General features: G+C 38.7%; 2 protein-coding genes and 1 long non-coding RNA gene across 3 annotated transcripts; 1 reads left to right on the forward strand and 2 right to left on the reverse strand.

Annotated features, from left to right (window-relative positions):
* Positions 1-12,463: 12,463 nt before the first annotated feature.
* On the reverse strand, positions 12,464-105,770 carry LOC125773307 (uncharacterized). Its single transcript, XR_007420024.1, has 3 exons — positions 103,604-105,770; positions 24,560-26,059; positions 12,464-13,840 (listed from the first exon to the last, which is right to left on the reverse strand). It is a non-coding gene; the product is annotated as an uncharacterized LOC125773307 (long non-coding RNA).
* Positions 105,771-107,911: 2,141 nt separating this feature from the next.
* LOC125773309 (uncharacterized) lies at positions 107,912-111,696 on the reverse strand. Its single transcript, XM_049444343.1, has 3 exons — positions 110,988-111,696; positions 108,019-110,297; positions 107,912-107,962 (listed from the first exon to the last, which is right to left on the reverse strand). The coding sequence occupies exons 1-3, from the start codon at positions 111,694-111,696 to the stop codon at positions 107,912-107,914; spliced, it is 3,039 nt and encodes a 1,012-aa protein (XP_049300300.1).
* A 9,679-nt stretch (positions 111,697-121,375) lies between these two features.
* Positions 121,376-127,149, forward strand: LOC125773310 (uncharacterized). The gene is made up of 3 exons (XM_049444344.1): positions 121,376-122,348; positions 123,153-126,508; positions 127,042-127,149. The coding sequence occupies exons 1-3, from the start codon at positions 121,376-121,378 to the stop codon at positions 127,147-127,149; spliced, it is 4,437 nt and encodes a 1,478-aa protein (XP_049300301.1).
* The last annotated feature ends 17,030 nt before the right edge of the window (positions 127,150-144,179 follow it).

Raw genomic sequence — 144,179 nt, forward strand, 5'->3', positions numbered from 1 at the left:
ACTTAGCACATCGATGTGGAAAAACTTATGGTAGCCAATGAGCAGATCTATTTAAATCTGTGTTACAACTGAAGATCCGTCGAAAACTGACCGAGTTACGAGCATGCAAAGTAGCAAAATAAGGATTTTTTTGGAAAAACCGAGAAAATGTTAAGTCTTTGTATCTCGAATAACTTTTTCCACCGACATCTGAGCACATCGACATGTGAGAACTTATGGTAGCCAATGAGCTGATCTATTTAAATCTGTGCTACAACTGAAGATCCGTCGAAAACTGACCGAGTTACGAGCATGCAAAGTAGCAAAATAAGGATTTTGTTGGAAAAATAGAGAAATTGTTAAGTCTTTGTATCTCGAATAACTTTTGTCACAGACATCTGAGCATATCAACGTAAAACAAATTATGGTAGCTAATGAGCAGATCTATCCAAATCTGTTTTACAATTGGAGATCCGTCGAAAACTGACCGAGTTATGAGCATGCAAAGTGGCAAAATGAGGATTTTTTTGGAAAAACCGAGAAAATGTTAAGTCTTTGTATCTCGAATAACTTTTTCCACAGACATCTGAGCATATCGGCATGGAGCAACTTGTGGTAGCTAATGAGCAAATCTATCAAAATCTGTTTTACAATTGAGGATCCGTCGAAAACTGACCGAGTTATGAGCATGCGAAATGGCAAAACGAGGAATTTTTTGGAAAAACCGAGAAAGTGTTAAGTCTTTGTATCTCGAATAACTTTTCCCACAGAAAACTTAGCACATCGATGTGGAACAATTTATGGTAGCCAATGAGCAGATCTATTTAAATATGTGTTACAACTGAAGATTCGTCGAAAACTGACCGAGTTACGAGCATCCAAAGTAGCAAAATAAGGATATTTTTGGAAAAACCGAGAAAATGTTAAGTCTTTGAATTTCAAGTAACTTTTTCCACCGAGTTCTAAGCACATCAACGTGGAACAACTTATGGTAGCCAATGAGCAGATCTACCCAAATCTGTGTTACAATTGAAGATCCGTCGAAAACTGACCGAGTTATGATCATGCAAAGTAGCAAAATAATGATTTTTTTGGAAAAACCGAGAAAATGTTAAGTCTTTGTATCTCCAATAACTTTTTCCATCGACATCTGAGCACATCAACATGGAACAACTTATGGTAGCCAATGAGCTGATCTATCCAAATCTGTGTTACAATAGAAGATCCGTCGAAAACTGATCGAGTTATGAGCATGCAAAGTAGCAAAATAAGGATTTTTTTGGAAAAATAGAGAAAATGTTAAGTCTTTGTATCTCGAATAACTTTTGTCACAGACATCTGAGCATATCAACGTAAAACAAATTATGGTAGCTAATGAGCAGATCTATCCAAATCTGTTTTACAATTGGAGATCCGTCGAAAACTGACCGAGTTATGAGCATGCAAAGTGGCAAAATGAGGATTTTTTTGGAAAAACCGAGAAAATGTTAAGTCTTTGTATCTCGAATAACTTTTTCCACAGACATCTGAGCATATCTGCATGGAACAACTTGTGGTAGCCAATGAGCTGATCTATCCAAATCTGTTTTACAATTGAAGATCCGTCGAAAACTGACCGAGTTATGAGCAGGCAAAGTAGCAAAATAAGGATTTTTTTGGAAAAACCGAGAAAATGTTAAGTCTTTGTATCTCGAATAACTTTTTCCACAGACATCTGAGCACATCGACGTGGAACAATTTATGGTAGCCAATGAGCAGATCTATCCAAATCTGTGTTACAATTGAAGATCCGTCGAAAACTGACCGAGTTATGATCATGCAAAGTAGCAAAATAATGATTTTTTTGGAAAAACCGAGAAAATGTTAAGTCTCTGTATCTCGAATAACTTTTTGCACAGACATCTGAGCACATCGACGTGGAACAACTTATGGTAGCTTATGAGCAGATTTATTCAAATATGTGTTACAATTGAAGATCCGTCGAAAACTGACCGAGTTACGAGCATGCAAAGTAGCAAAATAAGGATTTTTTTGGAAAAACCGAGAAAATGTTGTCTTTGTATCTCGAATAACTTTTGTCACAGACATCTGAGCATATCAACGTAAACCAATTTATGGTAGCCAATGAGCAGATCTATCCAAATCTGTGTTACAATTGAAGATCCGTCGAAAACTGACCGAGTTATGAGCATGCAAAGTGGCAAAATGAGGATTTTTTTGGAAAAACCGAGAAAATGTTAAGTCCTTGTATCTCGAATAACTTTTTCCACAGACATCTGAGCATATCGACATGGAACAACTTGTGGTAGCCAATGAGCTGATCTATCCAAATCTGTTTTACAATTGAAGATCCGTCGAAAACTGACCGAGTTATGAGCATGCAAAGTAGCAAAATAAGGATTTTTTTGGAAAAACCGAGAAAATGTTAAGTCTTTGTATCTCGAATAACTTTTTCCACCGACATCTGAGCACATCGACATGTAAGAACTTATGGTAGCCAATGAGCTGATCTATTTAAATCTGTGTTACAACTGAAGATCCGTCGAAAACTGACCGAGTTACGAGCATGCAAAGTAGCAAAATAAGGATTTTTTTGGAAAAACCGAGAAAATGTTAAGTCTTTGTATCTCGAATAACTTTTTCCACCGACATCTGAGCACATCGACATGGAAGAACTTATGGTAGCCAATAAGCAGATCTATTTATATCTGTGTTACAACTGAAGATCCGTCGAAAACTGACCGAGTTACGAGCATGCAAAGTAGCAAAATAAGGATTTTTTTGGAAAAATAGAGAAAATGTTAAGTCTTTGTATCTCGAATAACTTTTGTCACAGACATCTGAGCATATCAACGTAAACCAATTTATGGTAGCCAATGAGCTGATCTATCCAAATCTGTGTTACAATTGAAGATCCGTCGAAAACTGACCGAGTTATGAGCATGCAAAGTAGCAAAATGAGGATTTTTTTGGAAAAACCGAGAAAATGTTAAGTCTTTGTATCTCGAATAACTTTTTCCACAGACATCTGAGCATATCGGCATGGAACATTTTATTTTAGCTAATGAGCAGATCTATCCAAATCTGTGTTACAACTGAAGATCCGTCGAAAACTGACCGAGTTATGAGCATGCAAAGTGGCAAAATGAGGATTTTTTTGGAAAAACCGAGAAAATGTTAAGTCTTTGTATTTCGTATAACTTTTTCCACAGACATCTGAGCATATCGGCTTGGAACAACTTATGGTAGCCAATGAGCTGATCTATATTTAAATCTGTGTTACAATTGAAGATCCGTCGAAAACTGACCGAGTTATGAGCATGCAAAGTGGCAAAATAAGGATTTTTTTGGAAAAACCGAGAAAATGTTAAGTCTTTGTATCTCGAATAACTTTTTCCACAGACATCTGAGCATATCGACATGGAACAACTTATGGTAGCCAATGAGCTGATCTATCCAAATCTGTGTTACAACTGAAGATCCGTCGAAAACTGACCGAGTTATGAGCATGCAAAGTGGAAAAATGAGGATTTTTTTAGAAAAACCGAGAAAATGTTAAGTCTTTGTATCTCAAATAACTTTTTCCACAGACATCTGAGCACATCGACATGGAACAACTTATGGTAGCCAATGAGCTGATCTATCCAAATCTGTGTTACAATTGAAGATCCGTCGAAAACTGACCGAGTTATGAGCATGCAAAGTGGCAAAATAAGGATTTTTTTAGAAAATCCGAGAAAATGTTAAGTCTTTGTATCTCGAAAAACTTTTTCCACAGACATCTGAGCATATCGGCATGGAACAACTTATGGTAGCCAATGAGCTGATCTATCCAAATCTGTGTTACAACTGAAGATCCGTCGAAAACTGACCGAGTTATGAGCATGCAAAGTGGCAAAATAAGGATTTTTTTGGAAAAACCGAGAAAATGTTAAGTCTTTGTATCTCGAATAACTTTTTCCACAGACATCTGAGCATATCGACATGGAACAACTTATGGTAGCCAATGAGCTGATCTATCCAAATCTGTGTTACAACTGAAGATCCGTCGAAAACTGACCGAGTTATGAGCATGCAAAGTGGCAAAAATAAGGATTTTTTTGGAAAATCCGAGAAAATGTTAAGTCTTTGTATCTCGAATAACTTTTTCCACAGACATCTGAGCATATCGACATGGAACAACTTATGGTAGCCAATGAGCTGATCTATCCAAATCTGTGTTACAACTGAAGATCCGTCGAAAACTGACCGAGTTATGAGCATGCAAAGTGGCAAAAATAAGGATTTTTTTGGAAAATCCGAGAAAATGTTAAGTCTTTGTATCTCGAATAACTTTTTCCACAGACATCTGAGCATATCGACATGGAACAACTTATGGAAGCCAATGAGCTGTTCTATCCAAATCTGTGTTACAACTGAAGATCCGTCGAAAACTGACCGAGTTATGAGCATGCAAAGTGGCAAAATAAGGATTTTTTTGGAAAATCCGAGAAAATGTTAAGTCTTTGTATCTCGAAAAACTTTTTCCACAGACATCTGAGCATATCGGCATGGAACAACTTATGGTAGCCAATGAGCTGATCTATCCAAATCTGTGTTACAACTGAAGATCCGTCGAAAACTGACCGAGTTATGAGCATGCAAAGTGGCAAAATAAGGATTTTTTTGGAAAAACCGAGAAAATGTTAAGTCTTTGTATCTCGAATAACTTTTTCCACAGACATCTGAGCATATCGACATGGAACAACTTATGGTAGCCAATGAGCTGATCTATCCAAATCTGTGTTACAACTGAAGATCCGTCGAAAACTGACCGAGTTATGAGCATGCAAAGTGGCAAAAATAAGGATTTTTTTGGAAAATCCGAGAAAATGTTAAGTCTTTGTATCTCGAATAACTTTTTCCACAGACATCTGAGCATATCGACATGGAACAACTTATGGAAGCCAATGAGCTGTTCTATCCAAATCTGTGTTACAACTGAAGATCCGTCGAAAACTGACCGAGTTATGAGCATGCAAAGTGGCAAAATAAGGATTTTTTTGGAAAAACCGAGAAAATGTTAAGTCTTTGTATCTCGAATAACTTTTTCCACAGACATCTGAGCATATCGACATGGAACAACTTATGGTAGCCAATGAGCTGATCTATCCAAATCTGTGTTACAACTGAAGATCCGTCGAAAACTGACCGAGTTATGAGCATGCAAAGTGGCAAAATAAGGATTTTTTTGGAAAATCCGAGAAAATGTTAAGTCTTTGTATCTCGAATAACTTTTTCCACAGACATCTGAGCATATCGACATGGAACAACTTATGGTAGCCAATGAGCTGATCTATCCAAATCTGTGTTACAACTGAAGATCCGTCGAAAACTGACCGAGTTATGAGCATGCAAAGTGGCAAAATGAGGAATATTTTAGAAAAACCGAGAAAATGTTAAGTCTTTGTATCTCGAATAACTTTTTCCACCGACATCTGAGCACATCGACGTGGAACAACTTATGGTAGCCAATGAGCTGATCTATCCAAATCTGTGCTACAACTGAAGATCCGTCGAAAACTGACCGAGTTATGAGCATGCAAAGTGGAAAAATGAGGAATTTTTTAGAAAAACCGAGAAAATGTTAAGTCTTTGTATCTCGAATAACTTTTTCCACAGACATCTGAGCATATCAACATGGAACAACTTATGGTAGCCAATGAGCTGATCTATCCAAATCTGTGTTACAACTGAAGATTCGTCGAAAACTGACCGAGTTATGTGCATGCAAAGTAGCAAAATAAGGATTTTTTTGGAAAAACCGAGAAAATGTTAAGTCTTTGTATCTCGAATAACTTTTTCCACAGACATCTGAGCACATCGACGTGGAACAACTTATGGTAGCCAATGAGCTGATCTATCCAAATCTGTGCTACAACTGAAGATCCGTCGAAAACTGACCGAGTTATGAGCATGCAAAGTGGAAAAATGAGGAATTTTTTAGAAAAACCGAGAAAATGTTAAGTCTTTGTATCTCGAATAACTTTTTCCACAGACATCTGAGCATATCGGCATGGAACAACTTATGGTAGCCAATGAGCTGATCTATCCAAATCTGTGTTACAACTGAAAATCCGTCGAAAACTGACCGAGTTATGAGCATGCAAAGTGGAAAAATGAGGAATTTTTTAGAAAAACCGAGAAAATGTTAAGTCTTTGTATCTCGAATAACTTTTTCCACAGACTTCTGAGCATATCAACATGGAACAACTTATGGTAGCCAATGAGCTGATCTATCCAAATCTGTGTTACAATTGAAGATCCGTCGAAAACTGACCGAGTTATGTGCATGCAAAGTAGCAAAATAAGGATTTTTTTGGAAAAACCGAGAAAATGTTAAGTCTTTGTATCTCGAATAACTTTTTCCACAGACATCTGAGCACATCGACATGTAAGAACTTATGGTAGCCAATGAGCTGATCTATTTAAATCTGTGTTACAACTGAAGATCCGTCGAAAACTGACCGAGTTACGAGCATGCAAAGTAGCAAAATAAGGATTTTTTTGGAAAAACCGAGAAAATGTTAAGTCTTTGTATCTCGAATAACTTTTTCCACCGACATCTGAGCACATCGACATGGAAGAACTTATGGTAGCCAATAAGCAGATCTATTTATATCTGTGTTACAACTGAAGATCCGTCGAAAACTGACCGAGTTACGAGCATGCAAAGTAGCAAAATAAGGATTTTTTTGGAAAAATAGAGAAAATGTTAAGTCTTTGTATCTCGAATAACTTTTGTCACAGACATCTGAGCATATCAACGTAAACCAATTTATGGTAGCCAATGAGCTGATCTATCCAAATCTGTGTTACAATTGAAGATCCGTCGAAAACTGACCGAGTTATGAGCATGCAAAGTAGCAAAATGAGGATTTTTTTGGAAAAACCGAGAAAATGTTAAGTCTTTGTATCTCGAATAACTTTTTCCACAGACATCTGAGCATATCGGCATGGAACATTTTATTTTAGCTAATGAGCAGATCTATCCAAATCTGTGTTACAACTGAAGATCCGTCGAAAACTGACCGAGTTATGAGCATGCAAAGTGGCAAAATGAGGATTTTTTTGGAAAAACCGAGAAAATGTTAAGTCTTTGTATTTCGTATAACTTTTTCCACAGACATCTGAGCATATCGGCTTGGAACAACTTATGGTAGCCAATGAGCTGATCTATATTTAAATCTGTGTTACAATTGAAGATCCGTCGAAAACTGACCGAGTTATGAGCATGCAAAGTGGCAAAATAAGGATTTTTTGGAAAAACCGAGAAAATGTTAAGTCTTTGTATCTCGAATAACTTTTTCCACAGACATCTGAGCATATCGACATGGAACAACTTATGGTAGCCAATGAGCTGATCTATCCAAATCTGTGTTACAACTGAAGATCCGTCGAAAACTGACCGAGTTATGAGCATGCAAAGTGGAAAAATGAGGATTTTTTTAGAAAAACCGAGAAAATGTTAAGTCTTTGTATCTCAAATAACTTTTTCCACAGACATCTGAGCACATCGACATGGAACAACTTATGGTAGCCAATGAGCTGATCTATCCAAATCTGTGTTACAACTGAAGATCCGTCGAAAACTGACCGAGTTATGAGCATGCAAAGTGGCAAAATAAGGATTTTTTTAGAAAATCCGAGAAAATGTTAAGTCTTTGTATCTCGAAAAACTTTTTCCACAGACATCTGAGCATATCGGCATGGAACAACTTATGGTAGCCAATGAGCTGATCTATCCAAATCTGTGTTACAACTGAAGATCCGTCGAAAACTGACCGAGTTATGAGCATGCAAAGTGGCAAAATAAGGATTTTTTTGGAAAAACCGAGAAAATGTTAAGTCTTTGTATCTCGAATAACTTTTTCCACAGACATCTGAGCATATCGACATGGAACAACTTATGGTAGCCAATGAGCTGATCTATCCAAATCTGTGTTACAACTGAAGATCCGTCGAAAACTGACCGAGTTATGAGCATGCAAAGTGGCAAAAATAAGGATTTTTTTGGAAAATCCGAGAAAATGTTAAGTCTTTGTATCTCGAATAACTTTTTCCACAGACATCTGAGCATATCGACATGGAACAACTTATGGTAGCCAATGAGCTGATCTATCCAAATCTGTGTTACAACTGAAGATCCGTCGAAAACTGACCGAGTTATGAGCATGCAAAGTGGCAAAAATAAGGATTTTTTTGGAAAATCCGAGAAAATGTTAAGTCTTTGTATCTCGAATAACTTTTTCCACAGACATCTGAGCATATCGACATGGAACAACTTATGGAAGCCAATGAGCTGTTCTATCCAAATCTGTGTTACAACTGAAGATCCGTCGAAAACTGACCGAGTTATGAGCATGCAAAGTGGCAAAATAAGGATTTTTTTGGAAAATCCGAGAAAATGTTAAGTCTTTGTATCTCGAAAAACTTTTTCCACAGACATCTGAGCATATCGGCATGGAACAACTTATGGTAGCCAATGAGCTGATCTATCCAAATCTGTGTTACAACTGAAGATCCGTCGAAAACTGACCGAGTTATGAGCATGCAAAGTGGCAAAATAAGGATTTTTTTGGAAAAACCGAGAAAATGTTAAGTCTTTGTATCTCGAATAACTTTTTCCACAGACATCTGAGCATATCGACATGGAACAACTTATGGTAGCCAATGAGCTGATCTATCCAAATCTGTGTTACAACTGAAGATCCGTCGAAAACTGACCGAGTTATGAGCATGCAAAGTGGCAAAAATAAGGATTTTTTTGGAAAATCCGAGAAAATGTTAAGTCTTTGTATCTCGAATAACTTTTTCCACAGACATCTGAGCATATCGACATGGAACAACTTATGGAAGCCAATGAGCTGTTCTATCCAAATCTGTGTTACAACTGAAGATCCGTCGAAAACTGACCGAGTTATGAGCATGCAAAGTGGCAAAATAAGGATTTTTTTGGAAAAACCGAGAAAATGTTAAGTCTTTGTATCTCGAATAACTTTTTCCACAGACATCTGAGCATATCGACATGGAACAACTTATGGTAGCCAATGAGCTGATCTATCCAAATCTGTGTTACAACTGAAGATCCGTCGAAAACTGACCGAGTTATGAGCATGCAAAGTGGCAAAATAAGGATTTTTTTGGAAAATCCGAGAAAATGTTAAGTCTTTGTATCTCGAATAACTTTTTCCACAGACATCTGAGCATATCGACATGGAACAACTTATGGTAGCCAATGAGCTGATCTATCCAAATCTGTGTTACAACTGAAGATCCGTCGAAAACTGACCGAGTTATGAGCATGCAAAGTGGCAAAATGAGGAATATTTTAGAAAAACCGAGAAAATGTTAAGTCTTTGTATCTCGAATAACTTTTTCCACCGACATCTGAGCACATCGACGTGGAACAACTTATGGTAGCCAATGAGCTGATCTATCCAAATCTGTGCTACAACTGAAGATCCGTCGAAAACTGACCGAGTTATGAGCATGCAAAGTGGAAAAATGAGGAATTTTTTAGAAAAACCGAGAAAATGTTAAGTCTTTGTATCTCGAATAACTTTTTCCACAGACATCTGAGCATATCAACATGGAACAACTTATGGTAGCCAATGAGCTGATCTATCCAAATCTGTGTTACAACTGAAGATTCGTCGAAAACTGACCGAGTTATGTGCATGCAAAGTAGCAAAATAAGGATTTTTTTGGAAAAACCGAGAAAATGTTAAGTCTTTGTATCTCGAATAACTTTTTCCACAGACATCTGAGCACATCGACGTGGAACAACTTATGGTAGCCAATGAGCTGATCTATCCAAATCTGTGCTACAACTGAAGATCCGTCGAAAACTGACCGAGTTATGAGCATGCAAAGTGGAAAAATGAGGAATTTTTTAGAAAAACCGAGAAAATGTTAAGTCTTTGTATCTCGAATAACTTTTTCCACAGACATCTGAGCATATCGGCATGGAACAACTTATGGTAGCCAATGAGCTGATCTATCCAAATCTGTGTTACAACTGAAAATCCGTCGAAAACTGACCGAGTTATGAGCATGCAAAGTGGAAAAATGAGGAATTTTTTAGAAAAACCGAGAAAATGTTAAGTCTTTGTATCTCGAATAACTTTTTCCACAGACTTCTGAGCATATCAACATGGAACAACTTATGGTAGCCAATGAGCTGATCTATCCAAATCTGTGTTACAATTGAAGATCCGTCGAAAACTGACCGAGTTATGTGCATGCAAAGTAGCAAAATAAGGATTTTTTTGGAAAAACCGAGAAAATGTTAAGTCTTTGTATCTCGAATAACTTTTTCCACAGACATCTGAGCACATCGACGTGGAACAACTTATGGTAGCCAATGAGCTGATCTATCCAAATCTGTGCTACAACTGAAGATCCGTCGAAAACTGACCGAGTTATGAGCATGCAAAGTGGAAAAATGAGGAATTTTTTGGAAAATCCGAGAAAATGTTAAGTCTTTGTATCTCGAATAACTTTTTCCACAGACATCTGAGCATATCGGCATGGAGCAACTTGTGGTAGCCAATGAGCAAATCTATCCAAATCTGTTTTACAACTGAAGATCCGTCGAAAACTGACCGAGTTATGAGCATGCAAAGTGGCAAAATAAGGATTTTTTTGGAAAATCCGAGAAAATGTTAAGTCTTTGTATCTCGAATAACTTTTTCCACAGACATCTGAGCATATCGACATGGAACAACTTATGGTAGCCAATGAGCTGATCTATCCAAATCTGTTTTAAAATTGAAGATCTGTCGAAAACTGACCGAGTTATGAGCATGCAAAGTGGCAAAATAAGGATTTTTTTGGAAAATCCGAGAAAATGTTAAGTCTTTGTATCTCGAATAACTTTTTCCACAGACATCTGAGCATATCGACATGGAACAACTTATGGTAGCCAATGAGCTGATCTATCCAAATCTGTGCTACAACTGAAGATCCGTCGAAAACTGACCGAGTTATGAGCATGCAAAGTGGCAAAATAAGGATTTTTTTGGAAAAACCGAGAAAATGTTAAGTCTTTGTATCTCGAATAACTTTTTCCACAGACATCTGAGCATATCGACATGGAACAACTTATGGTAGCCAATGAGCTGATCTATCCAAATCTGTGTTACAACTGAAGATCTGTCGAAAACTGACCGAGTTATGAGCATGCAAAGTGGCAAAATAAGGATTTTTTTGGAAAATCCGAGAAAATGTTAAGTCTTTGTATCTTGAATAACTTTTTCCACAGACATCTGAGCATATCGACATGGAACAACTTATGGTAGCCAATGAGCTGATCTATCCAAATCTGTGCTACAACTGAAGATCCGTCGAAAACTGACCGAGTTATGAGCATGCAAAGTGGCAAAATAAGGATTTTTTTGGAAAAACCGAGAAAATGTTAAGTCTTTGTATCTCGAATAACTTTTTCCACAGACATCTGAGCATATCAACATGGAACAACTTATGGTAGCCAATGAGCTGATCTATCCAAATCTGTGTTACAACTGAAGATCCGTCGAAAACTGACCGAGTTATGAGCATGCAAAGTGGCAAAATAAGGATTTTTTTGGAAAAACCGAGAAAATGATAAGTCTTTGTATCTCGAATAACTTTTTCCACAGACATCTGAGCAGATCGACATGGAACAACTTATGGTAGCCAATGAGCTGATCTATCCAAATCTGTTTTAAAATTGAAGATCCGTCGAAAACTGACCGAGTTATGGGCATGCAAAGTGGCAAAATAAGGATTTTTTTGGAAAATCCGAGAAAATGTTAAGTCTTTGTATCTCGAATAACTTTTTCCACAGACATCTGAAGCTGCGGGGCCACGACAGTTGAGGATTCCCTCAGAATTAAAAACCTCAGGAACTCATGAGTGATTTTGAGGGATTTGCGTTTTGAGGAAAACCTGGCCGATCAACAAAAACCTCAAAAACTTTTTGAGACTTTTTTTGAGGAATCGTTTTGACAGTTCCGATGCCTCAGCCGTTCAGAATGTAAACAAAACATATTTTTGTTTGCAGTTTTTTTCAATGAAATTACACTTTTCTTGTGCCATTGTTAATGCAAATACCTACTGAAGAACTAAAATTAGCATTAATTATAATTTAACACCGTATTTGTGTGTTTATTTTTTTTGTTTTTTGCGACTCTAAATTGTTCATTTGTTGCACAGTGTGTGACACAATTTATGTATACGTTTTAATTTAAAAACTAAACTTTTTATGCGAAAGACTATCCTTGAATCTCGTTCTTTTGATTGATTAAATGTTTCAATACTTTCTTTTCCTTAAAACAACTTTTTATTGGCCATATTTTCCATTGAATTGATCAAAAAACACCTTTGAACAAAGATTACAATTACATGAAATACGTAACATATGTCAAACACTGTTTGTTGTCGCTGACGAAAAGAGAGGCAGCATGAGTGATTATTTGTGTGACAGAATTTGAGGAAAACCTCAAACGGCCACGGCAACACTGGTTTTGAGACGCTTTTTGAGGGATTTGAGTGACTGAGGAAGTTTGAGGGAAAGTCTCAACTGTCGTGGCCCCGCAGCTTGAGCATATCGACATGGAACAACTTATGGTAGCTAATGAGCTGATCTATCCAAATCTGTGTTACAACTGAAGATCCGTCGAAAACTGACCGAGTTATGAGCATGCAAAGTGGAAAAATGAGGATTTTTTTAGAAAAACCGAGAAAATGTTAAGTCTTTGTATCTCAAATAACTTTTTCCACAGACATCTGAGCATATCGACATGGAACAACTTATGGTAGCCAATGAGCTGATCTATCCAAATCTGTGTTACAACTGAAGATCCGTCGAAAACTGACCGAGTTATGAGCATGCAATGTGGAAAAATGAGGAATTTTTTAGAAAAACCGAGAAAATGTTAAGTCTTTGTATCTCGAATAACTTTTTCCACAGACATCTGAGCATATCGACATGGAACAACTTATGGTAGCCAATGAGCTGATCTATCCAAATCTGTGTTACAACTGAAGATCCGTCGAAAGCTGACCGAGTTATGAGCATGCAAAGTGGAAAAATGAGGAATTTTTTAGAAAAACCGAGAAAATGTTAAGTCTTTGTATCTCGAATAACTTTTTCCACAGACATCTGAGCATATCGGCGTAGAATAACTTTTGGTAGCTAATGACCAGATCTATCCAAATATGTGTTACAACTGAAGATCCGTCGAAAACTGACCAAGTTATGAGCATGCAAAGTGGCAAAATAAGGATTTTTTTGGAAAATCCGAGAAAATGTTAAGTCTTTGTATCTCGAATAACTTTTTCCACAGACATCTGAAGCTGCGGGGCCACGACAGTTGAGGATTCCCTCAGAATTAAAAACCTCAGGAACTCATGAGTGATTTTGAGGGATTTGCGTTTTGAGGAAAACCTGGCCGATCAACAAAAACCTCAAAAACTTTTTGAGACTTTTTTTGAGGAATCGTTTTGACAGTTCCGATGCCTCAGCCGTTCAGAATGTAAACAAAACATATTTTTGTTTGCAGTTTTTTTCAATGAAATTACACTTTTCTTGTGCCATTGTTAATGCAAATACCTACTGAAGAACTAAAATTAGCATTAATTATAATTTAACACCGTATTTGTGTGTTTATTTTTTTTGTTTTTTGCGACTCTAAATTGTTCATTTGTTGCACAGTGTGTGACACAATTTATGTATACGTTTTAATTTAAAAACTAAACTTTTTATGCGAAAGACTATCCTTGAATCTCGTTCTTTTGATTGATTAAATGTTTAAATACTTTCTTTTCCTTAAAACAACTTTTTATTGGCCATATTTTCCATTGAATTGATCAAAAAACACCTTTGAACAAAGATTACAATTACATGAAATACGTAGCATTTGTCAAACACTGTTTGTTGTCGCTGACGAAAAGAGAGGCAGCATGAGTGATTGTTTGTGTGACAGAATTTGAGGAAAACCTCAAACGGCCACGGCAACACTGGTTTTGAGACGCTTTTTGAGGGATTTGAGTGACTGAGGAAGTTTGAGGGAAAGTCTCAACTGTCGTGGCCCCGCAGCTTGAGCATATCGACATGGAACAACTTATGGTAGCTAATGAGCTGATCTATCCAAATCTGTGTTACAACTGAAGATCCGTCGAAAACTGACCGAGTTATGAGCATGCAAAGTGGAAAAATGAGGATTTTTTTAGAAAAACCGAGAAAATGTTAAGTCTTTGTATCTCAAATAACTTTTTCCACAGACATCTGAGCATATCGACATGGAACAACTTATGGTAGCCAATGAGCTGATCTATCCAAATCTGTGTTACAACTGAAGATCCGTCGAAAACTGACCGAGTTATGAGCATGCAAAGTGGAAAAATAAGGATTTTTTTTAGAAAAACCGAGAAAATGTTAAGTCTTTGTATCTCGAATAACTTTTTCCACAGACATCTGAGCATATCGACATGGAACAACTTATGGTAGCCAATGAGCTGATCTATCCAAATCTGTGTTACAACTGAAGATCCGTCGAAAACTGACCGAGTTATGAGCATGCGAAATGGCAAAACGAGGAATTTTTTGGAAAAACCGAGAAAGTGTTAAGTCTTTGTATCTCGAATAACTTTTCCCACAGAAAACTTAGCACATCGATGTGGAAAAAACTTATGGTAGCCAATGAGCAGATCTATTTAAATCTGTGTTACAACTGAAGATCCGTCGAAAACTGACCGAGTTACGAGCATGCAAAGTAGCAAAATAAGGATTTTTTTGGAAAAACCGAGAAAATGTTAAGTCTTTGTATCTCGAATAACTTTTGTCACAGACATCTGAGCATATCAACGTAAAACAAATTGTGGTAGCTAATGAGCAGATCTATCCAAATCTGTTTTACAATTGGAGATCCGTCGAAAACTGACCGAGTTATGAGCATGCAAAGTGGCAAAATGAGGATTTTTTTGGAAAAACCGAGAAAATGTTAAGTCTTTGTATCTCGAATAACTTTTTCCACAGACATCTGAGCATATCGGCATGGAACAACTTGTGGTAGCCAATGAGCAAATCTATCCAAATCTGTTTTACAATTGAAGATCCGTCGAAAACTGACCGAGTTATGAGCATGCGAAATGGCAAAATGAGGAATTTTTTGGAAAAACCGAGAAAGTGTTAAGTCTTTGTATCTCGAATAACTTTTCCCACAGAAAACTTAGCACATCGACGTGGAACAACTTATGGTAGCTTATGAGCAGATCTATCCAAATATGTGTTACAACTGAAGATTCGTCGAAAACTGACCGAGTTATGTGCATGCAAAGTAGCAAAATAAGGATTTTTTTGGAAAAACCGAGAAAATGTTAAGTCTTTGTATCTCGAATAACTTTTGTCACAGAAAACTTAGCACATCGACATGTGAGAACTTATGGTAGCCAATAAGCAGATCTATTTAAATCTGTGCTACAACTGAAGATCCGTCGAAAACTGACCGAGTTACGAGCATGCAAAGTAGCAAAATAAGGATTTTTTTGGAAAAATAGAGAAATTGTTAAGTCTTTGTATCTCGAATAACTTTTGTCACAGACATCTGAGCATATCGGCATGGAACAACTTATGGTAGCCAATGAGCAGATCTATCCAAATCTGTTTTACAATTGGAGATCCGTCGAAAACTGACCGAGTTATGAGCATGCAAAGTGGCAAAATGAGGATTTTTTTGGAAAAACCGAGAAAATGTTAAGTCTTTGTATCTCGAATAACTTTTTCCACAGACATCTGAGCATATCGGCATGGAGCAACTTGTGGTAGCCAATGAGCAAATCTATCCAAATCTGTTTTACAATTGAGGATCCGTCGAAAACTGACCGAGTTATGAGCATGCGAAATGGCAAAACGAGGAATTTTTTGGAAAAACCGAGAAAGTGTTAAGTCTTTGTATCTCGAATAACTTTTCCCACAGAAAACTTAGCACATCGATGTGGAAAAACTTATGGTAGCCAATGAGCAGATCTATTTAAATCTGTGTTACAACTGAAGATCCGTCGAAAACTGACCGAGTTACGAGCATGCAAAGTAGCAAAATAAGGATTTTTTTGGAAAAACCGAGAAAATGTTAAGTCTTTGTATCTCGAATAACTTTTTCCACCGACATCTGAGCACATCGACATGTGAGAACTTATGGTAGCCAATGAGCTGATCTATTTAAATCTGTGCTACAACTGAAGATCCGTCGAAAACTGACCGAGTTACGAGCATGCAAAGTAGCAAAATAAGGATTTTGTTGGAAAAATAGAGAAATTGTTAAGTCTTTGTATCTCGAATAACTTTTGTCACAGACATCTGAGCATATCAACGTAAAACAAATTATGGTAGCTAATGAGCAGATCTATCCAAATCTGTTTTACAATTGGAGATCCGTCGAAAACTGACCGAGTTATGAGCATGCAAAGTGGCAAAATGAGGATTTTTTTGGAAAAACCGAGAAAATGTTAAGTCTTTGTATCTCGAATAACTTTTTCCACAGACATCTGAGCATATCGGCATGGAGCAACTTGTGGTAGCTAATGAGCAAATCTATCAAAATCTGTTTTACAATTGAGGATCCGTCGAAAACTGACCGAGTTATGAGCATGCGAAATGGCAAAACGAGGAATTTTTTGGAAAAACCGAGAAAGTGTTAAGTCTTTGTATCTCGAATAACTTTTCCCACAGAAAACTTAGCACATCGATGTGGAACAATTTATGGTAGCCAATGAGCAGATCTATTTAAATATGTGTTACAACTGAAGATTCGTCGAAAACTGACCGAGTTACGAGCATCCAAAGTAGCAAAATAAGGATATTTTTGGAAAAACCGAGAAAATGTTAAGTCTTTGAATTTCAAGTAACTTTTTCCACCGAGATCTAAGCACATCAACGTGGAACAACTTATGGTAGCCAATGAGCAGATCTACCCAAATCTGTGTTACAATTGAAGATCCGTCGAAAACTGACCGAGTTATGATCATGCAAAGTAGCAAAATAATGATTTTTTTGGAAAAACCGAGAAAATGTTAAGTCTTTGTATCTCCAATAACTTTTTCCATCGACATCTGAGCACATCAACATGGAACAACTTATGGTAGCCAATGAGCTGATCTATCCAAATCTGTGTTACAATAGAAGATCCGTCGAAAACTGATCGAGTTATGAGCATGCAAAGTAGCAAAATAAGGATTTTTTTGGAAAAATAGAGAAAATGTTAAGTCTTTGTATCTCGAATAACTTTTGTCACAGACATCTGAGCATATCAACGTAAAACAAATTATGGTAGCTAATGAGCAGATCTATCCAAATCTGTTTTACAATTGGAGATCCGTCGAAAACTGACCGAGTTATGAGCATGCAAAGTGGCAAAATGAGGATTTTTTTGGAAAAACCGAGAAAATGTTAAGTCTTTGTATCTCGAATAACTTTTTCCACAGACATCTGAGCATATCTGCATGGAACAACTTGTGGTAGCCAATGAGCTGATCTATCCAAATCTGTTTTACAATTGAAGATCCGTCGAAAACTGACCGAGTTATGAGCAGGCAAAGTAGCAAAATAAGGATTTTTTTGGAAAAACCGAGAAAATGTTAAGTCTTTGTATCTCGAATAACTTTTTCCACAGACATCTGAGCACATCGACGTGGAACAATTTATGGTAGCCAATGAGCAGATCTATCCAAATCTGTGTTACAATTGAAGATCCGTCGAAAACTGACCGAGTTATGATCATGCAAAGTAGCAAAATAATGATTTTTTTGGAAAAACCGAGAAAATGTTAAGTCTCTGTATCTCGAATAACTTTTTGCACAGACATCTGAGCACATCGACGTGGAACAACTTATGGTAGCTTATGAGCAGATTTATTCAAATATGTGTCACAATTGAAGATCCGTCGAAAACTGACCGAGTTACGAGCATGCACAGTAGCAAAATAAGGATTTTTTTGGAAAAACCGAGAAAATGTTGTCTTTGTATCTCGAATAACTTTTGTCACAGACATCTGAGCATATCAACGTAAAACAAATTATGGTAGCTAATGAGCAGATCTATCCAAATCTGTTTTACAATTGGAGATCCGTCGAAAACTGACCGAGTTATGAGCATGCAAAGTGGCAAAATGAGGATTTTTTTGGAAAAACCGAGAAAATGTTAAGTCTTTGTATCTCGAATAACTTTTTCCACAGACATCTGAGCATATCTGCATGGAACAACTTGTGGTAGCCAATGAGCTGATCTATCCAAATCTGTGTTACAATTGAAGATCCGTCGAAAACTGACCGAGTTATGATCATGCAAAGTAGCAAAATAATGATTTTTTTGGAAAAACCGAGAAAATGTTAAGTCTCTGTATCTCGAATAACTTTTTCCACAGACATCTGAGCATATCGACATGGAACAACTTGTGGTAGCCAATGAGCTGATCTATCCAAATCTGTTTTACAATTGAAGATCCGTCGAAAACTGACCGAGTTATGAGCATGCAAAGTAGCAAAATAAGGATTTTTTTGGAAAAACCGAGAAAATGTTAAGTCTTTGTATCTCGAATAACTTTTTCCACCGACATCTGAGCACATCGACATGTAAGAACTTATGGTAGCCAATGAGCTGATCTATTTAAATCTGTGTTACAACTGAAGATCCGTCGAAAACTGACCGAGTTACGAGCATGCAAAGTAGCAAAATAAGGATTTTTTTGGAAAAACCGAGAAAATGTTAAGTCTTTGTATCTCGAATAACTTTTTCCACCGACATCTGAGCACATCGACATGGAAGAACTTATGGTAGCCAATAAGCAGATCTATTTATATCTGTGTTACAACTGAAGATCCGTCGAAAACTGACCGAGTTACGAGCATGCAAAGTAGCAAAATAAGGATTTTTTTGGAAAAATAGAGAAAATGTTAAGTCTTTGTATCTCGAATAACTTTTGTCACAGACATCTGAGCATATCAACGTAAACCAATTTATGGTAGCCAATGAGCTGATCTATCCAAATCTGTGTTACAATTGAAGATCCGTCGAAAACTGACCGAGTTATGAGCATGCAAAGTAGCAAAATGAGGATTTTTTTGGAAAAACCGAGAAAATGTTAAGTCTTTGTATCTCGAATAACTTTTTCCACAGACATCTGAGCATATCGGCATGGAACATTTTATGGTAGCTAATGAGCAGATCTATCCAAATCTGTGTTACAACTGAAGATCCGTCGAAAACTGACCGAGTTATGAGCATGCAAAGTGGCAAAATGAGGATTTTTTTGGAAAAACCGAGAAAATGTTAAGTCTTTGTATTTCGTATAACTTTTTCCACAGACATCTGAGCATATCGGCTTGGAACAACTTATGGTAGCCAATGAGCTGATCTATATTTAAATCTGTGTTACAATTGAAGATCCGTCGAAAACTGACCGAGTTATGAGCATGCAAAGTGGCAAAATAAGGATTTTTTTGGAAAAACCGAGAAAATGTTAAGTCTTTGTATCTCGAATAACTTTTTCCACAGACATCTGAGCATATCGACATGGAACAACTTATGGTAGCCAATGAGCTGATCTATCCAAATCTGTGTTACAACTGAAGATCCGTCGAAAACTGACCGAGTTATGAGCATGCAAAGTGGAAAAATGAGGATTTTTTTAGAAAAACCGAGAAAATGTTAAGTCTTTGTATCTCAAATAACTTTTTCCACAGACATCTGAGCACATCGACATGGAACAACTTATGGTAGCCAATGAGCTGATCTATCCAAATCTGTGTTACAACTGAAGATCCGTCGAAAACTGACCGAGTTATGAGCATGCAAAGTGGCAAAATAAGGATTTTTTTAGAAAATCCGAGAAAATGTTAAGTCTTTGTATCTCGAAAAACTTTTTCCACAGACATCTGAGCATATCGGCATGGAACAACTTATGGTAGCCAATGAGCTGATCTATCCAAATCTGTGTTACAACTGAAGATCCGTCGAAAACTGACCGAGTTATGAGCATGCAAAGTGGCAAAATAAGGATTTTTTTGGAAAAACCGAGAAAATGTTAAGTCTTTGTATCTCGAATAACTTTTTCCACAGACATCTGAGCATATCGACATGGAACAACTTATGGTAGCCAATGAGCTGATCTATCCAAATCTGTGTTACAACTGAAGATCCGTCGAAAACTGACCGAGTTATGAGCATGCAAAGTGGCAAAAATAAGGATTTTTTTGGAAAATCCGAGAAAATGTTAAGTCTTTGTATCTCGAATAACTTTTTCCACAGACATCTGAGCATATCGACATGGAACAACTTATGGTAGCCAATGAGCTGATCTATCCAAATCTGTGTTACAACTGAAGATCCGTCGAAAACTGACCGAGTTATGAGCATGCAAAGTGGCAAAAATAAGGATTTTTTTGGAAAATCCGAGAAAATGTTAAGTCTTTGTATCTCGAATAACTTTTTCCACAGACATCTGAGCATATCGACATGGAACAACTTATGGAAGCCAATGAGCTGTTCTATCCAAATCTGTGTTACAACTGAAGATCCGTCGAAAACTGACCGAGTTATGAGCATGCAAAGTGGCAAAATAAGGATTTTTTTGGAAAATCCGAGAAAATGTTAAGTCTTTGTATCTCGAAAAACTTTTTCCACAGACATCTGAGCATATCGGCATGGAACAACTTATGGTAGCCAATGAGCTGATCTATCCAAATCTGTGTTACAACTGAAGATCCGTCGAAAACTGACCGAGTTATGAGCATGCAAAGTGGCAAAATAAGGATTTTTTTGGAAAAACCGAGAAAATGTTAAGTCTTTGTATCTCGAATAACTTTTTCCACAGACATCTGAGCATATCGACATGGAACAACTTATGGTAGCCAATGAGCAGATCTATTTAAATCTGTGTTACAACTGAAGATCCGTCGAAAACTGACCGAGTTATGAGCATGCAAAGTGGCAAAAATAAGGATTTTTTTGGAAAATCCGAGAAAATGTTAAGTCTTTGTATCTCGAATAACTTTTTCCACAGACATCTGAGCATATCGACATGGAACAACTTATGGAAGCCAATGAGCTGTTCTATCCAAATCTGTGTTACAACTGAAGATCCGTCGAAAACTGACCGAGTTATGAGCATGCAAAGTGGCAAAATAAGGATTTTTTTGGAAAAACCGAGAAAATGTTAAGTCTTTGTATCTCGAATAACTTTTTCCACAGACATCTGAGCATATCGACATGGAACAACTTATGGTAGCCAATGAGCTGATCTATCCAAATCTGTGTTACAACTGAAGATCCGTCGAAAACTGACCGAGTTATGAGCATGCAAAGTGGCAAAATAAGGATTTTTTTGGAAAATCCGAGAAAATGTTAAGTCTTTGTATCTCGAATAACTTTTTCCACAGACATCTGAGCATATCGACATGGAACAACTTATGGTAGCCAATGAGCTGATCTATCCAAATCTGTGTTACAACTGAAGATCCGTCGAAAACTGACCGAGTTATGAGCATGCAAAGTGGCAAAATGAGGAATATTTTAGAAAAACCGAGAAAATGTTAAGTCTTTGTATCTCGAATAACTTTTTCCACCGACATCTGAGCACATCGACGTGGAACAACTTATGGTAGCCAATGAGCTGATCTATCCAAATCTGTGCTACAACTGAAGATCCGTCGAAAACTGACCGAGTTATGAGCATGCAAAGTGGAAAAATGAGGAATTTTTTAGAAAAACCGAGAAAATGTTAAGTCTTTGTATCACGAATAACTTTTTCCACAGACATCTGAGCATATCAACATGGAACAACTTATGGTAGCCAATGAGCTGATCTATCCAAATCTGTGTTACAATTGAAGATCCGTCGAAAACTGACCGAGTTATGTGCATGCAAAGTAGCAAAATAAGGATTTTTTTGGAAAAACCGAGAAAATGTTAAGTCTTTGTATCTCGAATAACTTTTTCCACAGACATCTGAGCACATCGACGTGGAACAACTTATGGTAGCCAATGAGCTGATCTATCCAAATCTGTGCTACAACTGAAGATCCGTCGAAAACTGACCGAGTTATGAGCATGCAAAGTGGAAAAATGAGGAATTTTTTAGAAAAACCGAGAAAATGTTAAGTCTTTGTATCTCGAATAACTTTTTCCACAGACATCTGAGCATATCGGCGTGGAACAACTTATGGTAGCCAATGAGCTGATCTATCCAAATCTGTGTTACAACTGAAAATCCGTCGAAAACTGACCGAGTTATGAGCATGCAAAGTGGAAAAATGAGGAATTTTTTAGAAAAACCGAGAAAATGTTAAGTCTTTGTATCTCGAATAACTTTTTCCACAGACTTCTGAGCATATCAACATGGAACAACTTATGGTAGCCAATGAGCTGATCTATCCAAATCTGTGTTACAATTGAAGATCCGTCGAAAACTGACCGAGTTATGAGCATGCAAAGTAGCAAAATAAGGATTTTTTTGGAAAAACCGAGAAAATGTTAAGTCTTTGTATCTCGAATAACTTTTTCCACAGACATCTGAGCACATCGACGTGGAACAACTTATGGTAGCCAATGAGCTGATCTATCCAAATCTGTGCTACAACTGAAGATCCGTCGAAAACTGACCGAGTTATGAGCATGCAAAGTGGAAAAATGAGGAATTTTTTGGAAAATCCGAGAAAATGTTAAGTCTTTGTATCTCGAATAACTTTTTCCACAGACATCTGAGCATATCGGCATGGAGCAACTTGTGGTAGCCAATGAGCAAATCTATCCAAATCTGTTTTACAACTGAAGATCCGTCGAAAACTGACCGAGTTATGAGCATGCAAAGTGGCAAAATAAGGATTTTTTTGGAAAATCCGAGAAAATGTTAAGTCTTTGTATCTCGAATAACTTTTTCCACAGACATCTGAGCATATCGACATGGAACAACTTATGGTAGCCAATGAGCTGATCTATCCAAATCTGTTTTAAAATTGAAGATCTGTCGAAAACTGACCGAGTTATGAGCATGCAAAGTGGCAAAATAAGGATTTTTTTGGAAAATCCGAGAAAATGTTAAGTCTTTGTATCTCGAATAACTTTTTCCACAGACATCTGAGCATATCGACATGGAACAACTTATGGTAGCCAATGAGCTGATCTATCCAAATCTGTGCTACAACTGAAGATCCGTCGAAAACTGACCGAGTTATGAGCATGCAAAGTGGCAAAATAAGGATTTTTTTGGAAAAACCGAGAAAATGTTAAGTCTTTGTATCTCGAATAACTTTTTCCACAGACATCTGAGCATATCGACATGGAACAACTTATGGTAGCCAATGAGCTGATCTATCCAAATCTGTGTTACAACTGAAGATCTGTCGAAAACTGACCGAGTTATGAGCATGCAAAGTGGCAAAATAAGGATTTTTTTGGAAAATCCGAGAAAATGTTAAGTCTTTGTATCTCGAATAACTTTTTCCACAGACATCTGAGCATATCGACATGGAACAACTTATGGTAGCCAATGAGCTGATCTATCCAAATCTGTGCTACAACTGAAGATCCGTCGAAAACTGACCGAGTTATGAGCATGCAAAGTGGCAAAATGAGGATTTTTTTGGAAAAACCGAGAAAATGTTAAGTCTTTGTATCTCGAATAACTTTTTCCACAGACATCTGAGCATATCAACATGGAACAACTTATGGTAGCCAATGAGCTGATCTATCCAAATCTGTGTTACAACTGAAGATCCGTCGAAAACTGACCGAGTTATGAGCATGCAAAGTGGCAAAATAAGGATTTTTTTGGAAAAACCGAGAAAATGATAAGTCTTTGTATCTCGAATAACTTTTTCCACAGACATCTGAGCATATCGACATGGAACAACTTATGGTAGCCAATGAGCTGATCTATCCAAATCTGTTTTAAAATTGAAGATCCGTCGAAAACTGACCGAGTTATGGGCATGCAAAGTGGCAAAATAAGGATTTTTTTGGAAAATCCGAGAAAATGTTAAGTCTTTGTATCTCGAATAACTTTTTCCACAGACATCTGAAGCTGCGGGGCCACGACAGTTGAGGATTCCCTCAGAATTAAAAACCTCAGGAACTCATGAGTGATTTTGAGGGATTTGCGTTTTGAGGAAAACCTGGCCGATCAACAAAAACCTCAAAAACTTTTTGAGACTTTTTTTGAGGAATCGTTTTGACAGTTCCGATGCCTCAGCCGTTCAGAATGTAAACAAAACATATTTTTGTTTGCAGTTTTTTTCAATGAAATTACACTTTTCTTGTGCCATTGTTAATGCAAATACCTACTGAAGAACTAAAATTAGCATTAATTATAATTTAACACCGTATTTGTGTGTTTATTTTTTTTGTTTTTTGCGACTCTAAATTGTTCATTTGTTGCACAGTGTGTGACACAATTTATGTATACGTTTTAATTTAAAAACTAAACTTTTTATGCGAAAGACTATCCTTGAATCTCGTTCTTTTGATTGATTAAATGTTTCAATACTTTCTTTTCCTTAAAACAACTTTTTATTGGCCATATTTTCCATTGAATTGATCAAAAAACACCTTTGAACAAAGATTACAATTACATGAAATACGTAGCATTTGTCAAACACTGTTTGTTGTCGCTGACGAAAAGAGAGGCAGCATGAGTGATTGTTTGTGTGACAGAATTTGAGGAAAACCTCAAACGGCCACGGCAACACTGGTTTTGAGACGCTTTTTGAGGGATTTGAGTGACTGAGGAAGTTTGAGGGAAAGTCTCAACTGTCGTGGCCCCGCAGCTTGAGCATATCGACATGGAACAACTTATGGTAGCTAATGAGCTGATCTATCCAAATCTGTGTTACAACTGAAGATCCGTCGAAAACTGACCGAGTTATGAGCATGCAAAGTGGAAAAATGAGGATTTTTTTAGAAAAACCGAGAAAATGTTAAGTCTTTGTATCTCAAATAACTTTTTCCACAGACATCTGAGCATATCGACATGGAACAACTTATGGTAGCCAATGAGCTGATCTATCCAAATCTGTGTTACAACTGAAGATCCGTCGAAAACTGACCGAGTTATGAGCATGCAATGTGGAAAAATGAGGAATTTTTTAGAAAAACCGAGAAAATGTTAAGTCTTTGTATCTCGAATAACTTTTTCCACAGACATCTGAGCATATCGACATGGAACAACTTATGGTAGCCAATGAGCTGATCTATCCAAATCTGTGTTACAACTGAAGATCCGTCGAAAGCTGACCGAGTTATGAGCATGCAAAGTGGAAAAATGAGGATTTTTTTAGAAAAACCGAGAAAATGTTAAGTCTTTGTATCTCGAATAACTTTTTCCACAGACATCTGAGCATATCGGCGTAGAATAACTTTTGGTAGCTAATGACCAGATCTATCCAAATATGTGTTACAACTGAAGATCCGTCGAAAACTGACCAAGTTATGAGCATGCAAAGTGGCAAAATAAGGATTTTTTTGGAAAATCCGAGAAAATGTTAAGTCTTTGTATCTCGAATAACTTTTTCCACAGACATCTGAAGCTGCGGGGCCACGACAGTTGAGGATTCCCTCAGAATTAAAAACCTCAGGAACTCATGAGTGATTTTGAGGGATTTGCGTTTTGAGGAAAACCTGGCCGATCAACAAAAACCTCAAAAACTTTTTGAGACTTTTTTTGAGGAATCGTTTTGACAGTTCCGATGCCTCAGCCGTTCAGAATGTAAACAAAACATATTTTTGTTTGCAGTTTTTTTCAATGAAATTACACTTTTCTTGTGCCATTGTTAATGCAAATACCTACTGAAGAACTAAAATTAGCATTAATTATAATTTAACACCGTATTTGTGTGTTTATTTTTTTTGTTTTTTGCGACTCTAAATTGTTCATTTGTTGCACAGTGTGTGACACAATTTATGTATACGTTTTAATTTAAAAACTAAACTTTTTATGCGAAAGACTATCCTTGAATCTCGTTCTTTTGATTGATTAAATGTTTAAATACTTTCTTTTCCTTAAAACAACTTTTTATTGGCCATATTTTCCATTGAATTGATCAAAAAACACCTTTGAACAAAGATTACAATTACATGAAATACGTAGCATTTGTCAAACACTGTTTGTTGTCGCTGACGAAAAGAGAGGCAGCATGAGTGATTGTTTGTGTGACAGAATTTGAGGAAAACCTCAAACGGCCACGGCAACACTGGTTTTGAGACGCTTTTTGAGGGATTTGAGTGACTGAGGAAGTTTGAGGGAAAGTCTCAACTGTCGTGGCCCCGCAGCTTGAGCATATCGACATGGAACAACTTATGGTAGCTAATGAGCTGATCTATCCAAATCTGTGTTACAACTGAAGATCCGTCGAAAACTGACCGAGTTATGAGCATGCAAAGTGGAAAAATGAGGATTTTTTTAGAAAAACCGAGAAAATGTTAAGTCTTTGTATCTCAAATAACTTTTTCCACAGACATCTGAGCATATCGACATGGAACAACTTATGGTAGCCAATGAGCTGATCTATCCAAATCTGTGTTACAACTGAAGATCCGTCGAAAACTGACCGAGTTATGAGCATGCAAAGTGGAAAAATAAGGATTTTTTTTAGAAAAACCGAGAAAATGTTAAGTCTTTGTATCTCGAATAACTTTTTCCACAGACATCTGAGCATATCGACATGGAACAACTTATGGTAGCCAATGAGCTGATCTATCCAAATCTGTGTTACAACTGAAGATCCGTCGAAAACTGACCGAGTTATGAGCATGCAAAGTGGCAAAATAAGGATTTTTTTGGAAAATCCGAGAAAATGTTAAGTCTTTGTATCTCGAATAACTTTTTCCACAGACATCTGAGCATATCGACATGGAACAACTTATGGTAGCCAATGAGCTGATCTATCCAAATCTGTGTTACAACTGAAGATCCGTCGAAAACTGACCGAGTTATGAGCATGCATAGTGGAAAAATGAGGATTTTTTTAGAAAAACCGAGAAAATGTTAAGTCTTTGTATCTCGAATAACTTTTTCCACAGACATCTGAGCATATCGACATGGAACAACTTATGGTAGCCAATGAGCTGATCTATCCAAATCTGTGTTTAAACTGATGAACAAACTTGCGGAATTCGGATGCTGAATTTTCTTTCGAGAATAGTTACCGTACGATTGGCGGGATTTTTAAGCGAAGAAGAGGGATTTTGTTTATTTGTTTTTTCTTTTATAACCTTTTTTCTGAGTGCCCACTGAGTGCCACCGGCACTCACAATACGACAGTTGCTGAAACTTGACGAAACCAGCAAACTGTCGGTTTATACCACTATTGTGATTCTTGTGTAAACATACTCCCCCCCATGACAGAATGTCATAACAAAGGCGAAAATAACTAGCATGTGGTTTCACCGTCCGCTAACGGCAGTAAGCAGATTTTGTTGATCGGACGAGTGATGATCCCTTTTACCGTTTGTAGTTTTACCACACGTGTGAGCTGGTCCTCTCCAGGATGAATTGCAACGATGCGTGCTAGGGGCCATCGGGTTGTTGGTAAGGATTCATCCAGTAGTATAACCAATCGGCCGGGGAGTATATCGTTGGTTCGGTGATGTCTCATGTTGTCTTTCTGCATTTCCTGCAGATACTCCGTAGCCCAATGCTTCCAGAATCGCTGAACGATTAGCTGCCACCTTTGCAATTCATCGAGAGTGTACGCCTTCAATTTGGTATAATCAGGAACAGGAACTGCGTGCATGGACGTACCGATGAGGAAATGCGCTGGGGTAAGTGCTGCCAGATCATTCGGGTCGTCGGACATAGGTAGCAAGGGTCGGGAGTTCATTGCCGCTTCGATTTGTTGAAGGATAGTGCAATATCCTTCGTATGACAGCCTCGAGCTGCCTAGATGACGATAGAGGTGTCGTTTGGCTGTTTTCACCGCTGCTTCCCATAATCCACCGAAGTGTGGAGCTTTGGGTGGAGTGAAATGCCAAGTGATACCTTTGTTGGCACAATTGGTGGCAATGATGTGCTGCTGCTGTTCGTCGTTCAGCATGTTGACGAGTTCGCTGAGCTCGTGCGCAGCGCCTTCGAAATTCTTTCCGTTGTCTGAGTGTATGTGCGCTGGTAAACCGCGACGGGATGCAAATCGATGTAACGCCGCCAGAAAACCAGCTGTGGTGAGGTCTCCCACCAGCTCTAAGTGGACCGCTTTCGTTGCGAAGCATACAAATACGCACAAGTAGCTTTTAACAGCGGCAGCTCGACGATGTGCTGGTTTCAGATAGAATGGGCCAGCGTAATCCACTCCGGTTACGGAGAACGGCCGGCTGGGGATGACCCGAGGTGGTGGAAGTTGGCCGATTTGTTGTTGCTCGAGTGTAGGATCGTGACGTATGCAACGGAAACAGTTTCGCACGATTTTTTTCACCAAGCACCTTCCGTCTAGTGGCCAATATGCTTCCCTTATTTGCGACAGCAATAATCTTCCGCCGCCATGCATAAGTTGCTCGTGATAGTAGGTTGCAATTAGATGTGCGAATTTGTGCTTCTTAGGAAGTACTATGGGATGCTGGGATTGGTAGGGAAGCTGCGAAAGCTTCAATCGTCCTCCTACTCGTATTATTCCTTGCTCATCGAGGAATGGGTTGAGTCGCCGTAGTGGTGATTGTCTTCCTATTGCTTCACCTTTTGCCAATTGCCGTAGCTCCGCTGAAAATGCGTCTTGCTGTGCTAAACGACATAGCACAGTTTTAGCAGCTTCCATGTATTCGGGAGTGATGACTAAAGGTGATGCGAAGTGTGTTGGTGTTCGTTGAGTGCGTGCCTTCTCCTTAGTGTTACGTGTGAAGCGAATGCAGTATGCAACGATGCGCAACAATCGCGTGTAGCTGGAACACAACGTAAACCAAGGGTTAGTGAAGGTGTTTACATAGGCAGCACTCACCTGACGAATTTCGAGATTCGTATCTTCAGCTGGTTCAGGATTACAGTTGGGCCAGTTGGATGCGGGTAGTGCTAGCCATTCCGGACCGCAACTCCACAGCTTGCTCTGCAGGAAATCTGCTGCTGACATGCCGCGTGAGACCATATCGGCAGGGTTAGTTGAGCCGGGAACATGCCTCCACTGACGAGGATGAGTATAATGCTGCACCTCCGATACTCGGTTGCCTACGAACGTTGCCCACGTGTTAGGTGAGGCGCAGATCCACTTTAACGTGACGGTAGAATCGGACCAAAAGAATACTTCTGCTGCGTGTAGTCCCATCGCCTTCTTGACTCGATCGTAAAGATGAGCGCCTAATACTGCAGCACACAGTTCCAGTCGAGGTAGTGTGACACGCTTAAGTGGTGCCACTCGCGACTTGGATGAAAGTAAAGTGGTGCGAACTTCCCCTTGCTCACTTTCGCAACGAACATAAATGCAGGCCCCGTAAGCTGCTTCAGATGCGTCACAGAAGGTGTGTAACTGCAATTTACTACCAGGTAACAGCGCATAGCGATCGATCTTAAAACCGGATATGAGTGGCCAATCTTGCTGAATATTTTTCCATTTCTTGCAGATAGAATCAGGAACAAGATCGTCCCACCCAGCTTTCTGCAACCACAACTCCTGCATCAAGATTTTGGCTCGTACGACAATGGGAGAAATCAGGCCAAGCGGATCGAACATGCGGGCTATGTTAGAGAGGATGCTTCTTTTAGTAGGACGTGCTGTGTCGGTGTCGATTGCGGACTCGAATGATAGAACATCATGTTCTGGCTCCCACGAAACTCCAAGAGTCTTTACCGTTTCGTCGGGTATAAACTGTAGCGCTGACTGTGTGCCGATCTGATCCGCAGTTAGACCGGTAAGCACCTCTAATCGGTTTGAAGTCCACTTCCGTAATTCAAAACCACCCCTTGAAAGTAATTCATCTAACTCTACTCGTAGACGCCGAGCGCTTTCGATCGAATCCGCACCGCCTATGAAGTCGTCCACGTAGAAATTGCTCTTCAGAGCGGATGCGGCAACAGGATATGTGGTTCCCTCATCGTTTGCAAGCTGCTGCAAGGTTCGAGTTGCAAGGAAGGATGATGGGGACAACCCATAGGTTACGGTGTTTAGCTCGTAATACTGGATCGGTGAATGCGCATCAAACCGGAAACAAATGCGGGCATACTTCCTATCGTCTGGATGCAGTAGTATTTGGCGGTACATTTTAGCAATGTCTCCAACAACCGCCACCTTATACGTGCGGAATCGTAGAATGATGTCCAGCAAATCATCCTGCACTGCAGGGCCGACACATAGCGCTTCGTTGAGCGAGTATCCAGATGATGTTTTCGCTGATCCATCAAACACCACCCTGGTTTTTGTTGTTGTGCTCGAAGCCTTGAATACGGGATGGTGCGGCAGATAATATGCTGATTCGTCGTCAGCTGGAGCTTGTATCAGCGACATGTGCCCTAGCTCCAAATATTCATGCATGAATTCATGGTATGCCGCTTTAATATGAGGATCGCGTTCTAGGCGCCTTTCGAGCATTGTAAAACGTCGTAGAGCTGATAATTTCGAAAGACCCAGCTTTTCTTCAAAGTCAGGCTGCTTTGGTAAACGAACAATATAACGACCAGTATCGTCTCGTTGTGTTGTATCTTGGTATAATTTTTCGCAATACCTTTCTTCGGGGGAGTAACCATCTCTTATTTGTAATTCTTCCACTTTCCAGAATCGCTCGAGTGATTCCTCAAGCGTGCTCATGCAGACGACGGAAGATGCGTTGGAAGTTTCGTTGTTGTTATCACATGCTGATGCTGAGCCGGTCACGATCCAGCCGAACACACTTTCAATGAGGACAGGAAGGTTATGCGAAATTTTATATTGCGCCCCGCTCTGGAAAAATGCATGATAATGCCGGGCACCGAGGATAAGATCGAGCGGTGCCGACTTATTAAACTGGGGGTCGGCAAGCATAAAATTCGGCGGAATTTGCCACTCGGCGGTGCGCACATCATGTGCTGGCAAATCCCCAATCAAATTGTCCACAATCAAGAAATCAGCATTCAGCTGATATTGGCCCGTTCGGGAGGAAATCTTCGCACGCACCGATTTCCGCACCGGGGTGGAAGAGTGACCCGCACCGATGAGCGTTACGTTGACCGTATCAAGTTTCAACGCTAACCTCTGAGCAAGCCTGGTGCTCATCAAATCAGGCTGCGAGGCACTATCCAATAGTGCTCGCACTGGATGCAGAGTACCATGTGAATCAGCAACGTGTACCACTGCAGTTTGCAGAAACACATGATCATATGTTTGCTGGCTTGCGTGTGCTGCTACGTGGTGTCTTTGGGTGTTTGTGGCGTGATCGTCTTTGTTCTGTGGACGGCTTACCGGAACATTTCGCGCAGCTGGCATGGTGTTTGCAGTGGGAAGTGCTCCTTGTGCGTTGTGTACGTTGTGTAACAGTGTATGGTGTGCTGAGTGACAGTGTCTGCATTTGTATTGCGAGGAGCAATCGCGCGCTCGGTGGTTGTCCCGCAAACAATTTAAACATAGTTTATTAGACATGACCTGTCGATATCGTTCTTCCGGACCCATTGTCATGAATCGCGGACATTTCGTGATGCTATGCTCTTGCTGGCATATTATGCACCTACGTGTTTCGTGAGAGGTAGACGGAAAACTAGCCAGCCGAGTGAGATTCGATTGTTTATGTGTGAAGTGCGTGTGATTTCCGCTAGAGGGCGCGTCGGTATTGTTTACCATCAGAGTTTCGAGCACTCGCATTCGGCGTTGCAAAAATTGCACCAAGCCTTCGTAGCTTGGATTTTCATTTGTTGATGCAAATTCCTCCCAATCGCGCAACGTTGTTGTAGGCAATTTTGTGCATAACAAATGTTCTAATACGCTACTCCAAGCATCTGTGTTTTCACCCAAGTGGTTTAGCGTTTTCTTGTGCCGCTCGAACTCATCGACAAGATGGTGAAGGGTTGAGGCACTTTCCCGTTTCATGGTGGCCATTCCGAATAAGGCTTGCAAATGACGCTTTTTTAACAGGTACTCGTTAGAGTAACGCTCCGTCAGTATTTTCCATGCTATTTCATAGTTTGCGGCACTGATGGTGATGGATTCAATAACCTTAGCGGCTTCTCCCTTTAAGGATGCGCGCAAATAGTGGAACTTTTGGATCGGCGGTAGGTCGGGGTTATCATGTATTAAGCCCTCAAAAGTGTCCCTATACGTTAGCCACTGCATGTAATCACCATCGTATTCGGGAAGCGCGATGGTGGGAAGTTTAATGCCTACTAGGGGGCTCGGGCCTGCGTTTGGTGTGGAACTAATGCTTCGAGGAACATGCACCCTTTTAGCCTTTAGCTGGGAATGTGCGCGTATCAAGCGCGGCTCAAAATCATCGCGTAAAGCGGCATTGTGCGCAATTTCTTCTTCTTTGATTGCCAAATCCTCTAGCTGACCTTGGATTTTCTCCAAGTCAATGGACAGCTGGTCGAACTTTTTTATGCGCGTTTCGATCTCGATAGCGTCTCGTTCCGGGAGAAAATCAAGGAGGAACTTCTCGTGGCGATCTAATGAGACCAGCAAAATTGCCCTTCGGGACGATAGAATGACGGCAGACGCTGGCATGATCAGACACGATGGAAATAGCTTCGTCAGCGGTAACGAAAAAACGGGAGTGTTGTGTCGCGATAAAGTTTGCGTTATGCGTAGGAAAAAACAGGTCGCGAGAATCCGCAAATTAATAACCAGCAATTCGGCGTATCCTGGTCACGGCACCATGAACAAACTTGCGGAATTCGGATGCTGAATTTTCTTTCGAGAATAGTTACCGTACGATTGGCGGGATTTTTAAGCGAAGAAGAGGGATTTTGTTTATTTGTTTTTTCTTTTATAACCTTTTTTCTGAGTGCCCACTGAGTGCCACCGGCACTCACAATACGACAGTTGCTGAAACTTGACGAAACCAGCAAACTGTCGGTTTATACCACTATTGTGATTCTTGTGTAAACACTGAAGATCCGTCGAAAACTGATCGAGTTATGAGCATGCAAAGTGGCAAAATGAGGATTTTTTTTGAAAAAACCGAGAAAATGTTAAGTCTTTGTATGTCGAATAACTTTTTCCGCAGACATCTGAGCATATCGGCATGGAACAACTTATGGTAGCCAATGAGCTTATCTATCCAAATCTGTGTTACAACTGAAGATCCGTCGAAAACTGACCGAGTTATGAGCATGCAAAGTGGCAAAATGAGGATTTTTTTAGAAAAACCGAGAAAATGTTAAGTCTTTGTATCTCGAATAACTTTTTCCACAGACATCTGAGCATATCGACATGGAACAACTTATGGTAGCCAATGAGCTGATCTATCCAAATCTGTGTTACAACTGAAGATCCGTCGAAAACTGACCGAGTTATGAGCATGCAAAGTGGCAAAATGAGGAATTTTTTAGAAAAACCGAGAAAATGTTAAGTCTTTGTATCTCGAATAACTTTTTCCACAGACATCTGAGCATATCGACATGGAACAACTTATGGTAGCCAATGAGCTGATCTATCCAAATCTGTGTTACAACTGAAGATCCGTCGAAAACTGACCGAGTTATGAGCATGCAAAGTGGCAAAATAAGGATTTTTTTGGAAAATCCGAGAAAATGTTAAGTCTTTGTATCTCGAATAACTTTTTCCACAGACATCTGAGCATATCGACATGGAACAACTTATGGTAGCCAATGAGCTGATCTATCCAAATCTGTGTTACAACTGAAGATCCGTCGAAAACTGACCGAGTTATGAGCATGCATAGTGGAAAAATGAGGATTTTTTTAGAAAAACCGAGAAAATGTTAAGTCTTTGTATCTCGAATAACTTTTTCCACAGACATCTGAGCATATCGACATGGAACAACTTATGGTAGCCAATGAGCTGATCTATCCAAATCTGTGTTTAAACTGAAGATCCGTCGAAAACTGACCGAGTTATGAGCATGCAAAGTGGCAAAATGAGGATTTTTTTTGAAAAAACCGAGAAAATGTTAAGTCTTTGTATGTCGAATAACTTTTTCCGCAGACATCTGAGCATATCGGCATGGAACAACTTATGGTAGCCAATGAGCAGATCTATCCAAATCTGTGTTACAACTGAAGATCCGTCGAAAACTGACCGAGTTATGAGCATGCAAAGTAGCAAAATAAGGATTTTTTTGGAAAAATAGAGAAAATGTTAAGTCTTTGTATCTCGAATAACTTTTTCCACAGACATCTGAGCACATCGACATGGAACAACTTATGGTAGCTAATGAGCTGATCTATCCAAATCTGTGTTACAACTGAAGATCCGTCGAAAACTGACCGAGTTATGAGCATGCATAGTGGAAAAATGAGGATTTTTTTAGAAAAACCGAGAAAATGTTAAGTCTTTGTATCTCGAATAACTTTTTCCACAGACATCTGAGCATATCGACATGGAACAACTTATGGTAGCCAATGAGCTGATCTATCCAAATCTGTGTTACAACTGAAGATCCGTCGAAAACTGACCGAGTTATGAGCATGCAAAGTGGAAAAATAAGGATTTTTTTAGAAAAACCGAGAAAATGTTAAGTCTTTGTATCTCGAATAACTTTTTCCACAGACATCTGAGCACATCAACGAGGAACAACTTATGGTAGCCAATGAGCTGATCTATCTAAATCTGTGTTACAACTGAAGATCCGTCGAAAACTGACCGAGTTATGAGCATGCAAAGTGACAAAATGAGGAATTTTTTAGAAAAACCGGGAAAATGTTAAGTCTTTGTATCTCGAATAACTTTTTCCATAGACATCTGAGCATATCGACATGGAACAACTTATGGTAGCCAATGAGCAGATCTATAAAAAATCTTTGTTACAATTGAAGATCCGTCGAAAACTGACCGAGTTATGAGCATGCAAAGTGGCAAAATGAGGAATTTTTTAGAAAAACCGAGAAAATGTTAAGTCTTTGTATCTCGAATAACTTTTTCCACAGACGTTTGAGCACATCGACGTGGAACAATATATGGTAGCCAATGAGCTGATCTATCCAAATCTGTGTTACAACTGAAGATCCGTCGAAAACTGACCGAGTTATGAGCATGCAAAGTGGCAAAATGAGGAATTTTTTAGAAAAACCGAGAAAATGTTAAGTCTTTGTATCTCGAATAACTTTTTCCACAGACGTTTGAGCACATCGACGTGGAACAATATATGGTAGCCAATGAGCTGATCTATCCAAATCTGTGTTACAACTGAAGATATGTCGAAAACTGACCGAGTTATGAGCATGCAAAGTGGCAAAATGAGGAATTTTTTAGAAAAACCGAGAAAATGCTAAGTCTTTGTATCTCGAATAACTTTTTCCACAGACATCTGAGCATATCAATGTGGAACAACTTATGGTAGCCAATGAGCAGATCTATCCAAATCTGTGTTACAATTGAAGATCCGTCGAAAACTGACCGAGTTATGAGCATGCAAAGTGGCAAAATGAGGAATTTTTTAGAAAAACCGAGAAAATGTTAAGTCTTTGTATCTCGAATAACTTTTTCCACAGACATCTGAGCACATCAACGAGGAACAACTTATGGTAGCCAATGAGCTGATCTATCTAAATCTGTGTTACAACTGAAGATCCGTCGAAAACTGACCGAGTTATGAGCATGCAAAGTGACAAAATGAGGAATTTTTTAGAAAAACCGGGAAAATGTTAAGTCTTTGTATCTCGAATAACTTTTTCCATAGACATCTGAGCATATCGACATGGAACAACTTATGGTAGCCAATGAGCAGATCTATAAAAAATCTTTGTTACAATTGAAGATCCGTCGAAAACTGACCGAGTTATGAGCATGCAAAGTGGCAAAATGAGGAATTTTTTAGAAAAACCGAGAAAATGTTAAGTCTTTGTATCTCGAATAACTTTTTTCACAGACGCTTGAGCACATCGACGTGGAACAACTTATGGTAGCCAATGAGCTGATCTATCCAAATCTGTGTTACAACTGAAGATCCGTCGAAAACTGACCGAGTTATGAGCATGCAAAGTGGCAAAATAAGGATTTTTTTGGAAAATCCGATAAAATGTTAAGTCTTTGTATCTCGAATAACTTTTTCCACAGACATCTGAGCATATCGACGTGGAACAACTTATGGTAGCCAATGAGCAGATCTATCCAAATTCGTGTTACAACTGAAGATCCGTCGAAAACTGACCGAGTTATGAGCATGCAAATTGGCAAATGAGGAATTTTTTAGAAAAACCGAGAAAATGTTAAGTCTTTGTATCTCGAATAACTTTTTCCACAGACATCTGAGCACATCGACGTGGAACAACTTATGGTAGCCAATGAGCAGATCTATCCAAATCTGTGTTACAACTGAAGATCCGTCGAAAACTGACCGAGTTATGAGCATGCAAAGTGGCAAAATGAGGAATTTTTTAGAAAAACCGAGAAAATGTTAAGTCTTTGTATCTCGAATAACTTTTTCCACAGACGTTTGAGCACATCGACGTGGAACAATATATGGTAGCCAATGAATTGATCTATCCAAATCTGTGTTACAACTGAAGATATGTCGAAAACTGACCGAGTTATGAGCATGCAAAGTGGCAAAATGAGGAATTTTTTAGAAAAACCGAGAAAATGTTAAGTCTTTGTATCTCGAATAACTTTTTCCACAGACATCTGAGCACATCAACGAGGAACAACTTATGGTAGCCAATGAGCTGATCTATCCAAATCTGTGTTACAACTGAAGATCCGTCGAAAACTGACCGAGTTATGAGCATGCAAAGTGGCAAAATGAGGAATTTTTTAGAAAAACCGAGAAAATGTTAAGTCTTTGTATCTCGAATAACTTTTTTCACAGACGTTTGAGCACATCGACGTGGAACAACTTATGGTAGCCAATGAGCTGATCTATCCAAATCTGTGTTACAACTGAAGATCCGTCGAAAACTGACCGAGTTATGAGCATGCAAAGTGGCAAAATGAGGAATTTTTTAGAAAAACCGAGAAAATGTTAAGTCTTTGTATCTCGAATAACTTTTTTCACAGACGTTTGAGCACATCGACGTGGAACAACTTATGGTAGCCAATGAGCTGATCTATCCAAATCTGTGTTACAACTGAAGATCCGTCGAAAACTGACCGAGTTATGAGCATGCAAAGTGGCAAAATAAGGATTTTTTTGGAAAATCCGATAAAATGTTAAGTCTTTGTATCTCGAATAACTTTTTCCACAGACATCTGAGCATATCGACGTGGAACAACTTATGGTAGCCAATGAGCTGATCTATCCAAATTCGTGTTACAACTGAAGATCCGTCGAAAACTGACCGAGTTATGAGCATGCAAATTGGCAAATGAGGAATTTTTTAGAAAAACCGAGAAAATGTTAAGTCTTTGTATCTCGAATAACTTTTTCCACAGACATCTGAGCACATCGACGTGGAACAACTTATGGTAGCCAATGAGCTGATCTATCCAAATCTGTGTTACAACTGAAGATCCGTCGAAAACTGACCGAGTTATGAGCATGCAAAGTGGCAAAATGAGGAATTTTTTAGAAAAACCGAGAAAATGTTAAGTCTTTGTATCTCGAATAACTTTTTCCACAGACATCTGAGCACATCGACGTGGAACAACTTATGGTAGCCAATGAGCTGATCTATCCAAATCTGTGTTACAACTGAAGATCCGTCGAAAACTGACCGAGTTATGAGCATGCAAAGTGGCAAAATGAGGAATTTTTTAGAAAAACCGAGAAAATGTTAAGTCTTTGTATCTCGAATAACTTTTTCCACAGACGTTTGAGCACATCGACGTGGAACAATATATGGTAGCCAATGAGCTAATCTATCCAAATCTGTGTTACAACTGAAGATATGTCGAAAACTGACCGAGTTATGAGCATGCAAAGTGGCAAAATGAGGAATTTTTTAGAAAAACCGAGAAAATGTTAAGTCTTTGTATCTCGAATAACTTTTTCCACAGACATCTGAGCACATCAACGAGGAACAACTTATGGTAGCCAATGAGCTGATCTATCCAAATCTGTGTTACAACTGAAGATCCGTCGAAAACTGACCGAGTTATGAGCATGCAAAGTGGCAAAATGAGGAATTTTTTAGAAAAACCGAGAAAATGTTAAGTCTTTGTATCTCGAATAACTTTTTCCACAGATATCTGAGCATATCAATGTGGAACAACTTATGGTAGCCAATGAGCTGATCTATCCAAATCTGTGTTACAACTGAAGATCCGTCGAAAACTGACCGAGTTATGAGCATGCAAAGTGGCAAAATGAGGAATTTTTTAGAAAAACCGAGAAAATGTTAAGTCTTTGTATCTCGAATAACTTTTTTCACAGACGTTTGAGCACATCGACGTGGAACAACTTATGGTAGCCAATAAGCAGATCTATCCAAATCTGTGTTACAACTGAAGATCCGTCGAAAACTGACCGAGTTATGAGCATGCAAAGTGACAAAATGAGGAATTTTTTAGAAAAACCGGGAAAATGTTAAGTCTTTGTATCTCGAATAACTTTTTCCACAGACATCTGAGCATATCGGCATGGAACAACTTATGGTAGCCAATGAGCTGATCTATCCAAATCTGTGTTACAACTGAAGATATGTCGAAAACTGACCGAGTTATGAGCATGCAAAGTGGCAAAATGAGGAATTTTTTAGAAAAACCGAGAAAATGTTAAGTCTTTGTATCTCGAATAACTTTTTTCACAGACGTTTGAGCACATCGACGTGGAACAACTTATGGTAGCCAATGAGCTGATCTATTAAAATCTGTGTTACAACTGAAGATCCGTCGAAAACTGACCGAGTTATGAGCATGCAAAGTGGCAAAATGAGGAATTTTTTAGAAAAACCGAGAAAATGTTAAGTCTTTGTATCTCGAATAACTTTTTCCACAGACATCTGAGCACATCAACGTGGAACAACTTATGGTAGCCAATGAGCAGATCTATCCAAATCTGTGTTACAACTGAAGATCCGTCGAAAACTGACCGAGTTATGAGCATGCAAAGTGGCAAAATGAGGAATTTTTTAGAAAAACCGAGAAAATGTTAAGTCTTTGTATCTCGAATAACTTTTTTCACAGACGTTTGAGCACATCGACGTGGAACAACTTATGGTAGCCAATAAGCAGATCTATCCAAATCTGTGTTACAACTGAAGATCCGTCGAAAACTGACCGAGTTATGAGCATGCAAAGTGACAAAATGAGGAATTTTTTAGAAAAACCGGGAAAATGTTAAGTCTTTGTATCTCGAATAACTTTTTCCACAGACATCTGAGCATATCGGCATGGAACAACTTATGGTAGCCAATGAGCAGATCTATCCAAATCTGTGTTACAACTGAAGATATGTCGAAAACTGACCGAGTTATGAGCATGCAAAGTGGCAAAATGAGGAATTTTTTAGAAAAACCGAGAAAATGTTAAGTCTTTGTATCTCGAATAACTTTTTTCACAGACGTTTGAGCACATCGACGTGGAACAACTTATGGTAGCCAATAAGCAGATCTATCCAAATCTGTGTTACAACTGAAGATCCGTCGAAAACTGACCGAGTTATGAGCATGCAAAGTGACAAAATGAGGAATTTTTTAGAAAAACCGGGAAAATGTTAAGTCTTTGTATCTCGAATAACTTTTTCCACAGACATCTGAGCATATCGGCATGGAACAACTTATGGTAGCCAATGAGCTGATCTATCCAAATCTGTGTTACAACTGAAGATCCGTCGAAAACTGACCGAGTTATGAGCATGCAAAGTGGCAAAATGAGGAATTTTTTAGAAAAACCGAGAAAATGTTAAGTCTTTGTATCTCGAATAACTTTTTTCACAGACGTTTGAGCACATCGACGTGGAACAACTTATGGTAGCCAATGAGCTGATCTATCCAAATCTGTGTTACAACTGAAGATCCGTCGAAAACTGACCGAGTTATGAGCATGCAAAGTGGCAAAATGAGGAATTTTTTAGAAAAACCGAGAAAATGTTAAGTCTTTGTATCTCGAATAACTTTTTCCACAGACGTTTGAGCACATCGACGTGGAACAACTTATGGTAGCCAATGAGCAGATCTATCCAAATCTGTGTTACAACTGAAGATCCGTCGAAAACTGACCGAGTTATGAGCATGCAAAGTGGCAAAATGAGGAATTTTTTAGAAAAACCGAGAAAATGTTAAGTCTTTGTATCTCGAATAACTTTTTCCACAGACATCTGAGCACATCGACGTGGAACAACTTATGGTAGCCAATGAGCTGATCTATCCAAATCTGTGTTACAACTGAAGATCCGTCGAAAACTGACCGAGTTATGAGCATGCAAAGTGGCAAAATGAGGAATTTTTTAGAAAAACCGAGAAAATGTTAAGTCTTTGTATCTCGAATAACTTTTTCCACAGACGTTTGAGCACATCGACGTGGAACAATATATGGTAGCCAATGAGCTGATCTATCCAAATCTGTGTTACAACTGAAGATATGTCGAAAACTGACCGAGTTATGAGCATGCAAAGTGGCAAAATGAGGAATTTTTTAGAAAAACCGAGAAAATGTTAAGTCTTTGTATCTCGAATAACTTTTTCCACAGACATCTGAGCACATCAACGAGGAACAACTTATGGTAGCCAATGAGCTGATCTATCCAAATCTGTGTTACAACTGAAGATCCGTCGAAAACTGACCGAGTTATGAGCATGCAAAGTGGCAAAATGAGGAATTTTTTAGAAAAACCGAGAAAATGTTAAGTCTTTGTATCTCGAATAACTTTTTCCACAGACATCTGAGCATATCGGCATGGAACAACTTATGGTAGCCAATGAGCAGATCTATCCAAATCTGTGTTACAACTGAAGATCCGTCGAAAACTGACCGAGTTATGAGCATGCAAAGTGGCAAAATGAGGATTTTTTTAGAAAAACCGAGAAAATGTTAAGTCTTTGTATCTCGAATAACTTTTTCCACAGACATCTGAGCATATCGGCGTGGAACAATTTATGGTAGCCAATGAGCAGATCTATCCAAATCTGTGTTACAACTGAAGATCCGTCGAAAACTGACCGAGTTATGAGCATGCAAAGTGGCAAAATGAGGATTTTTTTAGAAAAACCGAGAAAATGTTAAGTCTTTGTATCTCGAATAACTTTTTCCACAGACGTTTGAGCACATCGACGTGGAACAACTTATGGTAGCCAATGAGCTGATCTATCCAAATCTGTGTTACAATTGAAGATCCGTTGAAAACTGACCGAGTTATGAGCATGCAAAGTAGCAAAATAAGGATTTTTTTAGAAAAACCGAGAAAATGTTAAGTCTTTGCATCTCGAATAACTTTTTCCACCGACATCTGAGCACACCGACGTAGAACAACTTATGGTAGCCAATGAGCAAGTCTATCCAAATCTGTGTTACAACTGAAGATCCGTCGAAAACTGACCGAGTTATGAGCATGCAAAACGGTAAAATGAGGAAGTTTTTAGAAAAACCGAGAAAATGTTAAGTCTTTGTATCTCGAATAACTTTTTCCACAGACATCTGAGCACATTAACATGGTACAACTTATGGTAGCCAATGAGCAGATCTATCCAAATCTGTTTTAGAATTGAAGATCCGTCAAAAACTGACCGAGTTATGAGTATGCAAAGTAGCAAAATAAGGATTTTTTTAGAAAAACCGAGAAAATGTTAAGTCTTTGTATCTCGAATAACTTTTTCCACAGACATCTGAGCATATCGGCATGGAACAACTTATGGTAGCCAATGAGCAGATCTATTCAAATCTGTGTTACAATTGAAGATCCGTCAAAAACTGACCGAGTTATGAGTATGCAAAGTGGCAAAATGAGAATTTTTTTAGAAAAACCGAGAAAATGTTAAGTCTTTGTATCTCGAATAACTTTTTTCACAGACATCTGAGCACATCAATGTTTAAAACTTATGGTAGCTAATGAGCAGATCTATCCAAATCTGTTTTAGAATTGAAGATCCGTCAAAAACTGACCGAGTTATGAGAATGCAAAATGGCAAAATGAGGATTTTTTTAGAAAAACCGAGAAAATGTTAAGTCTTTGTATCTCGAAAAACTTTTTCCACAGACATCTGAGCATATCGACATGGAACAACTTATGGTAGCCAATGAGCTGATCTATCCAAATCTGTGCTACAACTGAAGTTCCGTCGAAAACTGACCGAGTTATGAGCATGCATAGTGGAAAAATGAGGATTTTTTTAGAAAAACCGAGAAAATGTTAAGTCTTTGTATCTCGAATAACTTTTTCCACAGACATCTGAGCATATCGACATGGAACAACTTATGGTAGCCAATGAGCTGATCTATCCAAATCTGTGTTACAACTGAAGATCCGTCGAAAACTGACCGAGTTATGAGCATGGAAAGTGGCAAAATAAGGATTTTTTTGGAAAAACCGAGAAAATGTTAAGTCTTTGTATCTCGAATAACTTTTTCCACAGACATCTGAGCATATCGACATGGAACAACTTATGGTAGCAAATGAGCAGATCTATTCAAATCTGTGTTACAACTGAAGATCCGTCGAAAACTGACCGAGTTATGAGCATGCAAAGTGGCAAAATAAGGATTTTTTTGGAAAAACCGAGAAAATGTTAAGTCTTTGTATCTCGAATAACTTTTTCCACAGACATCTGAGCATATCGACATGGAACAACTTATGGTAGCTAATGACCAGATCTATCCAAATATGTGCTACAATTGAAGATCCATTGGAAACTGACCGAGTTATAAGCATCCAAAGTGGCAAAATGAGGAATTTTTTTGGAAAAGTTGAGAAAATGTTAAGTCTTTGTACCTCGAATAACTTTTTCCACAGACAACTTAGCACATCGGCGTAGAATAACTTTTGGTAGCCAATGAGCAGATCTATCCAAATATGTGCTACAATTGAAGATCCATTGGAAACTGACCGAGTTATAAGCATCCAAAGTGGCAAAATGAGGAATTTTTTTGGAAAAGTTGAGAAAATGTTAAGTCTTTGTACCTCGAATAACTTTTTCCACAGACAACTTAGCACATCGGCGTAGAATAACTTTTGGTAGCTAATGACCAGATCTATCCAAATATGTGTTACAACTGAAGATCCGTCGAAAACTGACCGAGTTATGAGCATGCAAAGTGGCAAAATAAGGATTTTTTTGGAAAATCCGAGAAAATGTTAAGTCTTTGTATCTCAAATAACTTTTTCCACAGACATCTGAGCATATCGACATGGAACAACTTATGGTAGCCAATGAGCTGATCTATCCAAATCTGTGCTACAACTGAAGATCCGTCGAAAACTGACCGAGTTATGAGCATGCATAGTGGAAAAATGAGGATTTTTTTAGAAAAACCGAGAAAATGTTAAGTCTTTGTATCTCGAATAACTTTTTCCACAGACATCTGAGCATATCGACATGGAACAACTTATGGTAGCCAATGAGCTGATCTATCCAAATCTGTGCTACAACTGAAGATCCGTCGAAAACTGACCGAGTTATGAGCATGCAAAGTGGCAAAATAAGGATTTTTTTGGAAAAACCGAGAAAATGTTAAGTCTTTGTATCTCGAATAACTTTTTCCACAGACATCTGAGCATATCGACATGGAACAACTTATGGTAGCCAATGAGCTGATCTATCGAAATCTGTGTTACAACTGAAGATCCGTCGAAAACTGACCGAGTTATGAGCATGGAAAGTGGCAAAATAAGGATTTTTTTGGAAAATCCGAGAAAATGTTAAGTCTTTGTATCTCGAATAACTTTTTCCACAGACATCTGAGCATATCGACATGGAACAACTTATGGTAGCCAATGAGCTGATCTATCCAAATCTGTGTTACAACTGAAGATCCGTCGAAAACTGACCGAGTTATGAGCATGCAAAGTGGCAAAATAAGGATTTTTTTGGAAAATTCGAGAAAATGTTAAGTCTTTGTATCTCGAATAACTTTTTCCACAGACATCTGAGCATATCGGCATGGAACAACTTATGGTAGCCAATGAGCAGATCTATCCAAATCTGTGTTACAATTGAAGATCCGTTGAAAACTGACCGAGTTATGAGCATGCAAAGTAGCAAAATAAGGATTTTTTTAGAAAAACCGCGAAAATGTTAAGTCTTTGTATCTCGAATAACTTTTTCCACAGACATCTGAGCATATCGACATGGAACAACTTATGGTAGCCAATGAGCTGATCTATCCAAATCTGTGTTACAACTGAAGATCCGTCGAAAACTGACCGAGTTATGAGCATGCAAAGTGGAAAAATAAGGATTTTTTTAGAAAAACCGAGAAAATGTTAAGTCTTTGTATCTCGAATAACTTTTTCCACAGACATCTGAGCATATCGACATGGAACAACTTATGGTAGCCAATGAGCTGATCTATCCAAATCTGTGTTACAACTGAAGATCCGTCGAAAACTGACCGAGTTATGAGCATGCAAAGTGGCAAAATGAGGAATTTTTTAGAAAAACCGAGAAAATGTTAAGTCTTTGTATCTCGAATAACTTTTTCCACAGACGTTTGAGCACATCGACGTGGAACAATATATGGTAGCCAATGAGCTGATCTATCCAAATCTGTGTTACAACTGAAGATATGTCGAAAACTGACCGAGTTATGAGCATGCAAAGTGGCAAAATGAGGAATTTTTTAGAAAAACCGAGAAAATGTTAAGTCTTTGTATCTCGAATAACTTTTTTCACAGACGTTTGAGCACATCGACGTGGAACAACTTATGGTAGCCAATAAGCAGATCTATCCAAATCTGTGTTACAACTGAAGATCCGTCGAAAACTGACCGAGTTATGAGCATGCAAAGTGACAAAATGAGGAATTTTTTAGAAAAACCGGGAAAATGTTAAGTCTTTGTATCTCGAATAACTTTTTCCACAGACATCTGAGCATATCGGCATGGAACAACTTATGGTAGCCAATGAGCTGTTCTATCCAAATCTGTGTTACAACTGAAGATCCGTCGAAAACTGACCGAGTTATGAGCATGCAAAGTGGCAAAATGAGGATTTTTTTTGAAAAAACCGAGAAAATGTTAAGTCTTTGTATGTCGAATAACTTTTTTCACAGACGTTTGAGCACATCGACGTGGAACAACTTATGGTAGCCAATAAGCAGATCTATCCAAATCTGTGTTACAACTGAAGATCCGTCGAAAACTGACCGAGTTATGAGCATGCAAAGTGACAAAATGAGGAATTTTTTAGAAAAACCGGGAAAATGTTAAGTCTTTGTATCTCGAATAACTTTTTCCACAGACATCTGAGCACATCGACGTGGAACAACTTATGGTAGCCAATGAGCTGATCTATAAAAATCTGTGTTACAACTGAAGATCCGTCGAAAACTGACCGAGTTATGAGCATGCAAAGTGGCAAAATGAGGAATTTTTTAGAAAAACCGAGAAAATGTTAAGTCTTTGTATCTCGAATAACTTTTTCCACAGACGTTTGAGCACATCGACGAGGAACAACTTATGGTAGCCAATGAGCTGATCTATCCAAATCTGTGTTACAACTGAAGATCCGTCGAAAACTGACCGAGTTATGAGCATGCAAAGTGGCAAAATGAGGAATTTTTTAGAAAAACCGAGAAAATGTTAAGTCTTTGTATCTCGAATAACTTTTTTCACAGACGTTTGAGCACATCGACGTGGAACAACTTATGGTAGCCAATGAGCTGATCTATCCAAATCTGTGTTACAACTGAAGATCCGTCGAAAACTGACCGAGTTATGAGCATGCAAAGTGGCAAAATGAGGATTTTTTTAGAAAAACCGAGAAAATGTTAAGTCTTTGTATCTCGAATAACTTTTTCCACAGACATCTGAGCATATCGGCATGGAACAACTTATGGTAGCCAATGAGCAGATCTATCCAAATCTGTGTTACAATTGAAGATCCGTTGAAAACTGACCGAGTTATGAGCATGCAAAACGGTAAAATGAGGAAGTTTTTAGAAAAACCGAGAAAATGTTAAGTCTTTGTATCTCGAATAACTTTTTCCACAGACATCTGAGCACATTAACGTAGTACAACTTATGGTAGCCAATGAGCTGATCTATCCAAATCTGTTTTAGAATTGAAGATCCGTCAAAAACTGACCGAGTTATGAGCATGCAAAGTGGCAAAATGAGAATTTTTTTAGAAAAACCGAGAAAATGTTAAGTCTTTGTATCTCGAATAACTTTTTCCACAGACATCTGAGCACATCAACGAGGAACAACTTATGGTAGCCAATGAGCTGATCTATCCAAATCTGTGTTACAACTGAAGATCCGTCGAAAACTGACCGAGTTATGAGCATGCAAAGTGGCAAAATGAGGATTTTTTTAGAAAAACCGAGAAAATGTTAAGTCTTTGTATCTCGAATAACTTTTTCCACAGACATCTGAGCATATCGACATGGAACAACTTATGGTAGCCAATGAGCTGATCTATCCAAATCTGTGTTACAACTGAAGATCCGTCGAAAACTGACCGAGTTATGAGCATGCAAAGTGGAAAAATAAGGATTTTTTTAGAAAAACCGAGAAAATGTTAAGTCTTTGTATCTCGAATAACTTTTTCCACAGACATCTGAGCATATCGACATGGAACAACTTATGGTAGCCAATGAGCTGATCTATCCAAATCTGTGCTACAACTGAAGATCCGTCGAAAACTGACCGAGTTATGAGCATGCAAAGTGGCAAAATAAGGATTTTTTTGGAAAAACCGAGAAAATGTTAAGTCTTTGTATCTCGAATAACTTTTTCCACAGACATCTGAGCATATCGACATGGAACAACTTATGGTAGCCAATGAGCTGATCTATCCAAATCTGTGTTACAACTGAAGATCCGTCGAAAACTGACCGAGTTATGAGCATGCAAAGTGGCAAAATAAGGATTTTTTTGGAAAATCCGAGAAAATGTTAAGTCTTTGTATCTCGAATAACTTTTTCCACAGACATCTGAGCATATCGACATGGAACAACTTATGGTAGCCAATGAGCTGATCTATCCAAATCTGTGTTACAACTGAAGATCCGTCGAAAACTGACCGAGTTATGAGCATGCAAAGTGGAAAAATAAGGATTTTTTTAGAAAAACCGAGAAAATGTTAAGTCTTTGTATCTCGAATAACTTTTTCCACAGACATCTGAGCATATCGACATGGAACAACTTATGGTAGCCAATGAGCTGATCTATCCAAATCTGTGTTACAACTGAAGATCCGTCGAAAACTGACCGAGTTATGAGCATGCAAAGTGGCAAAATAAGGATTTTTTTGGAAAAACCGAGAAAATGTTAAGTCTTTGTATCTCGAATAACTTTTTCCACAGACATCTGAGCATATCGGCATGGAACAACTTATGGTAGCCAATGACCAGATCTATCCAAATCTGTGTTACAACTGAAGATCCGTCGAAAACTGACCGAGTTATGAGCATGCAAAGTGGCAAAATGAGGAATTTTTTAGAAAAACCGAGAAAATGTTAAGTCTTTGTATCTCGAATAACTTTTTCCACAGACATCTGAGCATATCGACATGGAACAACTTATGGTAGCCAATGACCAGATCTATCCAAATCTGTGTTACAACTGAAGATCCGTCGAAAACTGACCGAGTTATGAGCATGCAAAGTGGCAAAATGAGGAATTTTTTGGAAAAACCGAGAAAATGTTAAGTCTTTGTATCTCGAATAACCTTTTCCACAGACATCTGAGCATATCGACATGGAACAACTTATGGTAGCCAATGAGCTGATCTATCCAAATCTGTGTTACAACTGAAGATCCGTCGAAAACTGACCGAGTTATGAGCATGCAAAGTGGCAAAATAAGGATTTTTTTGGAAAATCCGAGAAAATGTTAAGTCTTTGTATCTCGAATAACTTTTTCCACAGACATCTGAGCATATCAACGAGGAACAACTTATGGTAGCCAATGAGCTGATCTATCCAAATCTGTGTTACAACTGAAGATCCGTCGAAAACTGACCGAGTTATGAGCATGCATAGTGGAAAAATGAGGATTTTTTTAGAAAAACCGAGAAAATGTTAAGTCTTTGTATCTCGAATAACTTTTTCCACAGACATCTGAGCATATCGACATGGAACAACTTATGGTAGCCAATGAGCAGATCTATCCAAATCTGTGTTACAACTGAAGATCCGTCGAAAACTGACCGAGTTATGAGCATGCAAAGTGGCAAAATAAGGATTTTTTTGGAAAATCCGAGAAAATGTTAAGTCTTTGTATCTCGAATAACTTTTTCCACAGACATCTGAGCATATCGACATGGAACAACTTATGGTAGTAAATAAGCTGATCTATCCAAATCTGTGTTACAACTGAAGATCCGTCGAAAACTGACCGAGTTATGAGCATGCAAAGTGGCAAAATAAGGATTTTTTTGGAAAATCCGAGAAAATGTTAAGTCTTTGTATCTCGAATAACTTTTTCCACAGACATCTGAGCATATCGACATGGAACAACTTATGGTAGCCAATGAGCTGATCTATCCAAATCTGTGTTACAACTGAAGATCCGTCGAAAACTGACCGAGTTATGAGCATGCATAGTGGAAAAATGAGGATTTTTTTAGAAAAACCGAGAAAATGTTAAGTCTTTGTATCTCAAATAACTTTTTCCACAGACATCTGAGCATATCGACATGGAACAACTTATGGTAGCCAATGAGCTGATCTATCCAAATCTGTGTTACAACTGAAGATCCGTCGAAAACTGAGCGAGTTATGAGCATGCAAAGTGGAAAAATGAGGATTTCTTTAGAAAAACCGAGAAAATGTTAAGTCTTTGTATCTCGAATAACTTTTTCCACAGACATCTGAGCATATCGACATGGAACAACTTATGGTAGCCAATGAGCTGATCTATCCAAATCTGTGTTACAACTGAAGATCCGTCGAAAACTGACCGAGTTATGAGCATGCAAAGTGGCAAAATAAGGATTTTTTTGGAAAATCCGAGAAAATGTTAAGTCTTTGTATCTCGAATAACTTTTTCCACAGACATCTGAGCATATCGACATGGAACAACTTATGGTAGCCAATGAGCTGATCTATATTTAAATCTGTGTTACAACTGAAGATCCGTCGAAAACTGACCGAGTTATGAGCATGCAAAGTGGAAAAATGAGGATTTTTTTAGAAAAAACCGAGAAAATGTTAAGTCTTTGTATCTCGAATAACTTTTTCCACAGACATCTGAGCATATCGACATGGAACAACTTATGGTAGCCAATGAGCTGATCTATCCAAATCTGTGCAACAACTGAAGATCCGTCGAAAACTGACCGAGTTATGAGCATGCAAAGTGGCAAAATAAGGATTTTTTTGGAAAAACCGAGAAAATGTTAAGTCTTTGTATCTCAAATAACTTTTTCCACAGACATCTGAGCATATCAACATGGAACAACTTATGGTAGCCAATGAGCTGATCTATCCAAATCTGTGTTACAACTGAAGATCCGTCGAAAACTGACCGAGTAATGAACATGCAAAGTGGCAAAATGAGGAATTTTTTAGAAAAACCAAGAAAATGTTAAGTCTTTGTATCTCAAATAACTTTTTCCACAGACATCTGAGCACATCGACGTAAAACAACTTATGGTAGCCAATGAGCAGATCTATCCAAATCTGTTTTACAATTGAAGATCCGTCGAAAACTGACCGAGTTTTGAGCATGCAAAGTAGCAAAATAAGGAATTATTTTGGAAAAACCGAGAAAATGTTAAGTATTTGTATCTCGAATAACTTTTTCCACAGACATCTGAGCATATCGACATGGAACAACTTATGGTAGCCAATGAGCTGATCTATCCAAATCTGTGTTACAACTGAAGATCCGTCGAAAACTGACCGAGTTATGAGCATGCAAAGTGGCAAAATAAGGATTTTTTTTGAAAATCCGAGAAAATGTTAAGTCTTTGTATCTCGAATAACTTTTTCCACAGACATCTGAGCATATCGACATGGAACAACTTATGGTAGCCAATGAGCTGATCTATCCAAATCTGTGTTACAACTGAAGATCCGTCGAAAACTGAGCGAGTTATGAGCATGCAAAGTGGAAAAATGAGGATTTTTTTAGAAAAACCGAGAAAATGTTAAGTCTTTGTATCTCGAATAACTTTTTCCACAGACATCTGAGCATATCGACATGGAACAACTTATGGTAGCCAATGAGCTGATCTATCCAAATCTGTGTTACAACTGAAGATCCGTCGAAAACTGACCGAGTTATGAGCATGCAAAGTGGCAAAATAAGGATTTTTTTGGAAAATCCGAGAAAATGTTAAGTCTTTGTATCTCGAATAACTTTTTCCACAGACATCTGAGCATATCGACATGGAACAACTTATGGTAGCCAATGAGCTGATCTATATTTAAATCTGTGTTACAACTGAAGATCCGTCGAAAACTGACCGAGTTATGAGCATGCAAAGTGGAAAAATGAGGATTTTTTTAGAAAAACCGAGAAAATGTTAAGTCTTTGTATCTCGAATAACTTTTTCCACAGACATCTGAGCATATCGACATGGAACAACTTATGGTAGCCAATGAGCTGATCTATCCAAATCTGTGCTACAACTGAAGATCCGTCGAAAACTGACCGAGTTATGAGCATGCAAAGTGGCAAAATAAGGATTTTTTTGGAAAAACCGAGAAAATGTTAAGTCTTTGTATCTCAAATAACTTTTTCCACAGACATCTGAGCATATCAACATGGAACAACTTATGGTAGCCAATGAGCTGATCTATCCAAATCTGTGTTACAACTGAAGATCCGTCGAAAACTGACCGAGTAATGAACATGCAAAGTGGCAAAATGAGGAATTTTTTAGAAAAACCAAGAAAATGTTAAGTCTTTGTATCTCAAATAACTTTTTCCACAGACATCTGAGCACATCGACGTAAAACAACTTATGGTAGCCAATGAGCAGATCTATCCAAATCTGTTTTACAATTGAAGATCCGTCGAAAACTGACCGAGTTTTGAGCATGCAAAGTAGCAAAATAAGGAATTATTTTGGAAAAACCGAGAAAATGTTAAGTATTTGTATCTCGAATAACTTTTTCCACAGACATCTGAGCATATCGACATGGATCAACTTATGGTAGCCAATGTGCTGATCTATCCAAATCTGTGTTACAACTGAAGATCCGTCGAAAACTGACCGAGTTATGAGCATGCAAAGTGGCAAAATAAGGATTTTTTTGGAAAATCCGAGAAAATGTTAAGTCTTTGTATCTCGAATAACTTTTTCCACAGACATCTGAGCATATCGACATGGAACAACTTATGGTAGCCAATGAGCTGATCTATCCAAATCTGTGTTACAACTGAAGATCCGTCGAAAACTGACCGAGTTATGAGCATGCAAAGTGGCAAAATAAGGATTGTTTTGGAAAATCCGAGAAAATGTTAAGTCTTTGTATCTCGAATAACTTTTTCCACAGACATCTGAGCATATCGACATGGAACAACTTATGGTAGTCAATGAGCTGATCTATCCAAATCTGTGTTACAACTGAAGATCCGTCGAAAACTGACCGAGTTATGAGCATGCAAAGTGGCAAAATAAGGATTTTTTTGGAAAAACCGAGAAAATGTTAAGTCTTTGTATCTCGAATAACTTTTTCCACAGACATCTGAGCATATCGACATGGAACAACTTATGGTAGCCAATGAGCTGATCTATCCAAATCTGTGTTACAACTGAAGATCCGTCGAAAACTGACCGAGTTATGAGCATGCAAAGTGGCAAAATAAGGATTTTTTTGGAAAATCCGAGAAAATGTTAAGTCTTTGTATCTCGAATAACTTTTTCCACAGACATCTGAGCATATCGACATGGAACAACTTATGGTAGCCAATGAGCTGATCTATCCAAATCTGTGTTACAACTGAAGATCCGTCGAAAACTGACCGAGTAATGAACATGCAAAGTGGCAAAATGAGGAATTTTTTAGAAAAACCAAGAAAATGTTAAGTCTTTGTATCTCAAATAACTTTTTCCACAGACATCTGAGCACATCGACGTAAAACAACTTATGGTAGCCAATGAGCAGATCTATCCAAATCTGTTTTACAATTGAAGATCCGTCGAAAACTGACCGAGTTTTGAGCATGCAAAGTAGCAAAATAAGGAATTATTTTGGAAAAACCGAGAAAATGTTAAGTATTTGTATCTCGAATAACTTTTTCCACAGACATCTGAGCACATCGATGTGGATCAACTTATGGTAGCCAATGTGCTGATCTATCCAAATCTGTGTTACAACTGAAGATCCGTCGAAAACTGACCGAGTTATGAGCATGCAAAGTGGCAAAATAAGGATTTTTTTGGAAAATCCGAGAAAATGTTAAGTCTTTGTATCTCGAATAACTTTTTCCACAGACATCTGAGCATATCGACATGGAACAACTTATGGTAGCCAATGAGCTGATCTATCCAAATCTGTGTTACAACTGAAGATCCGTCGAAAACTGACCGAGTTATGAGCATGCAAAGTGGCAAAATAAGGATTTTTTTGGAAAATCCGAGAAAATGTTAAGTCTTTGTATCTCGAATAACTTTTTCCACAGACATCTGAGCATATCGACATGGAACAACTTATGGTAGCCAATGAGCTGATCTATCCAAATCTGTGTTTTAACTGAAGATCCGTCGAAAACTGACCGAGTTATGAGCATGCAAAGTGGCAAAATAAGGATTTTTTTGGAAAATCCGAGAAAATGTTAAGTCTTTGTATCTCGAATAACTTTTTCCACAGACATCTGAGCATATCGACATGGAACAACTTATGGTAGCCAATGAGCTGATCTATCCAAATCTGTGTTACAACTGAAGATCCGTCGAAAACTGACCGAGTTATGAGCATGCAAAGTGGCAAAATAAGGATTTTTTTGGAAAAACCGAGAAAATGTTAAGTCTTTGTATCTCGAATAACTTTTTCCACAGACATCTGAGCATATCGACATGGAACAACTTATGGTAGCCAATGAGCTGATCTATCCAAATCTGTGTTACAACTGAAGATCCGTCGAAAACTGACCGAGTTATGAGCATGCAAAGTGGCAAAATAAGGATTTTTTTGGAAAATCCGAGAAAATGTTAAGTCTTTGTATCTCGAATAACTTTTTCCACAGACATCTGAGCATATCGGCATGGAACAACTTATGGTAGCCAATGAGCTGATCTATCCAAATCTGTGTTACAACTGAAGATCCGTCGAAAACTGACCGAGTTATGAGCATGCAAAGTGGCAAAATAAGGATTTTTTTGGAAAATCCGAGAAAATGTTAAGTCTTTGTATCTCGAATAACTTTTTCCACAGACATCTGAGCATATCGGCATGGAACAACTTATGGTAGCCAATGAGCTGATCTATCAAAATCTGTGTTACAACTGAAGATCCGTCGAAAACTGACCGAGTTATGAGCATGCAAAGTGGAAAAATGAGGATTTTTTTAGAAAAACCGAGAAAATGTTAAGTCTTTGTATCTCGAATAACTTTTTCCACAGACATCTGAGCATATCAACATGGAACAACTTATGGTAGCCAATGAGCTGATCTATCTGAATCTGTGTTTTAACTGAAGATCCGTCGAAAACTGACCGAGTTATGAGCATGCAAAGTGGCAAAATGAGGATTTTTTTTGAAAAAACCGAGAAAATGTTAAGTCTTTGTATGTCGAATAACTTTTTCCGCAGACATCTGAGCATATCGGCATGGAACAACTTATGGTAGCCAATGAGCTGATCTATCCAAATCTGTGTTACAACTGAAGATCCGTCGAAAACTGACCGAGTTATGAGCATGCAAAGTGGCAAAATGAGGATTTTTTTAGAAAAACCGAGAAAATGTTAAGTCTTTGTATCTCGAATAACTTTTTCCACAGACATCTGAGCATATCGACATGGAACAACTTATGGTAGCCAATGAGCTGATCTATCCAAATCTGTGTTTTAACTGAAGATCCGTCGAAAACTGACTGAGTTATGAGCATGCAAAGTGGCAAAATGAGGATTTTTTTTGAAAAAACCGAGAAAATGTTAAGTCTTTGTATGTCGAATAACTTTTTCCGCAGACATCTGAGCATATCGACATGGAACAACTTATGGTAGCCAATGAGCTGATCTATCCAAATCTGTGTTACAACTGAAGATCCGTCGAAAACTGACCGAGTTATGAGCATGCAAAGTGGCAAAATAAGGATTTTTTTGGAAAATCCGAGAAAATGTTAAGTCTTTGTATCTCGAATAACTTTTTCCACAGACATCTGAGCATATCGACATGGAACAACTTATGGTAGCCAATGAGCTGATCTATCCAAATCTGTGTTACAACTGAAGATCCGTCGAAAACTGACCGAGTTATGAGCATGCAAAGTGGCAAAATAAGGATTTTTTTGGAAAATCCGAGAAAATGTTAAGTCTTTGTATCTCGAATAACTTTTTCCACAGACATCTGAGCATATCGGCATGGAACAACTTATGGTAGCCAATGAGCTGATCTATCCAAATCTGTGTTACAACTGAAGATCCGTCGAAAACTGACCGAGTTATGAGCATGCAAAGTGGCAAAATGAGGATTTTTTTAGAAAAACCGAGAAAATGTTAAGTCTTTGTATCTCGAATAACTTTTTCCACAGACATCTGAGCATATCGACATGGAACAACTTATGGTAGCCAATGAGCTGATCTATCCAAATCTGTGTTTTAACTGAAGATCCGTCGAAAACTGACCGAGTTATGAGCATGCAAAGTGGCAAAATGAGGATTTTTTTTGAAAAAACCGAGAAAATGTTAAGTCTTTGTATGTCGAATAACTTTTTCCGCAGACATCTGAGCATATCGGCATGGAACAACTTATGGTAGCCAATGAGCTGATCTATCCAAATCTGTGTTACAACTGAAGATCCGTCGAAAACTGACCGAGTTATGAGCATGCAAAGTGGCAAAATGAGGAATTTTTTAGAAAAACCGAGAAAATGTTAAGTCTTTGTATCTCGAATAACTTTTTCCACAGACATCCGAGCATATCGACATGGAACAACTTATGGTAGCCAATGAGCTGATCTATCCAAATCTGTGTTACAACTGAAGATCCGCCGAAAACTGACCGAGTTATGAGCATGCAAAGTGGCAAAATAAGGATTTTTTTGGAAAATCCGAGAAAATGTTAAGTCTTTGTATCTCGAATAACTTTTTCCACAGACATCTGAGCATATCGACATGGAACAACTTATGGTAGCCAATGAGCTGATCTATCCAAATCTGTGTTACAACTGAAGATCCGTCGAAAACTGACCGAGTTATGAGCATGCAAAGTGGCAAAATAAGGATTTTTTTGGAAAATCCGAGAAAATGTTAAGTCTTTGTATCTCGAATAACTTTTTCCACAGACATCTGAGCATATCGACATGGAACAACTTATGGTAGCCAATGAGCTGATCTATCCAAATCTGTGTTACAACTGAAGATCCGTCGAAAACTGACCGAGTTATGAGCATGCAAAGTGGCAAAATAAGGATTTTTTTGGAAAATCCGAGAAAATGTTAAGTCTTTGTATCTCGAATAACTTTTTCCACAGACATCTGAGCATATCGACATGGAACAACTTATGGTAGCCAATGAGCTGATCTATCCAAATCTGTGTTACAACTGAAGATCCGTCGAAAACTGACCGAGTTATGAGCATGCATAGTGGAAAAATGAGGATTTTTTTAGAAAAACCGAGAAAATGTTAAGTCTTTGTATCTCGAATAACTTTTTCCACAGACATCTGAGCATATCGACATGGAACAACTTATGGTAGCCAATGAGCTGATCTATCCAAATCTGTGTTACAACTGAAGATCCGTCGAAAACTGACCGAGTTATGAGCATGCAAAGTGGCAAAATAAGGATTTTTTTGGAAAAACCGAGAAAATGTTAAGTCTTTGTATCTCGAATAACTTTTTCCACAGACATCTGAGCATATCGACATGGAACAACTTATGGTAGCCAATGAGCTGATCTATCCAAATCTGTGTTACAACTGAAGATCCGTCGAAAACTGACCGAGTTATGAGCATGCAAAGTGGCAAAATAAGGATTTTTTTGGAAAATCCGAGAAAATGTTAAGTCTTTGTATCTCGAATAACTTTTTCCACAGACATCTGAGCATATCGACATGGAACAACTTATGGAAGCCAATGAGCTGTTCTATCCAAATCTGTGTTACAACTGAAGATCCGTCGAAAACTGACCGAGTTATGAGCATGCAAAGTGGCAAAATAAGGATTTTTTTGGAAAATCCGAGAAAATGTTAAGTCTTTGTATCTCGAATAACTTTTTCCACAGACATCTGAGCATATCGACATGGAACAACTTATGGAAGCCAATGAGCTGTTCTATCCAAATCTGTGTTACAACTGAAGATCCGTCGAAAACTGACCGAGTTATGAGCATGCAAAGTGGCAAAATGAGGAATATTTTAGAAAAACCGAGAAAATGTTAAGTCTTTGTATCTCGAATAACTTTTTCCACAGACATCTGAGCATATCGACATGGAACAACTTATGGTAGCCAATGAGCTGATCTATCCAAATCTGTGTTACAACTGAAGATCCGTCGAAAACTGAGCGAGTTATGAGCATGCAAAGTGGAAAAATGAGGATTTTTTTAGAAAAACCGAGAAAATGTTAAGTCTTTGTATCTCGAATAACTTTTTCCACAGACATCTGAGCATATCGACATGGAACAACTTATGGTAGCCAATGAGCTGATCTATCCAAATCTGTGTTACAACTGAAGATTCGTCGAAAACTGACCGAGTTATGAGCATGCATAGTGGAAAAATGAGGATTTTTTTAGAAAAACCGAGAAAATGTTAAGTCTTTGTATCTCGAATAACTTTTTCCACAGACATCTGAGCATATCGACATGGAACAACTTATGGTAGCCAATGAGCTGATCTATCCAAGTCTGTGTTTTAACTGAAGATCCGTCGAAAACTGACCGAGTTATGAGCATGCAAAGTGGCAAAATGAGGATTTTTTTTGAAAAAACCGAGAAAATGTTAAGTCTTTGTATGTCGAATAACTTTTTCCGCAGACATCTGAGCATATCGGCATGGAACAACTTATGGTAGCCAATGAGCTGATCTATCCAAATCTGTGTTACAACTGAAGATCCGTCGAAAAATGACCGAGTTATGAGCATGCAAAGTGGCAAAATGAGGAATTTTTTAGAAAAACCGAGAAAATGTTAAGTCTTTGTATCTCGAATAACTTTTTCCACAGACATCTGAGCATATCGACATGGAACAACTTATGGTAGCCAATGAGCTGATCTATCCAAATCTGTGTTACAACTGAAGATCCGTCGAAAACTGACCGAGTTAAGAGCATGCAAAGTGGCAAAATAAGGATTTTTTTGGAAAATCCGAGAAAATGTTAAGTCTTTGTATCTCGAATAACTTTTTCCACAGACATCTGAGCATATCGACATGGAACAACTTATGGTAGCCAATGAGCTGATCTATCCAAATCTGTGTTACAATTGAAGATCCGTCGAAAACTGACCGAGTTATGAGCATGCAAAGTGGCAAAATGAGGAATTTTTTAGAAAAACCGAGAAAATGTTAAGTCTTTGTACCTCGAATAACTTTTTCCACAGACATCTGAGCATATCGACATGGAACAACTTATGGAAGCCAATGAGCTGATCTATCCAAATCTGTGTTACAACTGAAGATCCGTCGAAAACTGACCGAGTTATGAGCATGCAAAGTGGCAAAATGAGGAATTTTTTAGAAAAACCGAGAAAATGTTAAGTCTTTGTATCTCGAATAACTTTTTCCACAGACATCTGAGCATATCGACATGGAACAACTTATGGTAGCCAATGAGCTGATCTATCCAAATCTGTGTTACAACTGAAGATCCGTCGAAAACTGACCGAGTTATGAGCATGCAAAGTGGCAAAATGAGGAATATTTTAGAAAAACCGAGAAAATGTTAAGTCTTTGTATCTCGAATAACTTTTTCCACAGACATCTGAGCATATCGACATGGAACAACTTATGGTAGCCAATGAGCTGATCTATCCAAATCTGTGTTACAACTAAAGATCCGTCGAAAACTGACCGAGTTATGAGCATGCAACGTGGCAAAATGAGGAATTTTTTAGAAAAACCGAGAAAATGTTAAGTCTTTGTATCTCGAATAACTTTTTCCACAGACATCTGAGCATATCGACATGGAACAACTTATGGTAGCCAATGAGCTGATCTATCCAAATCTGTGTTACAACTGAAGATCCGTCGAAAACTGACCGAGTTATGAGCATGCAAAGTGGCAAAATGAGGAATTTTTTAGAAAAACCGAGAAAATGTTAAGTCTTTGTATCTCGAATAACTTTTTCCACAGACATCTGAGCATATCGACATGGAACAACTTATGGAAGCCAATGAGCTGTTCTATCCAAATCTGTGTTACAACTGAAGATCCGTCGAAAACTGACCGAGTTATGAGCATGCAAAGTGGCAAAATGAGGAATATTTTAGAAAAACCGAGAAAATGTTAAGTCTTTGTATCTCGAATAACTTTTTCCACAGACATCTGAGCATATCGGCATGGAACAACTTATGGTAGCCAATGAGCTGATCTATCCAAATCTGTGTTACAACTGAAGATCCGTCGAAAACTGACCGAGTTATGAGCATGCAAAGTGGCAAAATGAGGAATTTTTTAGAAAAACCGAGAAAATGTTAAGTCTTTGTATCTCGAATAACTTTTTCCACAGACATCTGAGCATATCGACATGGAACAACTTATGGAAGCCAATGAGCTGTTCTATCCAAATCTGTGTTACAACTGAAGATCCGTCGAAAACTGACCGAGTTATGAGCATGCAAAGTGGCAAAATGAGGAATATTTTAGAAAAACCGAGAAAATGTTAAGTCTTTGTATCTCGAATAACTTTTTCCACAGACATCTGAGCATATCGGCATGGAACAACTTATGGTAGCCAATGAGCAGATCTATCTAAATCTGTGTTACAACTGAAGATCCGTCGAAAACTGACCGAGTTATGAGCATGCAAAGTGGCAAAATGAGGAATTTTTTAGAAAAACCGAGAAAATGTTAAGTCTTTGTATCTCGAATAACTTTTTCCACAGACATCTGAGCACATCGACGTAGAACAACTTATGGTAGCCAATGAGCAGATCTATCCAAATCTGTGCTACAACTGAAGATCCGTCGAAAACTGACCGAGTTATGAGCATGCAAAGTGGCAAAATAAGGATTTTTTTGGAAAAACCGAGAAAATGTTAAGTCTTTGTATCTCGAATAACTTTTTCCACAGACATCTGAGCATATCGACATGGAACAACTTATGGTAGCCAATGAGCTGATCTATCCAAATCTGTGTTACAACTGAAGATCCGTCGAAAACTGACCGAGTTATGAGCATGCATAGTGGAAAAATGAGGATTTTTTTAGAAAAACCGAGAAAATGTTAAGTCTTTGTATCTCGAATAACTTTTTCCACAGACATCTGAGCATATCGACATGGAACAACTTATGGTAGCCAATGAGCTGATCTATCCAAATCTGTGTTTTAACTGAAGATCCGTCGAAAACTGACCGAGTTATGAGCATGCAAAGTGGCAAAATGAGGATTTTTTTTGAAAAAACCGAGAAAATGTTAAGTCTTTGTATGTCGAATAACTTTTTCCGCAGACATCTGAGCATATCGGCATGGAACAACTTATAGCTGCGGGGCCACGACAGTTGAGGATTCCCTCAGAACTCAAAACCTCAGGAACTCATGAGTGATTTTGAGGGATTTGCGTTTTGAGGAAAACCTGGCCGAGCTACAAAAACCTCAAAAACTTTTTGAGACTTTTTTTGAGGAATCGTTTTGACAGTTCCGATGCCTCAGCTGTTCAGAATGTAAACAAAACATATTTTTGTTTGCGATTTTTTTCAATGAAAGTACACTTTTCGTGTGCCATTGTTAATGCAAATATCTACTGAAGAACTAAAATTAACATTAACTATAATTTAACACCGTATTTGTGTGTTTATTTTTTTTTGTTTTTTTCGACGGTAAATTGTTCATTTGTTGCACAGTGTGTGACACAATTTAGGTATACGATTTAATTTAAAAACTTAACTTTTTATGCGAAAGAGTATCCTTGAATCTCGTTCTTTTGATTGATAAAATGTTTAAATACTTTCTTTTCCTTAAAACAACATTTTATTGACCATATTTTCCATTAAATTGATCAAAAAACACCTTCGAACAAAGATTACAATTACATGAAATACGTAGCATTTGTCAAACACTGTTTGTTGTCGCTGACGAAAAGAGAGGCAGCATGAGTGATTGTTTGTGTGACCAAATTTGAGGAAAACCTCAAACGGCCACGGCAACACTGGTTTTGAGACGTTTTTTGAGGGATTTGAGTGACTGAGGAAGTTTGAGGGAAAGTCTCAACTGTCGTGGCCCCGCAGCTTATGGTAGCCAATGAGCTGATCTATCCAAATCTGTGTTACAACTGAAGATCCGTCGAAAACTGACCGAGTTATGAGCATGCAAAGTGGCAAAATGAGGAATTTTTTAGAAAAACCGAGAAAATGTTAAGTCTTTGTATCTCGAATAACTTTTTCCACAGACATCTGAGCATATCGACATGGAACAACTTATGGTAGCCAATGAGCTGATCTATCCAAATCTGTGCTACAACTGAAGATCCGTCGAAAACTGACCGAGTTATGAGCATGCAAAGTGGCAAAATAAGGATTTTTTTGGAAAATCCGAAAAAATGTTAAGTCTTTGTATCTCGAATAACTTTTTCCACAGACATCTGAGCATATCGACATGGAACAACTTATGGTAGCCAATGAGCTGATCTATCCAAATCTGTGTTACAACTGAAGATCCGTCGAAAACTGACCGAGTTATGAGCATGCATAGTGGCAAAATAAGGATTTTTTTGGAAAAACCGAGATAATGTTAGGTCTTTGTATCTCGAATAACTTTTTTCACAGACATCTGAGCATATCGACATGGAACAACTTATGGTAGCCAATGAGCTGATCTATCCAAATCTGTGCTACAACTGAAGATTCGTCGAAAACTGACCGAGTTATGAGCATGCAAAGTGGCAAAATAAGGATTTTTTTGGAAAATCCGAGAAAATGTTAAGTCTTTGTATCTCGAATAACTTTTTCCACAGACATCTGAGCATATCGACATGGAACAACTTATGGTAGCCAATGAGCTGATCTATCCAAATCTGTGCTACAACTGAAGATCCGTCGAAAACTGACCGAGTTATGAGCATGCAAAGTGGCAAAATGAGGATTTTTTTTGAAAAAACCGAGTAAATGTTAAGTCTTTGTATGTCGAATAACTTTTTCCGCAGACATCTGAGCATATCGGCATGGAACAACTTATGGTAGCCAATGAGCTGATCTATCCAAATCTGTGTTACAACTGAAGATCCGTCGAAAACTGACCGAGTTAAGAGCATGCAAAGTGGCAAAATGAGGAATTTTTTAGAAAAACCGAGAAAATGTTAAGTCTTTGTATCTCGAATAACTTTTTCCACAGACATCTGAGCATATCGACATGGAACAACTTATGGTAGACAATGAGCTAATCTATCCAAATCTGTGTTACAACTGAAGATCCGTCGAAAACTGACCGAGTTATGAGCATGCAAAGTGGCAAAATAAGGATTTTTTTGGAAAAACCGAGAAAATGTTAAGTCTTTGTATCTCGAATAACTTTTTCCACAGACATCTGAGCATATCGGCATGGAACAACTTATGGTAGCCAATGAGCTGATCTATCCAAATCTGTGTTACAACTGAAGATCCGTCGAAAACTGACCGAGTTATGAGCATGCAAAGTGGCAAAATGAGGAATTTTTTGGAAAAACCGAGAAAATGTTAAGTCTTTGTATCTCGAATAACCTTTTCCACAGACATCTGAGCATATCGACATGGAACAACTTATGGTAGCCAATGAGCTGATCTATCCAAATCTGTGTTTTAACTGAAGATCCGTCGAAAACTGATCGAGTTATGAGCATGCAAAGTGGCAAAATGAGGAATTTTTTAGAAAAACCGAGAAAATGTTAAGTCTTTGTGTCTAGAATAACTTTTTCCACAGACATCTGAGCACATCAACGTCGAACAACTTATGGTAGCCAATGAGCAGATCTATTTAAATCTTTGTTACAACTGAAGATCCGTCGAAAACTGACCGAGTTATGAGCATGCACAGTGGCAAAATGAGGACTTTTTTGGAAAATCCGAGAAAATGTTAAGTCTTTGTATCTCGAATAACTTTTTCCACAGACATCTGAACATATCGGCATGGAACAACTTATGGTAGCCAATGAGCAAATCTATCCAAATCTGTTTTACAATTGAAGATCCGTCGAAAACTGACCGAGTTATGAGCATGCAAAGTAGCAAAATAAGGATTTTTTTGGAAAAACCGAGAAAATGTTAAGTCTTTGTATCTCGAATAACTTTTCCCACCGACATCTGAGCATACCGGCATGGAACAACTTATGGTAGCCAATGAGCAGATCTATCAAAATCTGTGTTACAATTGAAGATCCGTTGAAAACTGATCGAGTTATGACGTGCAAAGTGGCAAAATGAGGAATTTTTTAGAAAAACCGAGAAAATGTTAAGTCTTTGTATCTCGAATAACTTTTTCCACAGACATCTGAGCACATCGACGTGGAACAATTTATGGTAGCCAATGAGCAGATCTATCCAAATCTGTTTTACAATTGAAGATCCGTCGAAAACTGACCGAGTTATGAGCATGCAAATTATCAAAATGAGGAATTTTTTAGAAAAACCGAGAAAATGTTAAGTCTTTGTATCTCGAATAACTTTTTCCACAGACATCTGAGCACATCGACGTGGAACAACTTATGGTAGCAAATGAGCAGATCTACCCAAATCTGTGTTACAAGTGAAGTTCCATTGGAAACTGACCGAGCTATGAGCATGCAAAGTGGCAAAATGAGAATTTTTTAGAAAAACCGAGAAAATGTTAAGTCTTTGTATCTCGAATAACTTTTTCCACAGACATCTGAGCATATCAGCATGGAACAACTTATGGTAGCTTATGAGCAGATCTATCCAAATCTGTGTTACAACTGAAGATCCGTCGAAAACTGACCGAGTTATGAGCATGCAAATTGGCAAAATGAAGATTTTTTTGGAAAAACCGAGAAAATGTTAAGTCTTTGTATCTCGAATAACTTTTTCCACAGACATCTGAGCATATCGGCATGGAGCAACTTGTGGTAGCCAATGAGCAAATCTATCCAAATCTGTTTTACAATTGAGGATCCGTCGAAAACTGACCGAGTTATGAGCATGCGAAATGGCAAAACGAGGAATTTTTTGGAAAAACCGAGAAAGTGTTAAGTCTTTGTATCTCGAATAACTTTTCCCACAGAAAACTTAGCACATCGATGTGGAACAACTTATGGTAGCCAATGAGCAGATCTATTTAAATCTGTGTTACAACTGAAGATCCGTCGAAAACTGACCGAGTTACGAGCATGCAAAGTAGCAAAATAAGGATTTTTTTGGAAAAACCGAGAAAATGTTAAGTCTTTGTATCTCGAATAACTTTTGTCACAGAAAACTTAGCACATCGATGTGGAAAAACTTATGGTAGCCAATAAGCAGATCTATCCAAATCTGTGTTACAACTGAAGATCCGTCGAAAACTGACCGAGTTATGAGCATGCAAAGTGGCAAAATGAGGAATTTTTTAGAAAAACCGAGAAAATGTTAAGTCTTTGTATCTCGAATAACTTTTTCCACAGACATCTGAGCATATCGACATGGAACAACTTATGGAAGCCAATGAGCTGTTCTATCCAAATCTGTGTTACAACTGAAGATCCGTCGAAAACTGACCGAGTTATGAGCATGCAAAGTGGCAAAATGAGGAATATTTTAGAAAAACCGAGAAAATGTTAAGTCTTTGTATCTCGAATAACTTTTTCCACAGACATCTGAGCATATCGGCATGGAACAACTTATGGTAGCCAATGAGCTGATCTATCTAAATCTGTGTTACAACTGAAGATCCGTCGAAAACTGACCGAGTTATGAGCATGCAAAGTGGCAAAATGAGGAATTTTTTAGAAAAACCGAGAAAATGTTAAGTCTTTGTATCTCGAATAACTTTTTCCACAGACATCTGAGCACATCGACGTAGAACAACTTATGGTAGCCAATGAGCAGATCTATCCAAATCTGTGTTACAACTGAAGATCCGTCGAAAACTGACCGAGTTATGAGCATGCAAAGTGGCAAAATAAGGATTTTTTTGGAAAAACCGAGAAAATGTTAAGTCTTTGTATCTCGAATAACTTTTTCCACAGACATCTGAGCATATCGACATGGAACAACTTATGGTAGCCAATGAGCTGATCTATCCAAATCTGTGTTACAACTGAAGATCCGTCGAAAACTGACCGAGTTATGAGCATGCATAGTGGAAAAATGAGGATTTTTTTAGAAAAACCGAGAAAATGTTAAGTCTTTGTATCTCGAATAACTTTTTCCACAGACATCTGAGCATATCGACATGGAACAACTTATGGTAGCCAATGAGCTGATCTATCCAAATCTGTGTTTTAACTGAAGATCCGTCGAAAACTGACCGAGTTATGAGCATGCAAAGTGGCAAAATGAGGATTTTTTTTGAAAAAACCGAGAAAATGTTAAGTCTTTGTATGTCGAATAACTTTTTCCGCAGACATCTGAGCATATCGGCATGGAACAACTTATAGCTGCGGGGCCACGACAGTTGAGGATTCCCTCAGAACTCAAAACCTCAGGAACTCATGAGTGATTTTGAGGGATTTGCGTTTTGAGGAAAACCTGGCCGAGCTACAAAAACCTCAAAAACTTTTTGAGACTTTTTTTGAGGAATCGTTTTGACAGTTCCGATGCCTCAGCTGTTCAGAATGTAAACAAAACATATTTTTGTTTGCGATTTTTTTCAATGAAAGTACACTTTTCGTGTGCCATTGTTAATGCAAATATCTACTGAAGAACTAAAATTAACATTAACTATAATTTAACACCGTATTTGTGTGTTTATTTTTTTTTGTTTTTTTCGACGGTAAATTGTTCATTTGTTGCACAGTGTGTGACACAATTTAGGTATACGTTTTAATTTAAAAAATAAACTTTTTATGCGAAAGAGTATCCTTGAATCTCGTTCTTTTGATTGATAAAATGTTTAAATACTTTCTTTTCCTTAAAACAACATTTTATTGACCATATTTTCCATTAAATTGATCAAAAAACACCTTCGAACAAAGATTACAATTACATGAAATACGTAGCATTTGTCAAACACTGTTTGTTGTCGCTGACGAAAAGAGAGGCAGCATGAGTGATTGTTTGTGTGACCAAATTTGAGGAAAACCTCAAACGGCCACGGCAACACTGGTTTTGAGACGTTTTTTGAGGGATTTGAGTGACTGAGGAAGTTTGAGGGAAAGTCTCAACTGTCGTGGCCCCGCAGCTTATGGTAGCCAATGAGCTGATCTATCCAAATCTGTGTTACAACTGAAGATCCGTCGAAAACTGACCGAGTTATGAGCATGCAAAGTGGCAAAATGAGGAATTTTTTAGAAAAACCGAGAAAATGTTAAGTCTTTGTATCTCGAATAACTTTTTCCACAGACATCTGAGCATATCGACATGGAACAACTTATGGTAGCCAATGAGCTGATCTATCCAAATCTGTGCTACAACTGAAGATCCGTCGAAAACTGACCGAGTTATGAGCATGCAAAGTGGCAAAATAAGGATTTTTTTGGAAAATCCGAAAAAATGTTAAGTCTTTGTATCTCGAATAACTTTTTCCACAGACATCTGAGCATATCGACATGGAACAACTTATGGTAGCCAATGAGCTGATCTATCCAAATCTGTGTTACAACTGAAGATCCGTCGAAAACTGACCGAGTTATGAGCATGCATAGTGGCAAAATAAGGATTTTTTTGGAAAAACCGAGATAATGTTAGGTCTTTGTATCTCGAATAACTTTTTTCACAGACATCTGAGCATATCGACATGGAACAACTTATGGTAGCCAATGAGCTGATCTATCCAAATCTGTGCTACAACTGAAGATTCGTCGAAAACTGACCGAGTTATGAGCATGCAAAGTGGCAAAATAAGGATTTTTTTGGAAAATCCGAGAAAATGTTAAGTCTTTGTATCTCGAATAACTTTTTCCACAGACATCTGAGCATATCGACATGGAACAACTTATGGTAGCCAATGAGCTGATCTATCCAAATCTGTGCTACAACTGAAGATCCGTCGAAAACTGACCGAGTTATGAGCATGCAAAGTGGCAAAATGAGGATTTTTTTTGAAAAAACCGAGTAAATGTTAAGTCTTTGTATGTCGAATAACTTTTTCCGCAGACATCTGAGCATATCGGCATGGAACAACTTATGGTAGCCAATGAGCTGATCTATCCAAATCTGTGTTACAACTGAAGATCCGTCGAAAACTGACCGAGTTAAGAGCATGCAAAGTGGCAAAATGAGGAATTTTTTAGAAAAACCGAGAAAATGTTAAGTCTTTGTATCTCGAATAACTTTTTCCACAGACATCTGAGCATATCGACATGGAACAACTTATGGTAGACAATGAGCTAATCTATCCAAATCTGTGTTACAACTGAAGATCCGTCGAAAACTGACCGAGTTATGAGCATGCAAAGTGGCAAAATAAGGATTTTTTTGGAAAAACCGAGAAAATGTTAAGTCTTTGTATCTCGAATAACTTTTTCCACAGACATCTGAGCATATCGGCATGGAACAACTTATGGTAGCCAATGAGCTGATCTATCCAAATCTGTGTTACAACTGAAGATCCGTCGAAAACTGACCGAGTTATGAGCATGCAAAGTGGCAAAATGAGGAATTTTTTGGAAAAACCGAGAAAATGTTAAGTCTTTGTATCTCGAATAACCTTTTCCACAGACATCTGAGCATATCGACATGGAACAACTTATGGTAGCCAATGAGCTGATCTATCCAAATCTGTGTTTTAACTGAAGATCCGTCGAAAACTGATCGAGTTATGAGCATGCAAAGTGGCAAAATGAGGAATTTTTTAGAAAAACCGAGAAAATGTTAAGTCTTTGTGTCTAGAATAACTTTTTCCACAGACATCTGAGCACATCAACGTCGAACAACTTATGGTAGCCAATGAGCAGATCTATTTAAATCTTTGTTACAACTGAAGATCCGTCGAAAACTGACCGAGTTATGAGCATGCACAGTGGCAAAATGAGGACTTTTTTGGAAAATCCGAGAAAATGTTAAGTCTTTGTATCTCGAATAACTTTTTCCACAGACATCTGAACATATCGGCATGGAACAACTTATGGTAGCCAATGAGCAAATCTATCCAAATCTGTTTTACAATTGAAGATCCGTCGAAAACTGACCGAGTTATGAGCATGCAAAGTAGCAAAATAAGGATTTTTTTGGAAAAACCGAGAAAATGTTAAGTCTTTGTATCTCGAATAACTTTTCCCACCGACATCTGAGCATACCGGCATGGAACAACTTATGGTAGCCAATGAGCAGATCTATCAAAATCTGTGTTACAATTGAAGATCCGTTGAAAACTGATCGAGTTATGACGTGCAAAGTGGCAAAATGAGGAATTTTTTAGAAAAACCGAGAAAATGTTAAGTCTTTGTATCTCGAATAACTTTTTCCACAGACATCTGAGCACATCGACGTGGAACAATTTATGGTAGCCAATGAGCAGATCTATCCAAATCTGTTTTACAATTGAAGATCCGTCGAAAACTGACCGAGTTATGAGCATGCAAATTATCAAAATGAGGAATTTTTTAGAAAAACCGAGAAAATGTTAAGTCTTTGTATCTCGAATAACTTTTTCCACAGACATCTGAGCACATCGACGTGGAACAACTTATGGTAGCAAATGAGCAGATCTACCCAAATCTGTGTTACAAGTGAAGTTCCATTGGAAACTGACCGAGCTATGAGCATGCAAAGTGGCAAAATGAGAATTTTTTAGAAAAACCGAGAAAATGTTAAGTCTTTGTATCTCGAATAACTTTTTCCACAGACATCTGAGCATATCAGCATGGAACAACTTATGGTAGCTTATGAGCAGATCTATCCAAATCTGTGTTACAACTGAAGATCCGTCGAAAACTGACCGAGTTATGAGCATGCAAATTGGCAAAATGAAGATTTTTTTGGAAAAACCGAGAAAATGTTAAGTCTTTGTATCTCGAATAACTTTTTCCACAGACATCTGAGCATATCGGCATGGAGCAACTTGTGGTAGCCAATGAGCAAATCTATCCAAATCTGTTTTACAATTGAGGATCCGTCGAAAACTGACCGAGTTATGAGCATGCGAAATGGCAAAACGAGGAATTTTTTGGAAAAACCGAGAAAGTGTTAAGTCTTTGTATCTCGAATAACTTTTCCCACAGAAAACTTAGCACATCGATGTGGAACAACTTATGGTAGCCAATGAGCAGATCTATTTAAATCTGTGTTACAACTGAAGATCCGTCGAAAACTGACCGAGTTACGAGCATGCAAAGTAGCAAAATAAGGATTTTTTTGGAAAAACCGAGAAAATGTTAAGTCTTTGTATCTCGAATAACTTTTGTCACAGAAAACTTAGCACATCGATGTGGAAAAACTTATGGTAGCCAATAAGCAGATCTATTTAAATCTGTGTTACAACTGAAGATCCGTCAAAAACTAACCGAGTTACGAGCATGCAAAATAGCAAAATAAGGATTTTTTTGGAAAAACCGAGAAAATGTTAAGTCTTTGTATCTCGAATAACTTTTTCCACAGACATCTGAGCATATCGACATGGAACAACTTATGGTAGCCAATGAGCTGATCTATCCAAATCTGTGTTACAACTGAAGATCCGTCGAAAACTGACCGAGTTATGAGCATGCAAAGTGGCAAAATGAGGAATTTTTTGGAAAATCCGAGAAAATGTTAAGTCTTTGTATCTCGAATAACTTTTTCCACAGACATCTGAGCATATCGGCATGGAACAACTTATGGTAGCCAATGAGCTGATCTATCCAAATCTGTGTTACAACTGAAGATCCGTCGAAAACTGACCGAGTTATGAGCATGCAAAGTGGCAAAATGAGGAATTTTTTAGAAAAACCGAGAAAATGTTAAGTCTTTGTATCTCGAATAACTTTTTCCACAGACATCTGAGCATATCGGCATGAAACAACTTATGAAAGCCAATGAGCAGATCTATCCAAATCTGTGTTACAACTGAAGATTTGTCGAAAACTGACCGAGTTACGAGCATGAAAAGTAGCAAAATAAGGATTTTTTTGGAAAAATAGAGAAATTGTTAAGTCTTTGTATCTCGAATAACTTTTGTCACAGACATCTGAGCATATCAACGTAAAACAAATTATGGTAGCTAATGAGCAGATCTATCCAAATCTGTTTTACAACTGAAGATCCGTCGAAAACTGACCGAGTTATGAGCATGCAAAGTGGCAAAATAAGGATTTTTTTTTGTAAAAATCGAGAAAATGTTAAGTCTTTGTATCTCGAATAACTTTTTCCACCGACATCTGAGCACATCGACGTAGAACAACTTATGGTAGCCAATGAGCAGATCTATCCAAATCTGTGTTACAACTGAAGATCCGTCGAGAACTGACCGAACTATGAGCATGCAAAGTAGCAAAATAAGGATTTTTTTGGAAAAATCGAGAAAATGTTAAGTCTTTGTATCTCGAATAACTTTTTCCACCGACATCTGAGCACATCGACGTAAAACAAATTATGGTAGCTAATGAGCAGATCTATCCAAATCTGTGCTACAACTGAAGATCCGTCGAAAACTGACCGAGTTATGAGCATGCAAAGTAGCAAAATGAGGATTTTTTTGTAAAAATCGAGAAAATGTTAAGTCTTTGTATCTCGAATAACTTTTTCCACAGACATCTGAGCACATCGACGTAGAACAACTTATGGTAGCCAATGAGCAGATCTATCCAAATCTGTGTTACAAGTGAAGTTTCATTGGAAACTGACCGAGCTATGAGCATGCAAAGTGGCAAAATGAGAATTTTTTTAGAAAAACCGAGAAAATGTTAAGTCTTTGTATCTCGAATAACTTTTTCCACAGACATCTGAGCACATCAACGTGGAACAACTTATGGTAGCCAATGAGCAGATCTATCTAAATCTGTATTACAACTGAAGATCCGTCGAAAACTGACCGAGTTATGAGCATGCAAAGTGGCAAAATAAGGATTTTTTTGTAAAAACCGAGAAAATGTTAAGTCTTTGTATCTCAAATAACTTTTTCCACAGACATCTGAGCATATCAGCATGGTACAACTTATGGTAGCCAATGAGCAGATCTATCTAAATCTGTATTACAACTGAAGATCCGTTGAAAACTGACCGAGTTATGAGCATGCAAAGTGGCAAAATAAGGATTTTTTTGTAAAAACCGAGAAAATGTTAAGTCTTTGTATCTCGAATAACTTTTTCCACAGACATCTGAGCATATCAGCATGGAACAACTTATGGTAGCTTATGAGCAGATCTATCCAAATCTGTGTTACAACTGAAGATCCGTCGAAAACTGACCGAGTTATGAGCATGCACAGTGGCAAAATGAGGATTTTTTTGGAAAAACCGAGAAAATGTTAAGTCTTTGTATCTCGAATAACTTTTTCCACAGACATCTGAGCACATCAACGTCGAACAACTTATGGTAGCCAATGAGCAGATCTATCCAAATCTTTGTTACAACTGAAGATCCGTCGAAAACTGACCGAGTTATGAGCATGCACAGTGGCAAAATGAGGACTTTTTTGTAAAAATCGAGAAAATGTTAAGTGTTTGTATCTCGAATAACTTTTTCCACAGACATCTGAGCACATCAACGTGGAACAACTTATGGTAGCCAATGAGCAGATCTATCCAAATCTGTGTTACAATTGAAGATCCGTCGAAAACTGACCGAGTTATGAGCATGCAAAGTGGAAAAATGAGGATTTTTTTAGAAAAACCGAGAAAATGTTAAGTCTTTGTATCTCGAATAACTTTTTCCACAGACATCTGAGCACATCGACGTGGAACAACTTATGGTAGCCAATGAGCAGATCTATCTAAATCTGTATTACAACTGAAGATCCGTCGAAAACTGACCGAGTTATGAGCATGCAAAGTGGCAAAATAAGGATTTTTTTGGAAAATCCGAGAAAATGTTAAGTCTTTGTATCTCGAATAACTTTTTCCACAGACATCTGAGCACATCGACATGGAACAACTTATGGTAGCCAATGAGCAGATCTATCCAAATCTGTTTTACAATTGAAGATCCGTCGAAAACTGACCGAGTTATGAGCATGCAAATTATCAAAATGAGGAATTTTTTAGAAAAACCGAGAAAATGTTAAGTCTTTGTATCTCGAATAACTTTTTCCACAGACATCTGAGCACATCGACGTGGAACAACTTATAGCTGCGGGGCCACGACAGTTGAGACTTTCCCTCAAACTTCCTCAGTCACTCAAATCCCTCAAAAAGCGTCTCAAAACCAGTGTTGCCGTGGCCGTTTGAGGTTTTCCTCAAATTTGGTCACACAAACAATCACTCATGCTGCCTCTCTTTTCGTCAGCGACAACAAACAGTGTTTGACAAATGCTACGTATTTCATGTAATTGTAATCTTTGTTCAAAGGTGTTTTTTGATCAATTCAATGGAAAATATGGTCGATAAAAAGTTGTTTTAAGGAAAAGAATGTATTTAAACATTTTATCAATCAAAAGAACGAGATACAAGAATACTGTTTCGCATAAAAAGTTTATTTTTTAAATTAAAACGTATACATAAATTGTGTCACACACTGTGCAACAAATGCACAATTTACCGTCAAAAAAACTAAAAAAAATAAACACACAAATACGGTGTTAAATTATAATGAATGTTAATTTTAGTTCTTCAGTAGGTATTTGCATTAACAATGGCACGCGAAAAGTGTACTTTCATTGGAAAAAACCGCAAACAAAAATATGTTTTGTTTACATTCTGAACAGCTGAGGCATCGGAACTGTCAAAACGATTCCTCAAAAAAAGTCTCAAAAAGTTTTTGAGGTTTTTGTAGCTCGGCCAGGTTTTCCTCAAAACGCAAATCCCTCAAAATCACTCATGAGTTCCTGAGGTTTTGAGTTCTGAGGGAATCCTCAACTGTCGTGGCCCCGCAGCTTATGGTAGCAAATGAGCAGATCTATCCAAATCTGTGTTACAAGTGAAGTTCCATTGGAAACTGACCGAGCTATGAGCATGCAAAGTGGCAAAATGAGGATTTTTTTGTAAAAACCGAGAAAATGTTAAGTCTTTGTATCTCAAATAACTTTTTCCACAGACATCTGAGCATATCAGCATGGAACAACTTATGGTAGTTTATGAGCAGATCTATCCAAATCTGTGTTACAACTGAAGATCCGTTGAAAACTGACCGAGTTATGAGCATGCAAAGTGGCAAAATGAAGATTTTTTTGGAAAAACCGAGAAAATGTTAAGTCTTTGTATCTCGAATAACTTTTTCCACAGACATCTGAGCATATCGGCATGAAGCAACTTGTGGTAGCCAATGAGCAAATCTATCCAAATCTGTTTTACAATTGAGGATCCGTCGAAAACTGACCGAGTTATGAGCATGCGAAATGGCAAAACGAGGAATTTTTTGGAAAAACCGAGAAAGTGTTAAGTCTTTGTATCTCGAATAACTTTTCCCACAGAAAACTTAGCACATCGACGTGGAACAACTTATGGTAGCCAATGAGCAGATCTATCCAAATCTGTGTTACAACTGAAGATCCGTCGAAAACTGACCGAGTTACGAGCATGCAAAGTAGCAAAATAAGGATTTTTTTGGAAAAACCGAGAAAATGTTAAGTCTTTGTATCTCGAATAACTTTTGTCACAGAAAACTTAGCACATCGATGTGGAAGAACTTATGGTAGCCAATGAGCTGATCTATTTAAATCTGTGTTACAACTGAAGATCCGTCGAAAACTGACCGAGTTACGAGCATGCAAAGTAGCAAAATAAGGATTTTTTTGGAAAAACCGAGAAAATGTTAAGTCTTTGTATCTCGAATAACTTTTGTCACAGACATCTGAGCATATCAACGTAAAACAAATTATGGTAGCTAATGAGCAGATCTATCCAAATCTGTTTTACAATTGGAGATCCGTCGAAAACTGACCGAGTTATGAGCATGCGAAATGGCAAAACGAGGAATTTTTTGGAAAAACCGAGAAAGTGTTAAGTCTTTGTATCTCGAATAACTTTTTCCACAGACATCTGAGCATATCGGCATGGAGCAACTTGTGGTAGCCAATGAGCAAATCTATCCAAATCTGTTTTACAATTGAGGATCCGTCGAAAACTGACCGAGTTATGAGCATGCGAAATGGCAAAACGAGGAATTTTTTGGAAAAACCGAGAAAGTGTTAAGTCTTTGTATCTCGAATAACTTTTCCCACAGAAAACTTAGCACATCGACGTGGAACAACTTATGGTAGCTTATGAGCAGATCTACCCAAATATGTGTTACAACTGAAGATTCGTCGAAAACTGACCGAGTTATAAGCACCCAAAGTGGCAAAATGAGGATATTTTTGGAAAAACCGAGAAAATGTTAAGTCTTTGAATTTCAAGTAACTTTTTCCACCGAGATCTAAGCACATCAACGTGGAACAACTTATGGTAGCCAATGAGCAGATCTACCCAAATCTGTGTTACAATTGAAGATCCGTCGAAAACTGACCGAGTTATGATCATGCAAAGTAGCAAAATAATGATTTTTTTGGAAAAACCGAGAAAATGTTAAGTCTTTGTATCTCCAATAACTTTTTCCATCGACATCTGAGCACATCAACATGGAACAACTTATGGTAGCCAATGAGCTGATCTATCCAAATCTGTGTTACAATAGAAGATCCGTCGAAAACTGATCGAGTTATGAGCATGCAAAGTAGCAAAATAAGGATTTTTTTGGAAAAATAGAGAAAATGTTAAGTCTTTGTATCTCGAATAACTTTTGTCACAGACATCTGAGCATATCAACGTAAAACAAATTATGGTAGCTAATGAGCAGATCTATCCAAATCTGTTTTACAATTGGAGATCCGTCGAAAACTGACCGAGTTATGAGCATGCAAAGTGGCAAAATAAGGATTGTTTTGGAAAATCCGAGAAAATGTTAAGTCTTTGTATCTCGAATAACTTTTTCCACAGACATCTGAGCATATCGACATGGAACAACTTATGGTAGTCAATGAGCAAATCTATCCAAATCTGTTTTACAATTGAAGATCCGTCGAAAACTGACCGAGTTATGAGCAGGCGAAATGGCAAAATGAGGAATTTTTTGGAAAAACCGAGAAAGTGTTAAGTCTTTGTATCTCGGATAACTTTTTCCACAGACATCTGAGCACATCGACGTGGAACAACTTATGGTAGCTTATGAGCAGATCTATCCAAATATGTGTTACAACTGAAGATTCGTCGGAAACTGACCGAGTTATAAGCACCCAAAGTGGCAAAATGAGGATATTTTTGGAAAAACCGAGAAAATGTTAAGTCTTTGAATTTCAAGTAACTTTTTCCACCGAGATCTAAGCACATCAACGTGGAACAACTTATGGTAGCCAATGAGCAGATCTACCCAAATCTGTGTTACAATTGAAGATCCGTCGAAAACTGACCGAGTTATGATCATGCAAAGTAGCAAAATAATGATTTTTTTGGAAAAACCGAGAAAATGTTAAGTCTCTGTATCTCGAATAACTTTTTGCACAGACATCTGAGCACATCGACGTGGAACAACTTATGGTAGCTTATGAGCAGATTTATTCAAATCTGTGTTACAATTGAAGATCCGTCGAAAACTGACCGAGTTACGAGCATGCAAAGTAGCAAAATAAGGATTTTTTTGGAAAAACCGAGAAAATGTTGTCTTTGTATCTCGAATAACTTTTGTCACAGACATCTGAGCATATCAACGTTAACCAATTTATGGTAGTCAATGAGCAGATCTATCCAAATCTGTGTTACAATTGAAGATCCGTCGAAAACTGACCGAGTTATGAGCATGCAAAGTGGCAAAATGAGGATTTTTTTGGAAAAACCGAGAAAATGTTAAGTCTTTGTATCTCGAATAACTTTTTCCACAGACATCTGAGCATATCGACATGGAACAACTTGTGGTAGCCAATGAGCTGATCTATCCAAATCTGTTTTACAATTGAAGATCCGTCGAAAACTGACCGAGTTATGAGCATGCAAAGTAGCAAAATAAGGATTTTTTTGGAAAAACCGAGAAAATGTTAAGTCTTTGTATCTCGAATAACTTTTTCCACCGACATCTGAGCACATCGACATGTAAGAACTTATGGTAGCCAATGAGCTGATCTATTTAAATCTGTGTTACAACTGAAGATCCGTCGAAAACTGACCGAGTTACGAGCATGCAAAGTGGCAAAATAAGGATTTTTTTGGAAAAACCGAGAAAATGTTAAGTCTTTGTATCTCGAATAACTTTTTCCACCGACATCTGAGCGCATCGACACGGAAGAACTTATGGTAGCCAATAAGCTGATCTATTTATATCTGTGTTACAACTGAAGATCCGTTGAAAACTGACCGAGTTATGAGCATGCAAATTAGCAAAATAAGGATTTTTTTGGAAAAATAGAGAAAATGTTAAGTCTTTGTATCTCGAATAACTTTTGTCACAGACATCTGAGCATATCAACGTAAACCAATTTATGGTAGCCAATGAGCTGATCTATCCAAATCTGTGTTACAATTGAAGATCCGTCGTAAACTGACCGAGTTATGAGCATGCAAAGTAGCAAAATGAGGATTTTTTTGGAAAAACCGAGAAAATGTTAAGTCTTTGTATCTCGAATAACTTTTTCCACAGACATCTGAGCATATCGACATGGAACAACTTATGGTAGCCAATGAGCTGATCTATATTTAAATCTGTGTTACAATTGAAGATCCGTCGAAAACTGACCGAGTTATGAGCATGCAAAGTGGCAAAATGAGGATTTTTTTGGAAAAACCGAGAAAATGTTAAGTCTTTGTATCTCGAATAACTTTTTCCACAGACATCTGAGCATATCGGCTTGCAACAACTTATGGTAGCCAATGAGCAGATCTATCCAAATCTGTGCTACAACTGAAGATCCGTCGAAAACTGACCGAGTTATAAGCATGCAAAGTGGCAAAATGAGGATTTTTTTGGAAAAACCGAGAAAATGTTAAGTCTTTGTATCTCGAATAACTTTTTCCACAGACATCTGAGCATATCGACATGGAACAACTTATGGTAGCCAATGAGCAGATCTATCCAAATCTGTGTTACAATTGAAGATCCGTCGAAAACTGACCGAGTTACGAGCATGCAAAGTAGCAAAATAAGGATTTTTTTGTAAAAACCGAGAAAATGTTAAGTCTTTGTATTTCAAATAACTTTTCCACCGAGATCTGAGCACATCGGCGTAGAACAACTTATGGTAGCCAATGAGCAGATCTATCTAAATCTGTGTTACAATTGAAGATCCGTCGAAAACTGACCGAGTTATGAGCATGCAAAGTAGCAAAATAAGGATTTTTTTGAAAAAACCGAGAAAATGTTAAGTCTTTGTATCTCGAATAACTTTTTCCACAGACATCTGAGCATATCGGCTTGGAACAACTTATGGTAGCCAATGAGCTGATCTATCCAAATCTGTGCTACAACTGAAGATCCGTCGAAAACTGACCGAGTTATGAGCATGCAAAGCGGCAAAATGAGGATTTTTTTGGAAAAACCGAGAAAATGTTAAGTCTTTGTATCTCGAATAACTTTTTCCACAGACATCTGAGCATATCGGCTTGGAACAACTTATGGTAGCCAATGAGCAGATCTATCTAAATCTGTGCTACAACTGAAGATCCGTCGAAAACTGACCGAGTTATAAGCATGCAAAGTGGCAAAATGAGGATTTTTTTGGAAAAACCGAGAAAATGTTAAGTCTTTGTATCTCGAATAACTTTTTCCACAGATATCTGAGCATATCGACATGGAACAACTTATGGTAGCCAATGAGCTGATCTATCCAAATCTGTGTTACAATTGAAGATCCGTCGAAAACTGACCGAGTTACGAGCATGCAAAGTAGCAAAATAAGGATTTTTTTTGGAAAAACCAAGAAAATGTTAAGTCTTTGTATCTCGAATAACTTTTTCCACAGACATCTGAGCATATCGGCATGGAACAACTTATGGTAGCCAATGAGCTGATCTATCCAAATCTGTGTTACAACTGAAGATCCGTCGAAAACTGACCGAGTTACGAGCATGCAAAGTAGCAAAATAAGGATTTTTTTGTAAAAACCGAGAAAATGTTAAGTCTTTGTATTTCAAATAACTTTTTCCACCGATATCTGAGCACATCGGCGTAGAACAACTTATGGTAGCCAATGAGCAGATCTATCTAAATCTGTGTTACAATTGAAGATCCGTCGTAAACTGACCGAGTTATGAGCATGCAAAGTAGCAAAATAAGGATTTTTTTGAAAAAACCGAGAAAATGTTAAGTCTTTGTATCTCGAATAACTTTTTCCACAGACATCTGAGCATATCGGCTTGGAACAACTTATGGTAGCTTATGAGCAGATCTATCCAAATCTTTGTTACAACTGAAGATCCGTCGAAAACTGACCGAGTTACGAGCATGCAAAGCGGCAAAATAAGGATTTTTTTGAAAAAACCGAGAAAATGTTAAGTCTTTGTATCTCGAATAACTTTTTCCACAGATATCTGAGCATATCGACATGGAACAACTTATGGTAGCCAATGAGCAGATCTATCCAAATCTGTGTTACAATTGAAGATCCGTCGAAAACTGACCGAGTTACGAGCATGCAAAGTAGCAAAATAAGGATTTTTTTTGGAAAAACCAAGAAAATGTAAAGTCTTTGTATCTCGAATAACTTTTTCCACAGACATCTGAGCATATCGGCATGGAACAACTTATGGTAGCCAATGAGCTGATCTATCCAAATCTGTGTTACAACTGAAGATCCGTCGAAAACTGACCGAGTTATGAGCATGCAAAGTGGAAAAATGAGGAATTTTTTAGAAAAACCGAGAAAATGTTAAGTCTTTGTATCTCGAATAACTTTTTCCACAGACATCTGAGCATATCGACATGGAACAACTTATGGTAGCCAATGAGCTGATCTATCCAAATCTGTATTACAACTGAAGATCCGTCGAAAACTGACCGAGTTATGAGCATGCAAAGTGGCAAAATGAGAATTTTTTTAGAAAAACCGAGAAAATGTTAAGTCTTTGTATCTCAAATAACTTTTTCCACAGACATCTGAGCATATCGACATGGAACAACTTATGGTAGCCAATCAGCAGATCTATCCAAATCTGTGTTACAATTGAAGATCCGTCGAAAACTGACCGAGTTACGAGCATGTAAAGTAGCAAAATAAGGATTTTTTTGGAAAAACCAAGAAAATGTTAAGTCTTTGTATCTCGAATAACTTTTTCCACAGACATCTGAGCATATCGACATGGAACAACTTATGGTAGCCAATGAGCTGATCTATCCAAATCTGTGTTACAACTGAAGATCCGTCGAAAACTGACCGAGTTATGAGCATGCAAAGTGGAAAAATGAGGATTTTTTTAGAAAAACCGAGAAAATGTTAAGTCTTTGTATCTCAAATAACTTTTTCCACAGACATCTGAGCATATCGACATGGAACAACTTATGGTAGCCAATGAGCTGATCTATCCAAATCTGTGTTACAACTGAAGATCCGTCGAAAACTGACCGAGTTATGAGCATGCAAAGTGGCAAAATGAGGAATTTTTTGGAAAAACCGAGAAAATGTTAAGTCTTTGTATCTCGAATAACTTTTTCCACAGACATCTGAGCACATCTACGTGGAACAATTTATGGTAGCCAATGAGCTGATCTATCCAAATCTGTGTTACAATTGAAGATCCACTAGAAACTGACCGAGTTATAAGCATGCAAAGTGGCAAAATGAGGAATTTTTTAAGAAAAACCGAGAAAATGTTAAGTCTTTGTATCTCGAATAACTTTTTCCACAGACATCTGAGCATATCGACATGGAACAACTTATGGTAGCCAATGAGCAGATCTATCCAAATCTGTGCTACAACTGAAGATCCGTCGAACACTGACCGAGTTATAAGCATGCAAAGTGGCAAAATGAGGATTTTTTTGGAAAAACCGAGAAAATGTTAAGTCTTTGTATCTCGAATAACTTTTTCCACAGACATCTGAGCATATCGACATGGAACAACTTATGGTAGCCAATGAGCTGATCTATATTTAAATCTGTGTAACAACTGAAGATCCGTCGAAAACTGACCGAGTTATGAGCATGCAAAGTGGAAAAATGAGGAATTTTTTAGAAAAACCGAGAAAATGTTAAGTCTTTGTATCTCGAATAACTTTTTCCACAGATATCTGAGCATATCGACATGGAACAACTTATGGTAGCCAATGAGCTGATCTATCCAAATCTGTGTTACAATTGAAGATCCGTCGAAAACTGACCGAGTTACGAGCATGCAAAGTAGCAAAATAAGGATTTTTTTTGGAAAAACCAAGAAAATGTTAAGTCTTTGTATCTCGAATAACTTTTTCCACAGACATCTGAGCATATCGGCATGGAACAACTTATGGTAGCCAATGAGCTGATCTATCCAAATCTGTGTTACAACTGAAGATCCGTCGAAAACTGACCGAGTTACGAGCATGCAAAGTAGCAAAATAAGGATTTTTTTGGAAAATCCGAGAAAATGTTAAGTCTTTGTATCTCGAATAACTTTTTCCACAGACATCTGAGCATATCGACATGGAACAACTTATGGTAGCCAATGAGCTGATCTATCCAAATCTGTGTTACAACTGAAGATCCGTCGAAAACTGACCGAGTTATGAGCATGCAAAGTGGCAAAATAAGGATTTTTTTGGAAAAACCGAGAAAATGTTAAGTCTTTGTATCTCGAATAACTTTTTCCACAGACATCTGAGCATATCGACATGGAACAACTTATGGTAGCCAATGAGCTGATCTATCCAAATCTGTGTTACAACTGGAGATCCGTCGAAAACTGACCGAGTTATGAGCATGCAAAGTTACAAAATGAGGAATTTTTTAGAAAAACCGAGAAAATGTTAAGTCTTTGTATCTCGAATAACTTTTTCCACAGACATCTGAGCATATCGGCTTGGAACAACTTATGGTAGCTTATGAGCAGATCTATCCAAATCTTTGTTACAACTGAAGATCCGTCGAAAACTGACCGAGTTATGAGCATGCAAAGCGGCAAAATAAGGATTTTTTTGAAAAAACCGAGAAAATGTTAAGTCTTTGTATCTCGAATAACTTTTTCCACAGATATCTGAGCATATCGACATGGAACAACTTATGGTAGCCAATGAGCAGATCTATCCAAATCTGTGTTACAATTGAAGATCCGTCGAAAACTGACCGAGTTACGAGCATGCAAAGTAGCAAAATAAGGATTTTTTTTGGAAAAACCAAGAAAATGTAAAGTCTTTGTATCTCGAATAACTTTTTCCACAGACATCTGAGCATATCGGCATGGAACAACTTATGGTAGCCAATGAGCTGATCTATCCAAATCTGTGTTACAACTGAAGATCCGTCGAAAACTGACCGAGTTATGAGCATGCAAAGTGGAAAAATGAGGAATTTTTTAGAAAAACCGAGAAAATGTTAAGTCTTTGTATCTCGAATAACTTTTTCCACAGACATCTGAGCATATCGACATGGAACAACTTATGGTAGCCAATGAGCTGATCTATCCAAATCTGTATTACAACTGAAGATCCGTCGAAAACTGACCGAGTTATGAGCATGCAAAGTGGCAAAATGAGAATTTTTTTAGAAAAACCGAGAAAATGTTAAGTCTTTGTATCTCAAATAACTTTTTCCACAGACATCTGAGCATATCGACATGGAACAACTTATGGTAGCCAATCAGCAGATCTATCCAAATCTGTGTTACAATTGAAGATCCGTCGAAAACTGACCGAGTTACGAGCATGTAAAGTAGCAAAATAAGGATTTTTTTGGAAAAACCAAGAAAATGTTAAGTCTTTGTATCTCGAATAACTTTTTCCACAGACATCTGAGCATATCGACATGGAACAACTTATGGTAGCCAATGAGCTGATCTATCCAAATCTGTGTTACAACTGAAGATCCGTCGAAAACTGACCGAGTTATGAGCATGCAAAGTGGAAAAATGAGGATTTTTTTAGAAAAACCGAGAAAATGTTAAGTCTTTGTATCTCAAATAACTTTTTCCACAGACATCTGAGCATATCGACATGGAACAACTTATGGTAGCCAATGAGCTGATCTATCAAAATCTGTGTTACAACTGAAGATCCGTCGAAAACTGACCGAGTTATGAGCATGCAAAGTGGAAAAATGAGGAATTTTTTAGAAAAACCGAGAAAATGTTAAGTCTTTGTATCTCGAATAACTTTTTCCACAGACATCTGAGCATATCGACATGGAACAACTTATGGTAGCCAATGAGCTGATCTATCCAAATCTGTGTTACAACTGAAGATCCGTCGAAAACTGACCGAGTTATGAGCATGCAAAGTGGCAAAATGAGGAATTTTTTGGAAAAACCGAGAAAATGTTAAGTCTTTGTATCTCGAATAACTTTTTCCACAGACATCTGAGCACATCTACGTGGAACAATTTATGGTAGCCAATGAGCTGATCTATCCAAATCTGTGTTACAATTGAAGATCCACTAGAAACTGACCGAGTTATAAGCATGCAAAGTGGCAAAATGAGGAATTTTTTAAGAAAAACCGAGAAAATGTTAAGTCTTTGTATCTCGAATAACTTTTTCCACAGACATCTGAGCATATCGACATGGAACAACTTATGGTAGCCAATGAGCAGATCTATCCAAATCTGTGCTACAACTGAAGATCCGTCGAACACTGACCGAGTTATAAGCATGCAAAGTGGCAAAATGAGGATTTTTTTGGAAAAACCGAGAAAATGTTAAGTCTTTGTATCTCGAATAACTTTTTCCACAGACATCTGAGCATATCGACATGGAACAACTTATGGTAGCCAATGAGCTGATCTATATTTAAATCTGTGTAACAACTGAAGATCCGTCGAAAACTGACCGAGTTATGAGCATGCAAAGTGGAAAAATGAGGAATTTTTTAGAAAAACCGAGAAAATGTTAAGTCTTTGTATCTCGAATAACTTTTTCCACAGATATCTGAGCATATCGACATGGAACAACTTATGGTAGCCAATGAGCTGATCTATCCAAATCTGTGTTACAATTGAAGATCCGTCGAAAACTGACCGAGTTACGAGCATGCAAAGTAGCAAAATAAGGATTTTTTTTGGAAAAACCAAGAAAATGTTAAGTCTTTGTATCTCGAATAACTTTTTCCACAGACATCTGAGCATATCGGCATGGAACAACTTATGGTAGCCAATGAGCTGATCTATCCAAATCTGTGTTACAACTGAAGATCCGTCGAAAACTGACCGAGTTACGAGCATGCAAAGTAGCAAAATAAGGATTTTTTTGGAAAATCCGAGAAAATGTTAAGTCTTTGTATCTCGAATAACTTTTTCCACAGACATCTGAGCATATCGACATGGAACAACTTATGGTAGCCAATGAGCTGATCTATCCAAATCTGTGTTACAACTGAAGATCCGTCGAAAACTGACCGAGTTATGAGCATGCAAAGTGGCAAAATAAGGATTTTTTTGGAAAAACCGAGAAAATGTTAAGTCTTTGTATCTCGAATAACTTTTTCCACAGACATCTGAGCATATCGACATGGAACAACTTATGGTAGCCAATGAGCTGATCTATCCAAATCTGTGTTACAACTGGAGATCCGTCGAAAACTGACCGAGTTATGAGCATGCAAAGTTACAAAATGAGGAATTTTTTAGAAAAACCGAGAAAATGTTAAGTCTTTGTATCTCGAATAACTTTTTCCACAGACATCTGAGCATATCGGCATGGGACAACTTATGGTAGCCAATGAGCTGATCTATCCAAATCTGTGTTACAACTGAAGATCCGTCGAAAACTGACCGAGTTATGAGCATGCAAAGTGGCAAAATGAGGAATTTTTTAGAAAAACCGAGAAAATGTTAAGTCTTTGTATCTCGAATAACTTTTTCCACAGACATCTGAGCATATCGGCATGGGACAACTTATGGTAGCCAATGAGCTGATCTATCCAAATCTGTGTTACAACTGAAGATCCGTCGAAAACTGACCGAGTTATGAGCATGCAAAGTGGCAAAATGAGGAATTTTTTAGAAAAACCGAGAAAATGTTAAGTCTTTGTATCTCGAATAACTTTTTCCACAGACATCTGAGCATATCGGCATGGAACAACTTATGGTAGCCAATGAGCTGATCTATCCAAATCTGTGTTACAACTGAAGATCCGTCGAAAACTGACCGAGTTATGAGCATGCAAAGTGGCAAAATGAGGAATTTTTTAGAAAAACCGAGAAAATGTTAAGTCTTTGTATCTCAAATAACTTTTTCCACAGACATCTGAGCATATCGACATGGAACAACTTATGGTAGCCAATGAGCAGATCTATCCATATCTGTGTTACAACTGAAGATCCGTCGAAAACTGACCGAGTTATGAGCATGCAAAGTGGCAAAATAAGGATTTTTTTGGAAAATCCGAGAAAATGTTAAGTCTTTGTATCTCGAATAACTTTTTCCACAGACATCTGAGCATATCGACATGGAACAACTTATGGTAGCCAATGAGCTGATCTATCCAAATCTGTGCTACAACTGAAGATCCGTCGAAAACTGACCGAGTTATGAGCATGCAAAGTGGCAAAATAAGGATTTTTTTGGAAAAACCGAGAAAATGTTAAGTCTTTGTATCTCAAATAACTTTTTCCACAGACATCTGAGCATATCGACATGGAACAACTTATGGTAGCCAATGAGCTGATCTATCCAAATCTGTGTTACAACTGAAGATCCGTCGAAAACTGACCGAGTTATGAGCATGCAAAGTGGCAAAATAAGGATTTTTTTGGAAAATCCGAGAAAATGTTAAGTCTTTGTATCTCGAATAACTTTTTCCACAGACATCTGAGCATATCGACATGGAACAACTTATGGTAGCCAATGAGCTGATCTATCCAAATCTGTGCTACAACTGAAGATCCGTCGAAAACTGACCGAGTTATGAGCATGCAAAGTGGCAAAATAAGGATTTTTTTGGAAAATCCGAGAAAATGTTAAGTCTTTGTATCTCGAATAACTTTTTCCACAGACATCTGAGCATATCGACATGGAACAACTTATGGTAGCCAATGAGCTGATCTATCCAAATCTGTGTTTTAACTGAAGATCCGTCGAAAACTGACCGAGTTATGAGCATGCAAAGTGGCAAAATGAGGATTTTTTTTGAAAAAACCGAGAAAATGTTAAGTCTTTGTATGTCGAATAACTTTTTCCGCAGACATCTGAGCATATCGGCTTGGAACAACTTATGGTAGCCAATGAGCTGATCTATCCAAATCTGTGTTACAACTGAAGATCCGTCGAAAACTGACCGAGTTATGAGCATGCAAAGTGGCAAAATGAGGAATTTTTTAGAAAAACCGAGAAAATGTTAAGTCTTTGTATCTCGAATAACTTTTTCCACAGACATCTGAGCATATCGACATGGAACAACTTATGGTAGCCAATGAGCTGATCTATCCAAATCTGTGTTACAACTGAAGATCCGTCGAAAACTGACCGAGTTATGAGCATGCAAAGTGGCAAAATAAGGATTTTTTTGGAAAAACCGAGAAAATGTTAAGTCTTTGTATCTCGAATAACTTTTTCCACAGACATCTGAGCATATCGACATGGAACAACTTATGGTAGCCAATGAGCTGATCTATCCAAATCTGTGTTACAACTGAAGATCCGTCGAAAACTGACCGAGTTATGAGCATGCAAAGTGGCAAAATGAGGAATTTTTTGGAAAAACCGAGAAAATGTTAAGTCTTTGTATCTCGAATAACCTTTTCCACAGACATCTGAGCATATCGACATGGAACAACTTATGGTAGCCAATGAGCTGATCTATCCAAATCTGTGTTTTAACTGAAGATCCGTCGAAAACTGATCAAGTTATGAGCATGCAAAGTGGCAAAATGAGGATTTTTTTAGAAAAACCGAGAAAATGTTAAGTCTTTGTGTTTAGAATAACTTTTTCCACAGACATCTGAGCACATCAACGTCGAACAACTTATGGTAGCCAATGAGCAGGTCTATTTAAATCTTTGTTACAACTGAAGATCCGTCGAAAACTGACCGAGTATTGAGCATGCACAGTGGCAAAATGAGGACTTTTTTGTAAAAATCGAGAAAATGTTAAGTCTTTGTATCTCGAATAACTTTTTCCACAGACATCTGAGCATATCGGCATGGAACAACTTATGGTAGCCAATGAGCAAATCTATCCAAATCTGTTTTACAATTGAAGATCCGTCGAAAACTGACCGAGTTATGAGCATGCAAAGTAGCAAAATAAGGATTTTTTTGGAAAAACCGAGAAAATGTTAAGTCTTTGTATCTCGAATAACTTTTCCCACCGACATCTGAGCACATCAAAGTGGAACAACTTATGGTAGCCAATGAGCAAATCTATCCAAATCTGTTTTACAATTGAAGATCCGTCGAAAACTGACCGAGTTATGAGCATGCCAAGTGGCAAAATGAGGAATTTCTTAGAAAAACCGAGAAAATGTTAAGTGTTTGTATCTCGAATAACTTTTTCCATAGACATCTGAGCATACCGGCATGGAACAACTTATGGTAGCCAATGAGCAGATCTATCAAAATCTGTGTTACAATTGAAGATCCGTTGAAAACTGATCGAGTTATGAGCATGCAAAGTGGCAAAATGAGGAATTTTTTAGAAAAACCGAGAAAATGTTAAGTCTTTGTATCTCGAATAACTTTTTCCACAGACATCTGAGCACATCGACGTGGAACAACTTATGGTAGCAAATGAGCAGATCTATCCAAATCTGTGTTACAAGTGAAGTTCCATTGGAAACTGACCGAGCTATGAGCATGCAAAGTGGCAAAATGAGAATTTTTTTAGAAAAACCGAGAAAATGTTAAGTCTTTGTATCTCGAATAACTTTTTCCACAGACATCTGAGCATATCAGCATGGAACAACTTATGGTAGCTTATGAGCAGATCTATTTAAATCTGTGTTACAACTGAAGATCCGTCGAAAACTGACCGAGTTATGAGCATGCAAAGTGGCAAAATGAGGATTTTTTTGTAAAAACCGAGAAAATGTTAAGTCTTTGTATCTCAAATAACTTTTTCCACAGACATCTGAGCATATCAGCATGGAACAACTTATGGTAGCTTATGAGCAGATCTATCCAAATCTGTGTTACAACTGATGATCCGTCGAAAACTGACCGAGTTATGAGCATGCAAATTGGCAAAATGAAGATTTTTTTGGAAAAACCGAGAAAATGTTAAGTCTTTGTATCTCGAATAACTTTTTCCACAGACATCTGAGCATATCGGCACGGAGCAACTTGTGGTAGCCAATGAGCAAATCTATCCAAATCTGTTTTACAATTGAGGATCCGTCGAAAACTGACCGAGTTATGAGCATGCGAAATGGCAAAACGAGGAATTTTTTGGAAAAACCGAGAAAGTGTTAAGTCTTTGTATCTCGAATAACTTTTCCCACAGAAAACTTAGCACATCGATGTGGAAGAACTTATGGTAGCCAATGAGCAGATCTATTTAAATCTGTGTTACAACTGAAGATCCGTCGAAAACTGACCGAGTTACGAGCATGCAAAGTAGCAAAATAAGGATTTTTTTGAAAAAACCGAGAAAATGTTAAGTCTTTGTATCTCGAATAACTTTTGTCACAGAAAACTTAGCACATCGATGTGGAAAAACTTATGGTAGCCAATAAGCAGATCTATTTAAATCTGTGTTACAACTGAAGATCCATCAAAAACTGACCGAGTTACGAGCATGCAAAATAGCAAAATAAGGATTTTTTTGGAAAAACCGAGAAAATGTTAAGTCTTTGTATCTCGAATAACTTTTTCCACCGACATCTGAGCACATCGACATGTGAGAACTTATGGTAGCCAATAAGCAGATCTATTCAAATCTGTGTTACAACTGAAGATCCGTCGAAAACTGACCGAGTTATGAGCATGCAAAGTGGAAAAATGAGGATTTTTTTAGAAAAACCGAGAAAATGTTAAGTCTTTGTATCTCGAATAACTTTTTCCACAGACATCTGAGCATACCGACATGGAACAACTTATGGTAGCCAATGAGCTGATCTATCCAAATCTGTGTTACAACTGAAGATCCGTCGAAAACTGACCGAGTTATGAGCATGCAAAGTGGCAAAATGAGGAATTTTTTAGAAAAACCGAGAAAATGTTAAGTCTTTGTATCTCGAATAACTTTTTCCACAGACATCTGAGCATATCGGCATGAAACAACTTATGAAAGCCAATGAGCAGATCTATCCAAATCTGTGTTACAACTGAAGATCCGTCGAAAACTGACCGAGTTACGAGCATGCAAAGTAGCAAAATAAGGATTTTTTTGGAAAAATAGAGAAATTGTTAAGTCTTTGTATCTCGAATAACTTTTGTCACAGACATCTGAGCATATCAACGTAAAACAAATTATGGTAGCTAATGAGCAGATCTATCCAAATCTGTTTTACAACTGAAGATCCGTCGAAAACTGACCGAGTTATGAGCATGCAAAGTGGCAAAATAAGGATTTTTTTGTAAAAACCGAGAAAATGTTAAGTCTTTGTATCTCGAATAACTTTTTCCACAGACATCTGAGCATATCAGCATGGAACAACTTATGGTAGCTTATGAGCAGATCTATCCAAATCTGTGTTACAACTGAAGATCCGTCGAAAACTGACCGAGTTATGAGCATGCAAAGTAGCAAAATAAGGATTTTTTTGGAAAAATCGAGAAAATGTTAAGTCTTTGTATTTGAAATAACTTTTTCCACAGACATCTGAGCATATCGACATGGAACAACTTATGGTAGCCAATGAGCTGATCTATCCAAATCTGTGTTACAATTCAAGATCCGTCGAAAACTGACCGAGTTATGAGCATGCAAAGTAGCAAAATGAGGATTTTTTTGTAAAAATCGAGAAAATGTTAAGTCTTTGTATCTCGAATAACTTTTTCCACAGACATCTGAGCACATCGACGTAGAACAACTTATGGTAGCCAATGAGCAGATCTATCCAAATCTGTGTTACAAGTGAAGTTTCATTGGAAACTGACCGAGCTATGAGCATGCAAAGTGGCAAAATGAGAATTTTTTTGTAAAAATCGAGAAAATGTTAAGTCTTTGTATCTCGAATAACTTTTTCCACAGACATCTGAGCACATCAACGTGGAACAACTTATGGTAGCCAATGAGCAGATCTATCTAAATCTTTATTACAACTGAAGATCCGTCGAAAACTGACCGAGTTATGAGCATGCAAAGTGGAAAAATGAGGATTTTTTTGTAAAAACCGAGAAAATGTTAAGTCTTTGTATCTCGAATAACTTTTTCCACAGACATCTGAGCATATCGACATGGAACAACTTATGGTAGCTTATGAGCAGATCTATCCAAATCTGTGTTACAACTGAAGATCCGTCGAAAACTGACCGAGTTATGAGCATGCACAGTGGCAAAATGAGGATTTTTTTGTAAAAATCGAGAAAATGTTAAGTCTTTGTATCTCGAATAACTTTTTCCACAGACATCTGAGCACATCGACGTAGAACAACTTATGGTAGCCAATGAGCAGATCTATCCAAATCTGTGTTACAATTGAAGATTTTTTGGAAACTGACCGAGTTATAAGCATGCAAAGTGGCAAAATAAGGATTTTTTTGTAAAAACAGAGAAAATGTTAAGTCTTTGTATCTCAAATAACTTTTTCCACAGACATCTGAGCATATCGACATGGAACAACTTATGGTAGCCAATGAGCAGATCTATCCAAATCTGTTTTACAATTGAAGATCCGTCGAAAACTGACCGAGTTATGAGCATGCAAAGTGGAAAAATGAGGAATTTTTTAGAAAAACCGAGAAAATGTTAAGTCTTTGTATCTCGAATAACTTTTTCCACAGACATCTGAGCATATCAGCATGGAACAACTTATGGTAGCTTATGAGCAGATCTATCCAAATCTGTGTTACAACTGAAGATCCGTCGAAAACTGACCGAGTTATGAGCATGCACAGTGGCAAAATGAGGATTTTTTTGGAAAAACCGAGAAAATGTTAAGTCTTTGTATCTCGAATAACTTTTTCCACAGACATCTGAGCACATCAACGTCGAACAACTTATGGTAGCCAATGAGCAGATCTATCCAAATCTTTGTTACAACTGAAGATCCGTCGAAAACTGACCGAGTTATGAGCATGCACAGTGGCAAAATGAGGATTTTTTTGGAAAAACCGAGAAAATGTTAAGTCTTTGTATCTCGAATAACTTTTTCCACAGACATCTGAGCACATCAACGTGGAACAACTTATGGTAGCCAATGAGCAGATCTATCCAAATCTGTGTTACAATTGAAGATCCATAGGAAACTGACCGAGTTATGAGCATGCAAAGTGGCAAAATAAGGATTTTTTTGGAAAATCCGAGAAAATGTTAAGTCTTTGTATCTCGAATAACTTTTTCCACAGACATCTGAGCACATCGACGTGGAACAACTTATGGTAGCCAATGAGCAGATCTATCTAAATCTGTGTTACAATTGAAGATCCATAGGAAACTGACCGAGTTATGAGCATGCAAAGTGGCAAAATAAGGATTTTTTTGGAAAATCCGAGAAAATGTTAAGTCTTTGTATCTCGAATAACTTTTTCCACAGACATCTGAGCATATCGACATGGAACAACTTATGGTAGCCAATGAGCAGATCTATCCAAATCTGTTTTACAATTGAAGATCCGTCGAAAACTGACCGAGTTATGAGCATGCAAAGTGGAAAAATGAGGAATTTTTTAGAAAAACCGAGAAAATGTTAAGTCTTTGTATCTCGAATAACTTTTTCCACAGACATCTGAGCACATCAACGTGGAACAACTTATGGTAGCCAATGAGCAGATCTATCCAAATCTGTTTTACAATTGAAGATCCATAGGAAACTGACCGAGTTATGAGCATGCAAAGTGGAAAAATGAGGAATTTTTTAGAAAAACCGAGAAAATGTTAAGTCTTTGTATCTCAAATAACTTTTTCCACAGACATCTGAGCATATCGGCATGGAACAACTTATGGTAGCCAATGAGCTGATCTATCCAAATCTGTGTTACAACTGAAGATCCGTCGAAAACTGACCGAGTTATGAGCATGCAAAGTGGCAAAATAAGGATTTTTTTGGAAAATCCGAAAAATGTTAAGTCTTTGTATCTCGAATAACTTTTTCCACAGACATCTGAGCATATCGACATGGAACAACTTATGGTAGCCAATGAGCAGATCTATCCAAATCTGTTTTACAATTGAAGATCCGTCGAAAACTGACCGAGTTATGAGCATGCAAATTATCAAAATGAGGAATTTTTTAGAAAAACCGAGAAAATGTTAAGTCTTTGTATCTCGAATAACTTTTTCCACAGACATCTGAGCACATCGACGTGGAACAACTTATAGCTGCGGGGCCACGACAGTTGAGACTTTCCCTCAAACTTCCTCAGTCACTCAAATCCCTCAAAAAGCGTCTCAAAACCAGTGTTGCCGTGGCCGTTTGAGGTTTTCCTCAAATTTGGTCACACAAACAATCACTCATGCTGCCTCTCTTTTCGTCAGCGACAACAAACAGTGTTTGACAAATGCTACGTATTTCATGTAATTGTAATCTTTGTTCAAAGGTGTTTTTTGATCAATTCAATGGAAAATATGGTCGATAAAAAGTTGTTTTAAGGAAAAGAATGTATTTAAACATTTTATCAATCAAAAGAACGAGATACAAGAATACTGTTTCGCATAAAAAGTTTATTTTTTAAATTAAAACGTATACATAAATTGTGTCACACACTGTGCAACAAATGCACAATTTACCGTCAAAAAAACCAAAAAAAATAAACACACAAATACGGTGTTAAATTATAATGAATGTTAATTTTAGTTCTTCAGTAGGTATTTGCATTAACAATGGCACGCGAAAAGTGTACTTTCATTGGAAAAAACCGCAAACAAAAATATGTTTTGTTTACATTCTGAACAGCTGAGGCATCGGAACTGTCAAAACGATTCCTCAAAAAAAGTCTCAAAAAGTTTTTGAGGTTTTTGTAGCTCGGCCAGGTTTTCCTCAAAACGCAAATCCCTCAAAATCACTCATGAGTTCCTGAGGTTTTGAGTTCTGAGGGAATCCTCAACTGTCGTGGCCCCGCAGCTTATGGTAGCAAATGAGCAGATCTATCCAAATCTGTGTTACAAGTGGAATTCCATTGGAAACTGACCGAGCTATGAGCATGCAAAGTGGCAAAATGAGAATTTTTTTAGAAAAACCGAGAAAATGTTAAGTCTTTGTATCTCGAATAACTTTTTCCACAGACATCTGAGCATATCAGCATGGAACAACTTATGGTAGCTTATGAGCAGATCTATCCAAATCTGTGTTACAACTGAAGATCCGTCGAAAACTGACCGAGTTATGAGCATGCAAAGTGGCAAAATGAGGATTTTTTTGTAAAAACCGAGAAAATGTTAAGTCTTTGTATCTCAAATAACTTTTTCCACAGACATCTGAGCATATCAGCATGGAACAACTTATGGTAGTTTATGAGCAGATCTATCCAAATCTGTGTTACAACTGAAGATCCGTCGAAAACTGACCGAGTTATGAGCATGCAAAGTGGCAAAATGAAGATTTTTTTGGAAAAACCGAGAAAATGTTAAGTCTTTGTATCTCGAATAACTTTTTCCACAGACATCTGAGCATATCGGCATGGAGCAACTTGTGGTAGCCAATGAGCAAATCTATCCAAATCTGTTTTACAATTGAGGATCCGTCGAAAACTGACCGAGTTATGAGCATGCGAAATGGCAAAACGAGGAATTTTTTGGAAAAACCGAGAAAGTGTTAAGTCTTTGTATCTCGAATAACTTTTCCCACAGAAAACTTAGCACATCGATGTGGAACAACTTATGGTAGCCAATGAGCAGATCTATCCAAATCTGTGTTACAACTGAAGATCCGTCGAAAACTGACCGAGTTACGAGCATGCAAAGTAGCAAAATAAGGATTTTTTTGGAAAAACCGAGAAAATGTTAAGTCTTTGTATCTCGAATAACTTTTGTCACAGAAAACTTAGCACATCGATGTGGAAGAACTTATGGTAGCCAATAAGCAGATCTATTTAAATCTGTGTTACAACTGAAGATCCGTCGAAAACTGACCGAGTTACGAGCATGCAAAGTAGCAAAATAAGGATTTTTTTGGAAAAACCGAGAAAATGTTAAGTCTTTGTATCTCGAATAACTTTTTCCACCGACATCTGAGCACATCGACATGTGAGAACTTATGGTAGCCAATAAGCAGATCTATTTAAATCTGTGCTACAACTGAAGATCCGTCGAAAACTGACCGAGTTACGAGCATGCAAAGTGGCAAAATGAGGAATTTTTTGGAAAAACCGAGAAAATGTTAAGTCTTTGTATCTCGAATAACTTTTGTCACAGAAAACTTAGCACATCGATGTGGAAGAACTTATGGTAGCCAATAAGCAGATCTATTTAAATCTGTGTTACAACTGAAGATCCGTCGAAAACTGACCGAGTTACGAGCATGCAAAGTAGCAAAATAAGGATTTTTTTGGAAAAACCGAGAAAATGTTAAGTCTTTGTATCTCGAATAACTTTTGTCACAGAAAACTTAGCACATCGATGTGGAAGAACTTATGGTAGCCAATAAGCAGATCTATTTAAATCTGTGTTACAACTGAAGATCCGTCGAAAACTGACCGAGTTACGAGCATGCAAAGTAGCAAAATAAGGATTTTTTTGGAAAAACCGAGAAATTGTTAAGTCTTTGTATCTCGAATAACTTTTGTCACAGACATCTGAGCATATCAACGTAAAACAAATTATGGTAGCTAATGAGCAGATCTATCCAAATCTGTTTTACAATTGGAGATCCGTCGAAAACTGACCGAGTTATGAGCATGCAAAGTGGCAAAATGAGGATTTTTTTGGAAAAACCGAGAAAATGTTAAGTCTTTGTATCTCGAATAACTTTTACCACAGACATCTGAGCATATAGGCATGGAGCAACTTGTGGTAGCCAATGAGCAAATCTATCCAAATCTGTTTTACAATTGAGGATCCGTCGAAAACTGACCGAGTTATGAGCATGCGAAATGGCAAAACGAGGAATTTTTTGGAAAAACCGAGAAAGTGTTAAGTCTTTGTATCTCGAATAACTTTTCCCACAGAAAACTTAGCACATCGATGTGGAAAAAACTTATGGTAGCCAATGAGCAGATCTATTTAAATCTGTGTTACAACTGAAGATCCGTCGAAAACTGACCGAGTTACGAGCATGCAAAGTAGCAAAATAAGGATTTTTTTGGAAAAACCGAGAAAATGTTAAGTCTTTGTATCTCGAATAACTTTTGTCACAGACATCTGAGCATATCAACGTAAAACAAATTGTGGTAGCTAATGAGCAGATCTATCCAAATCTGTTTTACAATTGGAGATCCGTCGAAAACTGACCGAGTTATGAGCATGCAAAGTGGCAAAATGAGGATTTTTTTGGAAAAACCGAGAAAATGTTAAGTCTTTGTATCTCGAATAACTTTTTCCACAGACATCTGAGCATATCGGCATGGAACAACTTGTGGTAGCCAATGAGCAAATCTATCCAAATCTGTTTTACAATTGAAGATCCGTCGAAAACTGACCGAGTTATGAGCATGCGAAATGGCAAAATGAGGAATTTTTTGGAAAAACCGAGAAAGTGTTAAGTCTTTGTATCTCGAATAACTTTTCCCACAGAAAACTTAGCACATCGACGTGGAACAACTTATGGTAGCTTATGAGCAGATCTATCCAAATATGTGTTACAACTGAAGATTCGTCGAAAACTGACCGAGTTATGTGCATGCAAAGTAGCAAAATAAGGATTTTTTTGGAAAAACCGAGAAAATGTTAAGTCTTTGTATCTCGAATAACTTTTGTCACAGAAAACTTAGCACATCGACATGTGAGAACTTATGGTAGCCAATAAGCAGATCTATTTAAATCTGTGCTACAACTGAAGATCCGTCGAAAACTGACCGAGTTACGAGCATGCAAAGTAGCAAAATAAGGATTTTTTTGGAAAAATAGAGAAATTGTTAAGTCTTTGTATCTCGAATAACTTTTGTCACAGACATCTGAGCATATCGGCATGGAACAACTTATGGTAGCCAATGAGCAGATCTATCCAAATCTGTTTTACAATTGGAGATCCGTCGAAAACTGACCGAGTTATGAGCATGCAAAGTGGCAAAATGAGGATTTTTTTGGAAAAACCGAGAAAATGTTAAGTCTTTGTATCTCGAATAACTTTTTCCACAGACATCTGAGCATATCGGCATGGAGCAACTTGTGGTAGCCAATGAGCAAATCTATCCAAATCTGTTTTACAATTGAGGATCCGTCGAAAACTGACCGAGTTATGAGCATGCGAAATGGCAAAACGAGGAATTTTTTGGAAAAACCGAGAAAGTGTTAAGTCTTTGTATCTCGAATAACTTTTCCCACAGAAAACTTAGCACATCGATGTGGAAAAACTTATGGTAGCCAATGAGCAGATCTATTTAAATCTGTGTTACAACTGAAGATCCGTCGAAAACTGACCGAGTTACGAGCATGCAAAGTAGCAAAATAAGGATTTTTTTGGAAAAACCGAGAAAATGTTAAGTCTTTGTATCTCGAATAACTTTTTCCACCGACATCTGAGCACATCGACATGTGAGAACTTATGGTAGCCAATGAGCTGATCTATTTAAATCTGTGCTACAACTGAAGATCCGTCGAAAACTGACCGAGTTACGAGCATGCAAAGTAGCAAAATAAGGATTTTGTTGGAAAAATAGAGAAATTGTTAAGTCTTTGTATCTCGAATAACTTTTGTCACAGACATCTGAGCATATCAACGTAAAACAAATTATGGTAGCTAATGAGCAGATCTATCCAAATCTGTTTTACAATTGGAGATCCGTCGAAAACTGACCGAGTTATGAGCATGCAAAGTGGCAAAATGAGGATTTTTTTGGAAAAACCGAGAAAATGTTAAGTCTTTGTATCTCGAATAACTTTTTCCACAGACATCTGAGCATATCGGCATGGAGCAACTTGTGGTAGCTAATGAGCAAATCTATCAAAATCTGTTTTACAATTGAGGATCCGTCGAAAACTGACCGAGTTATGAGCATGCGAAATGGCAAAACGAGGAATTTTTTGGAAAAACCGAGAAAGTGTTAAGTCTTTGTATCTCGAATAACTTTTCCCACAGAAAACTTAGCACATCGATGTGGAACAATTTATGGTAGCCAATGAGCAGATCTATTTAAATATGTGTTACAACTGAAGATTCGTCGAAAACTGACCGAGTTACGAGCATCCAAAGTAGCAAAATAAGGATATTTTTGGAAAAACCGAGAAAATGTTAAGTCTTTGAATTTCAAGTAACTTTTTCCACCGAGATCTAAGCACATCAACGTGGAACAACTTATGGTAGCCAATGAGCAGATCTACCCAAATCTGTGTTACAATTGAAGATCCGTCGAAAACTGACCGAGTTATGATCATGCAAAGTAGCAAAATAATGATTTTTTTGGAAAAACCGAGAAAATGTTAAGTCTTTGTATCTCCAATAACTTTTTCCATCGACATCTGAGCACATCAACATGGAACAACTTATGGTAGCCAATGAGCTGATCTATCCAAATCTGTGTTACAATAGAAGATCCGTCGAAAACTGATCGAGTTATGAGCATGCAAAGTAGCAAAATAAGGATTTTTTTGGAAAAATAGAGAAAATGTTAAGTCTTTGTATCTCGAATAACTTTTGTCACAGACATCTGAGCATATCAACGTAAAACAAATTATGGTAGCTAATGAGCAGATCTATCCAAATCTGTTTTACAATTGGAGATCCGTCGAAAACTGACCGAGTTATGAGCATGCAAAGTGGCAAAATGAGGATTTTTTTGGAAAAACCGAGAAAATGTTAAGTCTTTGTATCTCGAATAACTTTTTCCACAGACATCTGAGCATATCTGCATGGAACAACTTGTGGTAGCCAATGAGCTGATCTATCCAAATCTGTTTTACAATTGAAGATCCGTCGAAAACTGACCGAGTTATGAGCATGCAAAGTAGCAAAATAAGGATTTTTTTTGAAAAACCGAGAAAATGTTTAGTCTTTGTATCTCGTATAACTTTTTCCACAGACATCGGAGCCAAACGACGTGGAACAATTTATGGTAGCCAATGAGCAGATCTATCCAAATCTGTGTTACAATTGAAGATCCGTCGAAAACTGACCGAGTTATGAGCATGCGAAGTAGCAAAATAAGGATTTTTTTGGAAAAACCGAGAAAATGTTAAGTCTCTGTATCTCGAATAACTTTTTGCACAGACATCTGAGCACATCGACGTGGAACAACTTATGGTAGCTTATGAGCAGATTTATTCAAATATGTGTCACAATTGAAGATCCGTCGAAAACTGACCGAGTTACGAGCATGCAAAGTAGCAAAATAAGGATTTTTTTGGAAAAACCGAGAAAATGTTGTCTTTGTATCTCGAATAACTTTTGTCACAGACATCTGAGCATATCAACGTAAACCAATTTATGGTAGCCAATGAGCAGATCTATCCAAATCTGTGTTACAATTGAAGATCCGTCGAAAACTGACCGAGTTATGAGCATGCAAAGTGGCAAAATGAGGATTTTTTTGGAAAAACCGAGAAAATGTTAAGTCTTTGTATCTCGAATAACTTTTTCCACAGACATCTGAGCATATCGACATGGAACAACTTGTGGTAGCCAATGAGCTGATCTATCCAAATCTGTTTTACAATTGAAGATCCGTCGAAAACTGACCGAGTTATGAGCATGCAAAGTAGCAAAATAAGGATTTTTTTGGAAAAACCGAGAAAATGTTAAGTCTTTGTATCTCGAATAACTTTTTCCACCGACATCTGAGCACATCGACATGTAAGAACTTATGGTAGCCAATGAGCTGATCTATTTAAATCTGTGTTACAACTGAAGATCCGTCGAAAACTGACCGAGTTACGAGCATGCAAAGTAGCAAAATAAGGATTTTTTTGGAAAAACCGAGAAAATGTTAAGTCTTTGTATCTCGAATAACTTTTTCCACCGACATCTGAGCACATCGACATGGAAGAACTTATGGTAGCCAATAAGCAGATCTATTTATATCTGTGTTACAACTGAAGATCCGTCGAAAACTGACCGAGTTACGAGCATGCAAAGTAGCAAAATAAGGATTTTTTTGGAAAAATAGAGAAAATGTTAAGTCTTTGTATCTCGAATAACTTTTGTCACAGACATCTGAGCATATCAACGTAAACCAATTTATGGTAGCCAATGAGCTGATCTATCCAAATCTGTGTTACAATTGAAGATCCGTCGAAAACTGACCGAGTTATGAGCATGCAAAGTAGCAAAATGAGGATTTTTTTGGAAAAACCGAGAAAATGTTAAGTCTTTGTATCTCGAATAACTTTTTCCACAGACATCTGAGCATATCGGCATGGAACATTTTATGGTAGCTAATGAGCAGATCTATCCAAATCTGTGTTACAACTGAAGATCCGTCGAAAACTGACCGAGTTATGAGCATGCAAAGTGGCAAAATGAGGATTTTTTTGGAAAAACCGAGAAAATGTTAAGTCTTTGTATTTCGTATAACTTTTTCCACAGACATCTGAGCATATCGGCTTGGAACAACTTATGGTAGCCAATGAGCAGATCTATATTTAAATCTGTGTTACAACTGAAGATCCGTCGAAAACTGACCGAGTTATGAGCATGCAAAGTAGCAAAATAAGGATTTTTTTGGAAAAACCGAGAAAATGTTAAGTCTTTGTATCTCGAATAACTTTTTCCACAGACATCTGAGCATATCGACATGGAACAACTTATGGTAGCCAATGAGCTGATCTATCCAAATCTGTGTTACAACTGAAGATCCGTCGAAAACTGACCGAGTTATGAGCATGCAAAGTGGAAAAATGAGGATTTTTTTGGAAAAACCGAGAAAATGTTAAGTCTTTGTATCTCAAATAACTTTTTCCACAGACATCTGAGCACATCGACATGGAACAACTTATGGTAGCCAATGAGCTGATCTATCCAAATCTGTGTTACAACTGAAGATCCGTCGAAAACTGACCGAGTTATGAGCATGCAAAGTGGCAAAATAAGGATTTTTTTAGAAAATCCGAGAAAATGTTAAGTCTTTGTATCTCGAAAAACTTTTTCCACAGACATCTGAGCATATCGGCATGGAACAACTTATGGTAGCCAATGAGCTGATCTATCCAAATCTGTGTTACAACTGAAGATCCGTCGAAAACTGACCGAGTTATGAGCATGCAAAGTGGCAAAATAAGGATTTTTTTGGAAAAACCGAGAAAATGTTAAGTCTTTGTATCTCGAATAACTTTTTCCACAGACATCTGAGCATATCGACATGGAACAACTTATGGTAGCCAATGAGCTGATCTATCCAAATCTGTGTTACAACTGAAGATCCGTCGAAAACTGACCGAGTTATGAGCATGCAAAGTGGCAAAAATAAGGATTTTTTTGGAAAATCCGAGAAAATGTTAAGTCTTTGTATCTCGAATAACTTTTTCCACAGACATCTGAGCATATCGACATGGAACAACTTATGGTAGCCAATGAGCTGATCTATCCAAATCTGTGTTACAACTGAAGATCCGTCGAAAACTGACCGAGTTATGAGCATGCAAAGTGGCAAAAATAAGGATTTTTTTGGAAAATCCGAGAAAATGTTAAGTCTTTGTATCTCGAATAACTTTTTCCACAGACATCTGAGCATATCGACATGGAACAACTTATGGAAGCCAATGAGCTGTTCTATCCAAATCTGTGTTACAACTGAAGATCCGTCGAAAACTGACCGAGTTATGAGCATGCAAAGTGGCAAAATAAGGATTTTTTTGGAAAATCCGAGAAAATGTTAAGTCTTTGTATCTCGAAAAACTTTTTCCACAGACATCTGAGCATATCGGCATGGAACAACTTATGGTAGCCAATGAGCTGATCTATCCAAATCTGTGTTACAACTGAAGATCCGTCGAAAACTGACCGAGTTATGAGCATGCAAAGTGGCAAAATAAGGATTTTTTTGGAAAAACCGAGAAAATGTTAAGTCTTTGTATCTCGAATAACTTTTTCCACAGACATCTGAGCATATCGACATGGAACAACTTATGGTAGCCAATGAGCTGATCTATCCAAATCTGTGTTACAACTGAAGATCCGTCGAAAACTGACCGAGTTATGAGCATGCAAAGTGGCAAAAATAAGGATTTTTTTGGAAAATCCGAGAAAATGTTAAGTCTTTGTATCTCGAATAACTTTTTCCACAGACATCTGAGCATATCGACATGGAACAACTTATGGAAGCCAATGAACTGTTCTATCCAAATCTGTGTTACAACTGAAGATCCGTCGAAAACTGACCGAGTTATGAGCATGCAAAGTGGCAAAATAAGGATTTTTTTGGAAAAACCGAGAAAATGTTAAGTCTTTGTATCTCGAATAACTTTTTCCACAGACATCTGAGCATATCGACATGGAACAACTTATGGTAGCCAATGAGCTGATCTATCCAAATCTGTGTTACAACTGAAGATCCGTCGAAAACTGACCGAGTTATGAGCATGCAAAGTGGCAAAATAAGGATTTTTTTGGAAAATCCGAGAAAATGTTAAGTCTTTGTATCTCGAATAACTTTTTCCACAGACATCTGAGCATATCGACATGGAACAACTTATGGTAGCCAATGAGCTGATCTATCCAAATCTGTGTTACAACTGAAGATCCGTCGAAAACTGACCGAGTTATGAGCATGCAAAGTGGCAAAATGAGGAATATTTTAGAAAAACCGAGAAAATGTTAAGTCTTTGTATCTCGAATAACTTTTTCCACCGACATCTGAGCACATCGACGTGGAACAACTTATGGTAGCCAATGAGCTGATCTATCCAAATCTGTGCTACAACTGAAGATCCGTCGAAAACTGACCGAGTTATGAGCATGCAAAGTGGAAAAATGAGGAATTTTTTAGAAAAACCGAGAAAATGTTAAGTCTTTGTATCTCGAATAACTTTTTCCACAGACATCTGAGCATATCAACATGGAACAACTTATGGTAGCCAATGAGCTGATCTATCCAAATCTGTGTTACAATTGAAGATCCGTCGAAAACTGACCGAGTTATGTGCATGCAAAGTAGCAAAATAAGGATTTTTTTGGAAAAACCGAGAAAATGTTAAGTCTTTGTATCTCGAATAACTTTTTCCACAGACATCTGAGCACATCGACGTGGAACAACTTATGGTAGCCAATGAGCTGATCTATCCAAATCTGTGCTACAACTGAAGATCCGTCGAAAACTGACCGAGTTATGAGCATGCAAAGTGGAAAAATGAGGAATTTTTTAGAAAAACCGAGAAAATGTTAAGTCTTTGTATCTCGAATAACTTTTTCCACAGACATCTGAGCATATCGGCATGGAACAACTTATGGTAGCCAATGAGCTGATCTATCCAAATCTGTGTTACAACTGAAAATCCGTCGAAAACTGACCGAGTTATGAGCATGCAAAGTGGAAAAATGAGGAATTTTTTAGAAAAACCGAGAAAATGTTAAGTCTTTGTATCTCGAATAACTTTTTCCACAGACTTCTGAGCATATCAACATGGAACAACTTATGGTAGCCAATGAGCTGATCTATCCAAATCTGTGTTACAATTGAAGATCCGTCGAAAACTGACCGAGTTATGTGCATGCAAAGTAGCAAAATAAGGATTTTTTTGGAAAAACCGAGAAAATGTTAAGTCTTTGTATCTCGAATAACTTTTTCCACAGACATCTGAGCACATCGACGTGGAACAACTTATGGTAGCCAATGAGCTGATCTATCCAAATCTGTGCTACAACTGAAGATCCGTCGAAAACTGACCGAGTTATGAGCATGCAAAGTGGAAAAATGAGGAATTTTTTGGAAAATCCGAGAAAATGTTAAGTCTTTGTATCTCGAATAACTTTTTCCACAGACATCTGAGCATATCGGCATGGAGCAACTTGTGGTAGCCAATGAGCAAATCTATCCAAATCTGTTTTACAACTGAAGATCCGTCGAAAACTGACCGAGTTATGAGCATGCAAAGTGGCAAAATAAGGATTTTTTTGGAAAATCCGAGAAAATGTTAAGTCTTTGTATCTCGAATAACTTTTTCCACAGACATCTGAGCATATCGACATGGAACAACTTATGGTAGCCAATGAGCTGATCTATCCAAATCTGTTTTAAAATTGAAGATCTGTCGAAAACTGACCGAGTTATGAGCATGCAAAGTGGCAAAATAAGGATTTTTTTGGAAAATCCGAGAAAATGTTAAGTCTTTGTATCTCGAATAACTTTTTCCACAGACATCTGAGCATATCGACATGGAACAACTTATGGTAGCCAATGAGCTGATCTATCCAAATCTGTGCTACAACTGAAGATCCGTCGAAAACTGACCGAGTTATGAGCATGCAAAGTGGCAAAATAAGGATTTTTTTGGAAAAACCGAGAAAATGTTAAGTCTTTGTATCTCGAATAACTTTTTCCACAGACATCTGAGCATATCGACATGGAACAACTTATGGTAGCCAATGAGCTGATCTATCCAAATCTGTGTTACAACTGAAGATCTGTCGAAAACTGACCGAGTTATGAGCATGCAAAGTGGCAAAATAAGGATTTTTTTAGAAAATCCGAGAAAATGTTAAGTCTTTGTATCTCGAATAACTTTTTCCACAGACATCTGAGCATATCGACATGGAACAACTTATGGTAGCCAATGAGCTGATCTATCCAAATCTGTGCTACAACTGAAGATCCGTCGAAAACTGACCGAGTTATGAGCATGCAAAGTGGCAAAATAAGGATTTTTTTGGAAAAACCGAGAAAATGTTAAGTCTTTGTATCTCGAATAACTTTTTCCACAGACATCTGAGCATATCAACATGGAACAACTTATGGTAGCCAATGAGCTGATCTATCCAAATCTGTGTTACAACTGAAGATCCGTCGAAAACTGACCGAGTTATGAGCATGCAAAGTGGCAAAATAAGGATTTTTTTGGAAAAACCGAGAAAATGATAAGTCTTTGTATCTCGAATAACTTTTTCCACAGACATCTGAGCATATCGACATGGAACAACTTATGGTAGCCAATGAGCTGATCTATCCAAATCTGTTTTAAAATTGAAGATCCGTCGAAAACTGACCGAGTTATGGGCATGCAAAGTGGCAAAATAAGGATTTTTTTGGAAAATCCGAGAAAATGTTAAGTCTTTGTATCTCGAATAACTTTTTCCACAGACATCTGAAGCTGCGGGGCCACGACAGTTGAGGATTCCCTCAGAATTAAAAACCTCAGGAACTCATGAGTGATTTTGAGGGATTTGCGTTTTGAGGAAAACCTGGCCGATCAACAAAAACCTCAAAAACTTTTTGAGACTTTTTTTGAGGAATCGTTTTGACAGTTCCGATGCCTCAGCCGTTCAGAATGTAAACAAAACATATTTTTGTTTGCAGTTTTTTTCAATGAAATTACACTTTTCTTGTGCCATTGTTAATGCAAATACCTACTGAAGAACTAAAATTAGCATTAATTATAATTTAACACCGTATTTGTGTGTTTATTTTTTTTGTTTTTTGCGACTCTAAATTGTTCATTTGTTGCACAGTGTGTGACACAATTTATGTATACGTTTTAATTTAAAAACTAAACTTTTTATGCGAAAGACTATCCTTGAATCTCGTTCTTTTGATTGATTAAATGTTTCAATACTTTCTTTTCCTTAAAACAACTTTTTATTGGCCATATTTTCCATTGAATTGATCAAAAAACACCTTTGAACAAAGATTACAATTACATGAAATACGTAGCATTTGTCAAACACTGTTTGTTGTCGCTGACGAAAAGAGAGGCAGCATGAGTGATTATTTGTGTGACAGAATTTGAGGAAAACCTCAAACGGCCACGGCAACACTGGTTTTGAGACGCTTTTTGAGGGATTTGAGTGACTGAGGAAGTTTGAGGGAAAGTCTCAACTGTCGTGGCCCCGCAGCTTGAGCATATCGACATGGAACAACTTATGGTGGCTAATGAGCTGATCTATCCAAATCTGTGTTACAACTGAAGATCCGTCGAAAACTGACCGAGTTATGAGCATGCAAAGTGGAAAAATGAGGATTTTTTTAGAAAAACCGAGAAAATGTTAAGTCTTTGTATCTCAAATAACTTTTTCCACAGACATCTGAGCATATCGACATGGAACAACTTATGGTAGCCAATGAGCTGATCTATCCAAATCTGTGTTACAACTGAAGATCCGTCGAAAACTGACCGAGTTATGAGCATGCAATGTGGAAAAATGAGGAATTTTTTAGAAAAACCGAGAAAATGTTAAGTCTTTGTATCTCGAATAACTTTTTCCACAGACATCTGAGCATATCGACATGGAACAACTTATGGTAGCCAATGAGCTGATCTATCCAAATCTGTGTTACAACTGAAGATCCGTCGAAAGCTGACCGAGTTATGAGCATGCAAAGTGGCAAAATGAGGATTTTTTTAGAAAAACCGAGAAAATGTTAAGTCTTTGTATCTCGAATAACTTTTTCCACAGACATCTGAGCATATCGGCGTAGAATAACTTTTGGTAGCTAATGACCAGATCTATCCAAATATGTGTTACAACTGAAGATCCGTCGAAAACTGACCGAGTTATGAGCATGCAAAGTGGCAAAATAAGGATTTTTTTGGAAAATCCGAGAAAATGTTAAGTCTTTGTATCTCGAATAACTTTTTCCACAGACATCTGAAGCTGCGGGGCCACGACAGTTGAGGATTCCCTCAGAATTAAAAACCTCAGGAACTCATGAGTGATTTTGAGGGATTTGCGTTTTGAGGAAAACCTGGCCGATCAACAAAAACCTCAAAAACTTTTTGAGACTTTTTTTGAGGAATCGTTTTGACAGTTCCGATGCCTCAGCCGTTCAGAATGTAAACAAAACATATTTTTGTTTGCAGTTTTTTTCAATGAAATTACACTTTTCTTGTGCCATTGTTAATGCAAATACCTACTGAAGAACTAAAATTAGCATTAATTATAATTTAACACCGTATTTGTGTGTTTATTTTTTTTGTTTTTTGCGACTCTAAATTGTTCATTTGTTGCACAGTGTGTGACACAATTTATGTATACGTTTTAATTTAAAAACTAAACTTTTTATGCGAAAGACTATCCTTGAATCTCGTTCTTTTGATTGATTAAATGTTTAAATACTTTCTTTTCCTTAAAACAACTTTTTATTGGCCATATTTTCCATTGAATTGATCAAAAAACACCTTTGAACAAAGATTACAATTACATGAAATACGTAGCATTTGTCAAACACTGTTTGTTGTCGCTGACGAAAAGAGAGGCAGCATGAGTGATTGTTTGTGTGACAGAATTTGAGGAAAACCTCAAACGGCCACGGCAACACTGGTTTTGAGACGCTTTTTGAGGGATTTGAGTGACTGAGGAAGTTTGAGGGAAAGTCTCAACTGTCGTGGCCCCGCAGCTTGAGCATATCGACATGGAACAACTTATGGTAGCTAATGAGCTGATCTATCCAAATCTGTGTTACAACTGAAGATCCGTCGAAAACTGACCGAGTTATGAGCATGCAAAGTGGAAAAATGAGGATTTTTTTAGAAAAACCGAGAAAATGTTAAGTCTTTGTATCTCAAATAACTTTTTCCACAGACATCTGAGCATATCGACATGGAACAACTTATGGTAGCCAATGAGCTGATCTATCCAAATCTGTGTTACAACTGAAGATCCGTCGAAAACTGACCGAGTTATGAGCATGCAAAGTGGAAAAATAAGGATTTTTTTTAGAAAAACCGAGAAAATGTTAAGTCTTTGTATCTCGAATAACTTTTTCCACAGACATCTGAGCATATCGACATGGAACAACTTATGGTAGCCAATGAGCTGATCTATCCAAATCTGTGTTACAACTGAAGATCCGTCGAAAACTGACCGAGTTATGAGCATGCAAAGTGGCAAAATAAGGATTTTTTTGGAAAATCCGAGAAAATGTTAAGTCTTTGTATCTCGAATAACTTTTTCCACAGACATCTGAGCATATCGACATGGAACAACTTATGGTAGCCAATGAGCTGATCTATCCAAATCTGTGTTACAACTGAAGATCCGTCGAAAACTGACCGAGTTATGAGCATGCATAGTGGAAAAATGAGGATTTTTTTAGAAAAACCGAGAAAATGTTAAGTCTTTGTATCTCGAATAACTTTTTCCACAGACATCTGAGCATATCGACATGGAACAACTTATGGTAGCCAATGAGCTGATCTATCCAAATCTGTGTTTAAACTGATGAACAAACTTGCGGAATTCGGATGCTGAATTTTCTTTCGAGAATAGTTACCGTACGATTGGCGGGATTTTTAAGCGAAGAAGAGGGATTTTGTTTATTTGTTTTTTCTTTTATAACCTTTTTTCTGAGTGCCCACTGAGTGCCACCGGCACTCACAATACGACAGTTGCTGAAACTTGACGAAACCAGCAAACTGTCGGTTTATACCACTATTGTGATTCTTGTGTAAACATACTCCCCCCCATGACAGAATGTCATAACAAAGGCGAAAATAACTAGCATGTGGTTTCACCGTCCGCTAACGGCAGTAAGCAGATTTTGTTGATCGGACGAGTGATGATCCCTTTTACCGTTTGTAGTTTTACCACACGTGTGAGCTGGTCCTCTCCAGGATGAATTGCAACGATGCGTGCTAGGGGCCATCGGGTTGTTGGTAAGGATTCATCCAGTAGTATAACCAATCGGCCGGGGAGTATATCGTTGGTTCGGTGATGTCTCATGTTGTCTTTCTGCATTTCCTGCAGATACTCCGTAGCCCAATGCTTCCAGAATCGCTGAACGATTAGCTGCCACCTTTGCAATTCATCGAGAGTGTACGCCTTCAATTTGGTATAATCAGGAACAGGAACTGCGTGCATGGACGTACCGATGAGGAAATGCGCTGGGGTAAGTGCTGCCAGATCATTCGGGTCGTCGGACATAGGTAGCAAGGGTCGGGAGTTCATTGCCGCTTCGATTTGTTGAAGGATAGTGCAATATCCTTCGTATGACAGCCTCGAGCTGCCTAGATGACGATAGAGGTGTCGTTTGGCTGTTTTCACCGCTGCTTCCCATAATCCACCGAAGTGTGGAGCTTTGGGTGGAGTGAAATGCCAAGTGATACCTTTGTTGGCACAATTGGTGGCAATGATGTGCTGCTGCTGTTCGTCGTTCAGCATGTTGACGAGTTCGCTGAGCTCGTGCGCAGCGCCTTCGAAATTCTTTCCGTTGTCTGAGTGTATGTGCGCTGGTAAACCGCGACGGGATGCAAATCGATGTAACGCCGCCAGAAAACCAGCTGTGGTGAGGTCTCCCACCAGCTCTAAGTGGACCGCTTTCGTTGCGAAGCATACAAATACGCACAAGTAGCTTTTAACAGCGGCAGCTCGACGATGTGCTGGTTTCAGATAGAATGGGCCAGCGTAATCCACTCCGGTTACGGAGAACGGCCGGCTGGGGATGACCCGAGGTGGTGGAAGTTGGCCGATTTGTTGTTGCTCGAGTGTAGGATCGTGACGTATGCAACGGAAACAGTTTCGCACGATTTTTTTCACCAAGCACCTTCCGTCTAGTGGCCAATATGCTTCCCTTATTTGCGACAGCAATAATCTTCCGCCGCCATGCATAAGTTGCTCGTGATAGTAGGTTGCAATTAGATGTGCGAATTTGTGCTTCTTAGGAAGTACTATGGGATGCTGGGATTGGTAGGGAAGCTGCGAAAGCTTCAATCGTCCTCCTACTCGTATTATTCCTTGCTCATCGAGGAATGGGTTGAGTCGCCGTAGTGGTGATTGTCTTCCTATTGCTTCACCTTTTGCCAATTGCCGTAGCTCCGCTGAAAATGCGTCTTGCTGTGCTAAACGACATAGCACAGTTTTAGCAGCTTCCATGTATTCGGGAGTGATGACTAAAGGTGATGCGAAGTGTGTTGGTGTTCGTTGAGTGCGTGCCTTCTCCTTAGTGTTACGTGTGAAGCGAATGCAGTATGCAACGATGCGCAACAATCGCGTGTAGCTGGAACACAACGTAAACCAAGGGTTAGTGAAGGTGTTTACATAGGCAGCACTCACCTGACGAATTTCGAGATTCGTATCTTCAGCTGGTTCAGGATTACAGTTGGGCCAGTTGGATGCGGGTAGTGCTAGCCATTCCGGACCGCAACTCCACAGCTTGCTCTGCAGGAAATCTGCTGCTGACATGCCGCGTGAGACCATATCGGCAGGGTTAGTTGAGCCGGGAACATGCCTCCACTGACGAGGATGAGTATAATGCTGCACCTCCGATACTCGGTTGCCTACGAACGTTGCCCACGTGTTAGGTGAGGCGCAGATCCACTTTAACGTGACGGTAGAATCGGACCAAAAGAATACTTCTGCTGCGTGTAGTCCCATCGCCTTCTTGACTCGATCGTAAAGATGAGCGCCTAATACTGCAGCACACAGTTCCAGTCGAGGTAGTGTGACACGCTTAAGTGGTGCCACTCGCGACTTGGATGAAAGTAAAGTGGTGCGAACTTCCCCTTGCTCACTTTCGCAACGAACATAAATGCAGGCCCCGTAAGCTGCTTCAGATGCGTCACAGAAGGTGTGTAACTGCAATTTACTACCAGGTAACAGCGCATAGCGATCGATCTTAAAACCGGATATGAGTGGCCAATCTTGCTGAATATTTTTCCATTTCTTGCAGATAGAATCAGGAACAAGATCGTCCCACCCAGCTTTCTGCAACCACAACTCCTGCATCAAGATTTTGGCTCGTACGACAATGGGAGAAATCAGGCCAAGCGGATCGAACATGCGGGCTATGTTAGAGAGGATGCTTCTTTTAGTAGGACGTGCTGTGTCGGTGTCGATTGCGGACTCGAATGATAGAACATCATGTTCTGGCTCCCACGAAACTCCAAGAGTCTTTACCGTTTCGTCGGGTATAAACTGTAGCGCTGACTGTGTGCCGATCTGATCCGCAGTTAGACCGGTAAGCACCTCTAATCGGTTTGAAGTCCACTTCCGTAATTCAAAACCACCCCTTGAAAGTAATTCATCTAACTCTACTCGTAGACGCCGAGCGCTTTCGATCGAATCCGCACCGCCTATGAAGTCGTCCACGTAGAAATTGCTCTTCAGAGCGGATGCGGCAACAGGATATGTGGTTCCCTCATCGTTTGCAAGCTGCTGCAAGGTTCGAGTTGCAAGGAAGGATGATGGGGACAACCCATAGGTTACGGTGTTTAGCTCGTAATACTGGATCGGTGAATGCGCATCAAACCGGAAACAAATGCGGGCATACTTCCTATCGTCTGGATGCAGTAGTATTTGGCGGTACATTTTAGCAATGTCTCCAACAACCGCCACCTTATACGTGCGGAATCGTAGAATGATGTCCAGCAAATCATCCTGCACTGCAGGGCCGACACATAGCGCTTCGTTGAGCGAGTATCCAGATGATGTTTTCGCTGATCCATCAAACACCACCCTGGTTTTTGTTGTTGTGCTCGAAGCCTTGAATACGGGATGGTGCGGCAGATAATATGCTGATTCGTCGTCAGCTGGAGCTTGTATCAGCGACATGTGCCCTAGCTCCAAATATTCATGCATGAATTCATGGTATGCCGCTTTAATATGAGGATCGCGTTCTAGGCGCCTTTCGAGCATTGTAAAACGTCGTAGAGCTGATAATTTCGAAAGACCCAGCTTTTCTTCAAAGTCAGGCTGCTTTGGTAAACGAACAATATAACGACCAGTATCGTCTCGTTGTGTTGTATCTTGGTATAATTTTTCGCAATACCTTTCTTCGGGGGAGTAACCATCTCTTATTTGTAATTCTTCCACTTTCCAGAATCGCTCGAGTGATTCCTCAAGCGTGCTCATGCAGACGACGGAAGATGCGTTGGAAGTTTCGTTGTTGTTATCACATGCTGATGCTGAGCCGGTCACGATCCAGCCGAACACACTTTCAATGAGGACAGGAAGGTTATGCGAAATTTTATATTGCGCCCCGCTCTGGAAAAATGCATGATAATGCCGGGCACCGAGGATAAGATCGAGCGGTGCCGACTTATTAAACTGGGGGTCGGCAAGCATAAAATTCGGCGGAATTTGCCACTCGGCGGTGCGCACATCATGTGCTGGCAAATCCCCAATCAAATTGTCCACAATCAAGAAATCAGCATTCAGCTGATATTGGCCCGTTCGGGAGGAAATCTTCGCACGCACCGATTTCCGCACCGGGGTGGAAGAGTGACCCGCACCGATGAGCGTTACGTTGACCGTATCAAGTTTCAACGCTAACCTCTGAGCAAGCCTGGTGCTCATCAAATCAGGCTGCGAGGCACTATCCAATAGTGCTCGCACTGGATGCAGAGTACCATGTGAATCAGCAACGTGTACCACTGCAGTTTGCAGAAACACATGATCATATGTTTGCTGGCTTGCGTGTGCTGCTACGTGGTGTCTTTGGGTGTTTGTGGCGTGATCGTCTTTGTTCTGTGGACGGCTTACCGGAACATTTCGCGCAGCTGGCATGGTGTTTGCAGTGGGAAGTGCTCCTTGTGCGTTGTGTACGTTGTGTAACAGTGTATGGTGTGCTGAGTGACAGTGTCTGCATTTGTATTGCGAGGAGCAATCGCGCGCTCGGTGGTTGTCCCGCAAACAATTTAAACATAGTTTATTAGACATGACCTGTCGATATCGTTCTTCCGGACCCATTGTCATGAATCGCGGACATTTCGTGATGCTATGCTCTTGCTGGCATATTATGCACCTACGTGTTTCGTGAGAGGTAGACGGAAAACTAGCCAGCCGAGTGAGATTCGATTGTTTATGTGTGAAGTGCGTGTGATTTCCGCTAGAGGGCGCGTCGGTATTGTTTACCATCAGAGTTTCGAGCACTCGCATTCGGCGTTGCAAAAATTGCACCAAGCCTTCGTAGCTTGGATTTTCATTTGTTGATGCAAATTCCTCCCAATCGCGCAACGTTGTTGTAGGCAATTTTGTGCATAACAAATGTTCTAATACGCTACTCCAAGCATCTGTGTTTTCACCCAAGTGGTTTAGCGTTTTCTTGTGCCGCTCGAACTCATCGACAAGATGGTGAAGGGTTGAGGCACTTTCCCGTTTCATGGTGGCCATTCCGAATAAGGCTTGCAAATGACGCTTTTTTAACAGGTACTCGTTAGAGTAACGCTCCGTCAGTATTTTCCATGCTATTTCATAGTTTGCGGCACTGATGGTGATGGATTCAATAACCTTAGCGGCTTCTCCCTTTAAGGATGCGCGCAAATAGTGGAACTTTTGGATCGGCGGTAGGTCGGGGTTATCATGTATTAAGCCCTCAAAAGTGTCCCTATACGTTAGCCACTGCATGTAATCACCATCGTATTCGGGAAGCGCGATGGTGGGAAGTTTAATGCCTACTAGGGGGCTCGGGCCTGCGTTTGGTGTGGAACTAATGCTTCGAGGAACATGCACCCTTTTAGCCTTTAGCTGGGAATGTGCGCGTATCAAGCGCGGCTCAAAATCATCGCGTAAAGCGGCATTGTGCGCAATTTCTTCTTCGGTGATTGCCAAATCCTCTAGCTGACCTTGGATTTTCTCCAAGTCAATGGACAGCTGGTCGAACTTTTTTATGCGCGTTTCGATCTCGATAGCGTCTCGTTCCGGGAGAAAATCAAGGAGGAACTTCTCGTGGCGATCTAATGAGACCAGCAAAATTGCCCTTCGGGACGATAGAATGACGGCAGACGCTGGCATGATCAGACACGATGGAAATAGCTTCGTCAGCGGTAACGAAAAAACGGGAGTGTTGTGTCGCGATAAAGTTTGCGTTATGCGTAGGAAAAAACAGGTCGCGAGAATCCGCAAATTAATAACCAGCAATTCGGCGTATCCTGGTCACGGCACCATGAACAAACTTGCGGAATTCGGATGCTGAATTTTCTTTCGAGAATAGTTACCGTACGATTGGCGGGATTTTTAAGCGAAGAAGAGGGATTTTGTTTATTTGTTTTTTCTTTTATAACCTTTTTTCTGAGTGCCCACTGAGTGCCACCGGCACTCACAATACGACAGTTGCTGAAACTTGACGAAACCAGCAAACTGTCGGTTTATACCACTATTGTGATTCTTGTGTAAACACTGAAGATCCGTCGAAAACTGATCGAGTTATGAGCATGCAAAGTGGCAAAATGAGGATTTTTTTTGAAAAAACCGAGAAAATGTTAAGTCTTTGTATGTCGAATAACTTTTTCCGCAGACATCTGAGCATATCGGCATGGAACAACTTATGGTAGCCAATGAGCTTATCTATCCAAATCTGTGTTACAACTGAAGATCCGTCGAAAACTGACCGAGTTATGAGCATGCAAAGTGGCAAAATGAGGATTTTTTTAGAAAAACCGAGAAAATGTTAAGTCTTTGTATCTCGAATAACTTTTTCCACAGACATCTGAGCATATCGACATGGAACAACTTATGGTAGCCAATGAGCTGATCTATCCAAATCTGTGTTACAACTGAAGATCCGTCGAAAACTGACCGAGTTATGAGCATGCAAAGTGGCAAAATGAGGAATTTTTTAGAAAAACCGAGAAAATGTTAAGTCTTTGTATCTCGAATAACTTTTTCCACAGACATCTGAGCATATCGACATGGAACAACTTATGGTAGCCAATGAGCTGATCTATCCAAATCTGTGTTACAACTGAAGATCCGTCGAAAACTGACCGAGTTATGAGCATGCAAAGTGGCAAAATAAGGATTTTTTTGGAAAATCCGAGAAAATGTTAAGTCTTTGTATCTCGAATAACTTTTTCCACAGACATCTGAGCATATCGACATGGAACAACTTATGGTAGCCAATGAGCTGATCTATCCAAATCTGTGTTACAACTGAAGATCCGTCGAAAACTGACCGAGTTATGAGCATGCATAGTGGAAAAATGAGGATTTTTTTAGAAAAACCGAGAAAATGTTAAGTCTTTGTATCTCGAATAACTTTTTCCACAGACATCTGAGCATATCGACATGGAACAACTTATGGTAGCCAATGAGCTGATCTATCCAAATCTGTGTTTAAACTGAAGATCCGTCGAAAACTGACCGAGTTATGAGCATGCAAAGTGGCAAAATGAGGATTTTTTTTGAAAAAACCGAGAAAATGTTAAGTCTTTGTATGTCGAATAACTTTTTCCGCAGACATCTGAGCATATCGGCATGGAACAACTTATGGTAGCCAATGAGCTTATCTATCCAAATCTGTGTTACAACTGAAGATCCGTCGAAAACTGACCGAGTTATGAGCATGCAAAGTAGCAAAATAAGGATTTTTTTGGAAAAATAGAGAAAATGTTAAGTCTTTGTATCTCGAATAACTTTTTCCACAGACATCTGAGCACATCGACATGGAACAACTTATGGTAGCTAATGAGCTGATCTATCCAAATCTGTGTTACAACTGAAGATCCGTCGAAAACTGACCGAGTTATGAGCATGCATAGTGGAAAAATGAGGATTTTTTTAGAAAAACCGAGAAAATGTTAAGTCTTTGTATCTCGAATAACTTTTTCCACAGACATCTGAGCATATCGACATGGAACAACTTATGGTAGCCAATGAGCTGATCTATCCAAATCTGTGTTACAACTGAAGATCCGTCGAAAACTGACCGAGTTATGAGCATGCAAAGTGGCAAAATAAGGATTTTTTTGGAAAATCCGAGAAAATGTTAAGTCTTTGTATCTCGAATAACTTTTTCCACAGACATCTGAGCATATCGACATGGAACAACTTATGGTAGCCAATGAGCTGATCTATCCAAATCTGTGTTTTAACTGAAGATCCGTCGAAAACTGACCGAGTTATGAGCATGCAAAGTGGCAAAATAAGGATTTTTTTGGAAAATCCGAGAAAATGTTAAGTCTTTGTATCTCGAATAACTTTTTCCACAGACATCTGAGCATATCGACATGGAACAACTTATGGTAGCCAATGAGCTGATCTATCCAAATCTGTGTTACAACTGAAGATCCGTCGAAAACTGACCGAGTTATGAGCATGCAAAGTGGAAAAATGAGGATTTTTTTAGAAAAACCGAGAAAATGTTAAGTCTTTGTATCTCGAATAACTTTTTCCACAGACATCTGAGCATATCGACATGGAACAACTTATGGTAGCTAATGAGCTGATCTATCCAAATCTGTGTTACAACTGAAGATCCGTCGAAAACTGACCGAGTTATAAGCATGCAAAGTGGCAAAATGAGGAATTTTTTAAGAAAAACCGAGAAAATGTTAAGTCTTTGTATCTCGAATAACTTTTTCCACAGACATCTGAGCATATCGACATGGAACAACTTATGGTAGCCAATGAGCTGATCTATCCAAATCTGTGTTACAACTGAAGATCCGTCGAAAACTGACCGAGTTTTGAGCATGCAAAGTGGCAAAATAAGGATTTTTTTGGAAAATCCGAGAAAATGTTAAGTCTTTGTATCTCGAATAACTTTTTCCACAGACATCTGAGCATATCGACATGGAACAACTTATGGTAGCCAATGAGCTGATCTATCCAAATCTGTTTTAAAATTGAAGATCCGTCGAAAACTGACCGAGTTATGGGCATGCAAAGTGGCAAAATAAGGATTTTTTTGGAAAATCCGAGAAAATGTTAAGTCTTTGTATCTCGAATAACTTTTTCCACAGACATCTGAAGCTGCGGGGCCACGACAGTTGAGGATTCCCTCAGAATTAAAAACCTCAGGAACTCATGAGTGATTTTGAGGGATTTGCGTTTTGAGGAAAACCTGGCCGATCAACAAAAACCTCAAAAACTTTTTGAGACTTTTTTTGAGGAATCGTTTTGACAGTTCCGATGCCTCAGCCGTTCAGAATGTAAACAAAACATATTTTTGTTTGCAGTTTTTTTCAATGAAATTACACTTTTCTTGTGCCATTGTTAATGCAAATACCTACTGAAGAACTAAAATTAGCATTAATTATAATTTAACACCGTATTTGTGTGTTTATTTTTTTTGTTTTTTGCGACTCTAAATTGTTCATTTGTTGCACAGTGTGTGACACAATTTATGTATACGTTTTAATTTAAAAACTAAACTTTTTATGCGAAAGACTATCCTTGAATCTCGTTCTTTTGATTGATTAAATGTTTCAATACTTTCTTTTCCTTAAAACAATTTTTTATTGGCCATATTTTCCATTGAATTGATCAAAAAACACCTTTGAACAAAGATTACAATTACATGAAATACGTAGCATATGTCAAACACTGTTTGTTGTCGCTGACGAAAAGAGAGGCAGCATGAGTGATTATTTGTGTGACAGAATTTGAGGAAAACCTCAAACGGCCACGGCAACACTGGTTTTGAGACGCTTTTTGAGGGATTTGAGTGACTGAGGAAGTTTGAGGGAAAGTCTCAACTGTCGTGGCCCCGCAGCTTGAGCATATCGACATGGAACAACTTATGGTGGCTAATGAGCTGATCTATCCAAATCTGTGTTACAACTGAAGATCCGTCGAAAACTGACCGAGTTATGAGCATGCAAAGTGGAAAAATGAGGATTTTTTTAGAAAAACCGAGAAAATGTTAAGTCTTTGTATCTCAAATAACTTTTTCCACAGACATCTGAGCATATCGACATGGAACAACTTATGGTAGCCAATGAGCTGATCTATCCAAATCTGTGTTACAACTGAAGATCCGTCGAAAACTGACCGAGTTATGAGCATGCAAAGTGGAAAAATGAGGAATTTTTTAGAAAAACCGAGAAAATGTTAAGTCTTTGTATCTCGAATAACTTTTTCCACAGACATCTGAGCATATCGACATGGAACAACTTATGGTAGCCAATGAGCTGATCTATCCAAATCTGTGTTACAACTGAAGATCCTTTGAAAACTGACCGAGTTATGAGCATGCAAAGTGGAAAAATGAGGATTTTTTTAGAAAAACCGAGAAAATGTTAAGTCTTTGTATCTCGAATAACTTTTTCCACAGACATCTGAGCATATCGACATGGAACAACTTATGGTAGCCAATGAGCTGATCTATCCAAATCTGTGTTACAACTGAAGATCCGTCGAAAACTGACCGAGTTATGAGCATGCAAAGTGGAAAAATGAGGATTTTTTTAGAAAAACCGAGAAAATGTTCAGTCTTTGTATCTCGAATAACTTTTTCCACAGACATCTGAGCATATCGACATGGAACAACTTATGGTAGCCAATGAGCTGATCTATCCAAATCTGTGTTACAACTGAAGATCCGTCGAAAACTGACCGAGTTATGAGCATGCAAAGTGGCAAAATAAGGATTTTTTTGGAAAAACCGAGAAAATGTTAAGTCTTTGTATCTCGAATAACTTTTTCCACAGACATCTGAGCATATCGACATGGAACAACTTATGGTAGCCAATGAGCTGATCTATCCAAATTTGTGTTACAACTGAAGATCCGTCGAAAACTGACCGAGTTATGAGCATGGAAAGTGGCAAAATAAGGATTTTTTTAGAAAAACCGAGAAAATGTTAAGTCTTTGTATCTCGAATAACTTTTTCCACAGACATCTGAGCATATCGACATGGAACAACTTATGGTAGCCAATGAGCTGATCTATCCAAATCTGTGTTACAACTGAAGATCCGTCGAAAACTGACCGAGTTATGAGCATGCAAAGTGGCAAAATAAGGATTTTTTTGGAAAATCCGAGAAAATGTTAAGTCTTTGTATCTCGAATAACTTTTTCCACAGACATCTGAGCATATCGACATGGAACAACTTATGGTAGCCAATGAGCTGATCTATCCAAATCTGTGTTACAACTGAAGATCCGTCGAAAACTGACCGAGTTATGAGCATGGAAAGTGGCAAAATAAGGATTTTTTTAGAAAAACCGAGAAAATGTTAAGTCTTTGTATCTCAAATAACTTTTTCCACAGACATCTGAGCATATCGACATGGAACAACTTATGGTAGCCAATGAGCTGATCTATCCAAATCTGTGTTACAACTGAAGATCCGTCGAAAACTGACCGAGTTATGAGCATGGAAAGTGGCAAAATAAGGATTTTTTTGGAAAAACCGAGAAAATGTTAAGTCTTTGTATCTCGAATAACTTTTTCCACAGACATCTGAGCATATCGACATGGAACAACTTATGGTAGCAAATGAGCAGATCTATCCAAATCTGTGTTACAACTGAAGATCCGTCGAAAACTGACCGAGTTATGAGCATGCAAAGTGGCAAAATAAGAATTTTTTTGGAAAAACCGAGAAAATGTTAAGTCTTTGTATCTCGAATAACTTTTTCCACAGACATCTGAGCATATCGACATGGAACAACTTATGGTAGCCAATGAGCTGATCTATCCAAATCTGTGTTACAACTGAAGATCCGTCGAAAACTGACCGAGTTATGAGCATGCAAAGTGGCAAAATAAGGATTTTTTTGGAAAATCCGAGAAAATGTTAAGTCTTTGTATCTCGAATAACTTTTTCCACAGACATCTGAGCATATCGACATGGAACAACTTATGGTAGCCAATGAGCTGATCTATCCAAATCTGTGTTACAACTGAAGATCCGTCGAAAACTGACCGAGTTATGAGCATGCAAAGTGGCAAAATAAGGATTTTTTTGGAAAATCCGAGAAAATGTTAAGTCTTTGTATCTCGAATAACTTTTTCCACAGACATCTGAGCATATCGACATGGAACAACTTATGGTAGCCAATGAGCTGATCTATCCAAATCTGTGTTACAACTGAAGATCCGTCGAAAACTGACCGAGTTATGAGCATGCAAAGTGGCAAAATAAGGATTTTTTTGGAAAATCCGAGAAAATGTTAAGTCTTTGTATCTCGAATAACTTTTTCCACAGACATCTGAGCATATCGACATGGAACAACTTATGGTAGCCAATGAGCTGATCTATCCAAATCTGTGTTACAACTGAAGATCCGTCGAAAACTGACCGAGTTATGAGCATGCAAAGTGGAAAAATGAGGATTTTTTTAGAAAAACCGAGAAAATGTTAAGTCTTTGTATCTCGAATAACTTTTTCCACAGACATCTGAGCATATCGACATGGAACAACTTATGGTAGCCAATGAGCTGATCTATCCAAATCTGTGTTACAACTGAAGATTCGTCGAAAACTGACCGAGTTATGAGCATGCATAGTGGAAAAATGAGGATTTTTTTAGAAAAACCGAGAAAATGTTAAGTCTTTGTATCTCGAATAACTTTTTCCACAGACATCTGAGCATATCGACATGGAACAACTTATGGTAGCCAATGAGCTGATCTATCCAAATCTGTGTTACAACTGAAGATCCGTCGAAAACTGACCGAGTTATGAGCATGCAAAGTGGCAAAATAAGGATTTTTTTGGAAAATCCGAGAAAATGTTAAGTCTTTGTATCTCAAATAACTTTTTCCACAGACATCTGAGCATATCGACATGGAACAACTTATGGTAGCCAATGAGCTGATCTATCCAAATCTGTGCTACAACTGAAGATCCGTCGAAAACTGACCGAGTTATGAGCATGCAAAGTGGCAAAATGAGGAATTTTTTGGAAAATCCGAGAAAATGTTAAGTCTTTGTATCTCAAATAACTTTTTCCACAGACATCTGAGCATATCGACATGGAACAACTTATGGTAGCCAATGAGCTGATCTATCCAAATCTGTGCTACAACTGAAGATCCGTCGAAAACTGACCGAGTTATGAGCATGCATAGTGGAAAAATGAGGATTTTTTTAGAAAAACCGAGAAAATGTTAAGTCTTTGTATCTCGAATAACTTTTTCCACAGACATCTGAGCATATCGACATGGAACAACTTATGGTAGCCAATGAGCAAATCTATCCAAATCTGTGTTACAACTGAAGATCCGTCGAAAACTGACCGAGTTATGAGCATGCAAAGTGGCAAAATAAGGATTTTTTTGGAAAATCCGAGAAAATGTTAAGTCTTTGTATCTCAAATAACTTTTTCCACAGACATCTGAGCATATCGACATGGAACAACTTATGGTAGCCAATGAGCTGATCTATCCAAATCTGTGCTACAACTGAAGATCCGTCGAAAACTGACCGAGTTATGAGCATGCATAGTGGAAAAATGAGGATTTTTTTAGAAAAACCGAGAAAATGTTAAGTCTTTGTATCTCGAATAACTTTTTCCACAGACATCTGAGCATATCGACATGGAACAACTTATGGTAGCCAATGAGCTGATCTATCCAAATCTGTGTTACAACTGAAGATCCGTCGAAAACTGACCGAGTTATGAGCATGGATAGTGGCAAAATAAGGATTTTTTTGGAAAAACCGAGAAAATGTTAAGTCTTTGTATCTCGAATGACTTTTTCCACAGACATCTGAGCATATCGACATGGAACAACTTATGGTAGCAAATGAGCAGATCTATTCAAATCTGTGTTACAACTGAAGATCCATCGAAAACTGACCGAGTTATGAGCATGCAAAGTGGCAAAATAAGGATTTTTTTGGAAAAACCGAGAAAATGTTAAGTCTTTGTATCTCGAATAACTTTTTCCACAGACATCTGAGCATATCGACATGGAACAACTTATGGTAGCTAATGACCAGATCTATCCAAATATGTGCTACAATTGAAGATCCATTGGAAACTGACCGAGTTATAAGCATCCAAAGTGGCAAAATGAGGAATTTTTTTGGAAAAGTTGAGAAAATGTTAAGTCTTTGTACCTCGAATAACTTTTTCCACAGACAACTTAGCACATCGGCGTAGAATAACTTTTGGTAGCTAATGACCAGATCTATCCAAATATGTGCTACAATTGAAGATCCATTGGAAACTGACCGAGTTATAAGCATCCAAAGTGGCAAAATGAGGAATTTTTTTGGAAAAGTTGAGAAAATGTTAAGTCTTTGTACCTCGAATAACTTTTTCCACAGACAACTTAGCACATCGGCGTAGAATAACTTTTGGTAGCTAATGACCAGATCTATCCAAATATGTGTTACAACTGAAGATCCGTCGAAAACTGACCGAGTTATGAGCATGCAAAGTGGCAAAATAAGGATTTTTTTGGAAAATCCGAGAAAATGTTAAGTCTTTGTGTTCGACACCAACACACTCAACACACGAGACACCGGGCGCGAGAGTGTGTGTGAAGGCTTTAGAAACCACACCTACTGCATAGTCACACCACCGACGCGCACGAACAATCCCGAACGCAGGATGAACCCCGACCCGAACGCAGGATGAACCCTGACCCGAACGCAGGATGAACCCTGACCGATGATTAGTACGCAAAGTAATCATCGCGCGCGCAATGATGCGCCAACCTTTTTAAATCCAGAGTTTTCTGGATTTATCTTCTGGATGGATAGATCTTTCTAAATCTTTCTGGAAGGATCTAAATAAACATTTTGGGAACTATAAAAGGGCGATTAGATCCTCGTAACAATCAGTTCAAAACAAACCGGCTTCAGTTCCATATCGAACCGGCGACAGTTCACAACGAACCGGCAAGAGTTCAATCCGACCCGGCAAACGGTCAACTACAGTTCCAATCTGACCCGGCAAACGGTCAATAAAGTGAAAATAAAGTTCCTAGGTTAAAGTTAGAAAAGGTGTTTCTCTTCCTGCTCCAAAGGGAAACCAAATTCCTCCTCCCCCTCTTGAGGCAACCCCGGCGCCTCAACATTTTGGTCCATCCCGAACCGGATACCGGCTTACAGTCCCCGGTAGTTTGAAGCCTTCCCTAGTCAACTAGGCGGCTAGTGGAAGCAACCCGTCGTTACCGAGCCGTTCGGTACCACAAGCCTTCTCTGGTCAACCAGACAACCAGTAGAAGCAAAACCTTCACTCCCGGTCCCCGAAGCGACCAGTGAAGTGCTCCCTGTCGATTAGTGCGCTGATCGGCACCTTTGGTCAACCCGTCGTTACCGAGCCGTTCGGTACCACAAGCCTTCTCTGGTTAACCAGACAACCAGTAGAAGCAAAACCTTCACTCCCGGTCCCCGAAGCGACCAGTGAAGTGCTCCCTGTCGATTAGTGCGCTGATCGGCACCTTTGGTGAACCCGTCGCTACCGAGCCGTTCGGTACCACAAGCCTTCTCTGGTTAACCAGACAACCAGTAGAAGCAAAACCTTCACTCCCGGTCCCCGAAGCGACCAGTGAAGTACTCCCTGTCGATTAGTGCGCTAATCGGCACCTTTGGTGACATCCGAGCAGCCTGCAAGGACACCAGAGGAAGATCTAGTGTCGGCCAACCGTCGGTCGAAGCAAGTAGAATCCATCCTTTGCGTAAGGATAGAGTGAAAAGCGTTCACGTGGCTTTAACAACGCGAAGTGTGTGTGTATAAAAACCTTACCTTGGTTCCATCGTGTGTGCAGCGAGCCTTTACTAAGAAAAAATGGGACTCGATCATACACCAGAGAAGAAGGATGACGATAACGACTTTAAGCTCCTGGTTCACCAGCGTGGCCAAATCAAGCGGAGAGTCACACTTATCAACCGCACTCTGAAGGAAGCCGAAGAAGACCCTACAAAGGTGACTCCAACACTCCTAAAGGTCTTCGCGAAAAAGCTCGATGTACACTATCAAGAGTACACCACTGTCCATCGAGAGATTATGGAAGCATGCCCACCATCGAAGGTAGAAGAGCAAGACGAAATGCTTATGGCCTTTGATATTCTCCACACCGAGGCGATGGAGAGACTCGAGCAGCAATCCGTGTCACTGCCGCAAACCGCTGTTCCAGTAAATAGCACGGTTCATACCCCGATAATGGTGCAACATCAACCACTGCGAGCTCCGATTCCCAGCTTTGATGGGAAGGTGGAAAACTGGCCAAAGTTTCAGACGATGTTTGAGGACATTGTCGGTCGCAGCAACGTTTCCGATGCCATGAAGCTTCATCATCTGGATAAGGCACTAGTCGGCGATGCTTCTGGATGGATAACAGCAAAGATGATCCAGGATAACAATTTCCAGCTGACCTGGAAACAACTGAAGGAGCGATTCGAGAACACTCGCGTTATCGTTGACACCCATCTAGTTGGACTTTTGGAATTGAAGGCTATTCCAAAGAGGAACCACAAGGATCTAACAGAGCTGGTAAAAACTGTAAACCGGCACGTTGGAGGTTTGCAGTACCAAAACATCAAAGTCGACGCGATGTCTGGTTTGCTGCTAACTAAGATCATCACTGCTCGGCTAGACGACCAGACGCTCCAACTGTGGGAAAGAACGCAGGAACACGGAAAACTACCAGACTTCGAGCAGATTATGAAATTCCTGCAAAGCGAATGCCAAGTTCTGGAAAGGTTCCAGAATCGACCCCAGGCAGCCACCGTGAAGGAGGGAAACCATAAGCAGTCGACTGGTAAGCTTCCCAGCCAGAAAGCACACGCAGTATCATCGTCATCGACATCACATCCCTGCCTCGTGTGCTCCGAGAAACATCGCCATTTTGAATGTCCCACATTAAACAAAATGGAACCCGCAAAACGCAGCGCCAAGGTGAGGGAGTTAAACCTATGCTACAACTGTCTTCGAGCTGGCCATCGAGTAAACGAATGTCCATCACAAAGGGGATGCTCGAAATGCCAGAAGAAACATCACACGCTTCTGCACGAGGATGCTAAGCCAGCATCGGAGAAGCCCACACCAATGATAAACACATCTCCAGCAGTCTGGTCGGACACCACTACCGCTTCGTTTAATCCTTCGTCCTATACCGCTGTTCCAAAAAACCGACCGTTTAAACAAACGACTGCTATGCTCATGACTGCCCTCGTGAACATAAAAAACAGCGACAACGGGAAAATACCATGCCGTGTTCTTCTGGATTCCGGTTCCCAAGCAAGCTTCATCTCAAAGGCAATCGCTGATCGCCTATCACTTGCGAGAATCCCAACGTTTGTGCCCATCACTGGAGTGGGTGCTGTCAAGACCTGCGCTCGTGAAAAAATCATCGTGGCAGTCGAGTCGCGATGTTCTGATTATTCAACAACCGTTGAATGCCTGGTGATTCCTAAGGTAACAGGAATCATCCCTTCGACTCAGCTGGATATTACGCAGTGGCCCCTGCCACCTGGCTTAGTTCTGGCTGATCCTGATTTCCATACGCCTGGACGAATAGACATGCTGTTAGGCGTATCCCATTTCCTACGACTACTTAAATCAGGAAGGATGCAGCTTCGAGAAGACTTGCCTGAACTTCAAGAGACGCATTTTGGATGGGTCGTGGCAGGAGATGTCGAAGAACTAAAAAACGACCAACAAAGCTGCATCGCCACCACCGCCTCATTGCCCGAGACCATGAAGAGGTTTTGGGAGGTTGAGGAGATCGAAGATACCGATCAACCCACGGAGCATGAGGCGTGTGAAAGGGTGTTCCGAGAAACTCACCACCGAGACGAGGACGGAAGATATGTTGTCGCCCTGCCCTTTCGTGAGTTTCCACCTCAGTTGAAGGTCAACCGAGAGCTGGCACTGCGTCGCTTTCTCTCACTTGAGCGACGTATGAAGAAGGACTCCTCTCTGAAGCAGCAATATGCCAAATTCATCGACGACTACGAAGCTCTCGGTCACTGCCATGAGATCAGGGAAGACCTTGACGAACCAGACAAAGCCTGCTTCTACATGCCTCATCATGCGGTTCTACGACCATCTAGCTCCAGCACCAAGCTCCGTGTGGTCTTCGATGGATCTGCTAAGGCCGCTCCATCTGATGTAGCTCTCAACCAAGCCCTGATGGTGGGAGCGACTGTACAGAACGATATTTTCGTCATCCTCATCCGATTCCGGAGACATATCATCGTCTTCACTGCCGACATATCCAAAATGTATCGGCAGATCAAGGTGGTTCCAGCGCACTCGTGCTTCCAGCGAATCTTCTGGCGTGCTGATCCAGCTCTTCCTCTTCGCGTATTGGAATTAACAACGGTGACGTATGGGACAGCGTGTGCCCCATTCCTCGCAACTAGATGCCTGCTGCAGCTGAGCTACGATGAAGCTATGAGATTCCCAAGGGCTGCCAAAATCATCCGAGAAGATTGCTACGTCGACGACATTCTGTCTGGAGCAAACAGCGTATCAGAAGCTCTCGAGTGTCAGAGCGAGCTCCTTGGCATCCTGAATTCCGCTGGGTTTCCTGTCCACAAATGGAGCTCCAACTCACCAAGGCTGTTACAGCACATCCCTGAAGGTGACCGAGAGGAGTTGGTAGATCTGAGCCACGGCTGCGAAGGAGTACTGAAAACATTAGGACTGACTTGGAGTCCGCATCAAGATGAATTCGCATTCGTTGTCAATCAGGATGCAGAAACGTCGTTCTTTCCAACCAAACGATCCATCCTGTCTGAGATAAGCAAGCTGTTTGACCCGATCGGCCTGCTTTCACCAGTGATCATCATCGCCAAGCTCATTATGCAGAAGATTTGGTTGGCGGGACTCCCATGGGACACCTACCTCGAAGGAGACTTGTTGCAGGAGTGGCTGCAATTTCGGACATCACTGAAAACCGTAAACCACATTCGGATTCCCAGGTGCGTCGTGATGCCGAACCACATCGCTGTTGAACTTCATGGATTTTCGGATGCATCTAAGTTAGCCTACGGAGCAGCGTTGTATGTGCGTTGTATCTTCCCTGACGGAACTGCAAGTCTTCGATTAGTTTGCAGCAAATCCAAGGTTGCTCCTGTGAAACAAGTCACCATTCCCCGAATGGAGCTGCTGGGAGCTCAGCTTCTGGCGAAGTTGATCTCCAAGGTCCTGGGATCCTGCGACTACAACACCAGCAATGTAGTCCTCTGGCTGGATAGTCAGATCGTTCTCGCTTGGCTGAAGAAACCGCTTACATCCCTGCAAGTGTTCGTGCGGAACCGCATCGAAAAAATCCGTCAACTCACCGAACCGTTGAGAGTACAGTGGAGGTATATCTCAACAAAGCAGAATCCAGCAGACATTGTGTCCCGCGGTATGCTGCCAGAGGCCTTACGGACAAACGAACTTTGGTGGTTGGGCCCAAAGTTCCTCCAAAGCGCGGATTATGAAGTAGAGTTTCCTGATGAGTTACCTGATGACGGCCTTCCCGAATTGAGAGCGACACCCATCGCTGCCACACCGGCAGTAAACAAACCCAACTTACCTGTCCTTTCAAAGTACAGCTCTTTTCGAAGACTCCAGCGAGTAATCGCTTTAGTTCGACGCTTCATCCTTAACTGCCGTGAGAAGGACGTTTCGAAGCGTGTCACCAACCGTTTTCCCACTGTTGTGGAACTTCGAGACGCCCAGGACATCATAGTCCAACTTATTCAGCGTGAAACGCTAGCTGACGAAATCCAACGAGTGGAAAGCAACGAATCTTGTAAACGAATTTACGCCCTGCACCCGATAATTGTCAACGGAGTCCTGCGTGTCGGCGGAAGATTACAGCATTCCGACCTCCCGCTGTCCAATAAACATCAGATTCTGCTTCCGAGGCATCCAGTTACCGATCTCATCATACAGGCGTATCATCAAGAGCTTCTACACATCGGACCATCCGGAATGCTTGCAGCCATTCGTCAGAAGTTTTGGCTTATTGATGGACGATCATCTGTTCGAAAGATAACAAGATCCTGTGTCCGCTGCTTCCGATCCAAGCCACGAAGTTCCAGCCAGTTAATGGGCAACCTTCCTTCATGCCGAGTAACTCAAGCGCATCCATTCGAGAAGGCTGGAGTTGATTACGCCGGTCCAGTACTCGTCAAGGAGGGCCGGTATAAGCCTCGCCTTGTTAAGGCTTATATTGCCGTTTTCGTGTGCATGGCAACGAAAGCAGTCCATCTAGAATTAGTCTCGGATATGTCGAGCGAGGCCTTCCTTGCAGCGTTCCATCGGTTCACCAGTCGGCGAGGGTTAAGCAAGGAAATCTTTTCGGACAACGGATGCACCTTCAAGGGAGCCAATTCGAAGCTACACGAGCTATACCAACTCTTCCGAAACCGAGCAACCATCGAGCTCCTTCAGGATTACTGCCAGACGAAGGAAATCGTATGGCATTTCATCCCACCCGAAGCTCCAAATTTTGGAGGACTTTGGGAAGCCGCTGTTAAGAGCACCAAGTATCACCTCAAGAGAACGCTGAAGGACGCCAAGCTAACCTTCGAAGAGTACGCTACGGTACTGACCCAAGTGGAGGCGATCCTGAACTCACGACCGCTGTTCGCTATTTCCTCTGATCCTTCGGACCCAGAGGTCATTACGCCAGGACACTTCCTGGTGGGTCGTCCTCTGATTGCAACCCCGGAACCCAGCTACAACAATGTACCGATGAATCGATTATCCCGATGGCAATACCTTCAACAGCTACGAGAGAAATTCTGGCAACAATGGAGGAAGGACTACCTGCAGAGCCTGCAGCCCCGCAGTAAACATCAACGGACACATCCTAACATCCGCCCTGGAATGATTGTGCTGGTTGAGGAGAGAGATCTGCCATCACAATCCTGGAAGATGGGCAGGATCATCACCACGTACCCTGGATCAGACAATCTTGTACGAGCCGTTGATGTCAGAATCGGGGGAACGATTTATCGTCGAGCTGTTTCCCGAATTTCTATCCTGCCTATCGAAGACAACTGCAATCAGGATTGCAGTGCTTCAACGGATTCTTCGCAGCCCGGGGGAGCATGTTCGACACCAACACACTCAACACACGAGACACCGGGCGCGAGAGTGTGTGTGAAGGCTTTAGAAACCACACCTACTGCATAGTCACACCACCGACGCGCACGAACAATCCCGAACGCAGGATGAACCCCGACCCGAACGCAGGATGAACCCTGACCCGAACGCAGGATGAACCCTGACCGATGATTAGTACGCAAAGTAATCATCGCGCGCGCAATGATGCGCCAACCTTTTTAAATCCAGAGTTTTCTGGATTTATCTTCTGGATGGATAGATCTTTCTAAATCTTTCTGGAAGGATCTAAATAAACATTTTGGGAACTATAAAAGGGCGATTAGATCCTCGTAACAATCAGTTCAAAACAAACCGGCTTCAGTTCCATATCGAACCGGCGACAGTTCACAACGAACCGGCAAGAGTTCAATCCGACCCGGCAAACGGTCAACTACAGTTCCAATCTGACCCGGCAAACGGTCAATAAAGTGAAAATAAAGTTCCTAGGTTAAAGTTAGAAAAGGTGTTTCTCTTCCTGCTCCAAAGGGAAACCAAATTCCTCCTCCCCCTCTTGAGGCAACCCCGGCGCCTCAACACTTTGTATCTCAAATAACTTTTTCCACAGACATCTGAGCATATCGACATGGAACAACTTATGGTAGCCAATGAGCTGATCTATCCAAATCTGTGCTACAACTGAAGATCCGTCGAAAACTGACCGAGTTATGAGCATGCATAGTGGAAAAATGAGGATTTTTTTAGAAAAACCGAGAAAATGTTAAGTCTTTGTATCTCGAATAACTTTTTCCACAGACATCTGAGCATATCGACATGGAACAACTTATGGTAGCCAATGAGCTGATCTATCGAAATCTGTGTTACAACTGAAGATCCGTCGAAAACTGACCGAGTTATGAGCATGGAAAGTGGCAAAATAAGGATTTTTTTGGAAAATCCGAGAAAATGTTAAGTCTTTGTATCTCGAATAACTTTTTCCACAGACATCTGAGCATATCGACATGGAACAACTTATGGTAGCCAATGAGCTGATCTATCCAAATCTGTGTTACAACTGAAGATCCGTCGAAAACTGACCGAGTTATGAGCATGCAAAGTGGCAAAATAAGGATTTTTTTTGGAAAATCCGAGAAAATGTTAAGTCTTTGTATCTCGAATAACTTTTTCCACAGACATCTGAGCATATCGACATGGAACAACTTATGGTAGCCAATGAGCTGATCTATCCAAATCTGTGTTACAACTGAAGATCCGTCGAAAACTGACCGAGTTATGAGCATGCAAAGTGGCAAAATAAGGATTTTTTTGGAAAATCCGAGAAAATGTTAAGTCTTTGTATCTCGAATAACTTTTTCCACAGACATCTGAGCATATCGACATGGAACAACTTATGGTAGCCAATGAGCTGATCTATCCAAATCTGTGTTACAACTGAAGATCCGTCGAAAACTGACCGAGTTATGAGCATGCAAAGTGGCAAAATAAGGATTTTTTTGGAAAATCCGAGAAAATGTTAAGTCTTTGTATCTCGAATAACTTTTTCCACAGACATCTGAGCATATCGACATGGAACAACTTATGGTAGCCAATGAGCTGATCTATCCAAATCTGTGTTACAACTGAAGATCCGTCGAAAACTGACCGAGTTATGAGCATGCATAGTGGAAAAATGAGGATTTTTTTAGAAAAACCGAGAAAATGTTAAGTCTTTGTATCTCGAATAACTTTTTCCACAGACATCTGAGCATATCGACATGGAACAACTTATGGTAGCCAATGAGCTGATCTATCCAAATCTGTGTTACAACTGAAGATTCGTCGAAAACTGACCGAGTTATGAGCATGCATAGTGGAAAAATGAGGATTTTTTAGAAAAACCGAGAAAATGTTAAGTCTTTGTATCTCGAATAACTTTTTCCACAGACATCTGAGCATATCGACATGGAACAACTTATGGTAGCCATTGAGCTGATCTATCCAAATCTGTGTTACAACTGAAGATCCGTCGAAAACTGACCGAGTTATGAGCATGCAAAGTGGCAAAATAAGGATTTTTTTGGAAAATCCGAGAAAATGTTAAGTCTTTGTATCTCAAATAACTTTTTCCACAGACATCTGAGCATATCGACATGGAACAACTTATGGTAGCCAATGAGCTGATCTATCCAAATCTGTGCTACAACTGAAGATCCGTCGAAAACTGACCGAGTTATGAGCATGCATAGTGGAAAAATGAGGATTTTTTTAGAAAAACCGAGAAAATGTTAAGTCTTTGTATCTCGAATAACTTTTTCCACAGACATCTGAGCATATCGACATGGAACAACTTATGGTAGCCAATGAGCTGATCTATCCAAATCTGTGTTACAACTGAAGATCCGTCGAAAACTGACCGAGTTATGAGCATGGAAAGTGGCAAAATAAGGATTTTTTTGGAAAAACCGAGAAAATGTTAAGTCTTTGTATCTCGAATAACTTTTTCCACAGACATCTGAGCATATCGACATGGAACAACTTATGGTAGCAAATGAGCAGATCTATTCAAATCTGTGTTACAACTGAAGATCCGTCGAAAACTGACCGAGTTATGAGCATGCAAAGTGGCAAAATAAGGATTTTTTTGGAAAAACCGAGAAAATGTTAAGTCTTTGTATCTCGAATAACTTTTTCCACAGACATCTGAGCATATCGACATGGAACAACTTATGGTAGCTAATGACCAGATCTATCCAAATATGTGCTACAATTGAAGATCCATTGGAAACTGACCGAGTTATAAGCATCCAAAGTGGCAAAATGAGGAATTTTTTTGGAAAAGTTGAGAAAATGTTAAGTCTTTGTACCTCGAATAACTTTTTCCACAGACAACTTAGCACATCGGCGTAGAATAACTTTTGGTAGCTAATGACCAGATCTATCCAAATATGTGCTACAATTGAAGATCCATTGGAAACTGACCGAGTTATAAGCATCCAAAGTGGCAAAATGAGGAATTTTTTTGGAAAAATTGAGAAAATTTTAAGTATTTGTACCTCGAATAACTTTTTCCACAGACAACTTAGCACATCGGCGTAGAATAACTTTTGGTAGCTGATGAGCTGATCTATCCAAATCTGTGTTACAACTGAAGATCCGTCGAAAACTGACCGAGTTATGAGCATGCAAAGTGGCAAAATAAGGATTTTTTTGGAAAATCCGAGAAAATGTTAAGTCTTTGTATCTCGAATAACTTTTTCCACAGACATCTGAGCATATCGACATGGAACAACTTATGGTAGCCAATGAGCTGATCTATCCAAATCTGTGTTACAACTGAAGATCCGTCGAAAACTGACCGAGTTATGAGCATGCAAAGTGGCAAAATAAGGATTTTTTTGGAAAATCCGAGAAAATGTTAAGTCTTTGTATCTCGAATAACTTTTTCCACAGACATCTGAGCATATCGACATGGAACAACTTATGGTAGCCAATGAGCTGATCTATCCAAATCTGTGTTACAACTGAAGATCCGTCGAAAACTGACCGAGTTATGAGCATGCAAAGTGGCAAAATAAGGATTTTTTTGGAAAAACCGAGAAAATGTTAAGTCTTTGTATCTCGAATAACTTTTTCCACAGACATCTGAGCATATCGACATGGAACAACTTATGGTAGCAAATGAGCAGATCTATCCAAATCTGTGTTACAACTGAAGATCCGTCGAAAACTGACCGAGTTATGAGCATGCAAAGTGGCAAAATAAGGATTTTTTTGGAAAAACCGAGAAAATGTTAAGTCTTTGTATCTCGAATAACTTTTTCCACAGACATCTGAGCATATCGACATGGAACAACTTATGGTAGCCAATGAGCTGATCTATCCAAATCTGTGTTACAACTGAAGATCCGTCGAAAACTGACCGAGTTATGAGCATGCAAAGTGGCAAAATAAGGATTTTTTTGGAAAATCCGAGAAAATGTTAAGTCTTTGTATCTCGAATAACTTTTTCCACAGACATCTGAGCATATCGACATGGAACAACTTATGGTAGCCAATGAGCTGATCTATCCAAATCTGTGTTACAACTGAAGATCCGTCGAAAACTGACCGAGTTATGAGCATGCAAAGTGGCAAAATAAGGATTTTTTTGGAAAATCCGAGAAAATGTTAAGTCTTTGTATCTCGAATAACTTTTTCCACAGACATCTGAGCATATCGACATGGAACAACTTATGGTAGCCAATGAGCTGATCTATCCAAATCTGTGTTACAACTGAAGATTCGTCGAAAACTGACCGAGTTATGAGCATGCATAGTGGAAAAATGAGGATTTTTTTAGAAAAACCGAGAAAATGTTAAGTCTTTGTATCTCGAATAACTTTTTCCACAGACATCTGAGCATATCGACATGGAACAACTTATGGTAGCCAATGAGCTGATCTATCCAAATCTGTGTTACAACTGAAGATCCGTCGAAAACTGACCGAGTTATGAGCATGCAAAGTGGCAAAATGAGGATTTTTTTGGAAAATCCGAGAAAATGTTAAGTCTTTGTATCTCGAATAACTTTTTCCACAGACATCTGAGCATATCGACATGGAACAACTTATGGTAGCCAATGAGCTGATCTATCCAAATCTGTGTTACAACTGAAGATCCGTCGAAAACTGACCGAGTTATGAGCATGCAAAGTGGCAAAATAAGGATTTTTTTGGAAAATCCGAGAAAATGTTAAGTCTTTGTATCTCGAATAACTTTTTCCACAGACATCTGAGCATATCGACATGGAACAACTTATGGTAGCCAATGAGCTGATCTATCCAAATCTGTGTTACAACTGAAGATCCGTCGAAAACTGACCGAGTTATGAGCATGCAAAGTGGCAAAATAAGGATTTTTTTGGAAAATCCGAGAAAATGTTAAGTCTTTGTATCTCGAATAACTTTTTCCACAGACATCTGAGCATATCGACATGGAACAACTTATGGTAGCCAATGAGCTGATCTATCCAAATCTGTGTTACAACTGAAGATCCGTCGAAAACTGACCGAGTTATGAGCATGCAAAGTGGCAAAATAAGGATTTTTTTGGAAAATCCGAGAAAATGTTAAGTCTTTGTATCTCGAATAACTTTTTCCACAGACATCTGAGCATATCGACATGGAACAACTTATGGTAGCCAATGAGCTGATCTATCCAAATCTGTGTTACAACTGAAGATCCGTCGAAAACTGACCGAGTTGCGAGCATGCAAAGTGGCAAAATAAGGATTTTTTTGGAAAAACCGAGAAAATGTTAAGTCTTTGTATCTCGAATAACTTTTTCCACAGACATCTGAGCATATCGGCATGGAACAACTTATGGTAGCCAATGAGCTGATCTATCCAAATCTGTGTTACAACTGAAGATCCGTCGAAAACTGACCGAGTTATGAGCATGCAAAGTGGCAAAATAAGGATTTTTTTGGAAAATCCGAGAAAATGTTAAGTCTTTGTATCTCGAATAACTTTTTCCACAGACATCTGAGCATATCGACATGGAACAACTTATGGTAGCCAATGAGCTGATCTATCCAAATCTGTGTTACAACTGAAGATCCGTCGAAAACTGATCGAGTTATGAGCATGCAAAGTGGCAAAATGAGGATTTTTTTAGAAAAACCGAGAAAATGTTAAGTCTTTGTATCTCGAATAACTTTTTCCGCAGACATCTGAGCATATCGACATGGAACAACTTATGGTAGCCAATGAGCTGATCTATCCAAATCTGTGTTTTAACTGAAGATCCGTCGAAAACTGACCGAGTTATGAGCATGCAAAGTGGCAAAATGAGGAATTTTTTAGAAAAACCGAGAAAATGTTAAGTCTTTGTATCTCGAATAACTTTTTCCACAGACATCTGAGCATATCGACATGGAACAACTTATGGTAGCCAATGAGCTGATCTATCCAAATCTGTGTTACAACTGAAGATCCGTCGAAAACTGACCGAGTTATGAGCATGCAAAGTGGCAAAATGAGGAATTTTTTAGAAAAACCGAGAAAATGTTAAGTCTTTGTATGTCGAATAACTTTTTCCGCAGACATCTGAGCATATCGGCATGGAACAACTTATGGTAGCCAATGAGCTGATCTATCCAAATCTGTGTTACAACTGAAGATCCGTCGAAAACTGACCGAGTTATGAGCATGCAAAGTGGAAAAATAAGGATTTTTTTAGAAAAACCGAGAAAATGTTAAGTCTTTGTATCTCGAATAACTTTTTCCACAGACATCTGAGCATATCGACATGGAACAACTTATGGTAGCCAATGAGCTGATCTATCCAAATCTGTGTTACAACTGAAGATCCGTCGAAAACTGACTGAGTTATGAGCATGCAAAGTGGCAAAATAAGGATTTTTTTGGAAAATCCGAGAAAATGTTAAGTCTTTGTATCTCGAATAACTTTTTCCACAGACATCTGAGCATATCGACATGGAACAACTTATGGTAGCCAATGAGCTGATCTATCCAAATCTGTGTTTTAACTGAAGATCCGTCGAAAACTGACCGAGTTATGAGCATGCAAAGTGGCAAAATAAGGATTTTTTTGGAAAATCCGAGAAAATGTTAAGTCTTTGTATCTCGAATAACTTTTTCCACAGACATCTGAGCATATCGACATGGAACAACTTATGGTAGCCAATGAGCTGATCTATCCAAATCTGTGTTACAACTGAAGATCCGTCGAAAACTGACCGAGTTATGAGCATGCAAAGTGGAAAAATAAGGATTTTTTTAGAAAAACCGAGAAAATGTTAAGTCTTTGTATCTCGAATAACTTTTTCCACAGACATCTGAGCATATCGGCATGGAACAACTTATGGTAGCCAATGAGCTGATCTATCCAAATCTGTGTAACAACTGAAGATCCGTCGAAAACTGACCGAGTTATGAGCATGCAAAGTGGCAAAATGAGGAATTTTTTAGAAAAACCGAGAAAATGTTAAGTCTTTGTATCTCGAATAACCTTTTCCACGGACATCTGAGCATATCGGCATGGGACAACTTATGGTAGCCAATGAGCTGATCTATCCAAATCTGTGTTACAACTGAAGATCCGTCGAAAACTGACCGAGTTATGAGCATGCAAAGTGGCAAAATGAGAAATTTTTTAGAAAAACCGAGAAAATGTTAAGTCTTTGTATCTCGAATAACTTTTTCCACAGACATCTGAGCATATCGGCATGGAACAACTTATGGTAGCCAATGAGCTGATCTATCCAAATCTGTGTAACAACTGAAGATCCGTCGAAAACTGACCGAGTTATGAGCATGCAAAGTGGCAAAATGAGGAATTTTTTAGAAAAACCGAGAAAATGTTAAGTCTTTGTATCTCGAATAACCTTTTCCACGGACATCTGAGCATATCGGCATGGGACAACTTATGGTAGCCAATGAGCTGATCTATCCAAATCTGTGTTACAACTGAAGATCCGTCGAAAACTGACCGAGTTATGAGCATGCAAAGTGGCAAAATGAGAAATTTTTTAGAAAAACCGAGAAAATGTTAAGTCTTTGTATCTCGAATAACTTTTTCCACAGACATCTGAGCATATCGGCATGGAACAACTTATGGTAGCCAATGAGCTGATCTATCCAAATCTGTGTTACAACTGAAGATCCGTCGAAAACTGACCGAGTTATGAGCATGCAAAGTGGCAAAATGAGGAATTTTTTAGAAAAACCGAGAAAATGTTAAGTCTTTGTATCTCGAATAACTTTTTCCACAGACATCTGAGCATATCGGCATGGAACAACTTATGGTAGCCAATGAGCTGATCTATCCAAATCTGTGTAACAACTGAAGATCCGTCGAAAACTGACCGAGTTATGAGCATGCAAAATGGCAAAATGAGGATTTTTTTAGAAAAACCGAGAAAATGTTAAGTCTTTGTATCTCGAATAACTTTTTCCACAGACATCTGAGCATATCGACATGGAACAACCTATGGTAGCCAATGAGCTGATCTATCTAAATCTGTGTTACAACTGAAGATCCGTCGAAAACTGACCGAGTTATGAGCATGCAAAGTGGCAAAATGAGGAATATTTTAGAAAAACCGAGAAAATGTTAAGTCTTTGTATCTCGAATAACTTTTTCCACAGACATCTGAGCATATCGACATGGAACAACTTATGGTAGCCAATGAGCAGATCTATCTAAATCTGTGCTACAACTGAAGATCCGTCGAAAACTGACCGAGTTATGAGCATGCAAAGTGGCAAAATAAGGATTTTTTTGGAAAATCCGAGAAAATGTTAAGTCTTTGTATCTCGAATAACTTTTTCCACCGACATCTGAGCATATCGGCATGGAACAACTTATGGTAGCCAATGAGCTGATCTATCCAAATCTGTGTTACAACTGAAGATCCGTCGAAAACTGACCGAGTTATGAGCATGCAAAGTGGAAAAATGAGGATTTTTTTAGAAAAACCTAGAAAATGTTAAGTCTTTGTATCTCGAATAACTTTTTCCACAGACATCTGAGCATATCGACATGGAACAACTTATGGTAGCCAATGAGCAAATCTATCCAAATCTGTGTTTTAACTGAAGATCCGTCGAAAACTGACCGAGTTATGAGCATGCAAAGTGGCAAAATAAGGATTTTTTTGGAAAAACCGAGAAAATGTTAAGTCTTTGTATCTCGAATAACTTTTTCCACAGACATCTGAGCATATCGACATGGAACAACTTATGGTAGCCAATGAGCTGATCTATCCAAATCTGTGTTACAACTGAAGATCCGTCGAAAACTGACCGAGTTATGAGCATGCAAAGTGGAAAAATGAGGATTTTTTTAGAAAAACCTAGAAAATGTTAAGTCTTTGTATCTCGAATAACTTTTTCCACCGACATCTGAGCATATCGGCATGGAACAACTTATGGTAGCCAATGAGCTGATCTATCCAAATCTGTGTTACAACTGAAGATCCGTCGAAAACTGACCGAGTTATGAGCATGCAAAGTGGAAAAATGAGGATTTTTTTAGAAAAACCTAGAAAATGTTAAGTCTTTGTATCTCGAATAACTTTTTCCACAGACATCTGAGCATATCGACATGGAACAACTTATGGTAGCCAATGAGCAAATCTATCCAAATCTGTGTTACAACTGAAGATCCGTCGAAAACTGACCGAGTTATGAGCATGCAAAGTGGCAAAATAAGGATTTTTTTGGAAAAACCGAGAAAATGTTAAGTCTTTGTATCTCGAATAACTTTTTCCACAGACATCTGAGCATATCGACATGGAACAACTTATGGTAGCCAATGAGCTGATCTATCCAAATCTGTGTTACAACTGAAGATCCGTCGAAAACTGACCGAGTTATGAGCATGCAAAGTGGAAAAATGAGGATTTTTTTAGAAAAACCTAGAAAATGTTAAGTCTTTGTATCTCGAATAACTTTTTCCACAGACATCTGAGCATTTCGACATGGAACAACTTATGGTAGCCAATGAGCAAATCTATCCAAATCTGTGTTTTAACTGAAGATCCGTCGAAAACTGACCGAGTTATGAGCATGCAAAGTGGAAAAATGAGGATTTTTTTAGAAAAACCTAGAAAATGTTAAGTCTTTGTATCTCGAATAACTTTTTCCACAGACATCTGAGCATATCGACATGGAACAACTTATGGTAGCCAATGAGCTGATCTATCCAAATCTGTGTTACAACTGAAGATCCGTCGAAAACTGACCGAGTTATGAGCATGCAAAGTGGCAAAATAAGGATTTTTTTGGAAAAACCGAGAAAATGTTAAGTCTTTGTATCTCGAATAACTTTTTCCACAGACATCTGAGCATATCGACATGGAACAACTTATGGTAGCCAATGAGCAAATCTATCCAAATCTGTGTTTTAACTGAAGATCCGTCGAAAACTGACCGAGTTATGAGCATGCAAAGTGGAAAAATGAGGATTTTTTTAGAAAAACCTAGAAAATGTTAAGTCTTTGTATCTCGAATAACTTTTTCCACAGACATCTGAGCATATCGACATGGAACAACTTATGGTAGCCAATGAGCAAATCTATCCAAATCTGTGTTTTAACTGAAGATCCGTCGAAAACTGACCGAGTTATGAGCATGCAAAGTGGAAAAATGAGGATTTTTTTAGAAAAACCTAGAAAATGTTAAGTCTTTGTATCTCGAATAACTTTTTCCACAGACATCTGAGCATATCGACATGGAACAACTTATGGTAGCCAATGAGCAAATCTATCCAAATCTGTGTTTTAACTGAAGATCCGTCGAAAACTGACCGAGTTATGAGCATGCAAAGTGGCAAAATAAGGATTTTTTTGGAAAAACCGAGAAAATGTTAAGTCTTTGTATCTCGAATAACTTTTTCCACAGACATCTGAGCATATCGACATGGAACAACTTATGGTAGCCAATGAGCAAATCTATCCAAATCTGTGTTTTAACTGAAGATCCGTCGAAAACTGACCGAGTTATGAGCATGCAAAGTGGAAAAATGAGGATTTTTTTAGAAAAACCTAGAAAATGTTAAGTCTTTGTATCTCGAATAACTTTTTCCACAGACATCTGAGCATATCGACATGGAACAACTTATGGTAGCCAATGAGCAAATCTATCCAAATCTGTGTTACAACTGAAGATCCGTCGAAAACTGACCGAGTTATGAGCATGCAAAGTGGCAAAATAAGGATTTTTTTGGAAAAACCGAGAAAATGTTAAGTCTTTGTATCTCGAATAACTTTTTCCACAGACATCTGAGCATATCGACATGGAACAACTTATGGTAGCCAATGAGCTGATCTATCCAAATCTGTGCTACAACTGAAGATCCGTCGAAAACTGACCGAGTTATGAGCATGCAAAGTGGCAAAATAAGGATTTTTTTGGAAAATCCGAGAAAATGTTAAGTCTTTGTATCTCGAATAACTTTTTCCACAGACATCTGAGCATATCGACATGGAACAACTTATGGTAGCCAATGAGCATATCTATCCAAATCTGTGTTATAACTGAACATCCGTCGAAAACTGACCGAGTTATGAGCATGCAAAATAGCAAAATAAGGATTTTTTTGGAAAAACCGAGAAATTGTTAAGTCTTTGTATCTCGAATAACTTTTTCCACAGACATCTGAGCATATCGACATGGAACAACTTATGGTAGCTAATGAGCTGATCTATCCAAATCTGTGTTACAACTGAAGATCCGTCGAAAACTGACCGAGTTATGAGCATGCAAAGTGGAAAAATGAGGATTTTTTTAGAAAAACCTAGAAAATGTTAAGTCTTTGTATCTCGAATAACTTTTTCCACAGACATCTGAGCATATCGACATGGAACAACTTATGGTAGCCAATGAGCAAATCTATCCAAATCTGTGTTACAACTGAAGATCCGTCGAAAACTGACCGAGTTATGAGCATGCAAAGTGGCAAAATAAGGATTTTTTTGGAAAAACCGAGAAAATGTTAAGTCTTTGTACCTCGAATAACTTTTTCCACAGACATCTGAGCATATCGACATGGAACAACTTATGGTAGCCAATGAGCTGATCTATCCAAATCTGTGCTACAACTGAAGATCCGTCGAAAACTGACCGAGTTATGAGCATGCAAAGTGGCAAAATAAGGATTTTTTTGGAAAATCCGAGAAAATGTTAAGTCTTTGTATCTCGAATAACTTTTTCCACAGACATCTGAGCATATCGACATGGAACAACTTATGGTAGCCAATGAGCATATCTATCCAAATCTGTGCTACAACTGAAGATCCGTCGAAAACTGACCGAGTTATGAGCATGCAAAGTGGCAAAATAAGGATTTTTTTGGAAAATCCGAGAAAATGTTAAGTCTTTGTATCTCGAATAACTTTTTCCACAGACATCTGAGCATATCGACATGGAACAACTTATGGTAGCTAATGAGCAGATCTATCCAAATCTGTGTTACAACTGAAGATCCGTCGAAAACTGACCGAGTTATGAGCATGCAAAGTGGAAAAATGAGGATTTTTTTAGAAAAACCTAGAAAATGTTAAGTCTTTGTATCTCGAATAACTTTTTCCACAGACATCTGAGCATATCGACATGGAACAACTTATGGTAGCCAATGAGCTGATCTATCCAAATCTGTGCTACAACTGAAGATCCGTCGAAAACTGACCGAGTTATGAGCATGCAAAGTGGCAAAATAAGGATTTTTTTGGAAAAACCGAGAAAATGTTAAGTCTTTGTATCTCGAATAACTTTTTCCACAGACATCTGAGCATATCGACATGGAACAACTTATGGTAGCCAATGAGCTGATCTATCCAAATCTGTGCTACAACTAAAGATCCGTCGAAAACTGACCGAGTTATGAGCATGCAAAGTGGCAAAATAAGGATTTTTTTGGAAAATCCGAGAAAATGTTAAGTCTTTGTATCTCGAATAACTTTTTCCACAGACATCTGAGCATATCGACATGGAACAACTTATGGTAGCCAATGAGCTGATCTATCCAAATCTGTGCTACAACTGAAGATCCGTCGAAAACTGACCGAGTTATGAGCATGCAAAGTGGCAAAATAAGGATTTTTTTAGAAAAACCGAGAAAATGTTAAGTCTTTGTATCTCGAATAACTTTTTCCACAGACATCTGAGCATATCGACATGGAACAACTTATGGTAGCCAATGAGCTGATCTATCCAAATCTGTGTTACAACTGAAGATTCGTCGAAAACTGACCGAGTTATGAGCATGCAAAGTGGAAAAATGAGGAATTTTTTAGAAAAACCGAGAAAATGTTAAGTCTTTGTATCTCGAATAACTTTTTCCACAGACATCTGAGCATATCAACATGGAACAACTTATGGTAGCCAATGAGCTGATCTATCCAAATCTGTGTTACAACTGAAGATCCGTCGAAAACTGACCGAGTTATGAGCATGCAAAGTGGAAAAATAAGGATTTTTTTAGAAAAACCGAGAAAATGTTAAGTCTTTGTATCTCGAATAACTTTTTCCACAGACATCTGAGCATATCGACATGGAACAACTTATGGTAGCCAATGAGCTGATCTATCCAAATCTGTGCTACAACTGAAGATCCGTCGAAAACTGACCGAGTTATGAGCATGCAAAGTGGCAAAATAAGGATTTTTTTGGAAAAACCGAGAAAATGTTAAGTCTTTGTATCTCGAATAACTTTTTCCACAGACATCTGAGCATATCGACATGGAACAACTTATGGTAGCCAATGAGCTGATCTATCCAAATCTGTGTTACAACTGAAGATCCGTCGAAAACTGACCGAGTTATGAGCATGCAAAGTGGCAAAATAAGGATTTTTTTGGAAAATCCGAGAAAATGTTAAGTCTTTGTATCTCGAATAACTTTTTCCACAGACATCTGAGCATATCGACATGGAACAACTTATGGTAGCCAATGAGCTGATCTATCCAAATCTGTGCTACAACTGAAGATCCGTCGAAAACTGACCGAGTTATGAGCATGCAAAGTGGCAAAATAAGGATTTTTTTGGAAAATCCGAGAAAATGTTAAGTCTTTGTATCTCGAATAACTTTTTCCACAGACATCTGAGCATATCGACATGGAACAACTTATGGTAGCCAATGAGCTGATCTATCCAAATCTGTGTTACAACTGAAGATCCGTCGAAAACTGACCGAGTTATGAGCATGCAAAGTGGCAAAATGAGGAATATTTTAGAAAAACCGAGAAAATGTTAAGTCTTTGTATCTCGAATAACTTTTTCCACAGACATCTGAGCATATCGACATGGAACAACTTATGGTAGCCAATGAGCTGATCTATCCAAATCTGTGTTACAATTGAAGATCCGTCGAAAACTGACCGAGTTATGAGCATGCAAAGTGGAAAAATGAGGATTTTTTTAGAAAAACCGAGAAAATGTTAAGTCTTTGTATCTCGAATAACTTTTTCCACAGACATCTGAGCATATCGACATGAAACAACTTATGGTAGCCAATGAGCTGATCTATCCAAATCTGTGTTACAACTGAAGATCCGTCGAAAACTGACCGAGTTATGAGCATGCAAAGTGGCAAAATGAGGAATATTTTAGAAAAACCGAGAAAATGTTAAGTCTTTGTATCTCGAATAACTTTTTCCACAGACATCTGAGCATATCGACATGGAACAACTTATGGTAGCCAATGAGCTGATCTATCCAAATCTGTGTTACAACTGAAGATCCGTCGAAAACTGACCGAGTTATGAGCATGCAAAGTGGAAAAATGAGGATTTTTTTAGAAAAACCGAGAAAATGTTAAGTCTTTGTATCTCGAATAACTTTTTCCACAGACATCTGAGCATATCGACATGGAACAACTTATGGTAGCCAATGAGCTGATCTATCCAAATCTGTGCTACAACTGAAGATCCGTCGAAAACTGACCGAGTTATGAGCATGCAAAGTGGCAAAATAAGGATTTTTTTGGAAAAACCGAGAAAATGTTAAGTCTTTGTATCTCGAATAACTTTTTCCACAGACATCTGAGCATATCGACATGGAACAACTTATGGTAGCCAATGAGCTGATCTATCCAAATCTGTGTTACAACTGAAGATCCGTCGAAAACTGACCGAGTTATGAGCATGCAAAGTGGCAAAATAAGGATTTTTTTGGAAAATCCGAGAAAATGTTAAGTCTTTGTATCTCGAATAACTTTTTCCACAGACATCTGAGCATATCGACATGGAACAACTTATGGTAGCCAATGAGCTGATCTATCCAAATCTGTGTTACAACTGAAGATCCGTCGAAAACTGACCGAGTTATGAGCATGCAAAGTGGCAAAATAAGGATTTTTTTAGAAAAACCGAGAAAATGTTAAGTCTTTGTATCTCGAATAACTTTTTCCACAGACATCTGAGCATATCGACATGGAACAACTTATGGTAGCCAATGAGCTGATCTATCCAAATCTGTGTTACAACTGAAGATTCGTCGAAAACTGACCGAGTTATGAGCATGCAAAGTGGAAAAATGAGGAATTTTTTAGAAAAACCGAGAAAATGTTAAGTCTTTGTATCTCTAATAACTTTTTCCACAGACATCTGAGCATATCGACATGGAACAACTTATGGTAGCCAATGAGCTGATCTATCCAAATCTGTGTTACAACTGAAGATCCGTCGAAAACTGACCGAGTTATGAGCATGCAAAGTGGAAAAATAAGGATTTTTTTAGAAAAACCGAGAAAATGTTAAGTCTTTGTATCTCGAATAACTTTTTCCACAGACATCTGAGCATATCGACATGGAACAACTTATGGTAGCCAATGAGCTGATCTATCCAAATCTGTGCTACAACTGAAGATCCGTCGAAAACTGACCGAGTTATGAGCATGCAAAGTGGCAAAATAAGGATTTTTTTGGAAAAACCGAGAAAATGTTAAGTCTTTGTATCTCGAATAACTTTTTCCACAGACATCTGAGCATATCGACATGGAACAACTTATGGTAGCCAATGAGCTGATCTATCCAAATCTGTGTTACAACTGAAGATCCGTCGAAAACTGACCGAGTTATGAGCATGCAAAGTGGCAAAATAAGGATTTTTTTGGAAAATCCGAGAAAATGTTAAGTCTTTGTATCTCGAATAACTTTTTCCACAGACATCTGAGCATATCGACATGGAACAACTTATGGTAGCCAATGAGCTGATCTATCCAAATCTGTGCTACAACTGAAGATCCGTCGAAAACTGACCGAGTTATGAGCATGCAAAGTGGCAAAATAAGGATTTTTTTGGAAAAACCGAGAAAATGTTAAGTCTTTGTATCTCGAATAACTTTTTCCACAGACATCTGAGCATATCGACATGGAACAACTTATGGTAGCCAATGAGCTGATCTATCCAAATCTGTGTTACAACTGAAGATCCGTCGAAAACTGACCGAGTTATGAGCATGCAAAGTGGAAAAATGAGGAATTTTTTAGAAAAACCGAGAAAATGTTAAGTCTTTGTATCTCGAATAACTTTTTCCACAGACATCTGAGCATATCAACATGGAACAACTTATGGTAGCCAATGAGCTGATCTATCCAAATCTGTGTTACAACTGAAGATCCATAGGAAACTGACCGAGTTATGAGCATGCAAAGTGGAAAAATGAGGAATTTTTTAGAAAAACCGAGAAAATGTTAAGTCTTTGTATCTCGAATAACTTTTTCCACAGACATCTGAGCATATCGACATGGAACAACTTATGGTAGTCAATTAACAGATCTATCCAAATCTGTGTTACAACTGAAGATCCGTCGAAAACTGACCGAGTTATGAGCATGCAAAGTGGAAAAATGAGGATTTTTTTGTAAAAACCGAGAAAATGTTAAGTCTTTGTATCTCGAATAACTTTTTCCACAGACATCTGAGCATATCGACATGGAACAACTTATGGTAGCCAATGAGCTGATCTATCCAAATCTGTGTTACAACTGAAGATCCATAGGAAACTGACCGAGTTATGAGCATGCAAAGTGGCAAAATAAGGATTTTTTTGGAAAATCCGAGAAAATGTTAAGTCTTTGTATCTCGAATAACTTTTTCCACAGACATCTGAGCATATCGACATGGAACAACTTATGGAAGCCAATGAGCTGTTCTATCCAAATCTGTTTTACAATTGAGGATCCGTCGAAAACTGACCGAGTTATGAGCATGCGAAATGGCAAAACGAGGATTTTTTTGGAAAAACCGAGAAAGTGTTAAGTCTTTGTATCTCGAATAACTTTTCCCACAGAAAACTTAGCACATCGATGTGGAACAACTTATGGTAGCCAATGAGCAGATCTATTTAAATCTGTGTTACAACTGAAGATCCGTCGAAAACTGACCGAGTTACGAGCATCCAAAGTAGCAAAATAAGGATATTTTTGGAAAAACCGAGAAAATGTTAAGTCTTTGAATTTCAAGTAACTTTTTCCACCGAGATCTAAGCACATCAACGTGGAACAACTTATGGTAGCCAATGAGCAGATCTACCCAAATCTGTGTTACAATTGAAGATCCGTCGAAAACTGACCGAGTTATGATCATGCAAAGTAGCAAAATAATGATTTTTTTGGAAAAACCGAGAAAATGTTAAGTCTTTGTATCTCCAATAACTTTTTCCATCGACATCTGAGCACATCAACATGGAACAACTTATGGTAGCCAATGAGCTGATCTATCCAAATCTGTGTTACAATAGAAGATCCGTCGAAAACTGATCGAGTTATGAGCATGCAAAGTAGCAAAATAAGGATTTTTTTGGAAAAATAGAGAAAATGTTAAGTCTTTGTATCTCGAATAACTTTTGTCACAGACATCTGAGCATATCAACGTAAAACAAATTATGGTAGCTAATGAGCAGATCTATCCAAATCTGTTTTACAATTGGAGATCCGTCGAAAACTGACCGAGTTATGAGCATGCAAAGTGGCAAAATGAGGATTTTTTTGGAAAAACCGAGAAAATGTTAAGTCTTTGTATCTCGAATAACTTTTTC

This window comes from Anopheles funestus (genome assembly GCF_943734845.2).
Source record: "Anopheles funestus chromosome X unlocalized genomic scaffold, idAnoFuneDA-416_04 X_unloc_29, whole genome shotgun sequence".
NCBI classification, from domain to species: domain Eukaryota; kingdom Metazoa; phylum Arthropoda; class Insecta; order Diptera; family Culicidae; genus Anopheles; species Anopheles funestus.

What these genes read in the sequence shown, in the direction of transcription:
- LOC125773309 (XM_049444343.1), bottom strand. Translation starts at nt 111,696, where the DNA reads ATGCCAGCGTCTGCCGTCATTCTATCGTCCCGAAGGGCAATTTTGCTG. An exon ending in GAAAACGCTAAACCACTTGG is followed by an intron (nt 110,298 to 110,987) that starts GTGAAAACACAG and finishes CTCTGCATCCAG; the next exon opens with TGCGAGCACTATTGGATAGT. An exon ending in CGAATCTCGAAATTCGTCAG is followed by an intron (nt 107,963 to 108,018) that starts GTGAGTGCTGCC and finishes GTTGTGTTCCAG; the next exon opens with CTACACGCGATTGTTGCGCA.
- LOC125773310 (XM_049444344.1), top strand. Translation starts at nt 121,376, where the DNA reads ATGGGACTCGATCATACACCAGAGAAGAAGGATGACGATAACGACTTT. An exon ending in AAACCATAAGCAGTCGACTG is followed by an intron (nt 122,349 to 123,152) that starts GTAAGCTTCCCA and finishes TACTTAAATCAG; the next exon opens with GAAGGATGCAGCTTCGAGAA. An exon ending in ACCCTGGATCAGACAATCTT is followed by an intron (nt 126,509 to 127,041) that starts GTACGAGCCGTT and finishes AACCGGCGACAG; the next exon opens with TTCACAACGAACCGGCAAGA.